Below are 144,179 nucleotides of genomic sequence, written 5' to 3'. Positions count from 1 at the left end.
AGCAAACCTCTTCCTTTACATACATTTACACATTACATTGCAGTTGCTATACATTGCATCACATGTTTTGAAACTGACTTGATCACTTTGTAGGAATCAATCCCTGTTCAGCAGGTTCTCTCCACCCACAATCCATATATGACTTTTTCTTTATCTCATTTTACATTCCAGGTTCATCTCATCCATTGTTATCCATGTTATCCATAATCTAGACTAACATCAACACGTCTTCCCAGCACTGAACACTTATTTGAACACTAAGAAAAAGAACTCAGATGACAATCTGTAACATCCCACCACTAGTGAAACCTGCCATAACAGTATTAAATGGAGCTGCTGAGATACTTGATTTGTTTACAGCATCATCTGTATGTTCATTCACGTTATTATGCATGGAGAAGAAGGTTTTAATATACTGATATTTTCCTTAAAATAAGTAATAGTTTATTTTTGTATCTTGCCCCTCTTTTTTCTTGTTTTCATTTTTAAAATAAATAAATTTGTATTTAATCTTTTCCTAGTCCTTCAAGGACATTCCCGTCTTTCACTGTGCACATAGTTTGCAAATTGTTTTAGAAAACTTTGGTTTTATATAAATTCAAGATTTGATAAGAGTTACTAGGAAGGATTTGGAAGACCAATTCCTTTGGGCACCTCCCCATGTCACCAGAGGGCACTATGGAGTCGTTTCTTTGCTTTAAAGAAATTGTAATTGTTACAGTTTAAAAAGTGCCTAATGAAATGCGTTAGGTTTGGAATTCTCCAGCTCCCTCTATTTAAAAGTTTGTACAACAAACCTAAAATGACTTAAGGCCTGATCCTGAAGTGATATCTGTGTGAGTGGACCTCTGCCCCAATGCAATTTAATTGCATTTAGAGAGCATTTTCTACGGACTGCAAGAACTCTACAAGAAGATAAGAGATGTGAGAGGATTTACAGCCAATCAGAATCACCAGCTAAACATCCCTTCATGTGGTGGGAGAAAAATAAAGCATCTATGGTGTGAGTTTGAAAAGATGATTCTGAAACTGAGGGTTTCTGTAGAAAGATGGAGAGAGAAAGAGCTATCAAGGAAACTAGGGAAACTCTTAATAAGATGGGAACTGACAGGAGAGGGGATTGTCTGAGTTGGCATCAGAGAATGAACTGATCCTTTCCTAAAAATCTCCAGCTGCAATTAGAACTCTGAGTCAGGAGGAAGGGCTGCTATTGCCATCATCCAAGAGAGAGAGTTTATTCTACCTGCACAAGCTCTGGGGAATATACTGCAGCATGAATGGATGCTGACAACACCACCTTGAACTCTCTGTCTGTAAATTATTATTCTGGATTATTACTTGTAAAAAAAACCAGCATGAGCTAGGCACTTTAGAGTAATAGAGACAAAGACCCCACCTCAAGGAGATTACATTTTAAAAGCCCAGTCCTACAAATGCACAGTGCTGTGACCAGATCCATTGTCTTTGCCATGTTAAGCACACTGCCTGTCGGTGAGTGTTTGTAGGACAAAAACGAGGTTTAATATGTGTTTTGTCAATTCCAGATTATATATGTGCAGAATCTGGTCCTGGGGATACTGAGAAGTCAGGCAGCACGTGGCCTTCAACCAGGTCCTACAAAGGACAGTCTGTCACTGTAAATTCTCAATTACTGCTATTTTTAATATTTAACAATAAATCAGTGACATATTCTGGAAAAACCCACTGGAGCAGCTCCTTAGCTGGTATAAATCAGTGAAGCTCCACTAATGTCATTGGAATGATGCCAATTTACATCAACTGAAGAGCTGAACCAATAAGTTGGGGGAATTTTGTCCGAGAAAGAAATGCAGAATGAGGCTCTCTACATCATATCTATATTAACATCCCACAAGTTCAGAGATCCCCACCAATATATGATTCTGCCACAATAGATGAATCCCATTTTTAATGGGAAACTAACCAAAACCAAAACCAAATCCAGAATATGAACGGGAATCAAATGTTAACATAATATACAGTGGGTGGTTTGTCTCTCACAATAAGAGAAAACCACCATTGTTGAAACTCCCACATTTTGCCTCTCACAAACAAATTAAGGGGCTCGACGTATTGTCTACACCAAGAAATCTATTCAGGCTTTATCACAACAGAGCTGAATGTACAATATCTTCTTGTTTATAAAGCTTGAATTTTAATACTATTGGGTTACATAGTTGGAATAAACAAGCTTTGCTACTTTGCCCATTGTGGTTATGAATTAAAGTGCGCTTGTATTCTGCTGAGGTTCCTTGGGGTCCTCTTACAGGCTCGGCCAAACAAACAGACTCACAGCCGTTCAGCCACAGTGCTATCCAACTATATCAACCACTTAGCCTAATTCAGTGGACAGCTTACCTTTCAGTAAGACAATCAGTATTCATATGCTACAATAAATCCCCCACAAATGCAAAAAACCCTACCCTGAGTTATTAAAGCTGTAAGGAGAGAAAACCAGTGATTGTGGAAAATTACAGCTGAAGATGGAATATGTTACACTGATCATCCTGAAGAACACAGGACAGCACATCTGCCCCCATTAAAGGTCAGATTGTGTTCCCTTGCATGTGTGTAACACACACTGACCAACGGCTTACACATGTCCATCATTATGCCCCATCCTCAGAGGATGTGAGACTGTTACAGCCCTCAGCTACAGTTTAGCGCAAACAGTACAGATGCATGCTTCTGGTCCAGAAGGTCCTGCATTCAATCCCTAGCGTTAGCCAAAATAGCACCTGTCACAAGAGTGAAAGGTCCTTTTCCTCTTTGCTCACCTGTGCATGGTCCGAGCACAAATGTAATCTCCTCAGTTATGTCATTTGTGGTTAACTACCCTGAAAGATGAAGAGAGAGGTTGAGTAATATCAGCACTGAGAGATGACCCTGTTCATTGCCATGAGGTGGTCATCCACTAGGTCATCTCTGCACAGGCCTTGGCCTGTTGCAAGATGTCAGCAGATGCTGCATGTTGTTGGAGCCACTTGTCATACTGTCAATGATTTTGTTTAGAAACAGGAGACCGGAGATGGGGCAATAGCTGGAGAAGTTTTCTGCATCAAATGTTGGCTTTTTGGAGCACATAGATTTTCACACTCTGGCAAGATTGCTTCCCTGAAGCAGGCAAGGATTTTCCCCCCTAGCAGTAGGCACAATTGTTCTTCACTGTCTTTCAACAGCCAGGAGGGAAAACAGATCAGATGGTGGCTCCAATACTTCTCAGGAGTTACTGAGCTTATCCAGCATGGTGAGGTGGTTAATGCTATCTGCTGCAGTTTGGAGTTTTTTTGCCTGGATGAGTTCCTCTCAGATGTGATTTATCTTCTCTACAAAGACATATTTGCTCACACATTTATTTTAATCTTCTGTCTGACAAGATCTAGGATTTCATGTTTCCACTGTAAACATATAGTATTCTTCAGCTCCATCATGTACCCTGGTGACCCAGCCCTTCTCCACCTAAATAATGTACTTTCTAGGGTATTTCTCAGCCCCAGAGGGAGCTGAAGGGCAACTGCATGGCAGCCACAGGCCAGTAAGAAGCCTCCTATTGCTGCAGGATGGGAAGTGAAGTGGGCAGGCAAATTCTTATGCAGGATTTGATATTTGTGTATGTGGGTGTGAGAGGGGCAAGTTATGCAGACTCCTGTAGCCAAGTACTGCAGGAGCAGGATGTGGTGAGCAGGTCAACGGGCCCCACCACTTGAAGCAATCATCATCGTTGATTATTCATCATTGTTCATATGAACTTCATAGCTTTTAGACTTAATAGACTGTGACCTAAGAAACCCTCAGTGCCAACTGGCAAAGGGTTCATGTTCTGTAACAGTATCCCTGACAGACTCATTACAGCCAACACATTGCTGTCCTAGAACTGACCCACATAGAATGTCAGATGAGATCTTAAATGAAAATCGGGATCACACTGATCCTCATAATCATTGTGTCATGTGTGTATGGATGATATTTAAGCAGTTGTGTATATGTACTAAACATATATCTACATTAAGACAGGGTTGACAAACAGATTGAGAGCCAGGCATAGGAAGTGGATTCACCTCTTTCAGTGTCGGCTATGTAAATGTAACATTGTAAATCAGCACAATGGAAGCCAAATCTGCAGACAGAGTGGGGATCAGAGACTAAATCGCAGTGGGTTATGCGGATTCTGGGGACAAAACAATGAACTTTAGGAGTACAGGAAGAAGGAAAAAGAACACTTTTTTCATCACTGAAGGAGCAAAAGGGACAGCACTTTTTACATCCATGGAAGGTGGAGCCTAGCCATGTGCATTGCTGATGCTGGGAGATTGCTTTAGATTTTAGCTTGTTAAAGTTAAATTTAGATTCTAAAAACCCTGTTGTTCTTTTTGTTTTCTATGTAACCATTTCTGTTTCCATCACTATCCTCATACAGTGTCTCTTAAATCTTGATCTTTGATAATAAACGTAAGATTGTTTTCACTATAACTATACCTCAGTGCTGTGATTGTTAGAAAAGACCTGATCCTGAGCTGTACCAAGTCAAGCTGTGTGTACATGTTCCCTGGGGGACAGCAAACCTGGTATTTTCCAGTGACTGGAGCTGGATACTAAGGGGGATGTTTTAAGAGAGGCTCAGGAGCTGGCGTGCATCTACTGGTACCAGCAAGGCAGTATAAAGGCTGGCAGAGCCCTGGGGAAGATTGTTTGGCTGGCTAGCAGACTATCATCCAGTTAAGCACAAACAACTCTTCTTCTCGCTGAGGCAGGGGTAAACAAGGTGACTCACAGTCCTGGGCACCCCTAAGAAAGTGTCACAGGCTTCAGCCCAGAGGCTTGCAGTGGTGTTTTTCTTCAGTCCTAGCCCTCAGAGAGCACAAGAGGGAGTATCCATTTTCTCTCTTCCATCCACCAACTCATGTGCACTTCCTGTTTCTATGTATAGGCCCTCTTGGAAGACAAGGAATTTTTTTACATTCCTCCGTTCCGACCTTGTCGATGTACCTGTTCTTGTTGGTTGGCTGCAGGCAGCTTGACAGTTCTGTCTGACTATTCCATTGAAATCCTACAACTTTTGTAGCAGCCCGGGGATTTTCAGGCGGTGTTTTAACCCCCTCTCTTACAGACCCTGAGTAAGATCCATTCATCCCATCACAAATAAGTAGCCTCACTTTCCTGTGTGGCTGACTGATGTGCTGAAGACTTGATTGATGACTCAAGGTACGTGCAGCACTGCTCTTCCGTCAGCACCAAAAACCCACCTCCGCGAGCAGCATCAGCCATGTCAACAAGCGAAGCTTTACCGGCGACATAGTGCTGTGCACACGCACGCTTATGTCGGTGTAATTTATGTTGCTCAGGGGGATGGAATATTCACATGCCTGAGTGACGTAAGTTTTGCTTACATAGGCAGTAGTGTAGATATAGCCTTAGAATCAGAAAGCCTTTGGCCCCATTCAAGAAAGCACTTATGCATGTGCTTAATTTTAAACACCTGCTTAAAATCCTTGATTTCAATGGGACTTAGGTAGGTGCTTAAAATTAAGCATGTGCATAAGTGCTTTCCTGAACAGGGATGCTTTCCTTTATCAAGGTCTTTGTTATTAATATGCTGCCATGACACTAAGAGAATGCTGATGACCTGGGGGCAAGCAGAGGGGAACTCTTAAGCAGAAGCACATTCCATACCCCTATATAAAGATAAAAGAAAAGAAGAATTTTCATACTGGGACAGACCAACAGTCCATCTAGTCAACCATCCCATCTCCAACAGCAACCAATGCAATTTTCTGGGAAAGTAACAAAATCCTACAGAGCTCCTATTTTTACAGTAGTATAGCACATAAGTAATAAGTAGCACAAGTAATTTTCTTCTTGGACCCAGCTAAGATTATGTTCTGATGTGAGAGAATTAATCATCCTTATAACTTTGACTCTAGCCAGCATAGATGCAGATCTTGCTGTAGATCATACAATGGAGATACACTGATTTACATCATCTGAAGGACTGGCCTTCTATTTCTTTCATATAACGTGTCCCGGGAGTAGATTAGATTGTACTACCTGCTGAGTGCTTTTGCACAGAAGTAGTGGGATGTTTTCTTACCTGTTTGTTAGAATATATTTCCTATTTTATAAAGATAAAATGTTTACGTTTCTTCTAGGAATGTATATAGGTTTAAGAATTTTCAGCTAGTGGTCTTCTCTTTCAGATTTGATCTCAGATCTGTGAAGACACCAGGGGTTTGTAACATCACCCCTAAGTTGTTATTCAACTTCAGGTGAAGTGATCAATGCACAGAATCACGGCTTCACTTGTATATACCTTCAACTCTCTCCCTTTACCTGAGAATCTGCCAAAGAATCTCATTGCTACGTTTAAGAAGATGTAACTTGACAGCACATCACAAACCATAACTGATTAAAGTGTCATCCAAACACACACACACTAGTTGACAAACATCTCATTATCCAAGATCCACAACTACAGCATGAGACAAACACAAACACGGACATAGAACATGGATATCATCCAGTCCATCTTCTCTCAATGTAAGATATTTCCTACACTATTCTCTAGTGTTTTCTGCCCTCTCTGCTTTCATATACTTATTGAATTTATACAACTAAAATAGCTATTCCCCTGCCCCTCCCCCTCCCCCCACCCACCCACACAAACCCTATGCACTGGGTGCCTACCCTATACATTAGAAAAAGGAAATCCAAAAGGATTGCTCATTAATACAACCATCCCAACTCTGCTCACCCTGCTCAATACCCTCAGATAAGAGACGGACTTTTCAGCATTCCCAGAAATTTAATGAATCTGGCCTTGGTGGATCTATTCAGGGGAACGAATTTCAAACTTGAAGAGCCCTCACGGAGGGCCCTCTACCAATGGCTCCAGGGATTCTGTTGATTTCATCTCTGGCACATAGAAGGAAGTGATCTTTTAAGAGTCCTAAGCAGCAGAGTTCCAGTTATTTCTCTTGGTGACTAATCTACAGCATAATACAGCTCACTATCAGAAAGGAAGAAAGTAGGTTGACTTTCTTAATTTCATCCTTTTACTCCTAATGATTCACTTTTATTACACTAATTTCTCTTGTCTCTTTAGAACTTGCCCCCTTCAAAGAGTTGTAGATTTGTCTCCTCAACACACTTAATTATCACTTAGGATGTTTATTACATAATTGTTAAGTCCCAATATGTTTCCACTAGTCAGCTGATATTTAATCATATAGAAACTACAGAAATAAATCTAGCTCTGTAAATTAAATAACAGCTATTCTAAATAAATAACACTTAAATATTCAGTATATATAAATATAAGTGTTAGCATATTAACAATTATACAAGAGATGCTATTTGTTTCAGAGCTGTTAAGCCTCTTTGTGTATTGTTCTAGCAATCACTTATTTTATTAGACATACAATAATTGTCTTATTAAATCAGGAAATTTGGAGTCTTGGTTCAAGACAGGAATTGGGTGATTAACTGCTGATTGTAGCAAGTATTGTGTCTTTAAGCAGAGTGGGTGTTCTAACTTCCAGAGCCATGGACTAAGGAAACTGGTGTTATAGAATGATCATTTGGGGTTAACGTATGATATTTTGAACATCTGAAACCTGTTATTTTTTCTAGCTGAGGTTTATCCTGCAGCTTCATAAACTTTCCATTTTAAATTATAGAGCTTCCTTTTTTAACTATAATAAACTATCTTTAAAATGGTGTGTGCCTTTTAATCATTTCAAAGTATTTGCTTTAATTAGGTTTTAAAAACCATACAGAAGACAGCACTGTTCTTAATTTTGGCCGTGAGAATTTGCTCTGTGTTCAGCTAGCAGCAGTTCCTAACACCCCTGCTGAACTTCAGCCAAACAGAGCATTTCAGGCAAAGCTAAATGGAATGAATTCAAAAAACATTTGTTTTCATGAAAACATTGATCCAATTTCACAAGAGTTATCTATAATCCATTGGTTTTAGTAGAAGAAAAGAGCTTGTATCCTTCTTTTCCTTACAGAGACGCAGCATATGGAACTCCTAGGAATGTCAATATTCTCTTTTGGAGAATAAGCCCAGTTTTTCCATGCAGCACTCTGGGGCCTGCTTTTCAGAGGTGCCGAGAATCCACAACTCCAACAGAAGTGACTGGGAGCTGCAGGTATTTAGCCCTTCTGAAAATTAAACTCTCAATGGAAATTAGGAGCCTAAAGTTCTGGGGTGCATCAGAACATAATGGTGAATATGGACCTAGGTGTCTTCAACCCCACAGAGTACTACCCCCACTCCCAATTCTGATGCTGGTTCATGACAGGAGAAGTCTGGGTTATACCTGTTCTTCTGTGTAACCTCCTTACTTCATGTACCTGTAGCTCTTGACAACACAACTGAACTTCAGCAAGAAGAGTCTCCATTCAGAACTTTACACTGCCCTAGGGAAGTGGAGTTGCGATTGATGGTGGTGAAGGACACGAGGCTAACTTTCCCAAGCAGACATGGGTTAAGAGAGAAAGTCCTTGCATGATCAGGAACTAGTTACAAAATAAGAAACAAAAGGTAGGAATAAATGGTCAGTTTTCATAGTGAAGAGACGTAAGTAATGAAGTCCCCCAAGGATCTGTACTGGTACAATTGCTGTTCAACATATTCATAAATGATATGGAAAAGAAGGTGAACAGTAAGGTGGCAAAGTTTGCAGAGGATACTAAACTATTCAAAGTAGGTAAGTCCAAAGCTGACTGCAAAGAGTTGCAAAGCGATTTCACAAAACTGGAAGACTAGGTGACAAAATGGCAGATGAAATTCAATGCTGATAAATGCAACATAATGCATGTTGGAAAAAAATCCCAAAATGATGGGGTCTAAATTAGTTGTTACCACTCAAGAAAGAAACATTGGAGCCACGGTGAATAGTTCTCTGATAACATCTCAGTGTGCAGCGGCATTCAAAAAAGCTAACACAATATTAGGAACCATTAGGAAAGGAATTGATATTTTATGTTTTATTATCCTAATACCACTGTATCAATCCATGTTACTCCCACACCTTGAATACTGCATGCTGTTCTGGTTACCCCATTTCAAAGAAGATATTAAAATTGGAAAAGATACAGAGAAGGGCAACAAAAATTATTAGAGGTACGAAACAGCTTCCATATGAGGAGAGGTTAAAAAGCCTAGGCCTGTTCAGCTTAGAGAGGAGATGACTAAAGGAGGATATTTTAGAGTTCTATAAAATCATGAATGGTGTGGAGAAAGTGAAATAGGGAAGTGTTATTTACCCCTTCACATAACACAAGAACGGGGCTCACCGAATGAAATAATAGGCAGCAGGTTTAAAATAAACATAAGGAAATACTTCTTCACACAATGCACAGACAACCTGTGGAACTCATTGACAGGGGATGTTGTTACACTTTTGAACTTCACTAGATTCAAAAAAGAATTAGATAAGTTCATGGAGGATAGGTCCATCAATGACAATTAGCCAAGATGGTCAGGGACACAACCCCATGCTCTGGGTGTCCCTAAACCACCAGTTGCCAGAAGCTGGGACTGGATGACAGGGGATAGATCACTGTTCTGTTCATTCCCTCTGAAGCATCTGGCACTGGCCACTGTCAGAAGACAGGATGAGTGGCTAGAAGGACCATTGCTCTGACCCTGTATGGCCGTTCTTTTGTTCTCTTCAGACCCCTTTTCTTCTGAGCTACCTAGGCAGGGCTTACATACCTTGTTGATTTAAGGCCAAGTATTCCCTTGTGGGGGCCATTCCCATATAAGAAAAGGGAAACAGAGCTTCAACTTGAAACCTTCTGCTAATTATTCCTTTAGGAGGAGTGCTGTCCCTGTTGACATGCAGATGAGGTCAGGAGATCCACCCCCTAAATTCACAAGCATTTCAGGGATTCACTGAGGAAAGGCTCATATCCATATGGTCTCCTTGCCTCCTCGCTGCTGCCCAGCTCCCCCTAATCCCAGCACAGCCATGTTGCCAGGGTTTCCTACGACTCCAGCTGTCTGGAGAAAGAATCTCCCCATCCATTGAAGATTCCTTAGTATGGAAAGGGAGGTCACTTGCACTGGCTTCCACCGTGGACATGGAGAGAAGAGGACAAGAGCATCTGGGGGAGTCCTACTGGCTCCCTGTCCCACTCCCATCCTGTGAAGCTGAAACCATAAAGTCTCCACAGAGAGGCTGCCTAAGAATGTGGGGTGCCACTTCCCTTCATGCTGTGTGCATGGGCACAGGCTCCCTTCTGCTCACTGAAGTGGAGGGGAGAAGGATTCCTTAGCAAGGTCTGCAGGATTTGACCTTTAGCGAGTAAGACTGAGAACCAAAGGCTGCAGTCCTTAGTTTAGCAAGACTCCTCTTGAAATCAGCAGGAGCTTTGGCTAAGTAAAGACTTCCAGATTTCCACTTCCCTCTTCCCCCCAAACATCAGGTTTATCAAATTTGAGTCTGCCACTGAATAATGCAAAGCTGTATCTGTCCCCAGGTTTGACCAGAATTCTTGGATATCTGGAGATACTGACCTTTATTTCAAGGTGTCACAGGGCAGTTGTGATTTCCCTGGAATTAGAGTGCTGGATTGGTGAAAATCAGAGATGCTTACACCATGCACTGAAATATAGGACAATTTAAAAGCCCAGCAGAGTGCGTAGATTTTCGGCATTGGCTTAGACCCACTTTTCAGTTAGAATTTGCTCTTAGATGTCAGTCCTGTACAGGAATAACGAGGCTAATAAACCTCACAGATGTATACTTGCCTAGTGACTTTTGAGAATTCTGAAAAGTGCATCACATTATTTATTAATCTGGCATCTAGCCCTAATTTAATCACAAAACAATAGACTCCAGTCTCCTACCAAAAAGAGATAACGTAACCCTTAGATGCTCTGACCTCAAATATACTCTTAACCGAAGAGTAAGGAACATCCAAACAATACATTCTGAAAATGTCAGTCCTACTTTTTTCTTATTCTGCTGAGCTGGTGACATTGGGGTCAATCCTACTCTCACTTACATTTAGTGAGTTCTGATCTAGCCAGGAACTTAAGTACATGCCTAACTTTCAGCACATGAGCAGTTTCATGGGCGCTTCAATGTGAGACAACTCACATTATAAAGTTAGGCACATGCTTACATACCTTTTTAGCTGGACCTAAACAGAACCACCTCTACTGAAGTCAATAAAGAGCTTAAAAGAGAGGAGAGTCAGGCTGATGAAGTGCAAGTTAATGTCTTAGGGTGTGTCTATTCTGCAGTAAAAGACTCGCAGCACGGCTGTGGCTGGCCTGGGTCAGCCAACTCAGGCTTGCAGGGCTATAAAATAGCAGTGTAGACGTTTGGGCTCAGGGTGCACTTGGATTCTGAGACCCCATGAGGAGAGAGGGTCCCAGAGCCATGAGTTATTCCACATACCGAAAACAAAAAGGGGAAAAATGGCCACCACACTGAAGAGCTACTGAGAAGAGTTCTTTGGTTTTGCTCTAGACATAAAATTTTAGATTTTTAGTGAAAAGTCCTCAGTTCTAAATTTCTTCTCCCTCCTCATTGGTTCAATAGAGTGTGGCTTGACCTTTGAAATACACTGCAAGGCTTTTGTCCTTTACTAGCCTTTTCCTGAGATGGCAAATTGAAATTAGAGCTGCCTGCATGCTGCAAAAAGCAGCATTTGCAAATATTTGTATGACAAACTGAACTTGCTTCAATGGTCTTTGCAACCCCTTTCATTTGTTTTTCACAAACATCAATAAGAGCAAAAATTTGTCCATAAGAATGTTTGTGGAAAAGGGAAATGTTGTGAATACTCCTGCAGACATCTTGAAAACTCCAAGAGTTTGGTGGGCATCCAATAAGGACTTGGAAACAGTACCATATGACTTAGGTGACCAATCACACTGCACAAACAACAAATACTCACAGTCACGGAAAATAATTCATGAGCGATTCATAGGACGAAATACAACTGCATCAGTTGCGTCAGAGAATTTGGAACAAACAACTCAGTAAAAACTAAAGCCTGCTCATGGATAATTAATGACTAAACTAATTGAATAAATTGTTGGGATAATTATTTGTAGAGTTTCATAAACTAACAACAACAACTCTAGTTGAAATGGGGAGATGAGGAGATTGAGTTGAAGGAATTTTATTTGCAGGATTCTTGGGTCAGATCTTTAGCTATTATAAAAACAACGGGAGTCCTGTAGCTCCTTAAAGACTAATAAATTTCTGTGGGCATAAGCTTTCGTGGGCTGCAACCCACTTCGTCAGATGCATGAAATGGAAATCACAGATAGGAGGTATATATATACACATCCAAGGGTAAGAAACATAATAGTCTGTATACAGACTAACACGGCTACCCCTCTGGAACTTTTTAGCTATTGTAGACTGTCATAGCTCCACTGACTTTGGAGAGCTATAAAGATCTTCTTGGCTTCTGTGGATCTGTGCTGATTCAGATCAGCACATCATCTGGCCTTCTATAGCTCTTGATTCTTTAATTTTTGTTATGCTTTTATAAATAATGTATAAGCATCTTTGGTGGCAGCCAGGCACTATTTGTTACATTGAAATAAATAAAAATAATTAAAGCAATTAGGTACTTGTTCTTTTAGTACAGAGTACATATAATTATCACTCATCAGGAAATTCTATGAGAAGCAATTTGAAACAAATGTTGCTTATACTAATGTTTAATATTTAGACTGCTGGGTCAACAGAAAGTGTTACAAAAGTCATTTACAGTGGCCTAATTGAGCCTATGAAAAACATATTTATACTCAATGGTGCACCTCTTTTTCATCTAATGGTCTCACTGATACATAGATTCACTATCTGATCAGTGCATGTGGCCCTAAAGGCTTCATGATTTGCAAACTATAACCTACTAATAAGCACCCTGCAGCTTGTTTGTTAAACAGATCAGTGCTGGCAGGCACCCAAACACTCTGCCTTTGAAACTTAGAGCTCTTTAACTTGCCCAGCCTATTGTGTGGCAAGAAAGACAATAAACTATGAACCTCATAAATGCTGAGCAATTAAACATAAGTTAGTAATACAGTTGTGGTAACAGACTGCTTACCTCAGTCTAATAGATGTCTCATTTCTCCTTTATATCAGCTTTGTAAAAAACCAATCAAACAACCGTAAGCAGTTTGCGTACATACTAATGGTTGAAATTTCCCTGTAAAGAAGATGGTGGCTGCCTACTAAGAGAAATCCATAAGTAGCAGCAGGCTTTTGCTTTTATGGCCAGCAACCAAAGCATCCTTGCAGGCTTGCCATTTTTATATGGCACATTGAGATTTTTTTTCCTACACAGAAGCTCACTTTTGTGATTTGAACCCTGGATTTTGTTGCTGTAAACACAGAGTTGATAGCTCTGGGGAATTCATCTTGAGAGGAGGCAGTTTTCCACTGAAAATGGAGAGCCCTAAAATGTCTTTGGCTAGCTGGATACTGTATATTGGAGAAATGGTGCTGTTACTAAGTGTGTAGCATGTTCCTAGGTTCAACTGGACCATCCAGCCTTGGTAGCACATGGGGTACAATGGAAGTGTAGCAGTCCTGTCCCATGGCAGTAAAACCCCCATAGAAGATGGTCCCTACTACTACTGGGGAAGCAGGGGTTGACCATCTCTGGAAGTAAGAGGCTCACAGGATCATGTTTGGAAAGAGGGAGACTTTTTTTTCCCTAACTGTGGATGGTCAGTTTGGTGTTTCCATTTGAAAGTTGCTTTAGAAGCAGAAGAGCTTGATAAAGAAAGATAAGGAAATGAGACACATAGAGAACAGCCAAAAATCCAGAGAGAATTACATCCATCCAACACACAAGTCCATTAAGATCCACAAAAACATTAATACCCAACTTTTAAGATGCCTGCCTGCTGCATACCTAAGGAACAAACAAAAAGTTTGCTCTAAAGTTTTTAAAAAAGGAACCCCATTGTAAGGGCCAAGCTCTGGGCTATTATTATGGACAAAGAAGTAAACATCTAACTCCTGCATAAGCCAGCTCTGCATTGGGTGGTCAATCCATAGGAAGTCCAGTGGAGAAGGGATGCAAAAAAGGCTCTGCAGATGCTCCACAGACAGATGACATAGAGCTGCTTTTGGGGAGGAGCGCATGAAAGAGATAAGACTGTCCCCCACCCATCCTGCTGTATTCACTTCTCCATACCAGACCCACTAGAGCTAAAGCAGATAAAGGGCTTGTCACAGGGTACACTCACTGCTGAGGCATCTGCTCTGGGGATTTGCTCCTTCCAGATCCAACCCTGGCTTCTCCTATCACTCATTCACACACCCCAGAGCCTTTCTCACTCTCACTCTCTGCAGCTCAGGGTGCTCTCTCTTCGTGGCCTGCTCTCTGTTCATGGCTCACCCACCATCACATCACTATAGTGCTTCTTTTCAGGGTATGAAATTATCTCCATCCAAAATGGCAATCTTCCCTTCACTGCCTCAACCATGCCACCTCTCAGTGGCTGGCAGGGGAACCAGGATCCACCCTCTACCTCAGGCTCCAGCTAAGGGACCTTCTAAACAGCAGCCAAGATCTGCAACATCCCTCCCCCCCCCCTTGCTGCTATTTCCTGAGCCTTTTCTGACTCTGCCTCTCTCAGGTTTTGCTCTACCATACTTCTGGATAAATCCTTCTTCTGGGCCTACTGGGGTTTCTCCTCTCCCCCGGGGTTGGTTGGTTGGTTGGTTGGTTTCCTTCCTTCCTTCCCTCCCTCCTTACCATCCAGAAAGCAGCTACAGGCTGCCTCACTGCAGCCCCTTCTGTGCTACCTTCCTGCCATTGCACTAGCCCTACCTGTTCATTCTCCGTTGGGTACTAGCCTCAATCTGCCTTTCAAACCTTAGCTCCCCCCAGGTGCAGCCTATCAGGTTAATTAACCTGCTCTGCCTATGTGGGGGTGGACACTCCATTGTAGGGCATTCAGAAAACTGTTGTGGGAAAGAGAAAGGATCGGGGCAGGGGCAACGGCAGGAAGTAGAACTGGTCTCCTCCTCCCCATGTCCCTCTTCCCCCCCTCCCCATGTCCCTAATACATTTGGGTGGAGAGGAGAAGCTAAGGAATGTAGGGGTTGTCTCTTCTCCAGCCTATCACCTGGGAGGCCTCCCACAGCTCCACTTCAAAAGGTGTGTGTGGGCGGGGGGTTTTGAGCTAGATTTTTTTCTAACATGCTTCTCTGCCCGTCTGGGACCTATGAGGGATACTCTAGCAACATTCCTGGAGAAATGGTAGGGATGTGCTAAGTGCCAGCTCCATTTTGAGAGTGATTTTTCATTGTTAACAAAATCGCTTTCCAGACTGGTTTAGCATTCTGTTTGTTTTGGACAGGATTTCTGTGATGGACTCTTTGAAGAGAAGCAATTATGGTTTGGGTTTCTCTATTCAGCCAGTATGAAGATAAAGCCTTCCACTGCCTTATAGCTCTGTATTGGAAAGGAGAAAGGGAAAATAAAATTGTTACCCATATTCACATGAATTACCCAGGCTATGCTTTGTACTAGATCATCAAAATAATTGCAGTATCTGTTTCAAGATTTAAGTGATGAAACAGTGCTCTAGTGTATATTATCTTAACACGGATTATTATTAAAGATATTTATTCTCCATACCAAATCCCAGAATGCTTGTATATGTATTTATAGGTTTCTATATATTCTATTTCTATTCTTGCCTCTTTGTTTGTATTGTATTGGTCTTATTAGGAAGAGTAGACACGTTATTTCACTAATGCTAATTTTTTGGGGAGCTAGGTACTGCCATATATTAGATCACTAGCATTCATTCCTCTGGAGATCTAAGCTGAAATTCTCATTAGGTGACAAGTTAAAATTTCAGTCTATATTGCTGGATGTTTGTGTGCACCACAAAAATCAAACAGAAATCGAAAACCACTGACAATTTCTGATCAAGAATTTCCAGGACTGGAACAAGGATGGTGCAGGTCAAGGCTGTGGAGCATTGAGAGAACCCCACACGTTCTTACTTTGTATCCGTACAACGCTTCACTCTTTGTTACAAATCCTGACCTGGAGGAGAACCAGGTAGCTGAAGTTCCATGTTCATTTCATCCTCACCTCTTAGCTAATGATGTTAACAGAACTGCCAGTTAGTGTCATTTTGGTGGTGGGATTTGTGATATGGATATTGTCCATTGAGAAGTGGACAGAAACCATCTAACAGCAATCAGTTGGTAACAAATTCTAGCAACTACTAACCTGGGTTGGATACAAATCAGTAACATAGAGGTGAAAGTCACAATAACTGATACTGATCCCTTGAGCCATCAAGTCCTTGTCCCTTTCTGTTGTTGCTGAACTCAGCTTTCTTCAGAGTACCAGTATCTTTTGCTGGTCGTTTTTAAATAAAATCAAATAATTCACAGTGTTTTCATACTTTGCATGAAATGTTCAGTTTGAATTCTTGTTTGAATTTTACAGTGCCAAACCTGAGAGAGACGAGTAATCCATTACTTTATTTGAAAGCTAGAAGCACATAATGTTTATTAATAAAGAGCATGGTTTACATAGATTTTACTATTATTGACCATAAAATTATGTATATTACAAACAAGGGTGAAATTTCCCACTAATTAACCTGTTTAATGGAATATAAAAACCTAAGTTCTTTACAAACCTTTAGGGTCTTATTCATTACATAGGTACACATGCAATCTTTATGCTGAAACAAGGGATTCTGATATGTAACTCAAGGTTAAATTATACTCCTTGAGATTCACAAAATCCAACAGCTTAATGTTCCAGTTCTTTAACCTTTAAGAAAGAAATCAACACAAAAATGAAGCAACGTCTTCACCAGCCAGAGAACTTTAAATACAGCCAGAAATAAATATTTAATTAGCCCAACACTTCAGGAATGCAGCAGAAGAGCAGTGGTATTTGCAATGTTCCTAGCTCAAACTGCATCTTGGTTTAGAACACAGTTAACTCTTGACAGGGGACCTGCTGTATTTGCTATTACTGGGCCTCTTATGGAACCATGCAGATATGGCAGACATACTAGTACTGATTATTCGAATGACTTGGGCCTGATTCAACAGTCTTTCCCTCTTCAGCAACGCACTTAAACATGTTCCAAAGTCCTGCAGAAGCCAATGGAACTGGTGCACATGCTTAAATGCTTTGGTGAATAGAGGCCTCAGTCACAGGAGGTGGGATTTGTTCTAGTCGTGCAACTGCATTGACTCAGTTCAAGTGTCTGGGGGCAGCTGAGGGTAGAATGTGGTCCATTGCCTGGCCGTACATTATTACTGACATGAAAGTACAAGATGGATGACTCAAACAATTAGCCTTGGCTCTGCTCTCACAGTGCTCACTCTGGCAAATTCTCACTGACTTCAAGTAAAGGATCAGGCCCATTATTTTTTAGAAGGAAAAAACATGCCAATGTTTTACCAGATTCTGCAGTCTGAGTCAGGTCCTGATCCAAAGCCAACTGACGTTAATGGGAGCCTTCCCATTGGCTGAGTAAGGACTGCACAACTGGATCCAATGTTAATTGGTTAGTCATAGAGTTCCTGTGAGCTAGTAAGTCAGAGCTACCTGCAGCTAGTTAGAAAGGTTCCCATTGGCTTCAAGGGGAGCCACAAAGGGCCTTCAAAGGGCTTCTATGGCCCCTAGCGAGCCAAATGAGAACTACAGGGTTTGGCCCTTTTAGATTCTGTATTAACTTTTGTTTTTTGACAGTAATGTTATCTAAACTAAACATATGGGACTGTATATAACTTACATAGCTAAGATGATATGATAACCACTACAGTGCATGTGTTACTGTTGTGAGTAAGATAACAAGCCAAATATTATATATCATACAAAACAAAAATAACATTATATGACACTGTAATGCTCCTGTTACTCCAGATTGTGGATTTGCTTTGTTTTAATGTCAGAATCTAGAATAGATTCTGGTTTTAACAAACCAAGCCATAGGGGTTTGTGTTCAGCAAATTTGTGTTTAGAAAACCTTTTGGTGTCTATCCCATGTAAATTGCAATGCTTAGGCTATGACTTCACTGACAGCGGCAAATTCACTACCGTCAGATCGACTTCTCTGGATCAACTGGCGCAGTGGCGCAATGCAGTGAAGATGGCGCGCAGAACAGAAGCACAGAAGTCGACGGGAGTTACACAAGTTTTTTGCGTAGTTTGCGTAATTCCGGTTGACTGCTGCCGAATCTCCGAGGTAAGTGAAGACAAGCCCTTAGAAGTTTAGATTTTACATTTGTTAGCCTTTTAGGTGAATGCTTTCCTTTTATTTAAAGTTTAATGCTGCCCTCTTCTGAATAAAAGGGAATATTACAACCACTTCCTTAATTATTCAGAATTCTCAGAAAACAGGAAAAAACTAGAGTCGGAGTTCAAGAAGAAAAATATTTTTCAATTTCATGTTTAAGTTGTTAACCATAGAAATGTCTCATTAATAAAAGTAGATTAAATATCAAAAGGGAAAGTGGTTAAGACATTTACTTCCACTTTCAAGATCCTTACGCCTATCCTTCCGCAACCTACGACCTGACTCATAGGTTATTTCAGTGTTGACTCTCACTTCCACACTCCCAACGAATGCCAGCCTTCATTCCCCACTTGTTAAATTTTCGTACAACTCATAATCTTTGTGCTTTTTCCCATGCTGACACTCACATGTGGGAGCAGCTCCCTGTAAACATCTGCAAAAACTCCCTCATTGTTGTCCTTCAAATCTCTTCTTAAACTTTTGCCATGATACCTATGAACAATCTTGACAACAATTAGGCAGCTGGTGTGCTGAGACCACTGCCTACCCAATATTGCCTCACTGTTTCCTTGTGCTCCCCTGTCCGTATCCACCTGTTGTTATTTAATCTTATACTTAGTGTAAGATCTTTGGGGTAGAGACCATCTTTTTATCCCATGTTTGTACAGCACCTAGGACCTTACTATGAATGGTGAGCAGATATACAAATAGATCTATTGACTTCCATTGGACTATTTGTGTGAGAAACTGCCCTCCAGTCAGGATAGTGCATTAACTATGTGGCCATAAATATCTTTTGACAACTAACAGATACAAGCCACAAAGGGATATGGGAGATGACAAAGAGCATGAGAGGGAACCATGAGATACCTTCCTGGAAGGAGTGAACAAGCCATTTAGATAAAAAAGGAGCATTTCTGTTTAGTTTAGCAATGGGCCTACACCGCAAAATTTGGTCCAGTTTCTGTTTGGGAATTCAATCGTCCCCTAAAGCTTGGCATGTTCAGAATTAGAATTCAGGTTCAGTTCATTATAGAAAGGTTCAAACTGAAATTCAAGTTAGGTTGTATCAAGATTTCAAGCCTGTCACCCTCTAAAATTTCAGAGTTTTTCAGTTCCAGAGGTCCAATTTCACTTTCTCTTTAGTTTGTTTTCTATCCCATGCATATCATATCATTTTTGGAGGGGAGGTGAATAAAAATGCATTTATATTTCTTCACTAAGATGTTACCTTGAAGGTTTTATTTTGTTAATGTATCCTTTTCAGACAAGAACAGTTCCGGTTCCCACAGGTCTGCACAAACTTTTCGTTTGGTTCATAACTGTTTTCACCCCTCAAAGGATTGTTTGAGTTTCATATTAAAAAAGAAAAACTGATAATCAGCCAAAAAACACCCCACCAAGTTTGTTAGGCCCGAGGCCATATTAGCCTGAGAACTATTCATAGAAAGCACAAGCATTTTTCTTTGGGTTGGCCCAGGCTAATCAACCCCACAAGCACCCCACACTCAGAACTCTCATTAAAGGAAGCAGGCCATGCAAGGGGCACATACAGGATCAGACCCTTAGAGTATTTTCAGAGCAGTAGAAATATAGGGAAGTGCATTTCACATGAATTTTGCAGAAATCAAATGCCCCTCACAACTTGCCAGAGCAGGGAGTTCCAGCAAAGCCCCTTATTCCCAAGGAGGTTACTGATAATCAAGGTAAAAAAGACAGTATTAGGCAATGGTACATGCTGTTTAAATAAACTCTTCATCTGACTGTCTGAAAACAGGCTTTGGTGTCAACAAGACGTTAGAGTCTTTTATTTGAGCTCCTGAAAGGAAGCTAAAGTTGTTTATCACCCTGCGATAGTGATCTCTGAAGTCATTTTGAACAAGGCAACCAGGTCAAGAGGTGGTCAAGTTTTACCATACCCCGAAGTGCTCCATATATTTTGGTTATGTGTCCAAAGTTGTGCCTGGATAGTTAGGCATGCAGCGATCCCAAATGTGGTTTCTGTGCATGCAAATGAATACACCAACAAAATCTGCCGGGGCAGTTTTAGAGGAAGGGCTGGCACTAGATTGCTTGGCACCGTAGGACACTGCTTCCCTGAGATGAGGGCAGGAGGCGACAGATTCAGTTATATGGTGTAACAGGGAAAACACAGTGAGTCCTGGGGAGAAGGAAACCAACCCTGCATTGAACTGTAAAATGAGAGAGAGACAGGGGAGAGGTATTTGAGTTAGTGGTCCAAGAGTAATTGTAGGAGCCCAGGACTCCTAGATTAGAACTCCTGAGTGCCAATCCTAGCACTAACACCAACTCTCTCTATGGAGAGACCAACTCCTGAGGTTGTCTGCACACGGAGCCATTCAGATTCAGCTACTGAGCTTTAAGTTCACACACAAACTTGATCGAAATCAACCAGCAAATGACACTTTTTGGTGTCCAACTTTGATGCTAAAAATTTTTGGGGGGACAACAAAATGTGTTTGAAAAATGTTGACAAGGGATAGTATTTGGAATAGAAAATAATGTTCACCTGTAGGGGATCAGAATGGTTAACTTGGCGAAGACTTTTTGCAAATTATCAAAATTATTGCTTACAGGCATTTTATGATGACATATTTCCCAAATGAACCGATATTCTGGTTATGATCTGGACATCCCTTTAAGGCTGTAATATACCCACTACACTGGATTTCCTCCCATCTTTGCTTAGCACAAGAATGTGAGCAGGATCTCTATGGAAATAATTATTCATACTCTAACAGCTGCCATGGATATATTTAGAACATAAATAGAAGTTATTAAAGCCCCTGTGATATGTTGGCTGTGGTGGGGTGGTTAAATAATTCACCATCAGATAAAGAACTGGTCTGGCAGCTTCAAGCACTAAGGGGAATTGCTGAGATATTGCCACAGTGACTTTTCTCTTAAAGTAGGATTAATCGTAAAAATCCCAAACAAACTGCCTTTGGAGACAATGTAAGTTTCATTTGATCCCAAAATAAGGCTGGGGATATGGGCTGAGATATTCAAAGCCACTTATGGGATTTGGGCACCCAAATTCCACCAAAATTAACAGGACCTGGACAACCAAACCCTGTAGGTGGCTTTGAAAATCCCAGCCTTTCATTTTAACGTTTATCTTTTTCAGATCTCCTACATCTTTAGTAGGAGACGGAAAAGAAATAAGCAGAGGCTCTAACCCAGTGTTTCTTAACCTGGGGGTTTAGAGGGGTCGCAAGTGCAGAGCTGGTATTGGGGGTGGCAAGAAAGGCAATTGCCTGGAGCCACAGGGGCGCCATGAAACTAAGTTACATGCCTCAGCCCATGGGGGTGGGACTCAGGCTTCAGGGGTACAGTAGTTTGGAAAGGTTAAGAACCACTGCTCTAACCTGAGCCTGTCTTCTTTGTAAAGAGAAGTTATGCCATCGTAACACATGTTCAAACTTACAGACAGATTCATATGCAACTATTTAACAGGTCAGCCTATGCAACTTCCAGTGAGAAGCAGTCTATCAGAGAACTACTGATCCAATAAGAGCCTTAATATATTAATATGAGTGCCATAGGCCAGATATCAGGTGGCTTTTATTATATCATTCTGTGTGGTCCCACATTTAGCTCCGTAGCCATGTCGGCAGAGAAACCACAATCACCCTCATTTAGCTCTGATATTAGCCAGCAGAACAAATTTATCTTTTAAATGCCTGCTCCATCTTTTTTGTTAAGCGGTTCCCTTTTATGGTATTTCAACAAGTAGGATCTTAAATAACATTTCAGGACTGAGATGTTAACTGTTTGCATGTGGACAATCCTGGTGCTAGCATCAAAGAGACTGCGTTCCTTCCTTTTTCTACTTTCAGTGTGTAATAGTGCCCCCAAAAAGCAACTGCACATCATTTGGTTTAATGCCTGTTAGCACTGCGGTGGGCATCAGGAATTACATCAATTAGTACTATAGTTATTTATCCTGGAGGAAGCAGATAGTGTCTCATCTTAAAGTGATTTTTAATTAGAAAGAAAATAAAGAACAAAATTAGAAGTGATGGTTTATTTTTAGAATCATGAGGCACAGCAGTAAGTGTTCTGGCCTGTTTGTTTGCTCTGCTCAGCTCAGGAACTATTTCTCTGTAGTGGTGCAAACAGAGGATGTACACTTAGAAAAACAATAGAACAATGTAACTTACATCTAATGTAACTTCTACTAATAACAACACTTAGAATTCACAATGTTATAATTTCTCTCAAGTCTTGCAATATTTGGTGGTTTTTCTTAAAGTGCCAGCCCTTAGTCACATAGCTCGATGTGAGATTCTTTTTATGAAATGAGTTTCATTTAACAAAAAGATTCTAGCCCTCCTAGTTGCTGAGGAAAGATTGAAAATGTGAATATAAGGTTCAAAAATCACAAAGCAAATAAAATGAACTCAACATATATTTTTAAAAAATCTCAATTTGGGGGGCTTGGCTCATGATTTTTTAACTCATAGGACAGGCAATACTGCACCGTCACAGTATTTTTCATCTTCAGTGTGTTTTACAACCACTACTAACTAATTCCCACAATACCAGTGAGGAAGATTAGCTCTATTTATGGTAAGAAAAACTGAGGCAGAAAAATTAAGGATTTGATTTACCCTGGAGAGTTAATTTTAGTTGAAAATTTCATCCAAAATATTCATTTATCATTCATTGTTTTCAGATTTTGAAAACGAACAGTTCTTTTTGACTAGGAGGGTGGTGAAGCATTGGAATGAGTTACCTAGGGAGGTGGTGGAATCTCCATCTTTGGAGGTTTTTAAGCTGCGGCTTGACAAAGCCCTGGCTGGGATTATTTAGCTGAGGTTAGTCCTGCTTTGAGCAGGGGGTTGGACTAGATGACCTCCTGAGGTCCCTTCCAACTCTATGATTCTATGAATCTGAAATGGATTTAAAAAAAAAAAAAAGTCCTACTATGACTAAGCTAATCAACAAAATTAATTTAAAAATTTGTTATTTTGAAAATGGAGAATGGTAAATGAAAATGAAAAAACACTATTACAAATAATAAAACAAAAATATTCAAAAAACCAGAGAGAATTAATTCAAAATATTCAAGTTAGTAATTTTTTTGTTTGCTTGTTTTTCAGCCAGGTCTAAGAATTAGGGTGGGTGAAGGGAAGCATGCAGCCTGACTAATCACAAGCAGCCCTTCTGGAGTGCTCTCTCTAGACTGCAATGACACACTTGGTGACTTGCTAGCCATATCACGGTGAATTACAATGCTCTGCAGCTCTGTAACATCAAACCATAGCTAAGCACTTGGCAATACAACAGCTTGCCTCACAACACTCCCGTGAGGGACAAAAATGGTGTAGCCAGGAGGGGTGGTCCCCCTCTGAGAAGGACCCAGAGGGGGAACCAGACCCACCCTGGCTGATAGGGCCCCAAAGGAGAAACTCTGACCAGAAGCAGGTGGGCTGGTCCAGGCCTTTAAGAGCCCCAGGGACACCACCTGACAGGAAGCAGGGGGGGCGAGGGGGGAGCCAGGCCTTTAAAAGCCAGGCCTGCGAGCCCAGTCAAGAGAGGATGGCTGAGAGAGAAGGATGCCTCTCCTTCTGAGTGCCTAGCTAAGACCAGGCCAGAGACCCACGCTGAAAGGGAGTGGCTGGTCTTACCCCCAGCCTGGGAGCTGGAGGAGGGCCTACTGGAGTTCCCTGCTGCCTGGGAGCCAGAGGAGGGTCCGCCTGGGAGCCGGAGGTGGGCCTGCCTGAGCAGTACAGAGCCTGGGACCTGGAGAACTTATGGGCCCTGCCTGTGGCCTTGGGGCTGGAGGACCTGGAAGAGCTGCCCTCTGAGGATGAACCCATGGAGCTGCCTGAGCTGCCACCCATGGATGAGGAGGGCCTTGTAGGACTACCATGCCCCAGTGACCCGAAGGAGGCAGGTACTGGGGGTTTCAGGGAGGAAGAAGCCCAGGGGTAGCCACAAGTTTGTGGCTGAGTCTGGGGCAACCCGGGTGGCGTGTTGCGGCAGGAGCCCCGCCGACCCTGTGGCAAACGCCTTTTGCCATTGCAAGGGCCCTGGGCTGGGATGCATTGGAGATGGGTGGGCCTGCGTCCCCCTTCCCTAACAGCCCTGAGAGAGCCTCACCTTCTATACTGCTCCAGAGAGCGGCCTGGTTACCTGGCCAGCCCTGCCTGAGGGCCGGGCGCTAGACTGCTTGCCTGGGAAAAGGGCTCAAGACTGCTCCTGACTGGAGGTAGCCGGGAGGGGTGGTCCCCCTCTGAGAAGGACCCCGAGGGAAAGGCCTGGACGCTGCTCCCTGCTTCCAGGGGCCACATCCACAAATGGTAACCCCATTTTGTAGATGAAACAGACAGAAATTAGTTATTTAGCCAAGAGCACAACAGTGAGTTAGTAGCAAAGCCACAAGTGGAACCGAGAGGTGAAATCCTGGCCCCACCAAAGTCAAAGGCAGTTTTGCCATTGACTCCAGAAGAGCTAGGATTTAATTCCAGGTTGCCTGATCCCCTATCCTGTGTATTAATCTCCCGACTATCCTTCCTCCCTGTGCCACATGGCCCTACATCCAAAAATTAGCAGTGAAAACAAGTTATTTTTTTCCCCCTCTCATTTTAAGCTAGATTTACAAAGTAGTTAAATACAAAGCCTTCAGGATCCCAGAGCCTCTCTGCCAGGTCTCTTCTGCCTCCTTTAAGACAGCTGACTGGCACTGGGAATCAATGGGAATGTTGCCACTTCCTTTCATAGAAGCAGGATTAACATTTCTCTGATCTCCTTTGTCGCCTGTCAGTGCTGTAAAGACGGTCTGCTAAAGGCAGGAATGGCTAAATAAAACAAGGCCAGGAGCCTCAAACTCAGCTTTTAAAAAAAAGTGATTCCTGTTTAAAAGGTTTCCTTAAGAGTTAATGGTTTAAACTTTGAAATTCACTATTTTTACTGTGGCTTTTCCTGAAATGTAACCTTAGACTAATTTTAAATGCTTATGAATAGGTTTTCTGTTTAGAGAGTAATATTTTATAGCTGCAATAAATCACTCCAGGGTGTGTATTAGGCTCCATAATGGCACATCTTGCCAGTTAGCAGCACTCCAACCACCAAGATGCATTATTAGATTATAACACCCACCCCATGATCAGGCCCTGAGTGTCTAACTCACTTGTTTTACACCTTCAAGGGCTAATAAATAGCTTTGTTTCATGTTACCACCAGTCCTCACAAGATAGTGGAATAGTACCAGAACTCTTCATGTGTTACTTTATGCATCCAGCTATCCTGGATTTTACTAGAAATGGCCCCAAGCTGCATATTCTGAGCACAATGTCCGGGATGCTCAGATCTGGTTTTTTGGTGCAGTCCATTATAAAGATAAAGAGCATTTATGAAATATAGATCTGCATTCCGACTCATCAACCATAGTAAGAGGGTGTTCAGGTCTGGGGTCTACATTAGTGCTCATCTCTAGCTTTGATATTTCACAGCAAACATACCTAATCGAATAACCAGCCCAAAGCAAGTTAATTTCTCATTTTATATGATGAATGACAACTTAAGAGGAGAAAAAGTGGGCCAAGTTTGAGCTGTGACTTTGTAAAACTCAAACTATGAGTGGTTTGGTCCCACGTCCCATTGTATCAGCCCTCCAGCTGTCAGGGTTTGGGATAAATGGTTCTGGTTTGGACCCATTTCACTTATTTTCCAACTCCTTCTTTTCCTTTGAATTAAGCAATTGCAGTACAGATTATCTAAATATATTTAGTATACTAATTGATAGTTAAATAATATTTCTTCTTTTCAAGCCAGCAATCATACTCCAATGCTTCATGTTACTGTTATGTGACAATGACAAAGAATTGCAGGGAGTGTTGCTTTCTTCTAACACTGGACAAAGAACTTTACTGAAATAAGGAAAATTCTATAATCCTTATGACTTCTCTATCTCACTAGAGTTTCTGCTTAGATGTTTCTCCAGCCCACTTTTTCTGCCTATCTTTTCTACAAATTTAAGAAACAGTATTAATATACTCACAGTAAGACAGATTTAGAGGTTTGCTTATAAGGAAATAATTGAAAATGCTTGGGACATCATTGTGAATGTAGGGGTTTGAGTTGATTCAACAAACAGTGAAATTCACTTGCCTGCAGGGATGTTTGTGACACACCAACTGAAACCATTACTCACATAATTCTTTTAAGAATTGAATTGCACTAAATAACTCAGTATTTTGCAATTTGTCCAGGCCTCATTCACAAAAAATTACAATCAATTTCTGAAGACACTGTTTAGCTATACTTGAAAAACAGCAGGAAGCTCCCAGCAACAATCCCCTACAAGGGCAACACAAGCAGATGGTGATAGCTTCCAAAAAGCAAGGTATTCTTGGCATTTAATTGACAACATTTCTCTGTCTTACAGACAGAAGTACATGGAATCTGCCATCCCACCATTTTCACAGTGAATCAAACAGACACGTGACAATCTAAGGAACAGTTCATCCTTTCTACAGGTTACCCCAAAATAGGAACTTCTGACACCTCTATTCCTCAGGGGAAGAGGGCAGAGCAGAAGCAGAAAAGTTGTATGGTTCCGCAGCCTGCAATGTGCAGGAGTTCAGACTAGATGATCATGATGGTTCCCTCTGGCCTTAAAGTCTGAGGTTATGGTTTCTTCAAACTGAGAAATGCCTCAAGATCTGCTAAGGCGCTGCATGAGTTTCAACTCCCTCTGCAATGCAATTCTTCTCCTTCCCGTAGCCCACCCTCTTCAGCATCCACAGAAGTGATAATTCAGAGTCAGAGAATGGAAAGGGAGCTATGCTGCTGTGCTGGCAACACTCCCATTGATGCCCATGGTTCTACATCCTTCTCCTTTTATTCCCCCATCACAAAGAGAAGGCAACATTTTGGGGCAACATTTGCAATCACTTTGGGATTTGTTTGTTTGGTTTTTAAGATGAAAGAAAATACAAATAAAAAAACTTCCCACAACTCAAAACCTTTGGGGGGGAAGTTCCTGCATGTGACAAAGATCTATTTTTCTCCATGTTTCCAGCCCTGGATCTCGTAGTCTCCCCTCTTAGCCCCGATCCAGCTCTCTTCTTTTTAGAGTAAGCATTTTAGAGGGATAAACTGGACATTGGGATGAAGTTGTCTTAAGCCTTATAATGGTAACCAAAAGTACCAAGCAAACGGCATCCTCTTTCCCATGACATTCTGCTCAGAATATTTACTGCCAAAATATCAAATCCAGTCTTAGATTTCTATAACATGGGGGAAGGGGCAGTGGAGAGAGAATCCACAGTGAGTGTCCTATGGGGCAGTGCTCTTTTTTCCATCTGTTAGAAATACCTTAAGATCATTTATGTGTCTAATGGTTTCTGTTTTGATACTTGGGTGTCTTGTGTTATTCAGATTGTCCCTTTTGTGCTTCCTGGGGTTTGGAGTGTTTGGTATTTCCCGTTATACAGGTTACTCATGCCTTCATGGATTCCAAGGCCAGAAGGGACCATTGTGATCATCTAGTATAACACAGGCCATTGAACGTCCCCAAAATAATTCCAAGAGCGTATCTTTAAGAATGACATCCAATTTTGATTAAAAATTGCCAATGATGGTGACTCTACCACAATACTTGGTAAATTATTCCAATGGTTAATTACCCTCCCGGTTAAAAATTTACATCTTATTTCCAGTCTGACTTTGTCTAGCTTCAACTTCCAGTCTTTGGATCATGTTAGACCTTTCTTTGCTAAGTCTGAAGAGCCCATTATCAAATATTGTTCCCCATGTAGGCACTTATAGAGTGTAATGAAATCACCCCTTAGTCTTCTTTGTTACGCTAAAGAGACTGATCTCCTGGTGTCTATTTCTATAAGACATATTTTAATCCTTTAATCATTCTCTTGGCTCTCCTCTGAACCCTCTCCAGTTTACCAACATCCTTCTTGAATTGTGGGCACCAGAATTGGACTCAATGTTCCAGCAGTGGTCACACCAGTGCCAAATAGAAGTAAAATAACCTCTCTGCTCCTATTTGAGACTCCCCGATTTATGTATCCAAAGATCTCATTAGCCCTTTTGGCCACAGCACTGCATTAAGAGCTCATTTTCAACTGATTGTCACCACAACCCTCAAATCTTTTTTGGAGCCACTGCTTCCAAGGATCAAGGCCACAGTCCTGTAAGTATGGCCTACATTCTTTGTTCCTAGATGTATATATTTACAATTAGCCATATTAAAACGCACATTGTGTGCTTGCACTGAGTTTACCAAACAGTCCAGATCATTCTGTATCAATGATCTGTCCTCTTCATTATTTACCATTACCCCAATTTTTGTGTCATCTACAAACTTTATCAGTGACGAGTCTGTTTTCTTTCAGGTCATTGATAAAAATGTTAACTAGTGTAGGGCCAAGAACTGACCCCTGCGGTACTCCCCCTCCCCTCAAGAAACATATCCCATTGATTATTCTCCATTTACAATTACATACAAATACATTTACCTAAGTTAGCCAGGTTTTAATTCACTTAACATGTGCCATGTTAATTTTATATTGTGCCAGTTTTTTAATCTGTCATGCGGTACCAAGTCAAATGCCTAACAGAACTCTAAATATATTTCATCAACACTATTACATTTATCAGCCAAACTTAGTTAGCTTGAGAGCATTTATTTTCCATAAACTCATGTTGACTGGCAGGGGTTTAATTCTTCATTAATCAAGTCCTGTATCAGTTGCTCCATTATATTGCCTAGGATTGAGGTGAGACTGATTGGCCTATAATTACCCAGGTCATCATGTTTTCCTTTTTAAATATTGATTTAAATATTTAAACATTTGCTTTCTTCTAGTCTTCTGGAATTTCACCAGTGTTAAAACTCTTTAGTGCAAGTTGTCTAACTTTAATACCTGCTGTTTAATATCCTCCTGAGATACCAGTAGAATAGAAAGAGTATCATACATGATTACATCACTGTTTTTCCCAAATACAGAACAGATATTTTTATTGAATATTTCTGCCTTTTCTGCATTATTGATAATTCTACCATTTCCATGTAGTAGTATACCAATAGCATTGCTAGGATTTTTTTGTTCCTAATATACTTTAAAAACTCCTTCTTACCATCCTTAACTCTGCTCACCTTGTGTCCCTTCACTTCCCTTATCAATTTTCTACAACTCCCAGAGTCTCATATTTTACTATCAACTTCCCCTGTCTTCCCCATACATATATAGGTGCCTTCACTTCCACTCTAAACCAAGTCAGGTTTTTTTTTCATCAATATGGCCTGCTTGGGATTATGGCTTTTGGGGTACCTAGTAAAGTGTTCTTAAACTATTTCCTATCATCATTCAAATTTTTCACACTGAATTCTTTCTCTCAGCTGATTTGGCTCATAACTGTTTTCAGATTTGTGAAATTGGCCCTTTTAAAACATTAAGTATATATAGTACTGGTCTGGACTTTATTCAGTTTCTACATTACAGATGTGATCAAATCATGATCATTTGTACCTAAACTACCATTAACTTTTAGTTTTGTGATCAGTTCCTCTTTATCTGTCATGACTAGGTCTAACAGAGTATTCACCCATGTCGGAGGCAACACTTTGAGTTAAATATTGTCATCTATAATATTTAGAAATTCCAAGGATGTTTAAAATACTGGTAGCATGAGATCTCCAGCATAAGTCTTTCAAATTGCAGTCCCTCCATGTCCCACAGCTTTCTTTCCCCTACACATTATAGATAGGTGCATAAGGAGATGGTCATCCTCTTCCCTAGTGTGATCTGGTCATCTGCTGCAGACACCAACTAATAGCCTCTCTTGTATTTTATCTGTTAGAAAATTGATCCATAAATATTTAAGAATTTCTTTTGAGTTCATTAGAAATTTTTTTCAAACGAAGTCCTAGAAGAATACAAAAATATACAATAAGCCAGAGAGCAATACAGTACTCTCCCCTCCTCTAACAAAGTTGACACCAATAGAAGGGAAACAAACTAGGATCATGGGTAGAGCAGAGAATTGGTGCCCTGATTCAGCAAGTTACTTAAGCACATCCCCAGGAATTGGTTTAACACTATTATATGTCAGTCAAATGGAGCACAAACTAGAGATGGGCTCGAGCAGCAAAGTTCAGACTCAGATCCAAACTTCTTCAAAGTCTAGGAACGTTTGGATCCAAGGTTGTGTTTTGGCCCATTAGACAGCTGGGAAAAGTTATGACATTTGGATCCAACTCATGGTATGAATTTTCTCTTGGTTTGAGGAGTTCAGGGCTGGGATTTTAGGCCTTCTCTTCCTTGGGACCAATGCAAATGTAGTAGCTAAACACCCTAGAAACTGACAGTGGGATTGGCACCTTAGTTTGGTCACATTACTAGTCTCCAGAAATATTCCAGAAGAAAAAATAAAAGGAGATAATTTACTTTGATTACCTAAAAGGTGAAAACCTCTTTGTGAAGTGTGATATAAGTTTCCTTAAGGAAATTTTTGACTAACTCTCACCAGAGAGCACATCAAGCTGCCTGAAACAGGACTTTTTTAGAGTTCATTACCCTGGGGTACAGCTAGGCATTTCACAGGTTTTAAATGCAGACATTTACACAGGCTTCCCTTCCCACTGAAGTTGATGTATGTAGCAGGGAAAAACAATTCCCTCCACTGCAGGAATCCCATGGCCTGTGTTATGCAGGGGAAGGAGGTCAGACTGATAGTTGGTCATAATGGTCCCTGCTAGCCTTGAAATCTGTGAATCTAAACTTAGTGTTGGTGAGCAAGGGATGGATTCCTAAACAGGGGAGGGGAACCAGAGTATTTATAAGGCATGTGCACACACAAAGGGAAAGATTCTGAGCTGACAAATCAGCATAGCCCCTTTGACTTCATTGGAACTACACAGATTAACATCAACTGAGAATCTGCCCCAAAGTTTCTCTACCAGTTTCCCAGGCAGATTTACAGCTAAGTTTCCCATCAAGTCCTAAAGCAGCTGGAAGACACAGGAATGCAGAAGAAAACAAGAGAGGCCTTCAGTTTAAGCCAACAACGTTTGTATCACTCCACTGTGTTAGAATGCAATACTAATTTGTGTGTTAAATTCCTTTATTGTATTTTAATTTATGCAGTGGGTACCCAAAGCATAGGATGGATGCTTATACAGATCTTTATAAATCTAAATTAATTGATTGATTGAATAAATATAAATAGAGAGCACCAGATTTCTCCCTGAAGGGATACACATTTTTCATCAAGAATGTGTAATAATCTCAGAGCCATATCCACTTTAGACCATGTATTTTCTGCACCATGAAAGATTCAGCTGCCTTTGCTAAGAAATGTCTAATTTCAGTTTACAGATTGTTAGCCCTAGGTTCCCTCATCAGCTCCTCTAGATTCAGTGGTACATACTTTCCCAGATACCGAGCAATTGGAAAGGTCTTTACAGAGGCCACAGAGATAAATAAAGCAGTTTATTTTCCTAAAGCAAAGTAGCAGATTCCCAATATTCTGAAAATAGTCAAGTGGATCCAGAACTGCAGCGACCAAAATATTTTATTGTCTGAAAATACTGCTAGGGAGGGACTCTGACTGTGTTCCTGGAACGAGCAGCCCGAGAGAGAGTAAACAGTAAGCAAAAACACATTCTAAGAGGGGAACTAAATTTTTGAATGTTGTAGGATTGCATAGCTGTTATCAGGTAAAGTGCACTGCTTAAGTGTGAGCCCTATAGACGTTGATGTGCCCACAAGAGACTGTTCATTATGACTTCTGCAATTCCAGGGAAGCTGATCATATCTCAACTACCCTCTTACTAGCTGACGAATTTAAAAGCAAAACTCTCACACACCTAACACAACTCCTGCGACTTGGAAATCAGAGTTCTTATTGATCAGTTTCATACCTCCTCTCCCCCCTAGTGCTGACGGCATGCCGGCCCCGACATTTGAAGGAGCATTGGCAGCTTGCTCCTTATTGGCGCTGAGTATGTGGCAGCTGGATGGCTTGTAGTCAGTGTGTTTTGCAGCTGGTAGCAGTAACAGTTGGCAAAAGACTCCTGTCCAGATGGACATTAAATTTTCTTTAATGTTTATAATATGTCAAAAGTGAATAATCTTATATCAAAGTGGCTTAGAAGAACATTTATTTAGAAGCTTACGGATACTTGTTTCTGACACGTCTGAGGCCAGTTAAACGCAAGTACAAGTGTGCACATTCATACACACACACTATCTCTCTAGATTCAACCCATATGCAAATGACTCAATAGTTACTTTGCAGTATCTCTGTTACTGGATCTGTTTACATGCATAAGAACATGTTTATAGCTGGTGTAACTCCGCTAAAGCCAATTATACAAGGAATAATTTTCTCCCATGCGTCCAGATCCTCAGCTGATGTAAATCAGCATAGGTCATTGAAATCAATGAAGCCATGCTGATTTACACCACCTGAGCATCTGGCCCACAGACTTTATTGATGTCCCAGAACCACTACACCAGTCAGTCTCTGCAGTTGCAGAAGGATACCCAGGGACTTTTGAATGAGACATTCTTAGAAGGGATGAACTTAATGCTATTCTGCTCTGAAAAGTACTATAAAAAGGACATCTTTGAACTCCACAGATCTGGTGGACTTGTGTGCTTACAGAGTGATGTATAGGTCACACACACACTAAACAGTTTTAGTGCTCTTTATTCCTGTTAACACTTGCAGGGCCTAAGAGAGGGCCTTGTGGATCCTTGCAGGGCCTAAATTGTTTAAGCTCCAATCACTTTCACCTGTGCAAGCTCATTCAAAGCAGGGGGTTGCACTTTGCCAAAGGGCATAAATGTAAGCGATACAGGTATAACAACCTGGTCTGCAGAACCTTGATAACTTACAATGATGTGCAAGAATTAAAAAGCCAGTCTGACTCACAGACCCCATCCTGAGTTTGCCATGCTGGCAGTGTGTGTGTGTGTGTGTGTGTGTGTGTGTGTGTGTGTGTGTGGGGGGGGGGGGGGGGGGGGAAATAAATCAGTTTTTCCCTTATAAACCAAGCGCACTTGATATGGAAAACATGGGGAGACAGCAAATGTGGAACCCAACTGAGATCACAGTCCCTTTTCAGAGTTTGTTAAAAACAAAGTCTTCCTTTTCGCTTGAAATTTTCTACATGTGCACTCTTCACATGGCATTTTTTTTAAATTTGAGGTTGATCAGATAAGCCAAGGGATACTTCACTTTTTTGAAAAGTGTAGCCTTTCTTTATCTAAGCAGTGCATGGCAACATAGATCCCATACTGAAGACAAGCTTCTGGGCCCAATATCCACAAACAAAATAATTTACTGTCACAATTTTTCTTGAAGAAATTATTCTGATGGTAATCATAACAGTAAAACAGATTTTAAATCCTACCCATAAATTGACTTAACTGGGAGCAGAATTAAAGTCTAACTCAGGTAGTTGGCTTCTACATAGATTACTTAAACTAGATTAGCCAATTAGAATGCCCATTACATACAAGCACAATAGGCTACACTTAATCAAGGCACCTCAGTGAATGGCCTTTAGTCACAATTAAATTGATTTCTTGATTAACAGACAAACTTTAAGGTCAGAAGGAACTATCATGATCATCTAATCTGACCTCCTGCACACTGCAGGCCTCAGAATCTTGCCCACCCACTCCTGTAATAGACCCCTAATCTCTGGTTGAGTTACTAAAGTCCTGAAATAATGATTTTTAAACTTGAAGTTACAGAGAAGTGACCATTTGCACTAGTTTAAATCTGCAAGTGACCCATGTGCCATGCTGCAGAGGAAGGTGAAAAATCCTTAGGGTCCCTGCCAATCTTATCTAGGGGAAAATTCCTTCCTGACCCCAAATATGGAGATCAGTTAGACCATGAACATTTGGGCAAGACCCACCAGCCAAACTGCTGGGAAAGAATTCGCTGTAGTAACTCAGAACCCTTCCCTTTAGTGTCCCACCACTGGCCGTTGGAGATATTTGCTGCTAGCAGTCACAGGTCAGCTACATGCTGTTGTAGGCAATCTCATCACACCATCCCCTTCATAAACTTATCAAGCTCGGTCTTGATGCCAGTTAGGTTTTTTGCCCCAAATGCTCTCTTAGAAGGCTGTTGCAGAACTTCACTCCGCTGATGGTTAGAAACCTTCTTCTAATTTTAAGCCTAAACTTGTTGATGGCCAGTTTATATCCATTTGTTCTTGTGTCCACATTGGTGCTTAAATAAGTCCTCTCCCTCTCTGGTATTTTTCCCTTTGATCTATTTATAGAGAACAATCATATCTCCCCTCAGCCTTCTTTTGGTCAGGTTAAGCAAGCTCGAAGTTTTCTCTCATGTTTTCCATTTCTCGGACCATCCTAGGAGACATTCTCTGCACCTGTTCCAGTTTGAATTCATCCTTCTTAAACATGGGAGAGCAGAATTGCACACAGTATTCCACATGAGGTCTCACCAGTGCCTTGTAAAATGGTACTAACACTTCCCTTTATCTACTGGAAATAGGACCACATTAGCTTTTTTCACTGCTGCATCTCACTGGCGACTCAGTCATCCTGTGATCAACCAATATGCCAAGATCTTTCTCCTCCTCTGTTGTTTCCAATTGATACTTCCCCATCTTATAGTAAAAATTCTTTTTGTTAGTCCCTAAATGCATAAATTTGCATTTTGCACTATTAAATTTCATCCTACTTCTATTACTCCAGGTTATAAGATTATCCAGATCTTCTTGTATGATATTCCGTTCCTCCTCCGTAATTGGCAATACCTCCCAACTTTGTGCAACCTGCAAATTTTATTAGCGCACTCCCACTTTTTGTGCCAAACTCAGTAATAAAAATGTTAAATGAAATTGGTCCCAAGACTGATCCCAGAGGAACTCCACTAGTAATGTCCCTCCAGCCTGACAGCTCACCTTTCAGTATGACCCATTGTCGTCTCCCCTTTAACCAATTCCTTATCCACTTTTCAATTGTCGTATTAATCCCCATTTTCTCCATTCCAATTGTACCGGGAGCTTCCAGGAGCTGGTCAATTTACTGCAGAGGTTCATGGTGTAGGGCACTGCCAGCACTGGGATGTGGACTGAACCTACTACCTACCCAGCACCAACAGCAGCTGTAGGTGGGATGCCTGGCATAGCAGCATCATAGTTGGTGTGGGAGGAAGAAGCTATGCAACCAGGAATAGGAAGTGGTGGATTCCAAACTTTCGCTCACTTTCTGCATATATCACAGCTAAAATGAGACAAAAGCAGTGAGACGGAGATAGGCAAAACCAGCATGAAACTGAGAAACACACAAATACTACCATTCACTATTAAACTACCTCCAGCTGTTCCAATTAAGCAAGACTAGCATCCATATTAAGCAGCAATCATTACCAATGAATATAATTCGACTTAAGCTGATTCTCTTGTAGAATGTCCTGATTAAATAGGTTTCCTCTGGAAGAGTTTACTAAATGAGTAGAGGAAAGAGGGCAAGACCCAATCTACACACACAGTTGCACCAACTTAACATGTGATTTATACCAATTTAGTTAAACCAGTCCAACTATATGTGTGGGCACTCTTACGTTGCTTTAAAAACAGGTTATCCGTTGCCTTGCATTGGTAAGCTTACAGGTGAAAATTCAATAGATATAACCAGTTTTCAACGGATATAAGTGTCCATATTAAGGTTTACACCAGGTAAACTAAATGTTTAAATCCACACTTGTAACTGAACTGCCTGAAATTATTTAGACAAGTCCTGAGTGAGCATTAGTAATCTATTAACACACAATATGGAAAAGGCCGCTCATTAACTAGCGCAAGGGTTGGCAACCTTAACAAAGGGTCGTGCCCAATCTCCCCCCTCCTCCCTCCCAGTGTCGGCAGCAGTGTCTGCGGCTGGGGCAGTCTAGAGCCCGTTCCGGCAGCAGTGTCAGCTCAAAATCGGCATGCGTGCCACTTTTGGCATGCATGTCGCAGGTTGCCGACCCCTAAACTAGTGCTCAAAGACCCATACAGTATGGTCTCTAACCTGCAAACACAGGCATTTATTTTAAGTATGTGAGTAGTCCAACTGATTTCAATGACCAAGGCTATGTCTACACTACAGCCTGTCAGCAAAATTTGTCTCTTAGGAGTGTGAATATTCCATCTCCAAGCAAAATAAGTTACATCGACATAAGCACTTGTGTGCACAGCCAACATAACTTCTGCAGCAGCGCAGCTGTATCAGTAAAGCTGCAGTGCTGTACATATAGACATGACCTTGGGCTACATCTCCACTTAAAATGCTACAACGGCACAGTGTAGATGCTACCTAGCTGATGGAAGGGGAAATCCACCTCCCTGAGAGGAGGCAAATGGAAGAATTCTTCTGTCAACCTAGCACTGTCTACACTGGGGGTTAGGTCAGTATATCTAGGTTCTCAGGAGTGTGGATCTTTCACCTCCCTAAGAGACGTAACTACACTGATATAAGTTCCTAGTGTAGACCAGCCCTAAATTGATGTGGCTAACATTAAGCATGTGCATAAGTGTTTGCAGACTTAGATCCTATGTTTGGCTATCTACAGCACCATAACAGATATGTATTATATTTTCTTAAAGGGGAAAAAACGAATCAAAGACAAAAAGGTTCTCTTTCAGCAAATACAATAGTCAATATTCAGTTTGATACTTAATGATATTGTACTACGTGTTCAGACTGCAAAAGTCCTTTCTGCTGTTCAGTAGTACGTTCCACTTAATTGCTCTGATATTGAATAAAAATCTCAGAAGAATTTTAGCTTCCAGCAATGATTTCTGTCTTTCCTTTGGAGTCTAGACTGATAATGATTTACTGAAGTGTGTGGTGAGCAATATAAGAAAAAGCCTTAAAAATGTTTAATATTTGTGGTTATAGTGTGTGGGAGAAGAAGAAAGCGATATTGTGGCTTGGTGCTAAATTTCCAGATGGAAGGATTACGCTATAAATAGGAGAAGAATATCAAAAGTCCAACTTAAATTAGTTATGGTAGGTCAAGGGAAAGGTTTAAGAATTCCTTAAACTAAACTGGTTGGAAAATAAAAATTAAGATCTCCCAATGCAGGAACTCACATGACTGGATTCTTAACTCTTAATACTTAAGGGCCTGATCCAAAGCCCATTAAAGTCAATGGAAGTCTTACTCCCTTGATCCCTTTGGATGAAAGTCTTAAAGAACCAACTCAAGCAGACTCTCTCCATGGCCAAGTCTTGGTCTTTCAATATTACATGAGTACAGTATAGATCAGCGGTTCTCAACCTTTTTTTCCCAAGTACCACTCGGGTCAGGTACAGTCACTGTACCTGGCCCGAATGGAACTCGGTAAAAAAGCGGGGGGAACACTTTCGGCAGCGGCGGGGATACATACAGGGACCAATGCCCTCCGCCAAACCCCTGCCACCGTTTGACCGTTTTCGGCGGCAGGGTGGGTGGCACTTTCGGCGGCAGTCAGCATTCTCGGCGGCGTCGGGGTTTCTCAGCGAGGGGGGGAATCGGCGGCGGCAGGGTTTCGCGGCGGCGGCAGGGGGAGGGGGGAAATCGGCGGCGGCAGGGTTTCTCGGTGGTGGCGAGGGGGGATGATTCGGCGGCAGAAACTGCGGCAGGAAACTCCGAGCGTGCCACCGAGCCGTCTTCCACGTACCACCACCGGTTGAGAACCCCTGGTATAGATCAACATGACCAATCCCCAAAGAGTCCAAATCTATAATTCATCCTACATACCTTTGAGAAACTCCAAACAACCTACATTATTTTCTCCATTCCCAGACTAAGGGGTTTTGGCCAATTCCCAACTTCGTTCACTTTAAAGTCAATGGGAAACTTTCCTCCAGCTTTAATGGGAGTTGGATCAGCATCCCAGTGACAATATATTTTATTTTCATCTCCAAGACACTGAATACTAATATTCTTTATGTAGTGGTGAAAAGTGGGGGATGGCTATATTGTTCATGACAAATGACTGTCTCTGTGAGCCCCGCAGAATTTGGACACCAAATAAAAGCATGTATTCTTTCTTAAGTAGTTTTGGATGCTTCCTAGTAGCTCCTGCTTCACTGTAATCCACCAGGATAGAAGAGTATTAAATTTGAGATATGTTTCCTGGAGCCTCAATCTATGCACAGAAACAATTTTATAAGCATTAGATAACCCAAATATTTGGCTTGAACACTGAGCAGTTATGAGATCATGGGTAAAGATCCTCAGCTGGTGTAAAAATGTTCCTTCAACTGAGCCATGATGGTTTACACAAATTGAGGATCTGGTACACGGTCTCTAAATTGTGTTGTTTAACCCAAAGAGGAATGGTTGGCTAGCTACTGTTGCATTGACTTTTCTCTTGAGCATTAAAGAAATCATGGTGACCAGATTTTCCATAAATTAATGCATTTATGTTAAGTGCATTAATCACCAGTTTCTAAGCACATGTTTTAGATTTTGTACAATCAAACAAAAACATTTACAAGCTGGCTCTGTTCCAATAGATGACTCCTCCCAGCCATCAGTTTCAGAATCCCACCCAACACCCACCCCCTTCCAGAAAAAGCCTGGGAAAACAGATTGGCCGTGTTAACACAAACGTATACAAGTGTGTGTATATGTATCATATATACAGCTGCAAGCGTGCAGAGCTAAGAAGCTATCTAGGTTCTTTTGAAGTCCATCACCATGGTATCTAAGAATCTCCCTCTTTCCTCCAGGCAACAAGGTTCAAGGACATCCTGACCTCTTCCAGGAGTGAGTTCAACAATCCCAGATCATTTGCTCTGTTCTATACCTTGGCCTGAAGACTGAATTGTAGGGATCCAGGATTTTGGCAGAATCTTGGTGGAACTGGTGGCAACCCTTGGCAAGCTTTTCAGTGAGCCTGCTCAGGAATGGAGTTCAGAGAGTAGCTGGAGAAGTCACGTGTACAACTGCTGAGCGGGTTCCCAGCAATGGTGAGGTGGGCCCCAATTCTGCTTTCTGGGCAAAAGAGGGAGTTCCTCTCCCTAGCAGGCATTTCTCATTGGTGCAGGGACATCATGAGGGGATAGCTTTCTAAAATTGCAGCAGCTGAGTTGGCATTTGGGCAGAATGGTCACTTTGGGTGCAATCCATGAAACACAATAGGTGCTTAAACTCCAGAATTAGGACTTCAGTCCCCATGTGCAGCACCGCTGCGACCCACAAGACTCCTGCTTGGCTGTCACCTAACTTTGTAGGTGCCTAAACTCACTTTGCACCTAGCTTCCCACTGTAAAGGTTTCCTAAGTGCCTAATTTTTAGACCCTGGGGCACGCACACTGCTGCCTCACACTACATAACCCAGATGCCTATCTCCCACCTAAGCCTCAGAGCAATTCACAAGGCGGAGGAAAGACAGGCATTTGGCTGCCTAAGTCGTGTGGGGCCCAATCCACTAGAAGGCTTCTGAGCACACTTATGGGATTGGGTCTCATTCAAAATCCAGCCAAAGGAAGTAGTGACGGTGCCCATCTTGTAACTTCTAGCCCAGTGGTTACAGCCCTTGCCTAGGATGTGGGAGAGCCAGGTCCAATCCTCACCTCTCTTCCAAAGTGAGAGAAAGGATTTGAACAGGGGTCTCCCACCTCTTAGGGTGCTGTAGTCACTGAGCTAGGGGTACTCTGATGTGGGGCTCCCTCAGTCTCTCCTGTTGAAGCTGTTCCACTGTGGATAAATAATGAAAAAGTGATTGGCACAGGAGGACTGGACAAAACTCCCAATGAACTGCCCTTTATGCCTTGCATCCATTACAATAAATCATGAGCAGGTTCCTCTGCATTTCCTATCCTGCTCATTTGCTTGCAACACTCAGCATTTGTACTGTGCAGGATCAGGCCTATGGCAAAACCGCATATGAAAGCGCACAAGAGGACAGCCTGCTATTCTATGTAAAGTCATGTTCTACGTTAGCCCCAACATGGCAAAAATATACATCTTAACCTTGCAATTATGGAACAGCAGAAGTTTCAGAGTTCAGTCTGAATGCTTACTGGACCTGTCCAAAGCCAAGGAAGAACCACCAGAACTCATGTTCTGTTGCCCCGTGTAATCTCTTTTCCTTCAGACAGCCTTTCCAACTAGCCCTCCCCACACAATTCCCACATTCCTCCCACCCCAGGGTTTCCTCAGGTGGGGAAGAGTCATTTGGTGCCCCACTTAGCGTATTTGGTTAATGGCAGGTCCATTCCTCCTAATAGCACCTTCAAGGGTCTAGGAACACCATGGCCACTGTTTTCCCACTCTCAGGTGATCTCCAGGGCATCCACTCCTGCTGTTGCCACTGGTTGAAAGGGCTCTGGGGCTGAGATGTGCTAGACAAATGCCTGTGAGTAAACCCCAGGGCTCAGATACAGGGGTAGGGGTTAGGAAGGAATTTTTCCCAGTGGGGCCAAATTGGCAGAGGTCTACTGTTTTTTTTCACCTTCCTCACAGCATCATGGAGATAATTGGTTAAATAAGAATAGAATTTAGAAATTTAATATTAGAAATTTGTATCAGTGTTTAGTTCATTGCAACTTGCAGATGGTATCCAGTGTGAATAAAAGGCCACCAGGGCTAAAGCCCAGAAATGAAATTTTGCTGGTGGAGCTAGGGCATATGAGAAAAGGGAGACCTGAAGTGTTTGCAGACTGCATCCTTTCCTATCCTATTCGCATGGGAGAAGGTGAGAGGATTCAGAAGAGTGAGTTGAATCCTAGGGTAGGTAGTGGACAGTCTATTCTGAGTTATGGGCTACATGATAGGAGCCCTGTAAATACTGCACAGGACCCCCTTAAATGTCTGGTATGGGAGAGCAGAGGCTGGTCATGCCCCTCCCCACTGTTAAGTTAATAAAGTTGAGGCTGCTGCATTCCTAAATGCATTCCTCTGTCTGTCCCTCATTCATCTGTGTCCAGATCAAACAAAATGGGCTCTCTCGCTGGGCATAGGATTTGTCCAGGAAATCTGTGGCAGGATGGTGATAAATATTTGCCTGGGCAAAACTTATACAAAGCTGTGTATCTGCTAGCTGTGCTGAAACTGGCCTACTCATTCAAGTTGTGTGTGCCTTGGGTCCCCCCTCTGTAACATAGTATATCAGACGGAATCCTCCCACTGTAGAAGCATTGTTAATACATGGAGATGAGTTCTCCACACATCTCTAATTATTTGGAATTAGTCTTGTCATTAAAGCACTAGACTGAGACAAAAGATTTGGGCTCAGTTCCTGGCTCCTCTGCCACAAACTTCTTGGATGACCTTCGGCAGGTCTCAATCTCTCTGTGTCTCAGTTCCGCACCTGACAAAGGAGGGTAACAATACTTCCTTTCTCCATCCCTTTGCCAGTCTCGTCTGTTTCGTCTACAGGCTCTTCAGGGAGAAGCACTACAATCTTTTATTATGTGTTCACAGAATACCTAGCGCAATGCGACTCTTATTTAGTAGTAGTGGCCAGAGGCTGCAAGCCATCATACAACTAATAATTGCTATAAAGTAAGCTTTGCTGAGGTTCAGCATTCTGGGTATTGACTCAAGTTAATTGTTGTAGGGTCTGATGGCAAAACAGATGGGAGAAAGAGTGGCTGTCAGAAGAACTTCCTTTAAAAAAAAAAAATCAAAGCTGTATTCTATGTCAAATTGAGCCATACAAGGGGTCAGGGTTCACAACACAGTCATAGCTCCATTCAAGTTGAGGGCTTCAACGGAGCTCTGATGATTTATAGCAGCAGAGTATCTGTCCCACTGTGTAACATGGGCAAGTGCTCTAGGCAGAGACAGAGGAACCAAAATTATGGGCAAGTTAAAAAGTTGTGACATGGAACACACACATTAAAATTCAGGGTTTGGGCCTGTTCTCCAACAAGCCAGCTAAGGCAAATGAAATTTAATATTGAAAAATATAAGGTATTGGGTAGATTGAAAAAACAGACAACAGAATTAAAACCCATTGGGGAAAAAGTAACATTGTAGAATCCTACAATTTAATGGCTGTGGTAACTTGAAGTAGTTTTGCAGGGCTGGTCTCACAGCTCGTATGTGTACTATCAAAATAAATATGCTGAACGCTAAAATGTAAAAAGAATTGGTCATTAAATGTGTTGAATTAACACATTTAATGATGTTACTGTACATAATAGGAAATGTATGTTCAATCCACATAATATTATAGTAATCAAGACCACCCATTTATTTTTAATGTAAGGAGATATAACTTACTTGGTATGACACTAAAAATGTAAAGAAAAAGCATGAAGTTAAGGAATCAATGTAATGTGAATTGACAAGTGTCAAATATACAGTTGTATTTTGGTTGCCTAACAACTGTGGTGATGTACAGGAATCAAGTTATAGTTCTTAAAAAGGTATTATATATAGAAATGGGGAGAGATATTATAACATAGGAATTTCTATATTAGACCAGACCACTAGTTTATGTAAGTTGTATCCTTTCCTCTAGCAGTGGTCAGTACCAAATGTTTCAAAGAAAGATGCTAGAATCCCAATAATAGAAAATTATGGACTAACTTGTGCTTAATGAAAGTTTCTTCCTGATGCCTGCTAGTTAGTGGTTGGCTTATGTCTGAAGCTTTTGGGTTACTTTTTCATATTTTTATCCTATTATAACTGTGGTTGTTCTCATTATCCACAGAAAAGTCTGGCCCTTGTTTGAATTCTGCAAAGCTCTTGTACTCAATATCTTGTAGCAGGGAGTTCCACGGGTTAATTATGCATTTCCTTTTATGAATTTTAAATGTGTTGCCTGTCAGTTTAATTGGCTGTCTCCTCTTGTATGACTAGAAAGGGGAATAGGAGTGCCTAATCTACCTTTTGCATACCATTCATTATTTTGTGCACATCTATCATGTACCTTCTTAGAGACAATTTATGATCAGAAGGGATCACCAGATCATTGCTATTCATCTCCTCTCTAAATGAAACAGTTCCAATCTTTTCAACTCCTCCTTTTGTGGAAGATGTTCCATGCCTTCCAATCATTTTGTAATGCGAGCCTGAAGACTATTTCTGTTACATCTTTTTTGACACGGAGTGACCAGAACTGAACACACTATTCCAAGTGAAAGCATACGTTGATTTATGTAACAGTATTATAATATTTTCCTTACTATTCCCCATGCTTCCTAACATGGACCATAGCTGCACATTGAGCAGAGGTTTTCACTGAACTCATGAATGAGTTTTAATATTGGATGCAAACTGAACTGGGTCTCTTTCATGTGAGAAGGAAAGTGTGCCCTTTCTTTCACAGACTACGAAGGATGCAGGGTTACTGAATTGCCATCCACCAATAAGTGGAGCAAACAGCTGCCATTGGCTTCAGAAAAGCAAAATGAACTTTAACTAGTCACTGTGAAAACCAAAATGATTTTTTTTTTTTTTTTTTTAAACAGAACTATTCCCTTAACAGATCCACATTTAAATGTCTTCTGCTGAAGTGGCCAGCTGTGTCACTTACTAAGTTCATTTATTACATCAATTCCCTTCTCTTGGAAAATAAGGCCATGATTTTGCCTTTAATGATCTCTCTTACAGAGCACCTTTACCATGAATTGAAGGCCTAGTCAGTTACTATAACAGCCCCATTCATGTTTTTTCCAAGATTAGCAGGGCACTTTAGTCTTAGTGGGGTATATATCACCTTTGTTTTTTAAGAGTACTCAATGAAAACAATGAGTTCAGCTTATAAATTTTTTAAAATCAATGCCTCAGTATAGCCCTATGCTATTAAGTGAGATACTATAATACAAGTATATACCTGTTTGCCAGCCAAAGTTGTTGTTTTTGGTTTTCTTCTATCACTCTGGACATCCATCAGGGGCTAGATCACAGGATGGAACTATGACAGTTTACACCAGTTGAGGATCTGCCCCCATGAATATATGTGCACCCATCTTCCTCAAAATACAGATTGTTACAGTTGTAAAAGGGAAAGGCCAAGGAAAATTGGATTTTGCCTGCCAAAATGGATCAGATGTGAAGGTGGTACAGCCTAAGTTACGCTTCTGAAGGCATCAATTTATCCTAAGCATAAGCATTAAAACGTTTCAGCTTTAAACTGTGAATTGACAGGGTTTTTTTGCACTCATCAGTAAATAACCCTATTGGAATGGCTTGTCTAATGGTCCCTTGAGAACACCACATTACTCTACTCTGCATTACTTAGTACTATTTTATTGTTGTGCAGTAGATTTTAGGAGATAGGTGATGACATAAATGAATGGCTCAAAAAAATGTGATGTGACATTTCTTTATGAATAGTTAGATCAACTCACCAGGCATACTGAAAGGTATCTCTACCCATCCTTTCCTTCCTCCCTCAAACAGTATTGACTAGGTCACCAGTCTATTTTTACTTATCTGTCAAAACACTTACAGTGGAATCGGATAAATATATTTCAATTACTTAAAGAAAAAAACCCCTTAGGATAACATTTTAATTTTCAAAAAAAAAAAAAGTGAAATTATATAAAAAGGAGAAGGGAAATGCAGTGACAGATATGAAGAGTTATGTGTAATCCTGCCCCCATAGACATTAATAGGAACTTTGCCATGGACTTCACGGTCCCCTCTCATTCCCTGTCAACTTCCGACCTTGAGTCTACAAGCAGAAGACTTTTTGATGGAAGTTTTAATAAAGAGTTTTAGAAGTTTTGTTCCAGTTCTGAAGCATTCTGCAGCCCCAGTTATACAACTTCTCACAGAATGACAGGATTACTGTCTACTTTGGGGGAACTGTCCCAAGTGATCATCACACACGGGTCACTGTTGATAAACACAAAGCCTGTCTTTTTCTGATGGAGCGTGGCCTTAAGGAAGGAAGGTTTAATTAATTACAGGGGTGCAAATACTGACTTTAGTTTATGCTTTTGTTTAAATGCTTCATTAGTGTACAGTTTATCAACAAGAATAAGATAATCCAGGTGGCTCATTAATCAGTTTTCAGAGTCATTGAGGCAATGGCAGTGAGTGTCATAAAAAAACAGAAGAGGACCCTGCAAGCTGTGCCAGCCTAGATCCTACAGTCCCCAGTTTCACATAGAACTCCCACCCCTTTCTGCCTCGATGGCTGCTTCCCAGGTATAAATGTAAGTCCCACTCCCCCTCGACTATACGTAACTCCCATGTAAATAGGATTCACCTAAATAGAAAAGTAGCATCTGTTTTCAGGCTGCCTCATCCTGGCAACAGAAAGAAGGATCCAGATTTTTGCTCACAAGTTGGATATTTCTTAAGTGAATACTACTGAATTATGGTTTACAAGATAATAAAAAATATTGATGGTAAGTACCCTTGGTTCTAGCTCCAAATAATCAACTCTCTGACACAGTAACTATCTCATGCCAACCTCCAGATTTTAATGCATGATTGGAGATTTTGAATCACATAGACTGATTAATTGGCATAAATCCCACTTCTCCCACTGCCAAGAGTGGATCAATGGGGAGTCCACTTTTTCTTACTCATCAATAGCAGTTTATTATACATGTCTTCTGTTAAACTGTTCATTTTATACTATACTCGCATCTTTTGACTCAGAAAACAAACAGTAAATATTTAATAGTCTTTCAGCTTTGTAAAACCTATTCAATTTATATGCCCACCTTATTTAAACTGTCATGGGACCACGTTTGAAATCCTCAATGACTGCAAAAAAAGTCTGAGATGCAAACAATAGCACTACTGCAAACCCCATGTTGCCCCTGTGCAGTTCCATAAGGAATTGAATGTGAAATATTCCAGGAATAAAAGTAAGAAACAACATTTTAATTTCATTAAAAATTAAGCACCACAATAGCAGTAACAGCAAAACAGCATTAACCAGAGGCAGTATTCTTGACTATAAGATGAAGTAATCATTTCTAATGAAGAATACTGTATTGAAGGTTTATAAATAGGCTTTTCCCAGTTTCATTTGCAGTATGTGTCATTATATCATGGATATCAGAGATTAAAAGTTTAAGGATTAATACATTCCAGTTAGCAAAATGAAAAAAAATCAGTTATACTGTACATTAAATTTCATGAGAAACACGTACTGTGCTGTATGTAATCATTAACATATATAAGAGCTGCCTTCGTAATGGCACCTGAAGCAGAAGGGGTCTGATTTGCATTTACCCAACCCAAAAAAAGGCATACAGAAAAGACATTCAAAATCAAGGAAATCTGTTCTGAATTTTATTTTACTGTTTAAATACAACAGTTGAAAAATTACTTAAAGATGGGACCATATGGTCTGAAAACCCAGAATCAAGGGAATGAATGAAATATTGTAACCATTAACCTAATGTTCAACTTAAATTTTGGAAAAAAATGTCAAGAGGCCCTGGAGAAGTAGTTCTAGGCTCAGTTAATAAAAAGTTGATGACAGGAATTCTCTTTTATTCATTAACTTTGAGGATACTGATTCACTTGTTTTCTAAAGCTCTGAGGGCTGCATTTTTCATTGTAATTTAGAAGCAGTTATGTGAGATTTTCAATCTTACAGTTATTGCCATTAATAAAGGAACTTTGCAAACTCACCACAAAGTGGTGTCTAAGATGGCAGAGCTGTTGTCTGTATAGGCAAACTGTGCAGTGACATTCAGATGCCACTGATGGGTAGCTGTTTAAATGCTGCCTTTTAAAAAAAAAATCAGATTACTTTATTTCATTGATATCAAAATTACTAAATATGAACCAAATCTGTGCACCTATAATATACACAACCTGTACAAAGACACAAATATCATCCCACTGAAGACAATACAAGTTTTGCCATTTACTTTGGTGGAAGCAGGCTCAGGCCCAACCTGACAAAGATGCAGAGAACCAAGTCAGGTATTTTAGGCTGGGATATACAAAGGGGTCTAAGGAAGTTAAGCTATTCAGTGAAAGCTGGGTGCTAATCATTTTGGCCCCTTAGAAAATCTAAGGCTTATTTATCTGAATTGTCTCACATCACATGGAAGCATAACGAATCCAGATTTGACAGCAAATAAGAGAACGAAGGGTTCAGGCCCAAGGGCAGGATTTGGCCCATTGTGTTCACGGCAAAGTGAACAGAGGCTGATTGTTTCAGCTAAGAGATTTTCCTTTAAAAACAGGAAATCTCGGCTCTTCTTTGTGTTCTGCAGCCCTCCTCACTTAGCGACAGAGTTGCAAGACAAGAGCAAATTAGGAGCAATGCAAATGTATGAAGGGAGGACTCACACATTAGCAGCCAGCTGCTGCCCTCTAATGTACATGTGAACTATCTCAGCAGCTGTGAAAGCTGGAATGTCAAGGAAATGCTGAAAGCACAGAGTAACTTCACTTAGGGCCTTCTTGGAAATGCACATTAGTTTTGCATGGGGATTAGAAAATTAAGATGATTAGAGACCCATCTAGCCCCCTCCCAACCCATCACCCAGACCGTGACAATGACAGGTGAGTTAGAGATACAGTACGGGGTTTTATGCTGAAAAATAGGTAGCCGTAGGTAACAGATGGGCCTGATTCTCCTCTCATTTACACTGGGTAAATTAGGAGCAACTCTAGTGAAGTTGATGAAGCTACTGGAGTGTAAAATGAATGTGACTGAATGAAGAATCAGGCCCTGCTGGCTGCTGTCTAAGTGTGCTAAATCTGAAGTCAAAAGTCAGTAAGCACTTGCAGAGACACTATGGCTGGATGCTCTCTCCTGACTGTAGAATAGCATCTGAATCTAACTCCACTGCCCTCATGGGCTTCATTTGTAAATAAATTGAGGAAACTCATCATCTCACAATTTTAGCTGGGAGTGGAAAGGGTTAATTAAAAATATCCACCATGATGATTGTAAAACTAAATTTTCTTTACCATTTCTTTCCCAAAACAAACTAGAGAAGAAGGGAAGAAAGGAAAAGAAAATATAAAAGCCATCAGCCCAGCAGGCTTCCACTGTTATGCTTCTACATCAAAACCATGGAGCATATCACTCAAAGTCTAGCAAAGAACCCCATTACCATTATGCTTCTAAAAGATGTGGCTAGTGGAGGAAGCCAAAACAGGCTTCCATTGTTAACAATAAAGTATATTTATTTTATCCACTGTGACATTTCACAGACAGTGTCATCCACACAGCCTTCTCCAGGACCAGGATGGGAGGGTTGGGGGAGAGAGGGGGGGAAATAGATTTTTGAGGGATGATTTGCAAAGCTATGTTTTACTGAAAGGAAAGTGTACTGAGACACAGCATCTAGAGTAAAAGGAGGCCTCATTCTGCTCTCATTTACACCAGTGTAAATCGGGTGTAACTGCTGAAGTCTGTGGAGTTGCACTAGGGTTAGATCAGAATCAGGCCCACAGTGTGCATAAATTCTTTTCACTTTTATGCATTTGGTGTTAAACGCAGCCCTCTGCAGAAGGCATGAGATCTATTCACTACTTAAGTTCCAAGAGGGCTTACAAAGGACCTAAGTGGTGAACAGATTTTGATGCTGATCTTTGGCACTGGGCTGAATTTCACTCTTGCTGAATACATAAGCAGCTCTGGTAGCTAGACCCCACATTACATGGGCACACAGCCCTGGGGCTACTGGAGACCTCAGACTACAGCAGCTGAGCAGCTGCACAGCCAGAGCAGAGAGACTGTCGCTCCTGCCCACCTCACTCTGAACCCCTGCAGACATCCCCAGTTCATAGCTTGTGCACGGGATCCAGAACCAAGCCAATGTTAGCGAGACAAATGACAGTGAAAGAGATGCACATCTCACCATAACTGAGTCACTTTAAGTACAAAGACAAATAACATTGCCTCTATTTATATAAGATATTTATATTTGTTCTGACATGTTTTTACTGTTTGCAATATCTCTTCTTTGGAAAAATGTTTTTGTTTCCGTGATTCAGGCCAGCCCTGCCTCTCCCCACAGGGTGTAAATTAAAGGAACCAAGACGGAGAATATGAATGTAATTGGCATTCTTTTGCTATGTCAAACCACACTCTCTTCCACTGCTCCTATGGCATTGTTCGACCGTGTAATGTAGTAAAATTATTCTAACAAAAAGTAAATGGGGCACACGTTTAATTCAGACACTGTCTTGTTCCAGCCTCCTTTGCCTATCTGCTCCCTGTTGGCCTGGCCTTCTCCTGTTCTAGTCAACACCAAATACTGTACTGATTTCACTGAGAAGAGGGTTGTTTTTTTAATCAAGTCTTTTTCTCCTTCATTCTGCAGAAATGCCAGCATAAGCAGTCATGGTTGCAAAGCTCAGGGCATCCAACTACTGAGTCACAGGATTCTATTAAAGGACCTGATGCACAAATAAACCTCTGTGGAGTAAACTAAGAGATACAGGGGTGGGAAGCAATGTAGGATTGGGCCCTACTGTAACAGGGTCCTCTACTCACCGCTGGATGGTGCCACCTCCTGGCAGTTATGGGGATTAGGCTCGGTCAAGCCAATGCCCCTTCCAGCAGTTACACCATATCAGTTCCTCCTCCACAGCCCCTCTGTTTCTTGCTTTCAGGAACCACAGCTGTCCTCTCCATAACCCAGCCCTCCCACCTAGTCACTGTTGTGGTTTCCCCTTCCAGGTTCCTGATCTCCAGTCAGTCTTCTGCTTCATTACCTCAGGGCCACTCCCACAGGGGCTGGCAGGGAAACCAAGGCCCACCCTCTACTCCAGGTTCCAGCTCAGGGACCCAATACACAGCAGCCAAGGTCTGTTCCTGGCACCTTTCTATCTTTCCCTGAGCTATTTCCATACCTCCTGGCCTGCTCCACTCCTTTGGGTTTGTGTGTCGCTTCACTTCCTCCTCCCAGGGAAGGCCTTTAGGCAGCTGGTCTCTGTGGCAGGCTCCCCACACTGCCCCCTGCTCCTAGGGAGTGACTACAGCCTTTTCCCTGCTGTTCCTTATGTTTCCGTTTTCCTCTCTTTTATAGAAGCCCTGCCTGTCTCTCACAGGTGAACTTTTCTCTAATTAGCTGCCTCCAGCCTAAAGCTCCCCCATTTGCAGCCTAATTAGCTGATTGGGCCCACCTGGTCCAACTCAGCTCTTGCAGGGCCACCGTGGGTGCCCACCCCATCACACTTACCTTCAAAAATTATTTCAGTTAATGTTAGAAATAAAGACAGATAAGTCTGGAAATTCAAAGTCAAAGTTAAAACCATGTGTGGCTAACATCTCATGCCACTGCAAGCAGTCTGGGGGCAAGTGGGGGAGAAGAGTGCACAATGGTGGAGACAGGATACTGAGCTTGCTGGTGTCAGGCTGGGAAAGAGAAATTCTTATGCAATGTCTTATTCTCACACAACCATTCTGGCCATGGTGACAGTCTCCAGAAGCTACCACTGTGCCCAACTCTCAGAGGCCAAAGACAGGGTCACCATGCAGTGAGGTTCCCTCCCCCCTAGGCAAAAAACCTCAGCCTCAGTTGTGCATTTTCTGTTTTGCCTTTGAGCTGCAACCCCCCCCCTCATCTGGATAAATAACATTTAGGCTACATTTAATCTCTCGGTTTTTCGAAACACACAAAAAAACTAAGTGCAAGGCATTTCATTTTGTGAGACAACTATGAATTTAGGCTTTTGTAAATATGCATTTAAGCCTGTGTAAATATGAATTAAGGCACTTTAAAAAAGCATCTGTTTATCTGGTTAAAGACATATTTAGCCCTTTTTCAGCCAGAATACTGCAGTGGCTCCTTCTGAATATCGCAAATATGTATTTTGGTACTTGTACTCATTTAGAAAATTATTAGTTATGCAATTGACCCAGAAGATAGGGTACAGCATATAAATCAAGCTGCTTTTTTAAAGCCAATAAATTATAACAATGCCTCGTCTGTAAATCCTTACGAGTTCACAGACTACAGCCTGGTAAAACTCTGATGGTTTTCAAGCATCCAGAGAACTAATAGCATTTACATGGTGCCTTTCATCCCGCAGCAGCCTAAACTGCTTAACTAAAGTGTTAAATGCTCTTAACTCCAACTGAAGTCAATAGGATTTGAGGGCACTCTGCACTTCTCAGGATTGAGCCCTGTGTACATGAAGAACAATGTAGCCACCTCTGGGGTGGAGGACAGCAGCACATTAACACACACCAGGCTGCACAATAGTGAAACTTTGGCCAAGTTGCTAGAAAAACCCTGACTCTCATAAATCACTCTGATGTCCATGCAGAGTAAACAGGACTTTGTTTTGAAGTTCTCCTCAGAAAGACCCACTATAATTTATCATGTCTACATTGCTGTATAGCCATATAGTATATGGTGAAAGCAAAATCCTCCTCTCCAGTCCACATTGCAGATTTCTGATGAGTATTCTACTCTTATTCCACTGATGTCAAAGCAAGTTCTGCACATGTAATGACATGCAAACAATAGCCACAGTGTGACAGAGCAAAGAGAAGTTTACCTTAAGTCTGCTCAAAATATGAATGATATTTTTGTTTTTGATAAAAGCTTGAGCTTGAAACAGGATGCACCATTGCACAATTTGGAAAATCAACTACTGCCCATGAGCTGCACACAAACAAAGCATTTGTACTACAATCACTCAGTGATTTTTAGTTTGCTTGTTTTTCAAAATACCTAGGAAATCTTGAGCTCTAGACTACACTGTGTAGTAATGACCTCATAAATCTGAGTTTTAAAGAAAACAAAGAATGTTAAACTTATAGGGGTAGGGGAGAGAGAAAAAGGACAATGAGACTACTCCCATATGTAAGGACAGACTACTTGCATAAATAAAGGTTGCAGGCTTTGGCCCTGGTTTCAAATCCTTAGGGAAGGAAAAATTGCTAGTTTCTGGTGGAATTACAATACAAACAGCATCACTATAATTCATTAAGCAGTATCTTTGAAAAGGAGCTGGTAGACCAGCAGTCAGTTATTCCAGTGTAAATCCAGAGTAATCACATTGAAACCAGTGGGTTTATTCTAGATTTAAACTGGCACAAAAGACCAGATCTGGCCCATCTCACTAATTGCTACATTGTTTCAGATTCAGATGGATAGAGGCAGAACTGGGAAAAACAAGGTTACTTACCAGTAACTGATGTTCTTTGAGATGTGTTGCTCATGTCCATTCCATTACAGGTGAGTGCACACCACCATGCATGGTTCCCAGAACTTTTTTCCCCTTAGCAGACCCCGTAGGGCCAGCTCTGATGCCTGTTGGAGTCCCGCACGCATGCTGTGGTATATGAGGAACTGCCGGCCCTACGCCCCCTCAGTCCCTTTTTTCTGCCAACTCCGGCAACAGGGATGGGGGGTGGGTTGTGGAATGGACATGAGTAACACATCTCGAAGAACATCAATTACTGGTAAGTAACCTTGTTTTCTTCTTTGAGTGATTGCTCATGTCCATTCCATTATAGGTGACTAACAAGCAATACCTTGGAGGTGGATAGGAGTTACTGATGAGCTGCCCTCAGCACGACTCTGCTGAATCCCACATTCTCTGTCGCCTGCTGGGCGATGGCGCTTGAGCTCCGGTTGTGCGCTGTGATGGTTCCCGGAAGGGACACCCTCGCCTGCTGGTCGCAGAACTTGATGCACGATGTAACCCACGAGGAGATGCCATCTCCTCTCCTGCTCCAAACCGTGCAGTTTTGGAAAAACATGGGGAGACATTTATTTTGGTTACAATGAAATTGGGAAACCACCTGGATGCAGCCTCAATTGCACCTCATCCTTATAAAATACTGTATAAGGTGGTTCCGAGGTCAAAGCACTAAGCTCGGAGACCCTCCTGGCTGAGGTAATGGCCACCAGGAAGGCTACCTTTCCCGAAGGCACAAGCAGGGGCCTTGAAGCCATGGGTTCAAAGCGGGGCCCCGTGTGTCTTGAGAGAACCCGGTTGAGACCTCAGGGAGGTCCCAGGTCACAGACCTATGCCGGAGTGAACAGAACCTCGGACACTTCGCGTTCCAGGCCAGCACGAATAAGTCCAGATGGGGAATGCTCCCGTTCTGGAAGAACATCGTCACCACCTCCAAGTGCAACGGCCAGTCGTAGTGGGGTAGGAACAACTTGCTGAGACTATCTGCCTTGTCGTTCCCCACTCCCGGGAGACCTTGCAGAGGGTCGAGGGGCGCCCTCCCCCCTGCCTGTCTATGTAAACCATCGTTGCGGTGTTGTCCATCAGCACCTGCCCCACTCTGGCTGTCAGGAATCAGAGGGACCCCTCATATGCTAAGTGAATGGCCCTCAGCTCCTTCACGTTGCTCTGTAGGAGCTTCTCCTCCCCCGACCAGAGCCCCTGATTGCTTGGGTCGGCACTGATGCGGGATCCCCATCCTACAGTGGAAGCATCAGAATTTAGGGTGACCAACTGGACCAGTTCCTTGAATGGAACACCTTTCATCATTGCCTGGGGAGTCTGCCATCAGCGGGTAGGCCAAGGGGCAGGGCTAAACTATTTAACTGTTGTCCAATCCCCTGGGGGACTCTTTTGGGGGCCTGAGGATGAGCTGGGGGTTGATTCCTACTTCTGAACCTCCATTCCTGTCCCTATTTCTATAGGGTTGAAAGGGCCTAGATGGGGGCCTTGGCTGCTGCTGCGCCTGGGGCCATGCTTGCTGCCTGGTAGCCTGGGGCATGTACAGGCCCATGGAGCGAAGTGTGGCCCTGGAGTCCTTCAGACCGTGTAGTTTTGCATTGGTCTGATTGGAGAATAGGGCTGAGCCATCGAAGGGGAGGTCCTGAATTGATTGCTGCACCTCCTGGGACAGGCCCGAGGATTGCAGCCACGAGCACCTTCTCATACAGATGGCAGAGGCTATGGCCCTGCCCCCCGAGTCAGCAGCGTCACTGGCTGCCTGGAGTGCTGCCCTAGCCACCGTGATTCCCTCTTTTAGGATGGTGGTATGGTCTGCGACCTGGTCCTTGGGTAGGGCCTCAGCAAACCGCCTGAGGGAGTCCCACAAGTTAAAATTATATCTACCCAGGAGGGCCTGATGGTTGGCAATCCTGAACTGCAGGGCTGCCATTGAATAAATTTTTCTCCCAAACAAATCCAGTTTCTTGTTGTCTTTGTTCCTGGGAGCAGAACCTGGCTGACCTTGCCTGTCCCTCTGGCTGGCTGCGTCTACCACCGGGTTCCCGGGGCCGGGTGAGTAAACAAATACTCGAACCCTTCGGCCAGGACATAATACTTTTTCTCGGCCACCTTTGACATAGGGGCGACCGAGGAAGGGGTTTGCCACAGGGCCTTTACAATTCTGAGGACCCTGTCGTGGACTGGTAAGGCCACCCTCGCTGGGGCAGCCATCACCAGCACATTGAAGAGGGTATCATCGGCCTCCTCTAACTCCTTCACCTCCAGCCCCAAGTTAGAGGCCACCCTCTTGAGGAGCTCCTGGTGTGCCCTGAAATCCTCCAGTGGTGCCATATGGTCCCTGGAGACTGTCTCATCCAGTGAGGAGGAAGAGGACTGCTGAGGTGCAGGGATGAAGGTAGACGGTCCCTCCATGGGGTCCAACTCCTCATCCGAGGAGTGGTGTGTATGGGCCTTCTCCTGAGCCAGAGGCACAGACCGAAGCCCGCTGACAGGATAGATTGTGGCCCCTGTCCCATCTGGATGCCCCATGGGGCCCAATAAGGCCATTGCTGCAGCCATTGACCCTGGGGCTAAGGTGGGGCGGACTGCGCCGCCGGCTATGGCACCTTGTGGGGGCGCCGGCTGTCTCGACGACTGTCCCCCCTGTGGGACCCTGAGCCACTAGACCTGCGGTGCTGTGCACGGCCTCAGTCCTGGGCACCACCCAGTGCCGGGCACCGTTCTCTCGATGCCTCCAAGCTAGATGACGATAAGGACCGCCTCTGTCGCCGCGAACGGTGCCGGCGAGTAGAGGTGCGCTCTGAGGAGCTTGAGGTACTGGAGTGCTGTCTTGGCACCGAGGACTTACAGTGCCGCTTACCCTTTGGTGACTGAGACCGGTGCTGCTCCAATTTCTGCGGTGCCAAGCCTGACTCCGGTGACCAGGTTCTGCGTCGGGGATTGCACGGTGCAGGGTCTTTGCATGGCGACCGGGTTCCGCGCTGCTTCAGTACGAGACGGCCCCTCAGTGCCAAATCCTCTGACGGTGACCAGGTTCTGCACCGCCTTGGTGTAGTCAAACTCCTTGGTGCTGAGTCCTCCGATGGTGACCGGGTTCTGCGCCGCCTCGGTGCGGGCAAACTCCTTAGTGCTGGGGATCTGGAGCAGGAAGTATCTGAGCGCCACCTGGCGGACCTCGAATGGTGCCACCTCTTGGCCTGTGCTGCCTCCGGTGCCGGGGACCGACATCGGCACCAAGAGGAAGACCCCGCATCCTAAGTCAAAGCAGGCTGGCTCAATGACGCTGACCTGAAGCGACTGCTGGGGGAGTGTCCTCGCTCTACCCCGGTGGCCGTCTGGCGGGAGATCTTTCTCCCCATACCGGGGATCTCCACCACCATTCGGGGGGACCCAACACGGGCTTGCCCCGAAACACTGACCCCTTCTTCCTCTGCGGAGGCGGTGTGGACAAGGCCAACAAGGCTCTTGCCACCTGAAATGCCTCTGGTGTCGAGAGCGTTGGCAGGGCACTCTCCCACTTCCAGGAGTTGGGGGAGGCTCCCTGCTCGGAGATGTAGGCACTGGAGAAGACTCAACGAGACATGGCTGATGCATCTCTGCACTCAATCCTGCCCGTACTGATGGCGCAGGGGAGTGTCCGTACTCTGCGCGCTGCCTCTTCTTCAGCTCTGGGGACGTTGCTCAGTGCCAAGTCGATCCTGGTGCCGGTGATGCACTCCGCACCGAGGTGATGCTCGGTGCCATGGAGCAGGACAGCTTGGACGGCTTTTAACCGGATCTCTCGGTCCTTCTGGGTCCGCGGTTTAAAAGCGCTGCAGATCTTATATTTATCCTTCCTGTGCTCTTCCCCAGGCACTTAAGGCACCGATCGTGGAGGTCACTGAGCAGGAAAGCCTTCCCGCAGGAGGCATACGGCTTAAATCCAGGTGACCGGGGCATGGCCCGGCCACCCTAAGTCCCTCAAGGACTTCCTATCTAACTACACTTAACATTACTTAACAACTACTTAAAACTAGCTACAGTACTTTGAATAACAAAGAGTTCAAACAAGGGGAATGGCACTTGCAGAGAGCAAGGCTATCTCCAGCAACCATCATGGGCGGAAAGAAGAAACTGAGGGGGCATAGGGCCGGCAGTGCCTCATATACCACGGCATGCGCGCAGGACTCCAGGGGGCACCAGAGCCGGCCCTACAGGATTTGCTAAGGGCAAAAAAGTTCCGGGAACCGTGCACGGTGGCGCTCAATCACCTATAATGGAATGGACGTGAGCAATCACTCAAAGAAGAACTACGGAAATTACTATTCACTTGTGTCTACTTCCTGCAGTTCTTCTAGCAATCGGATTTAGTGGCAGGAATGTTTATGAAAACCAATTTTAAGTGATTATTGGGATATCTTTGCACAGTGAGAATTTTAAAACCAAATATTTGTCCTGGAAACCTAATATTTAAGAGTAAAAATATTCAATCAGGAAACAGAAATATAAATGTCCAATCAAAAACAAACAGCTCAAATTTTGAATGATTGGATACATGCAATGAACTATACCTATAGACTGAGAACGAAACTCCAGAGTTTCTTGGTGAATAATTCTGAACAATTAATAAGCTAGAAATAGTTGTAGACTGCTTACAATGTGGGAACAGAAGGAAAAACAAAAATGCTTGCTCCAAATTATCTTTGCCATCTGTGTATTTTGCATACTATTCTTTTTATTTTTCATGCAGCAGAATTTGAGAACAGAGCTGTATAAATCAGAGATGTTTCAGTTCACTAGCCAAACCAAAAAAAATTCATTTCAGATCAACACAAAATGAAAGTTTTTCAGTTTTCTCAGTGAAACAAAAATCAAAATGTATTGGTATCAGATCAAACTAAAGTTTTCATGTGATCTGATACAAATCAAACATTTCATGCTTGGTCATTTAACGGCTTCTCTCTTAAAAGTGAAGGAAATCTGGAAACACCATTCACAAAACCATCATAGGAGGAAGTGCTGCAGCCCTTCCATTCTCCCATCTTCACTTGAGCAGGAACTGGACTCAGGTGCCATCCTTTGTTGGTGACTGCCCTGGCCATCAGGATATGGAATCATTCTCTCTCTCTTGTTTTGGCCCAATGAATGAATATTGATTCATATAAAGTGGAACAGCTTCTGCAGGAGCGGTTGAGAGCCCTACCCCAGAATATTCCATAGCCCAGTGGTTAGGGCACCGTCCTGCAGTGTGGGAGACCCACAATCAAATCATTGCTCCAAATCTGGCAGAGTGGGGACCTGAACCTGGCTCTCCCAACTCCCAGGTGAGCATGCTAACCAGTGAACTATACAGTGTAAGGAGGAAGGCAGCAATATCACCAATTTTGAGAGTGGCATCAAAATTCACCCTTGTGAATCCAGCCCCAAAAAATAATTTTGGCCGAAACTATTCAGTGAATTCATGTTGAATCTGTTAATAGTTTTGGTAGACTCAAAACGTCATATTTTGGCAAATAAACTATTTAAAAAATTTCACCCAGTAGTATGTGAGAAGTCCTAACCACCCCCACTCCAAAATTCTTTAAGAGAGTCATTTTCAATGAAAACGAAGGACACTGCTACATATATGCATGTCCACATGGAACTGGCATTTTTCAACATAGGTCTGAATTTATTTTCAAGTGACCTCTATTTTGGGCATTCACAGGATTGGTACATTCAAACATGCATACATGTAAATCATTTACAGTATGTATAGCAAATAAAGACTCTTTGAAAATTTGATCCATATAGTGCTATTAACTTCTGCTATTAACTTCTTTGGCAATAAGAAGGTAAAATTTAGGGCTCTTTAACAATCAAATTATGTTGCACCTTGGTATCAAGAGTTTGAATGACAATGCACTGAAACTACAATGTACAGAAAGAAATATCTCACCCAGTAAATTCTGTTTCATATCTGCCAAAGGAACCTCATTATCCAGAACATATTTTTCCAGAATGAGGAGGTCTAACACAAGATACAATGGTATATACAGCCGCAGACCTGGAGATCTGAGTGCTTTAAATTATTGAGATCCTTTGAATGATAACCACCATGACCACCTTCAAAGTATCTCTAGTTAGCTGTTCTCTATATAATGTTATTTTTCACCCGCTTTTGCCAAAGCTGTCAACAAACGGACATCAGTCTATGTTCCTCTGGGTTATCTTGTCACATCCTACATCTGAAAACCATTACACAACACTTGAAGCTGAAAACCACTGAACATGCAAAGTTGAACACCACTTTGAAGGTAATGCCTTCCTGACAAATATGATTTCTCTCCTGAGGTTTAGGGGATGATTTCATTTGCTTTGAGAAAATTAAACAAGCACCAAGCGAATTCTGTGTAGACAACAGTGTTCATTTCCACAGGTTTCAGAAGACAATTAATTATATGATATTCTATGGCCAAGATTTTCAAAAGGGACTTTTGAATGCCTCAATTTATGGCTGTTGAGCTTGTGACACCATAAACAGGTCTCATTTTCAAAGGGTAACTGCTGACCAATGTCTGAAAAACAAGCCCTTTTAGAGCCTCTCTCACTAAACATCCAAAATTGGAGGTATACATAATCATTGGTCAATTTTGACAATCTTAACCCACACATTTGTCAGGAGAAAAACAGGGTTACTTACCAGTAACTGTTGTTCTTCGAGATGTGTTGCTCATGTCCATTCCAATATAGGTGTGTGCGCACCCCGTGCACAGATTCCCGGAACTTTTTTCCCTTAGCTGTCACCATAGGGTCGGGTCAGGCGCCCCCTGGAGTACCGCGTTCATGCCCCGGTACATAGGACGCCGCCGACCCTGCAGGCCCTCAGTCCCTTCTTTCTGCCGACTCCGACAGTGGGGACGGAGGGTGGGTGTGGAATGGATATGAGCAACACATCTTGAAGAACAACAGTTACTGGTAAGTAACCTTGTTTTTTCTCTTCGAGTGAGTGCTCATATCCATTCCCATATAGGTGATTAAATAGCCATACCTTGGGGGTGGGTAGGAGTCAACGGTGCTTTGCTCTCATCAGGACGGCCCTGCCGAATCCCGCGTCCTCTCTCGCCTGCTGCATGATGGCGTAGTGGGACGTGAAGGTGTGAACCGACCACCAGGTAGCTGCTCTGCAGATGTCCTGCAAAGGCACTCTTCCCAGGAAGGCCGCCAACGAGGCCTGGGCTCTGGTTGAGTGCGCTGTCACAGCTCCTGGAAGCGGCATCTTCGCCCGCTCGTAGCAGGTCCTGATACAGGTGGTGATCCAGGTGGAGATGCACTGGGTGGAGACGGGTGAGCCTTTCATCCGGTCAGCCACTGCCACGAACAGCTGCGTTGACTTCCGGAACGGTCTGGTCTGCTCGATGTAGTGGGCCAGGGTCGTCTGACATCCAGGGAGTGCCATCTCTGCTCATCCTCCGAACTGTGCGGTTTGGGAAAAAACACGGGGAGGAAGATATCCTGGTTATAATGAAACTGGGACACCACCTTAGGCAGGAATGCCGGGTGGGGTCTCAGTCGGACCTTATCTTTGTAGAAGACCATGTAGGGGGGCTCCGAGGTCAAAACTCTTATCTCGGACACCCTCCTAGCCAATGTAATGGCCACCAGGAAGGTTACCTTCCAAGAGAGGACGAGCAGTGGGCATGTAGCCATGGGCTCGAAGGGGGGTCCTGTCAACATGGCAAGGACCAGGTTTAGATCCCAGGGAGGCACCAGGTCACGGACCTGGGGATACAGCCTCTCCACCCCTTTGAGGAACCTGACTGACATGGGGTGGGAGAACAGGGTACACCCTTCCATCAGCTGGTGAAAAGCCGAGATAGCTGCCAGGTGCACCTTTAGGGAAGCCAGTGCTAGACCCTGGAGCTTCAGGTGGAGCAGGTACTCCAAGATCGCCTGTATGGGCGAGCCTGATGGTGGGATACACCGGGACTCCGCCCAACAGGTAAAACGCTTCCACTTGGCCCGGTACACAACCTGAGTGGAAGGTTTTCTGCTGCCCAGCAGAATCTGTTGGACCTGCGTCGAGCAGGCTCTTTCTCCCTCCGTCAGCCACAGAGCCTCCATGCTGTCAGGTGGAGGGAGTCCAGATCCGGGTGCAGTAGGCGACCCTGGTCCTGGGAGAGCAAGTCGTGACGTCTCGGGAGTGGGATTGGCATGTCGATGGAGAGGTCGAGCAGCATAGTGTACCAGTGCTGCCGCGGCCAGGTTGGTGCAATCAATATCATGTCCGCCCTGTCCCTCTTTATTTTCAAAAGTACCCTGGGCAGGAGTGAAAGGGGGGGGAACGCCTAGTGGAGGGGCCCCTTCCAGTCTATGAGGAACGAGTCGGAGAGGGAGCCCGGCTCGCGACCCCAGAGTGAGCAGAACCTCGGGCACTTCCTGTTCCAGGATGACACAAACAGGTCCAGTTGGGGAACCCCCCACTTCCGGAAGATTGAAGCCACTACCTCTGGATGTAGTGACCAGTCATGGCGGGGTAGGAACGACCTGCTGAGGTGGTCCGCCTCATCGTTCCTGACCCCCGGGAGGTGAGAGGCAGACATGTGAAAATCGAGCCTCACTGCAAGATCCCAAAGAAGAATAGCCTCCTGGCAAAGAGCTGAGGAGTGTGCTCCCCCCTGTCTGTTTATGTAAAACATGGCCGCTGTGTTGTCCGTAAGTACCTGGACCAACCTGCCTTTCAGAAATTTGATGAACACCTTCAAGTCAAGCGGACTGCCCTGAGCTCTCTGACATTGATATGGAAAGCCCTCTCGTCTGGTGACCATCGCCCCTGGGTGCTCAGGTCCTTGCTGATGTGGGCCCCCCAACCCTCGTCTGAGGCATCTGTTATCAGGGTCACTGAGTGGGCCAAGTCTCTGAAAGGGACACCCCTCAGAACCTCCCCGGGGTTCCTCCACCAGTTCAGTGAGGATAGCACCTGGGCGGGGACCGTGACCACCTTGTTCAGTTGATGTCTGGCCGGTGCATAGACTGATGCCAGCCACCCGTGGAGAAGCCTGAGCTTTAGTCGAGCTAGTCTCACCACATAAGTACAAGCCGCCATATGTTCCAATAGCTGAAGGCAGAGCCCGGCTGTCGTCGTGGGGGACTTGTGTAGATTGTTGATTATGGCGGCCATTGTCTCGAACCGAGTCTGAGGAAGGAAAGCTCTGGCCTGAGTGGCATCCAGTGTGGCCCCTATGAACTCTATGCGCTGCACTGGGGTAAGAGTAGACTTCTGCTTGTTGATGAGCAACCCCCGTCTGGTGCATGTGGCGCACATAAGAGCCAGGCTGTTCTTCACATGGGCCCTGGACTTGCCGCGGATCAGCCAATCGTCCAGGTAGGGAAATATCTGGACCCCTTTGCGGCGCAGGTGGGCCGCTACCACTGCCATGCATTTCATAAACACCCTTGGCGCCGACGAAAGGCCAAAGGGTAGGGCTGTAAACTGGTAGTGGCATCCAGCTATCATAAATCTTAAAAACTTTCTGTGACCTGGAAGGACAGAGATGTGGAAATACGCGTCCTTCAGGTTGAGGGCAGCATACCAGTCCCCTGGATCTAGGGCAGGAATAATGGACGCCAGGGAAACCATACGAAACTTGGTGCGTCTGACAAATTTGTTCAGACGTCTGAGGTCCAAAATTGGCCTCAGGCCCCCCTTGGCCTTGGGGATTAGGAAGTACCTTGAGTAGAACCCCCTCCTTGTTCCCTTGGAGGAACCTTCTCCACCGCACCGAGTGTGAGGAGGGAATTGACCTCTTGTAAGAGAAGTTGGTCGTGAGAGGGGTCCCTGAAGAGGGACTGGGTAGGGGAAGAGTTGGGGGGAAAAGCCGTAAGTTGTAAGGCATAGCCCCTGAGGACTATGCCAAGGATCCATTTGTCTGTGGTGATGCCTTTCCATTCTGCGTAATAAGGCCGAAGCCTGTGGGAGAATAACTTGAAGCGATCCAGTGGGAACGGAAGAGTGCCACCCTCGTGCACCCTGTCAAAATCTTTTATGGTTAGAGCTACCCTTGCTTGGGCCTTGCTGAGACCACATGGGGGCTCCTTGGCGGTCGCGGTGACTGGGCACCCGGAACCGGTCCCGACCCCTCCTAGGCTGAGCGGGTCTGGGGGGTAGCCTTGGTGGAGGCTGTGGTTGCCTCTGGACCTGAGGATGGGCCTGGCACCTCGAGGTCTGGGGGGTGTATAGCCCTAAGGACCTCAGGGTAGCCCTCGAGTCCTTCAGGGCGTTGACCTTCTCATCCGTCCTCTCTGAGAAAAGGCCAGTGCAATCAAAGGGGAGGTCCTGTATTGATTGTTGGACCTCCTGGGACAGACCGGAAACTTGCAACCAGGAGCAGCGGCGCATGGCGATAGCCGAAGCAACTGCCCTCCTAGCAGCATCCGCTGCATCACTAGCTGCCTGAAGTGCTGCCTTAGCCACTGCCACCCCCTCCTGCGACACCATGGCAAAGTCAGCAGCCTGGTCCGGGGGTAACCCCGAGGAGAACCTTTTTAAAGAGGACAAAAGGTTTAGATTGTACTTTCCCATGAGGGCCTCATGGTTTGCAACCCTCAGCTCTAGGGCCGCAGTGGAGTACATTTTATGCCCGAAAAGGTGCAGCTTTTTGCTGTCCTTATCTTTCGGGGTGCTGCCCTGGCCCCCCTGGCGATCCCACTGGTTCACTACCTCCACAACGAGGGAACCTGGGGTGGGGTGCGTGTATAGAAACTCAAAGTCCTCTTTAGGCACAAAGTACTTGCGCTCAACACCTTTCGAAGTGGGGGCCACTGAGGAGGGAGTCTGCCAGAGGGCCTTGGCTATCTTCATAACCCTCTCGTGGACAGGAAGAACCAGCCGCAATGGGCCTGCTGCTTCAGAAACCCTGAAGAGGGGGTCCTCCTCCTCCAACAGTTCCTTAATCTCGAGCCCAAGATTGTCTGCCACTCTCCGCAGGAGTTCCTGGTGGGCCCGAAGGTCAAAGAGGGGGGCCTTGTGGTCCCTGGCCACCGCCTCATCTGGAGAGGAGGAGGAGGATTGAGGCAGGGCCCCTGTAGAGGGTCCTTCCTCTGGGTCAGACCCCTCCTCCGAGAGGTGGCCCTCCTGTGGACCGGCCGGTGGGGGTGCTGGTTGGACCACCGAGGAGTGAATAGAGGTGGTCCCCTGACCCATCAGTGTCCCCCAGGGCCCCCAATATGGCCATTGCCAGGGCCCCTGGGGCCATGTGGAAGGCTGCAGTGGAATCTGCTGGGTCGATTCCAGGTGGCCCCTCTTAGAGCCCGAGCCGCTTGACCTACACTTATGGGTAGAGTGTGAGCGGCTTCGGGACGATGAAGATCGCCGGTGCCGGCATCTGCGATGCCAGCAAGGAGAGGGGCTGCTGGAGGAGCTGTAGCTGGAACGGCCCCTCCTCCTGGAAGACTTGCGGCGACACTTCCCAGATCTCGAATGGGAGCGGTGCCGCCTGCATTGTCACGACCCTGACCTAGAGCGCGACCTGCCACGTGGTGGTGGGGCTCTCGGTGCCGGGATGGTCAGTGCCGAGATGGTCGGTGCTGAGATGGTCGGTGCCGAGAGAGGTGGCCCATGTTGGGGAATGTCGCATTTACCTCTGCTGGTGCTCCGCCCGGAGTCGGAGCGGGGGGAGCCCGCACTACCAGAGACCATGCTCCGTCCCACCGGGGCAACCCAATGGTCTCCAGACACCGGTCCCGGAACCCTCGACGGAGGCGTAGGCAGGGCCATGAGGGCGCATGCCGCAGCGAAAGCCTCCGGTGTCGACCTACAGATTTTACATTTCTCCTTCCTGTGTTGCTCCCCGAGGCATCGGAGGCAATGATCGTGAGGGTCATTCACGGGGAAGGATTTTGCACACGCGGTGCAGGCTTTAAAGCCAGTGGAGCCAGGCATGGCTCAGCTCTAGCCCCATAAGGGCACTAACCTTTAAAACTTAACTATCTACTAATCACTATCTACGAGAATAACAATGAACCAAAACTGAATAACAAAGCTATATGCACTAAGGGAAGCTACTTGCGGTATGCAAGAGGCAGACGTTCCAGTAACCGTCACAGGCGGAAAGAAGGAACTGAGAGGCTGCAGGGTTGGCGGCACCCTATGTACCGTGGCATGAGCGTGGTACTCCAGGGGGCGCCTGACCCGACCCTACGGTGACAGCTGAGGGAAAAAAGTTCTGGGAATCTGTGCACTGGACACACATACATCTATATTGGAATGGATATGAGCAATCACTTGAAGAGAGAGAATCTAACATATGTGTTTTATTCAGTATGGCTCAGGCTCCCACAGGGATATGCCTGAGTATTAACAAAGTTTAAACAGTGTATGGATTTCAGGATTTGGTCCTATACCTTTTTAATGGAGAGTGTGGGCCAAATCATCCGCTAGGGTATATCATCATCACTGCATTAAAGCTAATGGAAGTATGATGATTTATAGTTGATGAAGATCCATTCCTACATGTTATAGTCTCTTCATTAAATGACATTAATATTTCAATTATATCATATAGTAAATATTTATATTAAGGTTGTAGCCACAGAATTGTCTAGACTTCCCAGAAAATGATTTTTTTCCACTTATGAATTTAATCAGGAAGGTATCCTTTCTGTAGATTTTTTTAAACCAACCTATAGAATTTGATAGAGTGTTATATTCCTGCTAGTAACTTTTACAGGATAGATCATAACCTTATAGAAAATATATCATTCTCTTAAATCCTAGTTTTTTTAAAGGTAATTTCTATAGAATCCTACAAAATTTTAGAAAATCTTATTGGCTTCTTTTCTATAAAACTTTATAGGACTTTTCCCATCATGGTTTTAGTTATAATTTAGCAACCACAAAGAAGCTATTAGCCTCTCACCTTTATGAATACCAAATAGCCTTACTCATGAAATAATCTTTCTCTTTTGTAACTTGATTGTTATGATGAAATCAAGCACCTCAGTATCATTAACCAGTCTTTAAAAGACACAGTATTGCAGTAGGACTGGGACAGGTTTTTTAAGAGATAAAACAATTTTAATCTGAAAATAGCAAGCCAGATGATTTATGAGAGAGCTCAAGTGGCTGAAATCAATGCTTAAATCAATGCTCAGATGCTTAAAGCTAAGCAAATGCTGATGTGCTTTGCTGGATTGGGAACAGAGTGGTCAGTACCTTGCACGGGCTGAGCGGGGGGGAGAAAGATGGGGGACAGGGGATCGGTTGCGTCACTAGAAGCAAAGAACAGTCTTTGCACCTGACAGTTTCCTTTTCCCAATTCAACTGCTCTGGTTTTTAGAGTAGATTGGTTACAAAGTGACAGACTAAGCCAACGGTTTTACATCAACAAACAGAAAATCCCCACCTGGGGGTACAGCCTAGGCCTGTAACAGACACTTTGTTGCAAGCTCTCTGAATGATTAAAAATCTTCTGAGTCTTAAGTGGCTAGTTCTGTTGAGTCTCTCTTAAATCCTGCTAGATCCTGACTGGACCTTCTGTCCCCAGCCTTGCCTTGTTACTCTACCTTGACCACCGGTTTAAAGCATACTCTGGGAATTAACGCCAAGCTGATACTCCTGACTCTTCCACAGCCAGGCTGAGTTTTTCCCAGCACAACAGAGGCTGCAAATAAAAAATTAAATAAATAGAATGATTAATGGAGTGAAAAAAGCAAGACCAAAACTATCTGTGGCATTAACATTAAACAGGTGAGTCAGATACTCAAAGTGGCAAAGTAAGCAGAAACTCTTAGTAATAGGGCAATTTATCAGCATCATAGACAATTGCATATAATAGTGCTGGCCCCACTGAAGTCTGAATCAAACTCCTATTGACTACAATGGGGCAAGGACCTCACTTTTTGGGAATATGTATGTGTAGCTCCATTGAGTTCAATGGAGGGCTGAACTTGGACCTCCATATCACTTGCTACGAGCTGTACCCAAGCCACAGTAAGGTTTACTGTAATCCCACACTTTGGTGTTGAAAAGTTAAACACTAGTTTATTTTAAATAAGAAACTTTTCTTTCCTGTTGTTATCTAAAGTACCTAAATGACAGCGATATGGCCTAGACTCTTATAACCCAGCAAGGAACTCTGCACTAGTGGAACCCTGCCCTCTACATGGAGTCAACGGGACTCCGTGGAAGTATGGGGCCTGCTTGCACAGAGCTCGTTGCAGGATCGGGGCCCTAATGATCAGAACGTGACTTGAAGTTGCCATGTAAGCCATCTACAGTGTCATATAAACAGCAATAAAGATAGGTCCAAAATGTCTCACAAAAGCAAGGATTTAGCGCGCACAGACAGTGTACTATGAAAACCATGTACCCCCCCAAAGTAAACAGCATATTAAACAAAACAACAGATAAAGTCTGGTTTTGCTCAGCCAGAGGGAATGATACATTTCTTACAGATTTCCCTTATACTGGTCCTTTGTTGACCACTGACTCCACTTCCAAGACAGTGAAAACGAATTACTGTTGGTCAAGGCCTTTCACTCATGGCAATAATAATTTTTTTTTTCACATTTTAATTTCGTTTAACCCAATTTATGTTGAAGTCCTTTTCCCTTTTGCATTCTAAACACAAGTATCATCATAGCATTATTCAATACCAGCTGTTTTCTGTCTTACTTCAATCCAAAAGAAACTGATGAGTGTGGGTACATATAAAATATATGGTATATACAAAAAGAAAGTTCATTGGAAAAAAATGTTTGCTATCTAAGCAATGATAAGTGGTGGAGCAAGGAAAAATTAGGAGGGAGACTGGGTATCAGGAAATTTGGATTCTATCCCAAACTTTGCTACTGACTTGCTGTGTGGCCTTTGCAAGTTAATTTCACCATACGTCAAGTTTCTCTGTTTGTAAAGTGGGGATAGTTACATTTACTCACCTTTGTAAAATGTTTAGAGATCCTCAGATGATAGGCACTACAGAAGAAAAGGGTGCTTATTTGCTAAATTCTCATCTACCTCTAGCAACATATGCAGAATGACCTGAGTAGCCAAGATGTGTGGGATCAACACCTACATAGTTAAACTGACTTTTTTCTTAGGTCTTGTGCCATTCAGCATTGCGTCAATCACGGTCTTCCCATGCCAAGAGCATGCTGCAGTATCATAATGAAGGTGACATGACAAGTCATTCAAGCACCAAAAAGATCTGTTTTTTCATTTAAACAGACATCAGCTGGCATTGCTGGATAGTGTCAACCTTCACTGAGGTTTCCCCCAAACATTGAGCTGACACTTCCTATGGAAGCTCTTACTATTTGTGTTCTGTTCTGGAACCATGGCACGGCCATTACACTACTGACCATTGCAATTTATGTGTTTTACACTAGTTGAGACAATTTGCTCTTTCCAGGCTAACTGCTCATCTGATTTATGATCTGTACAGTGGCCCAAGCCAAAGGAATGGTCATATGGGAGAGAAACATCCAGATCTTTCTGCACATTCTTTGCTCAGTAAGGAAAATAGCATCAGTGTGGAAGAGATAAATGGAATCATTAAGCCCAGACACTTGCTATTGTTAGCAGATATTCTCACATCATTGGTCTTAAGCGTGGAATGAATTCCTCCAGTAGGTATAGATTGGATAGATACAAAGCAGTTTCTAAAGGTGTATTTCTTGATGGTGACCATCTCACCATTGCCTCTAACTTTTTGGAGATCCTGAGGTTTCCTTGACCTCCTTTTAACCTGGTTTATATCCTCAGTATAGCATGGATGCTGCATCTAGTCTCCATGGTTGATAAACTCCTCTGGGGATGGCCCATACTATTTTGGTCCTTGATTTTGTTATTACAAGGAACTGCCAATACATTTGTTCACCCTGACAGAGACAGACTTGTGCTTCAGCACCTCAGCTCTTTTCTGTTTGTGAGCAGTGGTGTTGGATAATTGCTCATTGACCACCACAGCTCTCTGATACGGGAATCACAGGGTATGTACACACTGACGGCGGCAAATTCGCTGCTGTCAGATTGATCTATCCGGATCAATTGAGTGGCAGTGAAGATCTGCTCAATCGATCTGGAAGTTGATTCAATGAAACCATTTCCTCAAAAGGTGTAGTGCTGCTTCGACAGGAACGCATTTCCTGTCAGCGCAGCATAGTGGAGATGATGCGTAGAAGAGGATTTAGTAAGTCAACATGAGTTACGCAAGCTACTCTACATAGCTTGCGTAACTCCAGTCGACTGCCACTGAATTTCCCAGTAAGTGTTACTAAGCCACAGACACATATTTTGTCACCTGCTCTTGTTCAGTCTTTATGTAAGGTCTTTAGGGGAGACAGCAAGATTTTCATTGCAGTACCCTCTGCATGCTGATGGCATTCAGTTCTGTCTCTGCCATTTGACAGATGGGGTAGTCAGTTGGCTCTCTCTCAGTTTATCTGAGATCGGGCTTGAATGAGTGCTAGCTGGCTGAAGCTCAACCTGATTAAGACACAGATGATTCTGGGACAAAAAAACAGAGGAAATTGTAGAGACAATATCTGCCCTTCTCTTGAGAGAGCATTCCCACCTTTTGTGATTCAAGTTTGCTGACTGAAGGTCCCTTTGGATTCTCAGCTACTCTTGATGCAGAGCTGTATCAGTGAAGGATCTCTACCCACCCCTGGAACTGGTAGAAAGCATTCAAATTTCAAACGTGTTAAATGAATGAAAAAACAAAAACACATTTTTTGTGAAAGATTTCCCCATTTTTTTATTAGCTCCAATCACTGCTATCTCCCCAGACAAAGAAAGAGATAACTCTTTCCACTGTCCCCTCATATTCAAGGCCCTGCTTTCCCGCACTCCAGAAAAGCAGTTTTCCCCCTGTCAATGTGATGAAGCCTTGAACTCTACTATCTACCAATGACATGTGAGGTCCAACAGCTGGCACCTAGGGATGGCCAAACTATTGCTAAACAAGCCATCAGTGGAGCCTGCAAACACCTGGTTCTCAAGGAATTGAGACATTTGATCACTGGACAGCCCATTAAAACCAACAGACCGCCAGAATCAGGTCTGACAAACCACCTTTGGTTTTCTGTGGTAGTGTATAACATCATCCCCGATTGGACTACAAGGGTAACCAATACACACTTGCAAGCATGAAATGGTCCCCTCTTTGCAACTGTGCATGTGTCTCTCTCCACATAAATAAAATAATGTGGGTTTCTTTCATTAATAAGGACCATAATTTCCATGATTTATAACTGCCAAGGTAAAATGGACATCACATGAACATGCCTCTCCTCAGCCTCCAGAACTCTCCAATGCCTTTCCTTAATGCATATGCAGCACAGTGCTTACATTCCTCTGGGGTAAATTCAACTAATGATGTCCTGGCGGTACTTATCCCATAGTTGCTGGCCAGCTTTTTAATTTGAGCCTCTATAGATTGAGGGGATACATAAGAAAAAGTCTTTCCAAGAACACAATACGAAATGTACCCAGAGTCTTCATGTGTGGTCACTGTATTGTCTTCGTCTTCAAAGCTCTCCATATTACAAGCTATTTCAATTTTCCCATTGTGGGGAAAAGCCATAGTCTGTACACCCTTTAAACCACTTGTATTACTGCCTCGGACAGCACTTGCTATATCTCTTCCTGTAGCCATGTCTCGAGTGTCTATAGTCACATTGCAATTCATCACATAGGGGCTGGGTCCAACACCTATAATCAGCAGAAAAACAGATGAGTCAATCAGCACAATACTCCTTATGAATTCCTGTGACTTTGCCTCTGCATCTGTTTTCATATTTATAATGATCTGAGGCCAGATTTTGGCCTTGAATGTATCCCAATGACTCCAACTGAATTAAGTGAGAGTGTTCATGAACATCTGAGGCCGGACCTTGTCGCCTTAGCAATTATTTTAAACTCATTTTATCTTTGTAATTCTATGCTTCTTGTTTTCAAACCAATATTTTATGAATACAAGTATCCCAACATGTACATGTTCAAGCTTTTCCTTTTATTCTCCAGCTCACTAACATTTCTTTTGTTTTGCTCACTTTACTTGATGCCTGCAAAAAATAGAGATCCCTTTGCATGTACGGAGAAACAGGCTTATTGAAACTAGACTAGACACATTTATGCTTCCCCACATTCTGAAGGAATAGGTATATAATATTTCAGTTCCTAATGATGGGCCCCTTGGTCTAATTCTTGGGAATTCTGCATGAATGAATTAGATTAGAAGTGATTTAATCAATATTAAATTTCTCTCCTTTCAAAATGCAATGGACCAAACATTTATCACAAATTCTTGTAGGAAACAAATCAGTTCATATAAGACATGGAATAGATATTTCTTTTTTGCACGGTTAAAGATCAGTTGATGCTTTTTAGCGTTGCTCTTGCAGAGGAAGTGTCCACCATGGATCAACTCTTGATCAAATCTCTCAATCTTGAAAAAGAAATATACCAGGCGGCCCTTACCTCCCCTAACTCAGTGACCCCTGCAAGCTATTTTAGCACACCCTTTGTTTCGGGTCCCTGTGTTACCTCTCACAATTGTTCTGGATGCCATGCTCAACTACTGACTGGAGAAGCAGACAACCTACTCTAAGCCCTGGTCTACACTTACCTGGAGATTCGGCGGCAGTCGATGGGAGTTACGCAAACTACGCAGAGTAGCTTGCATATAGCTTGCATAACTCACGTCGACTGCTCTGCTTCCCTTCTGCACGCTGTCTACACTGCGCTGTGCCGACGCAGCACTACGCTACTTGATGGGGTGGTTTACCAGCGTTGACTTCCTGATTGATTGAGCAGGTCTACACTGACCCCTCAATTGATCCAGAAAGATCGATCTGGTGGCAGCAAATTTGCTGCCATCAGTATAGACGTGGCCTAAGGCTACTGCACAATCAAACTTCTGCTAAGGGATATGGAAACTAACCCATATATACACGTTTACTTGCCTCAAGCAACAGGAGAGCATCTCCTTCATGATGGTCCCTGCTGGGCAATGGAACAAGAATCTTTGGGTTGTCTCCAAACTCGCATTGCACCTGATAACGAGTACAGAGCACCATCCATGGGAAAATAAGGACTATCACCTGAACCTAACATTTTAATTTTTCCACTATCCCACCGTACACAAACTTACACCTCAGTGTATATTACAAGCACAGGACTAGAATGCAAAATTCTACTTGCGCCTATTCTCAGATCAGCTCAAGATTCACCGCGCATAACCTCAGACAGGGACAATTTGTGTGACACACAGCGTATGATTTTCGATGCTGTGTAGGACCTGGGAACCCTTTAAGATCATGCCACCCATTTAAGCCCCTGAGGCCTCAATCAACCTTGCTAAAACTGAGAGTAAAAAAACAAAAGACAAAACAAACAAACAAAAATGCAAGACTTCACTACAAACAAGATCATACAGGTGCATTTTGCTGGTTAAATAAATTACAAAATAATAAAGCATCAATTTAACAAATTAAAAATAGCATACTAATTTAAAACAAAAATTATGAATATCTTAAAAAGGCTTTTAAAATTATGAATAAGTGTGCATTCATCCATCGACACTTCTGTTTCACCTCCTTCTTTTTAACTTTTGCAGTATGATAGAATTTTATTTTGTTCCACTTCACATTTACTGCAATTTTCAGATATCTGGATTCATGTAACAAACATTCTTGGACATTTACTTTACATGTCCTAATGAAACTTGCGTATATCCTGCCTATGTTTAGTTGATATTTATAATGCTGCTTGGTTTACACAGTATTTTCCCCTAACCATTCCCTGAGCAACCATGGCATTCAGCACACAGTAGGCCTAATTCTGCTCTCAGGGTACGTCAATGCTACAGCAGCACAGTTACAGCACTACAGCTGTGCCACTATAGTGTGGATGCTTCCTACATTGAAAAAAGGGGTTTTCCCATAAATGTAGGTAACCCACCTCTCTGAAAGCCAATAGCTAGATCGATGGAAGAATTTAGAGTGAAGGTTATATCAACCTAACTACGTCGTACAGGATGCAAAATTTTTCACAGCCCTAAATGATGTAGCTAGGTCAATATAATTTTTAGATGTACATCAGTCTCAGTTGTAGCAAAGTGTATCTGGCCTAACTCCTCTGATGGTAATGGAATTCATTTTGATGGCATCCGGGATCTTTCTTGTTTTCCTCAACCTTTAGGAGTGAATTTTTGTTTGCAAGAAGCAAATGTCTTATTAATATTTATGTTAATATTTATTTACGCAAAGATTCAGTCCATTTTATCTGTGTATCTGTCATCCAAAAAGGGAACAGAAACACTGCCATGTGACTAAGGTGAGCTGTCACAGCATGAAGAATCACATTAATGGTTGCTTTCAACAATTCATGAGCAATCCAAGGGCTGCATTTCCCCCCCACATAAATAATAATAAAGTTTGAATGATTTATTTTTATTACAGTAGTGCTTAGAAATCCCAACAAGATGGGGGCCTCATTGTATTAGGGGCAGTACTTGCACACGAGACAGTCCCTGTCCCAAAATGCTGACAATCTAAACAGACTAATGGTGGGAGAAGAAAGAGAGACACAGAGAAATTAATTGCCCTGCCAAAGGTTACGCAGCAGTTCAGTGGCCAAGGCAATCAGAAGCCATGTCTCCAATGCCCAGTCCAGTGCTCTACACTAGATTCAAATGCAGCCCAAAACAAGCAGCCTGGTTATGACCAATCTGCAAACAACAACAAACAAGGCCAAATTCAGATAAATTATTCATTACAAATCTCTCTCCCTGCTCTACTTACGTATCAAGGAAAAATACAAAGCCTAACATGTCTCTGACAATTTTGCTATTTTTAAAAAATTCTGAATTGTGCACTGTATAGCTGGTGATCACGATACCACAAAGAACGGTACAGTTAACTGATAGTGTTGTAAACTCTTTATGCCAGATTGTTTCTCTGTGCGTACAGAGAAAACAAAAGCACTTAATTAAGATCTGATGTGTATTTTTTCTCCCATACACAAATGCAATATTTGTGTTTGGGCACTGGCAGTAATGACTGTGATCTATGGTATTAATGTCTGGTTTAAAGATGCTTGTGGCAGGCTCACGTCTGGAGCAACAAAAATAAAAATGTATTCAGACAAAACAATGGTGAAAAGTCCATTAGAAAAATAAAAAGCAGTGATCATAGAAGAAAAGCATGTATTCTTCTCTCAGAAAATTATTCACATATAACTTTTCTAAAACAGGATCCAAACATTGTCATTTTCAATAAAGTCAAAGGCTCTGAGAGTACTCTTTTCCCCCTAGAAGTATACAAAGAGCTTTATTTTATATGGAGGAGAGTAGATAACTCAGTAATGGTTCTGCTTATTTTCTCAGGATGTTTTTCAGATTAAATAAATTGGTGGTAAGTGGGCAGGGACACCCAGCTGGTTTAGTGCACAGGCCATATGCAGCAGGGGACTTTGGCTCAAGAAATCTGGATTAGACCATAAATAACAGACTGAATCCCCGACCACCATACCACTGGGATGCAATGGAGAAGCCCACAGTGAAGTAGTAACACTGCTGAATCAGAATGAAGTCTGTTGGCAGAACTGAGGGACATTTTGAAGTTTTTGCTCACATTATGTATGGCCATAGCTAGTTCTACCAAATTTTTACATGTCTGCAGCATGTGCGCATATACGCGCACACATACACAAAGGCGATAACTACCCCGGTAGTTTTTGAAGGAAATCCACTAAACAGAAGACAGCTGAACTAGAACATTAAAGAGTGTCAGTGACTGTATTCCAATATGAGTTATTTCCTGCTAGAATCACGAGTGAATAATCTGTAGGCTGGGGAGAGAGGAGATGGAGGAAGGGTCCATGGCACGTTTGCAAAGACATGCAGACCATATTCCCTGATCTCTGTGCTGGCTTCTATCATGGATGGCCTGTGGAGCAGCTGCTCAGCAGCGTTTTGGGGGAGCCAGGATTTGAGTGGATGGAAAATATCCATCCTGTCATTTTCCTGCTGTGTGTGAGTTTTTGGCAGTCATTTAGGCGCAACATCCTGCCAGAATTGGGACATTAGTGTGGAGATCAATCTTACTGCTTCACCATCAGTCTGAACAAAAATAAAACTCCACAAAACAGCACTGAGCTCTTTCCTCTCTCCCTCTGGCTAAAAAGCAAACTATTTGGTTTGTTCCATGATCAACTCTGCAGTGCTTCTAAAGAACAAAAATGAGCTGGGGATACACTGGGTACTGGCATGCAAATAAGCGCAACCAAAGACAGATTTGGAGCAGAGCAGAGCAAAACTTTGGTATGATGACCCAAAGCAAATGAAATGGACAGTTCTGGTTTTCAAGCACACCTAGGTCTAGCTTCTGGTGAACATGGGCTGCTGTATTTCACTTGCTTTTGTTTGACTTGAACCCAACCGTTTGTCTATACCGTGGGGTAATGTGTATTATGTAGAGGTCTGTATAGAAAAGCACACGCATGTGTTGCATATTAGTTAGTCTGTGTAGACCTTGTTGGCATGTGCTCCATGTTCCCTACTGTGCTTTAACGTAGTTCTGTTTCATACAGCATTTCAAACTATGTTAAAAGACACCAGGGAATATTTAGTGTGCACCAGCAGGGTTTACATGGACTAATTAACATGCAGTATGTCAGTGTGCTTTAGAAACCACACCCCCATACAATGCATTATCCCACCATGCAGACAGAGCTCAAATGAAACTTAGTGATTTTAACTGACTTTTGCTTTGAGATTTTGTGATTTGTTCAACTGTCAAATTCAAGAGTAAAACTTGGGAGGCACAAGTAAAGCCAAAACTGCTAGTTCTGGGAACAACGAAGGTGCCCATTCTGTTCTAACTAGAGCTGGGGGAAAGTTTTCAGAGGGAAAAAAGATTTGGTAACACCAAAATGTTTTGCAAATTCATGATGGTTTTCACTGAACTGTTTTTATTTCAAAATGTCACAACCTTCTGAAATTTCCTTCAAATCTGTATTTAAAAAATTTAAAATATCAAAACTCAAAACATGTTTGGTTTGACCTGAAATTAATTTTTTCCCCCAACTTTTTAATTTGCCTTTTTTAAAATTTGTTTTGGTTTGACCAGAGACTAGAGGTTTGGCTTTTTTTAATTCTCAGAGTTGCTAACAAACTAAAAAATTCATTCTTTATCCTACTCTTGTCCTGACCTACGTCCATGTGTCCGGAGCTCTTTCCCTACAATACATTGTGTAAGCAAGAATTGTGAAAGGCTTTCCTCAGGTAGAGTTTCCAGATCCTCACACAAGCCCGAGTTTGATAAATCTGCATCATGCTGATGAACTCCAAAAAGAATAAGCGCACACATGTCCACAGCTCACACCTGCCCTAGATAATCATAGACACTATTAACTGTAGCAATTCTAGGGATGGAATTTCAGAAGCATTGTGGGATAGGTGGCTTCCTCACATGCACAGCAATGCCTGTGATGCCCTTCTATCTCACTTCATTGCAGCACTGGGTTCTGAGCTCTAGGAACACGACGAAGTCTGAACATGCTTATATATTTCTTTACTGTTTTCACTGATTGTAGTGGAAGCAGGATCAAGCTCTATGTGCTCTGCCATACATGAGCTTTGGAGTGCTGTCCCAACTTGTCACTTGAATTCTTTATTGAAATTCAACTAAAAGCAGCAACAACAATTAAAGGCTTCTTTTGTAACAATTTTCCCCAACTGGGAATTTTGCTGTCAGAATTCAGAACGACAAGGCCAAGGAGTCTATCCATTTGATCAACATGAATCATGCGTAATTTGTAGGGGTGAGACCACTGCCTGGATTTCCCAAAGTCAAGGGCAAAGGTTGGTCAGACGCGGTACTCCTTGATGCCCACTATAATCAATATTTAGATTACCAGTCATGGAGGGTGGAACAACTCTGCAATCTATTTTAAAAGGGTTTGGGGTTTTTTTTTTTTTTTAATATGGTGCTTATTTATAGACCTGAAAGTTATTATTGATAGATCTTCACCTGATCTTGGGCAAGTCACTTCATCAATATTTGCCTCAGTTTCCCCATCTATAAAATGGGGATAATGATGCTGACATACTTTGTAAAGCACTTTGAGATCTATTGATTAAAAAGTTCTATATTACAGCTAAGGATGATCGTTATTATTAGAACAACAACATTCACAAAAGGAGGGGGACATTGCCAGTTTTTTCTAAAGTCTTCTGCTACCATCTCCTTTTGTTTGTAAAAACCATCTTGGAAACTTGAAAATGAAATCAGCTCTTTACTAACTTTTGTCCTATATTGTGGGAATATGGACTAATATGTTATTGGACTTTTCACTATAGGAGCTGGATGGATGACAATGAGTTTTTATTTTAGTCATTTAAATTTTCAAGAAAAAAAAATAGTGGTGTTTAATGGGGGAAATAAATATAACCCACAAGTGATATTCATAGCAGTGATTCAAGTTAGGAAAAGAGCACGGTCAACACTCCCTACCCAGCTCCCCACTGCTATTACTTTCTATATAGGTCCCAGCTTGGCCCCCAATCCTACAAACACTTATGCACATATTCAACTTTACACATGTGAACAGTCTCAATGGGACTACTTACCTTCATGCTTCAGGGTTTCAGTCAGCCACCTACAGGGGCTCCCCAATGATGTCTGGATTTGTTTGTTTTTTTTAAACTCCTTTCTCTGAAGGCCACACAGCTGGAAATGGGATATAGGATGGGGTGGGTCGGGCTGTGAGGTGTCATCAAGCATTCCCTCTTCAGGTGCTTGGCTGCCTGGTTCTTACATGTTCAGGGTCTAATTGATCACTCTACGTGGGGTTGAGAAGGAATTTTCCCCCAGGTCAGATTGGCAGTCACCTTGGGGGTTTTTCACCCTCTTCTGAAGCTGTTGGATACGGATCACTTGCCAAAATTATCTGGATCTCTCTCACTTAATCATTTCCCTGCCACTGCAGGGGCCTCAGATTTTGGGGTATCTCACTCCCTCCTATTCTCTGCCTGTAGTACATGATAGTCTAGTGTCTTGTGGGCTGTAAAACTTTGGTCTCATTTCAGTTCTTGGGGTTAGTGGGCGGGTGCTGGGTGGTGTTGGCAGCCTGTGATACACAGGTCAGACTAGATGATCTAGTGGTCCCTTCTGGCCTTAAACTCTACAACTCTATAAAAAGGAGCATAAGTGCTTACATGGTCAGAATCTTAGGGCCTGATTGAGCAAGACACGTAAGCACATGGAGAAGTTTTAAGTGTGAGAGTAGCCTTTTTGATTTCAGTGGGACTATTCACATGCTTGAAGTTAGAAACATGCTTAAGTGCCTTGCTGAATCATGGCATTAATGGGGAAATTCAACAATTGCCCTGAATATACCAAGTACTGGTGTGTTACAAATAAGTAAATAATCATAATAATACAAATATTATTTTGTATGCACAGACCTAGGGTGGGATTTTCAAAGGAGCCGGAGGAAGTTACACACCCAAATCTCATTGAAATTCAATGGGACCTGGGCACCTAACTCCCTTATGTTCCTTTCTAAATCTCAATGCAAATCATCAACAATACGTATATAGACAAAATTCAGTTTCCTCTGTGCCCTTTTATTGAAGGATTTCATATCCTAGAAGGAAGAATATTCTTGTTCTTATCCTCCTCACTTTTTGGCTGAAGAAGTATAACTCAGTAAATTAAATCTGATACTCACAAGAGTTTGCATACAGATATATTTTAGTATGAAAAATACAGCCTTTATGTTTTTTAAATCATTTCTGCCTTGTAATACTGTTTCTATTGCATCTGGGTGACAACATAGTTGACTAACCGTTATGTCTCCTTAAAGGATTAAAGGCAGAATGATCAATGGGCAAACTTCCATAGAATTTTTTTTAAAGATTGATGATTTAGCAAAAATTATCTGCATATTTCTAAATGACCATCAGGAAAAGTAGCAGGGAAGAGGAAGTAAATGCTTGGGGAAGCTTTCTCTCAGACTTCTCAGGGAGCTGCTGGTTGAGAAAGCAGTGACAAATACCAGCCTTCATCATCTCTCAGTTCCAAGTGGATTTACTAGTAAGATGGAAAGTGATTTCTGTCTCTAGGATGTTATGAGACAGGCAGTTCTGTCCTTTTTCAGAGTGCCACAGAACTGTTCGTCAACTTTAAAATAAGCTTCTTCTCATGCTTATGACAATCTCTTTCTCTCTTAGCAATCTTTTTTTTTAAAGCTGATTCCCTGATTGGGGTTCTCATAGCATTGTGAAGATTTATTTCCCTATATGTTTAAATTGGCTGCTAATATTTTTTCAATACATTATATTATAAGGCAACTCCTGAGGTCCTTACTCAGGCATGGAGGTCAATGGAAGTTTCTCTGAGGATGGTCTGAGTAAATGGCTTCACGATTTGGCCCTTTTATGGGCCTGATCCACTGACCACTGAAGTAAGTGGGAGTCATTCCATTGACTTCAATGGGCTTCAGACCTGGCCCACAGTGAGCATTTTTGACCATATCAAATTCTATATTTTAGCCAGATATTAAGCAATGCAGTTCCTACCTGTCAGACCGTATCTTTGGGAAGGTGCAGCTCCTATATCAGATTTAACTTCCATAGAATTGAAATCTCTCCCTTTAAACCAACCCAGTTGTTTTCTTCTCTGAACCAGACTTCGTTTCTCAGGTTGATCAGCTTGCCCAAAAAGAAACACACTGCATTCCGGGACATGAAGGGTCAAAATCTCAGCTATGTCTGTAGAAATTTTTTTCAAGAACAACATCAATGCTTAATTTTACAGAAAAGCTATCAGATTTGATTTAACTGAATGAGTCCAATGCAATAAAAAAAATAACATGTCAATGGAAGGGTCAGAATCCACACCCTATCAATACTGAATGCCACTTATGATGACCCATCATTCCTGTGCCACTCCAACCCAGTACTATATTTCCATAGTCTGCAAGGCCAGAAGCAGAAATGGTAGCGTAAGGATTGGAGCCTCTACCTCATAGAGACTTCCCACCCCAAGATTAAAGGTCACCAATTCACAGAGCTGTGAAGGGGCTAGCACACTATTTACTTTTTGCCTAAGTGGTCTGAAAGCATCTACCCAGGATTATTTGTATTCACTTGAAGCTATTGCTTTTTATGGTGGTTCTGTTTTAACTTTGGATATTTAGATTATGCATTCAGTGACTCTTTGTTTTAAGGATAGCCTAAACCAAAATGAAAGGCTTGTTTGTACAGTAGTTTAAATAATGTTTATATTATCACAAAAGCTTTCCTATAAATATGTAACAGACAACACAGTGGTTACAATGGGATTTTTCACTGGGATTTTAGAGTAATAAAGTGCATACGGTCTGCACTTTGGAATCCACTTACATCGATTATATATGCTCGACTTGCACTAATGTGTATCTTGTGTCTGCAAAGTCACTTGACATTCCCCTCAGCTTTTGTTTCTTTCAGGTCTGTTATTTAAAACAACTAATGTGAAGTGATTTTAACCTTCTCACACTGAAACCTTGTACATGCTTCACTTTCACCACAGGTCAGAAACGCATCTCTATCTAAAGTGTCCACTCTAGCCATTATAGTGACACACAAAGGACAAGTTCAAGTCTTAACTGAAGCACCTGGATCCCCAGGCCTTCAGGGACTAAGAATGTTGCAGAAGCAGCCCAACCCTTTGTGAGCTGCAGAGGAGGGAGCACTGCCAAGTCACCAGCATAATGTCCCATGACAAATCACATGTGAGGAATGCAAATATCACTCAGTGTATTTCAGAAAGGAGCTCAGATATTAAGAGTGATGATGGAAGGCATAAAAACCTGAATGGAACAGAACAGTTTCATCCTAAAGAGTCCCAAAATGTTTTGCAAGCAAGTTACGCTGTCTAATGCAAAGAATACCATGGAGAATGTTGCTGACCACAAGAGGTCATGGCTTTGACACCCAACATGGAGTCGCATTGCTGTGAGGGCCAAATATTTCTAACCCCATTTTGGTTCAGGTCCCAATTCAGGAAAGCATTTAAGCACATGCTTAACATATATACTTAAGTGCTTTCCTTAATCAGGGCCTCAGAGACCTTGTCAAGACTAGGATTTAAGGTTGTGTGAACTAGTCATGTTAAAGCCTAGGGGGAGGTGAAGACTGTACCTTTAAATCCTATTCTAGACAAGGCCTGAGACAGAATTTAAGGAATAATATCATTCTCGCTCTTCTTCAATCCCCGCAGCAGAATATTGTCTCTAAACTTCCACTTACTTTGAGCCACTTTTCCACACTCCTCCACGTCTACATCCAAAAGAGGATAGATAGGAACTAAGTCCACTGCTCCAAGGCAAGGATGGATTCCTTCCTGGATAGTCATATCAATTGATTTGAAAGCCTCAGTGCAGGCAGCAATGACATAGTTGCCTAACAAATGCAAGAGACAATTAGGGATTAATCAAATCTGAATAAAACACTAAGGCTTAGTCAGAATGATACTTCTGTTCTGAAGATCACATGAATTGGGATTCTATTTGAAAAAACACAACTAATTTAAAACCAAACAAGAGAGACAAGAGAGTTAAAATTGCACTCAGCTTCTTGCTTCTTGCTCTAAAATGGTGCAGATAACCTCTTTCTAATTCACTTTACACATTAATAGCACCATTTTCCCCCAGCTGATCTTAGAAGAGATGTGTTGATGAAATTTCAAGGTCCTGTAACTCTTAGAAATGTGCTTCCTTCAAGAAAGATGTGCATTACACACAGAAATGGACTAAAAAACATTTGGAATGAAATAAAAATCTCATCACAAGGCAATTAATTTTGTATCCTGTGGTTTTTGGTTTCAGACCAAACTCAGTAACAGTTTATTTTACTGAAGTACTGAATGCTAAAATGTGTAATATTTGCTGGCTCTTGACATTCTCATTCTGTCTTCCGCTCATTAAACTGTTTTCTCTGACATGTCAAACATCTGTATAGCACCTTTTTAAGGGGGGAGGGGGGAAGGGAAGGAGTCTTATTTTATTTCTCCATCATATTTAAAAACAAAATTAAAAAACAATTTAAGGTTGCTATTTTACAACAATGTACTTCTCACATCATTTATTAAAAAAAACCCATAGCACTTAATGTGGAAAATGAATAGGTAAGAGGATAAATCTAATATTGATCAGAATGTGTATATTATGTGGGCAAAGAAATTTATTCTTCTCAAAATAATCCTACCTACATAAAATAAAAACCCAGGGTCAGAACATTTACTTGTTAAGGAATCTGTTAAATGGGAACTATCAATTGGTATCTGTACAATAGACCTTTTGGAGAAAGTACTTACAATTGCTTTTTTATTTTAGAATAATATTGTGTATATGTTTCATAAGAAAAGTGTATAATATAATTTATAGTAAACTTAGGTATGTGAACTAGTATTAGAAATTGATCAGCATGGGACATTAATGAGAACATATATTATTCTATATTTCTTTTTCAGAAGGGCACTGTGCTATGGTTATATTCTGAAATTACTAATGGAAAAACAGTACTCATTTGGGGTTAGAGTTAATCTTGTTGTAATGTATGAATAATTAAAATGAAAGTAACAAGCACAAAAACACACCTTTTTTGAAATAAAAGGAAATTCTGCCTGGTGATACTGTAAAGATTATTGTAAAATATCACTGTGAACTTTACCAAATTGCTAAATAAATAAGAGTCTGATTATGATAACAAGGAAACCAAGAGGGAATTCTGTTTTAAAACAAATGGCGGTATATAGCTTTAAGAAAGCATCAGTCTCAAGTAACTATAGAAATATATACAACTTTAGTTATCCAAACAAAATCCATGTTAATCTCACACCCAAATTTCTGAATAACTTCATTTGAAGTTTATAAACAAAATTGATATCCATTTTGGAATTGAGCTTGCAAGTAACTCTTATCAAACATACCCTGAGTGTAAAAGTTCTTTTTCATGACATGATCCATTGGTTTCCCCACTGGAACAATAGAAACCTTATTTATTTAGGGGAGAGATTTTTAGAGGCATGAAGGAGAATTGGATGGCTACTTTGCATTTGTGTGTGTGAAAATCTCAACAATTTGGTAAAGTTCCAAGAAGCTTTACACCATCACCAGGCAGATTTCCCCTTTTAAAAATGGTGTGTTTGGGGCTTGCTACTTACAGAATCAGAATGTTCAGCTCAGACAATTCCAACTCCCAACATAGCCAGGAAGCCTCCAAGTAGTTACAAAGGGCAGGAAACCAGAAATGAGCCCTGCCTTTTCCCAGTCAGTCAAAGCAGAAGTTGTCTAAAAGTTAACAGAAAACAAGAGAATTTTTGCAGTGTAAAAATATTTAAGCAACGTAACAGATCCTCTTACCTAACATATCAATGGGAGCTGCTATGGTTATGACTGATCTGTTGTAATCATAATCAGAAAATATATTAAGTACTGTTGCTTGAGGATGTTTCTGTCCTGTGGGAGGAAAAACAAAAGATTTCAGACTTCTCATCATACAACAGATGTTTAAGATCTTGATTCACCAATCACTTAAGCATGTGCCAAACTTTATGGGGCTTTAGGTGCATGCTTAAAGTTAAGTTTTTAGGGCCCAGATCCTCAAAGGTACGGTATTTAGACACCCCACTGCCTTTGCATCTAGGCCTAAGTGCTTTGCTAACCAGGGCAGGCTTAAAAATATCCTTATATACTTTGATGAATAGAAGCCTAAATCATTATGTCTGAAGCCTCCAGGAGTTCCAATCTGCAAATAAAGCGGTTGTTCCTCATGCACATAGTCCACTGACTTCAACAGGACTGCTTGTATGAATAAGGATACAGGAATGAACTTCCCAGACCTGATCCAGCAAGTCCCTCAGTGTCTCCTCCTTAATGCTTCCTCATTGACATCAAGTGCTGGATGACACTAGTGGGAATTGTGGAATCAGCAAATAAAGAATTTAAGATACCAAACAAGACAAAAAGGAGGAAAAAAGAAAATAAGGGACAGTAGAGGGCAGGGAACGCGTGGGAAAAAGAGAATGGAGAGAGACAAAGGTGAGACAGCAGCACCCCTGGGGAGAAGGGACACACAAAGAGGGTTTCACAAGCACTAGTATTAGGGAGGAAAGATGGTGAAGTAAAGCCAAGTAGATCTGTTTGTGACTTTGTCACTTTGCCACCTTGCCTTGGGAGGGGTTATAAAAATGCAGTGCATTATTAATCCATTATGAGGCCATCAACAAAAAGCATCTGTGTTAATGGACGTTATGTGACAACAGACCACATAAGTACAGGTCATGGGTTCTCAAGCAAGGGGTCACAAACCAATTTCATGGGTTCCCTTTTGTTATGAACAGCTCTTGAAACTTCTTTCTCTTATAAAGCTGGGTCACAGAATGGAAAAGGTTGAGAACTGCCTGTATAGATTATTTATTTGTTTCCCCTGCAGAAATATAACGTGCTGGGAAAATACTAGGAAAAAGGATTCAAGCAGCAAAAAAGAAAAGAAAGACCATAAAATCAGAACATCACAAAATAAGTTAAACTATTACAGCAACTTATCTCCAGGATAACAGAGCATACAATTTAGTAAACGTCATATGGAAATGCTCCTATTCCAACGTATTCTGTTTGCTGCTCTTACCATTATCATCATAAACAGCAGCTTTAGCTATTTTCTCAACAATATCTTTTTTTCTGGCTTCTGAAATGTTTAGTAAGCAGGCAGCCAAATGAAAGCCCACTTTGGTGGAAGACATTTTCACTCCCTGAAACAGAAACATAAGAAAATACTTTCTTCTCTCATCCTCATGCTTTCACTTTTATTCATGTTTTCATTTCTGGACTTCTTTTTTAACCCACATATTTTTTTTTAAAAAAAAAAAGATAATTATTTGGTAACTAAGCAACCAATGCTGCATAAATTTTCACCTCAGCATCTTCTTTTCACAAAGAGGAATGAAATCTTGAGGTTTATTTGAGAAATCATTACATGTTGCAATAGCCATGCACATATCGTCAGTTTAGCAGCAAACCCAGTACAATCACTCAAGCTATTAAAAACTGGACTATGCCATAAAAGTGAAATTATTTGCCTTTCAGTGCAGGTGGGAATGAGGAGTGTGCCAGTTAGTCTCAAGGACCTTTTACAAGCTTATTCACACCATCAGATACCACACACTACTGAAATACTATCCAGGCTAGGCTGAGGAGCAACCCTATTACAAAGCTCCTAGTGGTGCTGCCTAAATTAATTTATTAAATTAAGAAGAAAAAAGCTTTGCTGGCCTGTTCCACCAATCTTAGCCTTCTAAGATCCTGGTTTATAAAGCTATAATAATCAGATGGCTAGTATGGTAAAGGTATATTTCAAGCAACACTGCACAGCACCATCTTGTGGTGATCAGAGAGTTCCTCTTTTTCTTCTAGGTTTCAAGTTTCCATTTTAGTTTGTCATGGCAAAGAATTTTCACATTAAGAAATTATGATGTTTCTGATGGGAGTTTAAAAATGAAGAGATTTTCAGAGATTTGTAAATATATACATTGTAAGTCTCAAAACAGAAAAGGAACAGTGTTGGGTTGAAAGTCTTTTTTATAAACCTATGTTTCTTATAGCAACTCAAGAATAAATAAATAAATACAAACGTACTTTCCCTCATTTATGCTGTTTGCTAACTTCTCATTTCATTCAACACGCAGCCATTGTCAGTTTTGTTTTTCTTTCTTTCTAAATCAGATTTCTGGCCGAGAAGGAGTGAAAGTTCTTAAACACATTATATGGCTCCTGTACCCATAATTACAAGAGTTGTATCTATAGGATAAGTGAGAAGCATTTTCTAAAAAGGGGGCAGGAAACATGCAAATGGCGCTAGAACTACCTAAAGTGAAAAATTTGCATCAGCAGCTGATGGGCCCCCGAAGAGTTATTTTATCAGCCAGGGAATGCTGGAGCACAGAGGTGTTACCACCTTGCCTCCTCCTGTCCCACCTACAATAGCTTTATGCTATGGGCTGTGTGGGGAAGATGCCTAATAATAAACTATGCATACATAACTTCAAATCATTATAAACTAAAATAGTTGTAAGATGTCTTTATATAACTCTGATAAAACTTGATTAAAGGATGACAGACAAACCAATAAACATAAAATCAATAGGAAAATAACCATCGCTAGGCTCCTTTAAGTTAACACAAGGCAACCTTCATGCACCGAGCCTGTATCTGCTTACTTACATGGGCCTTATCACCATAGCATCTGAACACCTCACTGTCTTAATGGATTTTATCCACACAATATTTCTGTGAGATAGGAAAATTATTATTTCATTTTACAGATGAGGAACTGTGGCACAAGGTAACAAAGTGACCGAGATCAGACAGGAATGCTATGGCAAAGCTAGAAATTGAACCTAGATTCCAAAGTCCTAGCCCTACGCACTAGACAACTCGTCCTCCCACCACCTGCTCCTTAAGAGATAATGAAATACGTACTGTAGTTTACAGGTCTGGATTTATTATTATCTATGTACAATATGCTATATTTCACTTACACAGCAACAGAAAAACTAAATAGTAAATCCAACCTAGTTAAAAAAGAATAATGTAGTTAATGTAAGTGTGCAGTTGTAGGAGCTACAATAGAGATAGAAATGAAATAACATTAAAGTCATATATTATAAATCCTTCTACTCTCCCCACTACTGAAATTCTCATCCTTCTATACTAACTGTCTAATTCAACTCTTTTCTCATTGACTTGGGTAAATCTACCTGGCAAACAACATATCTGAAAGCAGATTGCCTTAAAATCTGTAGTCCAGAATTCATAATTGCAGAATACATGATTACTCTACAGTGATCAAATTTGTTACCAAATTGCTATACTGCAGATTTCTATTAATATAATATGCATAATATTGATAATCAGCTTGGATTTGCTGTACTTAGATGAATTTGTGTCTTGTTGCAAGAAGATACTTAATAAGCAGCGTGACATAAACTAAAGGTACTTGGTTATACAGTCATGATGTATTCCAAGGAAACTGCTTGCTGTTGTTTGTTTCTACTGGAGTCAGGGAAAAATGACTTTGGGCACATTTTTGTGAATAAACAAGATTACACCAAGAACATACCCAGCAATTTCTCACCCAAAGGAAAACAATCCTGTGAGGCCCTAAATTTGGCTAAATGTTTCGGCTAAAGGAACAATACCTTGCACTTATATATTGCCTTCCATTCGAGGACCTCAAAGTGCTTTAAAACCATAAGGTCTTGTCTATGCAGGAAAGATTTTTTCAGTACAGGCATTTCCATTATAATTAAACTGGTATAACAACTGCAAAAAAGTGCATCCATGCAGCTTTGTTTATGCTGTCTTAATCTACTTCCATTGTGAATCACTGCATGCCATGAGTTTTTCAAAATAACTGCTCTGCATTCTGGGTAGATATCCAATGGTTCAATGTTCTACTATTAGGCTCAATGCTTTCTGGGATTTTTCCTCACAACTCACTGTGGGGTGCCTACCATAACCTAACAGAAATCTGGGACTTGTAGTCAAACTCAGAAACTCCCATGATTCCTTTGCTGGTACCCCATAATTCATCTTGTTTTAGCAGAGCAGTGCCATTTTCAAACTGCTGTCAGGCTGCATGGAGGAAGCACTGCTAAGCACCACAATCCTGACCATCATTAATAAGAGACAAGGGTCCTTCAGCATATTGGCAATCATTGGTGGCTGGTGGCTTTGGACGAGTTGGATGGGTTGGCGGTCAGCCACCAGCATTAGTGCCATGACACCATGCGAATACTGCTAGAGGAGGAGGAGGAAACTTTCCAGCTCACTGTGCATGGTAATTTCTTAAAGCAGCTTCAGTTGGTGGAGTGCCACTTCTGGGCTTGGCCAGCTAGCATCAACTGGTGGGATAGAATAGTGTCGCTGAACTGTGATGATGCTAGCAATGACAGCAAAGCTTCAGGATGCAGGCTATTTTCCTCAAGATCTGTGCACAGCTTACCCTAGAGCTTCAGTAGTGAAACATCCACTTGAAAGTTCCCCTCAGTATGCAGCAGCATGTGGAAGCTTGCCACGCACATTGGCAACCCTTCAGTAGCTAGCTGTTGGTAAATCAGCTGTCAAGGTTGTTCTCATCTAGGTGCACTGTGCTATTGTGAGGTTGCTGCTGCCTAAGATTGTAAAGTTGGACAATGCACAGGATATTGTTTTGGATTTGCATTGTTGGGGTTCCTGAATTCATTGCATACAGACCTTTACTGGGACCCACATACCTATTATTTGTCCTCATCCCCTGCAAGCTTCAGAGTTCATCCCTGAGAAATAGCCCTTTCTGTTGGTTATACAATGCCTGGTGACCTCCGTGGTAAGTTCATCACTATTAATGTGGGGTGATCTGAAAAGGTCCATAATGCCAGGATCTTTAGAAACTCACTTCTCTTTTATGCAATGAAAAAATGGAACTTTGGCCTCTAAAACCATTATGGACATTAATGGTGTTTTGATCACTCCCGTTATTCTGAGAAACCCAGCATAGTCTCTACTTCCTAGTTTATAAAACCTTTCACTGGACCCTTAGATAGGAGAAAGGAGCTGTTTATCTATGCCCTGCCCCTGAGTACCAGCAGAATGAGTGTAGCGTCCTTGAAAGCCTGAAGGGAAGGTGGAGGTGTTTTGTGATAAGCCTGGAAGCTTCTGAGTAATATCTACCAGTGGCATACCGAGAAGGGGATGGGGGGGTCAAGTCCCCGGGTGCTGGGTTGCAAGGGGGTGCTGGGCTGGCCCTTCATGATAGGTAGGGGACCGGGTGGGTGGCACAGGAGGCTCTGATAGCACCCCTCAGCACCTGCCCCCCCCCCCGGTGCATCATGAATGGCTGGCTCAGTCCCCCTCACCAGGCGGGGGGGAAGAGGGGAGACTGCCCCATCCAAGCTGGTGCCAGGCTGCAGGGCTGCAGTGGGAGAGGTGGGTGTGGCGCACCAGGTAAATGGGGTGGTGAGGCCTGAGGAAGTGCAAATGTAGGCTTGGCGCCCGAGCGCCAGAGACCCTCTGTACGCCACTGATATCTATCTGTCATAGGTGCTTGCTGTGTTTTGTACATTATCTGTGAGAGAGAGCGATAGCCTTCCTGGTGGGTGGGAAGCAGAAGTGAAGAGACTTTCTAAATTATATGAGCTGCTAAAAAGGGTGCTTTTGCAAAATGCCCCAGCTGTTGAAGTTTGGATAGTCTGAAGAGATCTTGGCTGTCTGAGGAAGTGTCTGCTCACATGGGCCTGCAGCTGACAGATTGCTTTCTGGGGGCAAACTGTCCAGCACAGCGAGAGGTTCCAGGGCGGCCTGCTTGGGAAAAATACTGTCCAGCTGCTCACAGTAAGTGCATGTGCTGTGAGTCTGCTCAGCACTTTTGTTTTTGTCTCGTTTGGCGCTGCAGGTGCCATTCACCGATCTTTGCATTCCAGTGATTCCGGCTCAGATTAGGGTGACCATACGTCCCTTTTTGACCCGCACCGTCCCTCTTTTAAGGCCCGTCCCGGCCACCCCGACTTTTTTGTGGGCAATGGTTCCGTTTGATCAGCTGTCAGAGCCAACGGGACCAACGTCCAGCTTTGCCAGAGAAAAGTGGGGTTGCGACGGCGACCGCTAGCGGGGCACGGAGGCATGTGCGGGGGGGACGACGACACGGACACTGCACTCACGCGCTCCATAGCGGGCAGCAGGGAGTGGGAGGGGGGGCGGCTCGGGCCCGCGCGGGGAAGAAAAACAGAAAAGTATCTTTCCGTCGTTGTAAGTGACCGCAGGACTGCGCGGAGCCGTGCGGCTGCCATGGTCAGGCGGCCCCGCGCGCGAGGCCGTGGCATGGTGCCCTTTAAAGCCAGCCCCGTTGCTCGGCCCTGCGAAGTGCCCCCCCACACACACGCACACTCCGCCGGTGCACACTGCACAGGCAGGCTGCCCGCTGCCTCCCAGTCCCACTCCCGCGCGCACAGCAGCAGGCTCAGCTCAGAGCAGTGCAGGGCCGTTAGGCAACCCACCGCGCTTCTCTTCTGCTCCTACTGCGTCATCACTTAGAAGCAGGGGGAGCAGCCAGCCGTTACGCCCGTTACAAGGCCTGGACTCTAGTAACAGCACCTGTGCGCATGCGTATAGCGCAGTCACCCTCCTCCATCCGTTCTCACGTTGGTCGTTGTCCTGTTCCACAGTCAAGGAAGACGCGGGAAGCGAAGCCGCCAATAAGAGAAGAGCTCCCTCCCCCGCGACCACGCCCCACAAAGCCATCCTGCGGATAGGTCCTGCCCCCTCCCATCTGGCGACGCAGCCCCCGCGGCTCGCGCATGCGCTTTAGGCATGCGGACGGATAGGAGGGAGCGCGCCGCCGCCTCATTGGGCGGGTGCGGCAGGTGTGACCTGGGACCTGGTCCGGTGGCCACCCCCACCGCGCGGCGGGGCTGGCGCCTCTTATGAGCAGGCGCTGGCGCTGCCCGCCTGCCGCCGCCGCCACCAGCTCGGTGCTGAGTGGCCTGGTCGGCTCGGCTTTGCTCCGCCTGGCCAGGGCCATGAGCCTCTGCCGAGTCCCGGCGGCCTGCGGGGCGGGGCCCTCGGGCGGCGGTGGCGGCTCCTCCTCCGCCCGCCTGAGCCCCCCTTGGCTGCGGCTGCTGGAGGTGCCGGGCGCTGACCCCTGCAGAACCAACGAGCTGCTGCTGCTGCTGCCGCCGCCACCGCCGGGGACGCAGGAGGAGCCGCAGCCGCCTCGGCATCATGTCGTTTATTTTCCGGGAGACGTGCAGGTACCTGCCCGGGGCCCCGCCCCAACCCCCGGACAGAGCGTCCGAGCCGACCCCCTGCCCCCCCGGGGGCGTTTCCTCCCCCCGGGCCTACTCACGGGGGCGGGGTGGTAGCGCTGGACTGCTGCGGCCTGCTCCCCCCTCCACTCCCCGGGAGGGGGAGGACGGACCTGCTGCCCCGGGGACGGGTGCGCTCCCTAGACTAAGAAAAGTCCAGCTAAACCTGCTGTTGTAAGGAGGGTGGCGTTTTGTTTTGTTTTATTGGGGGTGTTTTCAGACGTGCTTAGCATGATGTGCTACTTGCCTTCTAGCCCAGCCTGATGCGCTCATAGTTCCTGTCAGTTTGCGCATTTGAAACAGACAGGTGTTAATACAGTGCAGGAAGCGAAAGGCATGCTGTGGACTGGTAGTTTTGGGAAAGTTGCCATTGTCCAGCGTTATAAAAATGCTGATATACATAAAATACTGGCCTGTACATTAGCATGTAATAATAATATTAGTGTGCTTATACAGTATGCATTACAACTCACTGTTAAACTTGCTGTATGAGTCGATGGAATGAGAGCCACCTATGTGTGGATATAGTGACAGTTTTTATAGTTAAACAAATCAGGACTTGACTTTCACCCTGCTTAATCTCCCTGTAGTGTGCACACAGCCATTCTGGTTAGAGTGAGTAGCTACTTATTATACAGTTGAATTGTTTTATTGGGGGTGAAAATAGATTTCACTAAGATAATGTGTGCCTGTGTGTGAAAATTTTTATTAAAGATCTAATGTTAAAACAGTATTAGTGTGAAATCAAGGGGTCAAAAATTAAGGTTGCTCTAGAATGTAAGTAATTTACCCATACATTATGATCAGTAATATAACTCACTTAACTGAGAAACAGGATGTGGTCAATCTCAAATCGTGGAGCAACATTAGCCCCTGGAGTCTTCTGGTTCTCGAGTGCTTGTTTTCTTAGCTCTACCATTCAGTTAACTGTCTTCTTTAGACTATCACTCACCATGCATTAATGCATTATAAGTCTAGCTATTTAGATTTGGAAGCTAACAAATTACCAGTTAAGTTTATAAACTGTTTAAACCAGAGCTATTAGGCTTGTTCCTTCACAGAAGTTCTTACTAAGTATTGGTTTTAGATATTTCTTGGCCTGAAAGCTCTTGACACTGACGTCAGTGAGATGTCCAATACAAATAAATTATTGTAGCATTTGCATGGTTTACAATTACTAACAAATTCATCCTCACAACATATCTGAAGTACTGAAGTATTATTTATTGCACAGATGGGGAACAGAGACTCAGAGAGTAATAGGCCCTGATTCTGCAAAGACTTGCACATGTGTTTAGCTTTGTCTCTGAGTAGACCCATTGACTTCAATATTTCTAAGTTGAAGAAAAGCAGAAGAGTATTTTTGTTAGGGGAAAAAACCTTTTCCTCCTTTATAACTAGAAAAAAGCAAAAAAACTGCACAAACACAACTTTATTTTGCTTTTTAACCTTTTAAGGCTTGTGACTATGGAAAGAAGCATAGACTTTGTCTTCTGTAAACTAAGTCTGGCTTGTCAAGAGTTTGTGCTAATTGGTTCTATTCCATTAATAGAAATAGGACTGTGGAAGACCACCCATAGTGCTGGGAGTTTTTTGTTTGCCCTCTTAGCCAGGTGGATATAAGTGAGATGCATAAACATATCTTAAAATGAAATGAGGTAGATGATGTCATTAATGATTAGTTACTTGTACATTTTTATCCTATGAGACTTTAAAGTGATGCTAATAAAAACATTTCAAGTTTTAAGGCCAAACAATAATGGTGAATTAGTACTTATGTGGGGCTGAATGTAAATTAAAATTTAATGTAATCTGTAGCCTGCAGAATCTTGAAGTTGGAATTCATCAGAACACAATAAAAATCAACATTTGGAAACTGGATGCTGTATTGGGGAAATTTTTTGCTATGATATATATGAAGTCAACAGCATCTTTTCTTTAAAGACTTGTTTAAGTTTACATAGTTTACTTATCAAAAAGAAAACACATGCTTCCTATTTTGGAGATTAATCTCATCCTGTGATCGTGGGTGTTGTCTCAAAGACGTACTTTCCCCAAAACAATCATGTATCTTTTCCATAAGTACTTGTGCTAGAGAGTCTGAAACAAAATGAGAGTTAAACCTTTGCTCACCAGGAACACTGCGCTCTTATAATACAGTAATGCCTTGTCTGTCTTGTTTCTTTCAGAACTATCGTGATGTTATGGCCTGCCATCCAGAAAACTTTCAATGGGAGTGCTGGAGTTTAGAAAATGTTGCTACCATACTCGCTCGCCGATTTCCCAATAGTTATGTTTGGGTTGTAAAATGTTCCCGTATGCATCTGCACAAATTCAGCTGCTATGACAATTTTGTGGCAAGCAACATGTTTGGAGCACCAGAACACAGCAGTGACTTTGGAGCTTTCACACACCTTCATGCGTTGCTAGTTAATGCATTCAGTATCACTCGGAACATTTTGCTGTCCCAGAAGAGTATGTATGGTTTCAACAAGGATGCAATGATAGCTGTTTATAAATCAAAATCTGTTCCTACTACAAATGGCTGTCTAGAAGCAGAGAGAGAGAGAAGTTGTGAACATTCTGATAATTCTGGTATGAATTTTGGTGCAGCATCATTTACTTTGATTGGCTTCAGTAAAGGTTGTGTGGTTTTGAACCAGTTGCTTTATGAGTTAAAAGAAGCTAAAAAGGATAAGAACACAGATGCCTTTATAAAAAATATAAGAGCAATTTACTGGCTGGATGGTGGTCACTCTGGAGGAAGCAATACTTGGGTTACTGACCCTGAAGTGTTGAAAGAATTTGCAGAGACAGGGATTGCAGCTCATGCTCATGTTACACCTTACCAAGTGTTTGATACAATGAGGTCATGGATTGGGAAGGAGCACAAGAAATTTGTGCAGATTCTTGAAGAATTTGGTGTTCAAGTAAATAAACTGCTTCATTTTGCAGATGAAATTCCTTCCTTAGATAACCACTTCAGAGTTCATGAAGTATTTTGAGACTTTGAATACATCTGTGTACTATATTCATTGCAAAAGCACTTTTGACATTGTAAGTCTTGTAATGTTGACTTACAATTTGTTTTGCGCTGACAGTCTATAAAGAATACTAAATTCATTATAATGTGGTGTTAATCTTTACTGTATATAAATGTCTATGGTTTAAAAAGGGGCTTGGTGAGAGAATACTTATGCTGATATTCCTATGGCAAGAAAGACTTTTTCCAAGAGTCATAATATCAACTGTCAATATATAGATGTATTTTTTAACGTAAGAGATGGATGTTTTTGTGTAAAAAATACTTTCATTTAATCTGAAACTGATTTCTGTGGCTAAAATTTTCAATCCTGGTGTCTGAAGTTAGGCTCCAAAGTCATATATTGCTGTCAGTGGGAGTTCTAGGTGCCAGTAACTCTGAATGTTAGCCCATTTTTATTGGGGGCCCTAACTTTAACTTCTCATGGTTGAAAATTTTTGCCTTTACTAGCAGAAGATTGCAATCTTTAGCATTTTGGCACAAAGGAAAAAAATTATAGTTGGAGCAGTCTTGGTTATATACTTAGTGCAGTTTGGATAGTTTAAATCTGTCAGTTCTGCAACTTTCCCTAAATTAAGCAAAAGTACAAATGAGATTTACTTTTGGAATAATGGTGCCAATCTGTTCTTCCTTACAGCCATAGAAAAGGCCTGGTGCTTGTGAAGTTCCATTAACCAATTTCTAACTATCTGCCATTTCATTTGGGGATTTGAGAATATTAAACATATAACTATATTTTTTTAATTGACCAAGAATGCTCACTAGTGTTTAGTTTACTGTTGTTTCAACATTCCCTACTAATATTGAGGCTTGACTAACTTCTGCAACTCACATGTTTAGACCATAGCAGTTACCTGTGAGGTATCTTAACCCATTTGAATCTGAAACTCTTGGGCCCTTTTTGAAAACTGTAACAAATAGCTGTTCATCTAAATCAAGCCATGAAATACATTGTTTGCTGATATATATTGCAAGTTACATGGTAAATACTAGAACATGCTCTTAATTGCACAAGAAGCTTAAAAGATAAGTTCATAGAACTACAATTGTGTTAGTATACTGCCAAAAAAAAAAAAAAAGCTATACAACTTTATTTTCAGAAGCATAATTTTCTATGCAATTCTTCTCTGACCAAAGTGCAAAACTAGATGAGTACAAAGGATGCTGTCAGCTAGTTTAGGCACAAAATTTGAATGCATTTCAAAATTACTACAAGATGGGTAAGGGATAGAATTTGTTGCCTTAACCATCTTTTACATATTTAGTCAGTGAGAAATCAATCTTGGCTTGGGAAATCATAACTCTAAAGATAGCCACAGGTGTTGATGAACCAATAGCTGTTGAAAAAGTACTTTGTCTAGAAGTATGTAAAAACAAAATTGAGTTACAACAGTGTACAAATTGTGCCATACTCAATTCGTTCCTTATTTGGGTTATATCTGCTTGCTTAGTGACCATTTTTGCTGCTTTTTCTTCCCTTTATCCTACAGAACTGAAAAAGGGAGCTGGATTATTTTTTCCTCATGCATAATCATAACATTGTTTGTTTTCCATTCAGCTACCCCTGTGCAAGACCACAGGAGGTTATAGGGATGTCCTAAACATAATTTGGCATGTCCATAATTTAGTGGTGGTGATGTGCAAGAATGAAAAATCCTAGCTAGACTCCAGGGAAATCTTTTTACTTGTCAACTTAGCACATTTGATATGGAAGCAAGTGAAAAACATTGTACACTAAATACCATATTTTACAGAGCTACTTTCTAGAGTAAAACTACATGTTAAGTTTAAATCTACTTAGACAGGCTTAAATGTTTGCTCATGAGTGAACAAAAAATCTTTAGCCTATTCAGTAACTATACATTAAAGTGCTTTAAACAATGGAGAAAATTAACATGTATATATGTAAAATGAATTCATAATTTGAAATCCAACTTTCATCTGCTGTTGTTCAAGTGTCATTAGAAGCTTTAGCCAGCACTACCCATTGATTATCATTTCAATACATTAACGACCCTTCTTTTTTATAAACATTCCAAAATTGATGATTACCCGTTTGTAGCACTCTTAATTATACAGAAGTGGGTGTCAGGGTTTTTCTATTTGAAATATATGCTTTAAAGAAAACAAAGCACACATTTTGTAGCCTATATTTAATAAAAATCTGCTAAGTGAGAGGTCTTAAGCAAATCATCCACTGTTAGGCTGAAAAAATACATCATATGCTCCTTACTGGTTTGGTATATAGTGAAGAAATATGTCCAAAGTTGTGCCAATTTTAATCTTAGTACACAAAGAAAAGAGAATTCTCTAATAGGCACACTGATAAGTCCATTTCAAAACAAAATTCAGTGCTAGCCAGAGTGGTAGGTTTCACTTTTAAGATGATATACAGACTGATGAAAAGAGCTATTTATACTGTTTGGCAGTGTCCTCAAGGTTTCTGGATGGTTGTCCTAAAAATCTGAATCATCAGTACAACAGAGGTGACTTACAATAGCAGGTATATTTGATCCCTTTGTAGTTTCTCTGTGTTACTTTGAAGACAAACACTTTCTTATAAAATGTGTTTCCATCTTTGAGTGGTTCTTGTTCTCAGATTTACTATTTGTGTCTGATTTTTACTTTGAAATATTTTGGTTGTTGTATTTTCACTTTCTTTAATCAGTTGCAGTGTTCTATTGGACTGTGCCTCTGTCATTCACTACAGTGCATGCTAAAAAATAAAATGTGCAGGCAATGTGGAAAGTATGGATGTAAAACTAACTGTATTAAACAAGGAATCTGCAGTTAACTGTCATGAGATATACTTTATTGTGCATTTCTGAAAACCTGTGTTAATGTACTCCTTGTATTGAGTTCCAGAGGGGAACTACCAAGACCAGAGGGGGCTACTTACAAGATGAAGTCTTAATTCATTTTAGCATAGCCAAGCTACTTCTCTTACCTCTGCCCCATAAACCCACAAGACTGTTTACCTCACATTAATTACATCTAACAAGATCAGGAAAATACACGCGGTGAGACTATAAATCAAGAATGGTGCTGCCTGGTGCTGGATGCTCAAGATTATACCTGTGTTTCTATTTTGTTCCTCTGCACCCATTTTGCTAGCAATGCCAAGTCATTTTTTGGGGGAGAAAGGGAGAGTTGAAGGGAAAAGAGTTAAATTCCCTTTCATCTCTTTTTTTTCATGACATTACCTCAACTTAATCCAAAAGGTTAGTGGTTTAAGCAAAACAAAAAAATCTTCCCTTATACTAAAGTACCCTGGAGTGTGCATGGCCTGCTTCTGTAGCAAGTTTGACCCACCAAAAGTTCAAAATAATGGCATTAGTCAATCCATTTATATGTCATCAACTGGGAACCAAGATCTGATTGCTTTTTAACTTTAGAAATTCTAAGTACCCCAGTTTTTCACGATTTATGTGTTAGCTCATTTTGTGCCTGACCCATTACAAACAAAACTCAAGCTGAGACCACAATATAAATATAATCGCTGTTATTTGTAATACTGTAACACGTCACTTGTTGAAAAGGAAGCATCTGTTGTGAGATGTGCTGAAAAAATGTTCTCCTTTTATGCTCCACCCCTTCGTATTTTCTTAGGGGAAGGTAGAGTGATTTTTATTTCACTGAAATAGAGGATTAGAGATCTGAGCTTAACTGGGAGAGCTGTAAGCAAAGCTCAAGAGCAGATTGCTCACTGTGCCATCATTCCAGGATGGGGTTTTCCACACCAGCTTCTTACAAGCAAAGTGCTGGGCAAGTGAGCTGGGACTTTTTCAAAATAGCTGTGCCTTTCATTTGGCTGGAATGAGGTTTTGCTTTTCTATTTCCCTCCAGCTGATATTAAACTGTTTTTCTCATCATATCTGAATTGTAAAGGGACACAGTTAAAAACAAAATATATTTGAGTTCCTTTAAGACTATAAACTTCGTGCATCTCATATTGGACAAGTAATTTGCTGTGGTTATTTCCAGTTAACCTCAAACCTTGTCCCTAATATTTCAGAAATTATGTAATTGAAGCTACTCCATCCTTTAGGGTTTTCCTGTTTGTTCAAGAGCCATTTGCCATTTATATAGTATAAATACTTTCCTGGGTGAACTCAGGAAATCTTGATTCACATTAAAAGGGGAGTTGCACACAGCAACTGTGCTAAGAAAAATATATAAGGTATATCTTCTAAAATCAAGTGTTGCCCCTTGTAATTCACTCTACCACGGGTAAAAATTGTTTTAAACTCTTTCCAGATGTTGTTTGTAATAAAATTGATTACATTTAAGAGGTCAGTCATCAATGCTGTTGCAGTGTAACAAAAATAAGGGGCTGGCCAAGTTTTGATGAATGTTTTGGGGGATAGCTTACCTTTAACTCAGCACTAACATGTCCACTTCCATGCATCTTATTTTAGTACTTATTTTAGGTTGATATATTCACTAATTATCTTAGCTTGAAGTGATTCCTTGAACACGTTGGACCTAATTCACCCCTGTCCTATGCCAGTTTTACACCAACATGATGTGATGCAACAAGCTCAATTTACTTCTACATAGTAGCTTCAGGATTTTCACTAGTTGTATCAGCACATAAAGAAAAAAAAACATGGCCAAGAACACTCAAACAATGGGTTTAAAAAAAGGAATGATCATTGCTTCATAAAAAAAAAGTTTTAAAAGAAGGATTTAAGATGCCACTTCAAAGTGGAACCAGACACGCAGTGACCCAAGGTCTCTTGGTAAGCTTTTCCACTGATCTGCCTGGAATTGTAGAAAGTGGTCAGATTACCCACAGGACAAACATCCACACCACAATTGGCCACCCTTATTGGCAGTGCCAGAGAAGCTATAGGCTACAGCGGTCATAGAGAGGTAAGGACTCATCTCTAGAGTGCTCCACCAGACCACTGGAGGGAGCATGTGAGCAGGAGTTAGTGTTGCTAGGAGCTAGAGGACATCAGGTTCCATTTTTAAATATAAAAAACCCCAAAGGTGCCACTTTAAGAAGGGGTGTGCGGACAGCAGGTTTAAATGAACCTTTTAAAGTTGTGTGTAATACAATTAGCTGCATTTACTACAGCATTTAGTTCACATATTACATTATTTTGTGCCCTGATCCAAACCTCATGCTATACTAAACAAGAATATTATTTCAAACACCCCATTGGACCATCTCAACCCGATTGCCATGAAGTTACATATTGGATTAATTTGGCCTAATTTATTTGGGTTAGAGTTTTAACAGCTTTACTTATAATAAAAGCCACTGAAGAAAAATATTTCAAAACTGCATCCTAAATAATTGTAGCTCTTCAATTGTGGCCTAAAAACCATTAATGCATGCCTTTACATGCTACAGCAAGGAGTACTATAGAAAACCTTAACACCTGCAGCAGCCGGGACAGCATCAGGGGAAAAGATGTTTAAAATCCACAGGACCATTACTTCTCTTTCAAGTTAGTTCCTCCTCTTTTGGGCATGGCTGGCCGGCAGGTATTAGTAGAATGATCTACTGCGCTGGGCAGGGAGGAAGAAGAAACAGTGCAGTTCTCTGTACCTTTGGGCTGGCATTCTGGGAAGCTGCTGATGGTTGGCTGAGAGCATCTGAAGCTAGAATTAGCAGGTTGGAAAACAGGTGGGTGCAGAATGAGGTAGTGGTTTTGTGGTGGAGCTTGGCCCTTACCCTGACACTTTCTCTTTCTCCCCAGTTCCCAAAGAGGCCTCGAGGATGCTTTGTATACACTTTCCAAGGATCCTTTGCTCCAATCAGACTCCTTGGGCCATTTCCCAGTGCAGTACTGGATGCACAGTCCTACCTTAATTCCCCTCTCCCCCCCATATCTGAGCAGTCCTAACTACAGAAGTGGAAATTTAGAGGAATAAAAAGTGTTTGTGTTTTCAAGTTGCAATTCTGCCCTCAGTATGCATAACTTATGCACATCAAGATCGCCTGGCTGATTACATTCATGCTTATTCATTAGGATGGCATTATGCCCACACACATGGTGGGAAGTTATTTTCTCTAAATTACAGCTGCCAACAAAAATGAGTTTAGATGAATAATCTGCACAATGTTGCAAGGCCCAGCTTCTGCAGGAAGCCTCTGTTCTGTGCCTTATTAGTAGTGCATACCTCTCCTGAGTCCTGCTAACAGCTTTTGACAAGTCACAATTCTCAACACTGTGAAGCATCAGACTAATCTAAATGGCAGACAAATGACAAAACCTCCCAGCTACATTTATCTTACTGTAAATAGTAAAAGATATTTAAAGGGACAATGGCAGCATGTCCTATTTATCATATGTCCTCTTATCATTCATCTCACAAAACACGACTCCCTAGGGCAACATTATAGCTCTATCTGCCAGGAAGCAACAGGCTTGTATCTCAGGAATGGGGTCCACTTAACAGATGCTACTTCTATTCACATAGTCACATAATACCTCTCAAATAGTGGAGGGTTCTTTAAGTGCTCCCAACTGATTCCATATTTATGACAACATTATCAGGGCCTTCCTCTCAAATCCCACAGCTGTAGAATAAAAACCACACCCTGATTGATCAAGTACTGTACAACTGGCTGCTGTTAGCAGTGATGCAGTTTGGTGCAATGGCAACAGTTGTGGGAGGTAAGGCTCCTTGTATAATAAAACTCTGCAAGTTGACATGTCCTTTTCTTCAAGCTGCTGCCTAAATCTAAACATAATAAACTTGCATAAACTTCATTGTCTGTCGTTTTTACTTTCCTGCGTGTCTGCTCCGTGATATCACCGCAAGGGCAGGTTTGATAGATTCTCTGTGCCTGCTCCCAGACTGTTCCTAATAGGATGGAGCTATAGAGGCATTAAGAGGAAGATCTTTCAGAACAAGGGCAGTAACAAGGCCAAGAGCAATCGGCTCACTTGGACCTTCTCGGAAGTGATGGTGTCGTTGCTGAGCTTTACCGTCTGAGCTGGGATTAAGGGAGATGCACTTAGAAGTCACTGCATGTCTCCTCTGGACCCAGCCCAGATGGTAAAATTCAACAGAGGTCCAAGTGAGCTAATATTGAAATACTTCGCTGTAAAAGACTACTCAAGGTTAAATTCTAAGCCTTATTTTGTCAGTGAGCTCATTTTTAAATGAAGACATCCAGAGATGTTTATTTGACTCTGTTCAAGCATCAAAGCCACTCCATGAGTTTCTTGGGCCATTATTTCTGCCCTCTGTTTACTGAGAGTTGGCGTAGGAAGCAGTGAATAGGAAACAATGCTCCTCTTGAAGTATTCAGAAATAGTAAGGCCCCAGTCCACAAGTATTTTAGATAATGATTATGAGACAAGTGGTTCCTCAACATGCAAAAGGAATTGCTGATTACAGCCCCATGAATACTCCCTTCTCTCTCTCACTCCACACCCCCATAAAGGAAATTGAACAAACCTCTCCCATAACTTTTTAGGGGACCTGAATTGTTTAAGTTTGACAGTCAGGACTTGTGAACTTTCAACACTCAGCTCTAATATAGCTCTCAACTGAGGTGAGGTGTGGCAGGGAGCCCCAGATTTCACATCCATTTTAGGTTTTAACAAATCCCACTTCCCAGGCTCATGTTTATTCAATGTGGCTGCAAATAATTCCAAATCAGGGAAATTAAAAGGAAAAAAAAATCTGCAGGCGCTCCTCTAGTTTATATTCTACTCAAACTAAAAACAAAATGAATGTAAGCAAAGCTATACTTACACAGACTAGACAAACCAGCTATGGAATCCTCTCTCCTTTCCCTTCTTTTATCTGCTGAGGCAAACCATTAGAACACACTTGCTGTCCCCGACTGGGTCCTGCTAAAAGCACAGCTGCTTCTCATCACCCCATAATTAGAGGAAAGGGAGGGAACTAGCCCAGGTAACCCGGCTCATTGCTCACCTTTTCCTATAGCAGTGTGAGTCCCAAAAGTCAGCCGTTTCCACTTCTCTAGAAGAATAACCCATTTGGGCTGGAACTTTCTTTTCAATAACCACCCTGAAGAAGACATCAGGATCAAAACCAAAACTTATATTGCCAATATCCTAGCTCTTATTCAGGAATATTTATTTTATGCAATAGTTATTTGAAAGTAAACTACTCCCAGGAAAAAAAGATGATTGTTCTAAACAACAAGAACTTGGACATACATATATTTTTAAATTTATACCTTATTATTGTACAAATGAGACCCACAGCTGCATCAAGCAGACTATATTGCATATGAATTAGTAGAAATTGGATCATTTAAAACAACATCCATGGGCTATGAAATAAGTATTCATCCACAAACAGTTAACACTAATGTTTTTAATAAAATCTTCTCAAAGTGTCTTCAGATATATATCCATATATGTACTTCATACTTTCAGAGGAGTTTGGTTGACTTGTAATATGCTGTTTATTCATAGTTAGTACTATAGGCTTTTTCTTGGATGCGTAAAACCATTCTCCGGGCATAAAAATCCCTATATTCCTCAGGCAGTTCCTCCAGTGTTTTCAAAGCCCTGTCCAAAATCTGTACAGCTCTGGAGGCTGCTGTAGGATCTTTGTTTCCGTAAGTGTCTGTTTTATCATAGCACTCAGAAGGAAGGTGCTTCCAAAAGACATTCACTCCCACTCCAAATTCCTCAGAAATTACATTATGGAACCATAAAGCTGTAGGAAGAAAAAAGTCTAAAAAGATAAACTGCCATTTAAAACTTTCTTTCATTTACAACAAAGATACCTGAACTATCCCAAATTGAACGTAACGGAAATCAGAAACAACCTCTGACTAATTTGTTTATGTATAAGCACTCTGACACCACATCATATTAAACAGTGAGTTACTGATCCTGAAGATATTTACATGAATGCCTAACTTTATGCATGAGTATTCCTACTCAAGTCAATGTAAAGGTAAGCAAGTGGGTAAGTGTTTGCTGGATTCAAAGGATCCAATTCCTTGTCTCTTATTCATGTCATTTATCCCATTACTTTGAATGGGAATACTTGCAGAAGTAAAGAATGCAAGATTAAACCCTAAATCTTGAAGGGCCCCAATCCTTACTTATGTATATGAGTAACTTCATGCACTAAATTTACTGGAACTGCTCACTGCATACACATTTACAAAATCAGAACTTTAACTTGCATGAACTATCAACATGCCAGTGTAGATTATTATATCAGTCAGTATCAGCCTTGCAAATGTCTTCTCATCTACAACAACATTTTTTATGGTAAAACAATAGTAAGGTTTTTCATTTGAATCATCATGGCAAAAAGCAAGTAAACAAGGAGACATGTTTGCCTGGATTGTTACATATTTGTAATTTTATGCAGCATATGTATCGCGTACCTATTTTAACTTGAAAGCAACAGCACTCCATTAATTCTACCATTTCAATTTTGGAATATTGTTTTTGTTGCTTGTTCTATATTTAGCGAATTGTACTAACCACTCAAAGGTTGGTTGGTTGTTTACAAACAAGGCATTTCAGGTTTTTTTGGTCTGCATCTTTCAACTCCTTGACTCAATCTTCAGCTTTTGTTCTCAAAGATGCCTGTTTCTGCTACAGTTTTTTTGGGACACAGTTATGTTTAAAACCTACCATTTTAAAACACAGTTTGATTTTAAGCTTATTTATAACAATATAAATCAGTAATTCCATTTAAGACAGCACAGTAACACTGATGCGAGATCAGAATCAAACTCAAATAATCCTATTTTCTTTCATTCAGGACCCGTTTACGTTTACACAATATGGTGCCAATTAAAGTCTTATTTTGTCTATGACATTTAACTTGAATGTTTTTAATTATCAGTCTCATTATACAATATCTGCCAAACTAATGCAGAGGCAAATATATTTTTAAGTGCTACGTGATAAATTGATATAGACAAAGATCTGATAATACAAAATATGGATTAGTTTTCAAGACCAATAATACTTAAGCATAACTGATTCAAAACTGAAAACGCTGACAAAGTCAGATAGGAACATCTACGCTGCCTAGAACAAAGAGAAAACACGCGTGCAAACATTTGTAGAATCTGGAACATTACAGCTAACTGTATGAACTCTCTCTCTGTGCAAGGTAATTTGCTATCTTCCTTTAGTTCTGTTAAAAATTTAGACATATTTTCTCAAAGTAATTCCTACATCACTGAGTGATGCTGAATAGTAAGAACCAAAGTGATGAATACTAAACAAAACCAGCAGATTTTGCATAAAATCTGCATCACACTGCACACAAATATTAAAAGAAAGGTGGAATGGGAAACACCTTCCAATAAGGAGTGTGAAATATTCATGCAATATAAAGTCTGGGTTTTTAAAAAACCTGCATAGCAATGAACACATCAGTAGCCAGCTGAAAGCTGAATGACAAGTTTATTCCTGGTATATATATTAAGTCTTCTTAGATCACTATCCTCATTTTACCTAGTAACAACATAAGAATGGCTGTACTGATTCAGATCAATGATCCATCTGTCTTCTGACACCAGCCAATGACCGTTGCATCAGAGGGAATGAACACACAGGGGAATTCTCAAGTGATCCATCCCCTGTCTTCCATTCCTAGCTTCTGGCAGTCAGAGGTTTAGGAACACCCAGAGCATGGGACTGTGTTTGACCATACTGGCCATTGATGGGCCTATCCGCCTTGAATTTATCTAATTCTTTTGTGAACCCAGTTATACCTTTGGCCTTCATAATATTCCCTGGCAATGAGTTCTACAGGTTGACTGTATGTTATATGAAAAAGTACTTCCTTTTGTTTGTTTTAAACCTGCTGCCTATTACTTTCATTGGATAGCCCCTGGTTCTTATGTTATGTGAAGGGGTAAATAACACTTCCCTGTTCACCTTCTCCACACCATTCATGATTTTATAGACTACTATCATATTCCCCCTTAATCCCCTAATCACAATTATACTTAGATACTCAGCTTTCCCTCCAAGAATGTGAATCAGTGAACAGGATCTAGATCATGAGCTCAGGTTCATAACTTGGTATTAACGTTTTATTATCAGCTAATAGATTGTTTTTGTCTTCATTATGTTATCCTGACTCCAATTTAATATTCCAGGACTAGTCACAAACACTATTAATATTAGCTTGCTTATTATGAATAAAATGTCAAAGATAAATTTCAGATGTTTTACAGCAAATTTTATCAAGGTTTGATAATCCTGAAGATTCTGTAGAACACAAAGGTTCCTACAGTACTGACAAGATCATGAAAGATAGCTAACAAAAATTCACAATGTAAGGGGAGTGATCAAAGCAGCTTTACTAATATTTGATACCAGAAGTATGACTTTCAACATCTGAAGATTAGAATTGAGAAAGCTGAATTGAAAACTCAAAATAACTCTTAAATGCTATCTCACAAAATTATAATGTATAAGATCACTTTAAATTATATTCATGTAGAACTCCTCTCCTATTCTCCAGTTAAAGGTTATTACAAGTCAAAACTTTTGTTAAGATAAGATTTTGCAACTATATCAGTGATGTCTCTCTAGAAACTGTACTGGAATGCTATAGTTCAGTTAACACAAGTGAAAGCCAGAGAATTATAAAATAAAGGTACACTTTTTTCATAAAGTGGTTGGAATTCTTGGTTCCACAAATATTAATTTTTTCCTGTCCCCATATCCGTGACCTAGGTCTTAGAACTATATAATTACACTTAAAAAACCCACACCACACACACAGATTGTAGGCCCAAGCCCCAATCCTATAGACACACATGTGCTTAACTTTAAGCAGGTGAGGAGTTCCAGTAACATGAATGGGACTACTTATGTGAGCAAAGGTAAGCACGTGCATCAGTTTTTCCAGGATTAGAGCTTAAAATGATCACTTGTAATTACCGGATTACTCTTTGTTCATTGCCGAGAGACTTCAACTGCCGTTTACTGAAGTATTTAAGATGGAATCAATGTAAGTCTCAGGTCCTGATCCTGCAAATTACTGATGAGGCCAGATAAAAGATGGAAAAAGCCATCAAGAATAATTCGACTGCCTGATCCTGATCCCTGGTACTATGTCATCTTGCACAGCAAGCAATTCTATATTTGCTACTGTTGCAGAAAGTTAGGAGCAGCTTGGAATAGAAAATATTACTGTGTTTTTTCCAAAGCTGACAATATGTAATAAAAAATCATAAGGACTTAATGAGCATTAATGGAACAGTTATGAAGTCATTTGATTCTTATTTCTGCTGTGAGAAACTGTTAGAGCTACAAAAGAACAAAGTGCCAATTCCCTGTCCTAAATTCTGTCATCACTTAATCTAAAGAAGGTCATGGAAGGGACAAATTGATTAACATAGTAAGACTGGAAATGAAGATTCACAAAATAAAATTATTAAAAATAATGTGGGCAGGAGCTATTCACTCACCTGGAATGTACAACACATCGCCGGCTTCCAGAGAACATTCATAGCGCCTGGCTTTCATAAAAAGAGGGTATTTCTCCAGGTCTGGGTTATCCACATTTAGCACCTCTGATTTAGTGCCTAGTGAAGTTTCAAGAAATAATGAACATTAAATGAATTCTTTAACACTGGCCAATATAAGTTAACACAATACTGTTTGGGGCAAATTCAATCCTGGTTGAACTTCACTGACTTCAACTTATGGGCAGGTGGTGAGTTTTGTGGAGTTGTGTGTCTTTGTTTTTGTTTTGTTTTGCTTTTTTCCTTTCACTTTGCAGAAGCTGATACTGGATGTTGTACTGAGATCAGCTGACCTTAATTAGGGGGTGGGGCTTCCCTAATTTGGGGGCCTATAAAGGCAGTGGCACAGGCACCAGCAAACAGAGCTGAAACCAGGGAAGTCTGAGGGGGAATACATGGTGTTCTGGTGTTGTTGGAGTGCTCATTGGGGGTTGTTTTGGTGGGTTGTTTGTGTCTTTGTCTCTCACTGACAGGAAGTAGGGAGAAAGGCTATGACAGATACATAGGCGGTAGTGTTTGTCTCTTCCACGGCTTGAATGACTATGAAGATGACTGGATGTGGAAGTTGTGGGATGTTCATGTTCCTGGAGGGGATACCTCAAAAGAGCTTTGTTTGTATGAAGTGCTGTCTCATAGAGCTGATGGAAGAAAAAATTCGAGGGTTGGAGATGCAGGTGGAAACTCTAGTTGAGTTTAGAAGGGGATTTGAGTAGATGATGGAACAAAGGAATGAGGAGGCTGAAGGGAAAAACCCAGACCTGCAGATGGAAGCAGGACCAACGAACTCCAAGGGGAGAATGCTGCGTGAGGAAACTGGCCTGTGGAACCATGTGACTGTGAGAACCTGGCAGAAGAAAAGATGAGCTAGTGAAGGAAAAAAAATAGAGCTCAGAAACAGGTTTGCGGAGTTGGAAAATGAAGAAGGGGCATAGCAGGTGGTTACTGAGGGTGGGAGGGCAAGGAAGAAGAGAAGAGCAGCTAGTCCTATACGAAGAGTGGATGAGCCAATGGAGATACCACCAAATAAGAGCCTCAGGAGAATACAGGAACAGTTGCAGAGGATTGCAAAGGAGAATAGTGGACAAGATGACTGGCAGCCAGAAAGAACCGCGGACAGGCTGGAGAGTTGTACCGTCACCAGGAAAAGGCAGGTCCACGTGATTGGGGACTCCCTTCTGGATCTAACCAGAGCTGATCCGGAGAACAGAAGGGTGTGCTGTCTGCCGGGTGCTAACATACAGGATGTGGACCTGAGGCTGAAAAAAGATCCTAATGGGAGCGGGAAAGAATCCATTGGTTGTCCTTCATGTGGGTACAAATAATATATCTAGATTCTCACTGGAACATAACAAAGGAGACTATGCTGGGCTGGGAAAGACTCGTAAGGAAACTGAGGCTCAGGTGATCTTCAGTGGGATTCTGCTGGTCCCTAGAGGAGGACAACAAAGGCATGACAAGATTCTGATGATCAACAGATGGCTTGGACAGTGATGCTATAAGGAGGGCTTTGGGATGTACGGTCACTGGGAGGCATTCATGGACAGAGGACTGTTCTCTTGGGATGGACTTCAACTGAGTAGGGAGGGAAATGCAGTTCTAGGATGGAGGCTGGCACAACTGATTGAGAGCTTTAAACTAGGGAGTTGGGGAGATGCTCAGATAATCTCCATGCCTGATTTTAGCATTGAGAGGGAGGAAAATTAAGTAAGAGGACACAGCAGTGGGGAGCAGAATGGGCATTAAGAGGAAGGGTAGTATAGATACCTGTCTAATAGGCGATATTGGCAGTAGAATGACAGTGCCAAATAAGGTAAGGAGCATAAGTGAAGCCAAACAGCAAAACTTAAGATGTTTGTACACCAATGCGAGGAGCCTGGGTAACAAAATGGAGGAACTAGAACTACTGGTAAAGGAAGTGAAAACAGATATTATAGGAATAACAAACATGGTGGAATAGTAGTCAGGACTGGCATACAAGTATTGAAGGGTATGTGCTGTTTAGGAAAGACAAATATAAAAGACAAAGGTGGTGAAGTGGCATTTTATATCGATGATGAGGTAGACTATAAAGAAATTAGAAGTGATGAAATTGATAAGACAGTCTGTCTGGGTAAAAATCACATTTGGGAAGAAAACTACTAGAGTGTGAGTCCTCCCCAGGAGCTGTGCAAACAAATCAGATGTAGACTCCTTGTTCTATTGTATAAGTGAGATAGAGAGAGAAAGAAATGTTTATGATAATGGTTTAGTACTATTTAGTATGGCATAAGTGGACTCCATCTTGTTAGTTTCTTGAAGTGAGCTCTTTCCTGAGACTTGTACTATTGAACCTAAAAATATCTTGATAAATTCTCTTTGTGTGAGTGAGGAATGTATGTGCAGGGCATAAAGACACCAACTGCCATCCTAACTCTGAAGGCCAAAGAATACCTATCAATGACCCTAAAGCGCAAATTAACAACCTTAAAGTACAGAAGGATCCATCCTGGGAACAAAAAATATAGAAATAAGAGAATAGTCATGCTTTCAGTTAGTTGGTGATTAACAACTATACTGAACCCAGAGGTAGCATGACACAGCAAGGCCCATAGACTTACATGAGAGCCAACAAGTATAAAAGATGGGTAAAAACATGGAAACTTTGGGTCTCATTCTGTGATTGTCATCCTGGAGCATCGGATTCACGTCTGACAGAGGCCTGGCTCCCTCCTCGTGCCCAGTCTATTTGGCCACTAGGCTGGCTCAAGCAACGCATAAAAGGACTGGTAATTATATCACACCAGCTTGCAGAACCTTATGAATGTGTGTGTGAGAATGTGACTGCTTTTTAATATTCTTACATGTACAATAAATGTGGCATAGTGCCTTGTCCCCCTGAATAAGATCCTGCTAGTTTTTTATAAGTATAACAAGAGCTTCCCCTGGGATAGTGCTTGGTGTGCTACAGACCACTGGGATCTGATCTGGACAAGGATAGAGACCTCTAAGGCTTTTAATGAAGTAAATACTAGTGGGAACTGTGGGAGTATGGGAGACTTTAACTGTCCAGATATATACTGGAGAACAAGTGCTAGTAGTAATAATAGGGCCCAGGTTTTCCTGGATGTGATAGCTGACGGATTCCTTCACCAAATAGTTACTGAACCAACAAGAGGGGATGCCATTTTAGATTTGGTATCGGTGATTAGTGAGGATCTCATAGAGCTGGTTGTATGGGACAACCTTGGTTTGAGCGACAATGAGGTAATTCAGTGCAAACTAAATGGAAGGATAAACAAAAAGATCTGTGACTAGGGTCTTTGATTTCAAAAGGGCTAACTTAAAAAAATTAAGGGAATTAGTTGGGGAAGTGGACTGGACTAAAGAACTCATGGATCTAAAGGTAGAGGAGGCTTGGAATTACTTCAAGTCAAAGTTGCAGGAACTATCTGAAACCTGCATCCCAAAGACAGGGGAAAAAATTCATAGGCAAGAGTTGCACACCAGGCTGGATGAGTAAGCATCTCACACAGGTGATTAAGCAAAAAGGAGTGGAAGATGCGAGGGATCAGCAAGGAAAGCTACCTCTGGAGGTCAGAACATGTAGAGATAAAGTGAGAAAGGCCAAGAGTCAAGTAGAGGTGGACCTTGCAAAGGGAATTAAAACCAACAGTAAAAGGTTCTATAGCCATATAAACAGGGGGAAAAAAAAAAAGGAAGGAAGAAAGAAAGAAAGAAGGGGGACCACTAAACACTGAGGATGGGGTGGCGGTTAAGGTAATCTAGGCATGGCCGAATATCTAAACGAATACTTTGCTTCAATTTTTAATGAGGCTAATGATGATCTTGGAGATAGTGGTAGGGTGGCTATTGGGAATGAGGATATGAAGGTAGAAATTACCACATCTGAGGCAGAAGACAAACTTGAACAGCTTAATGGGACTAAAGCAAGGGGGCCCGATAATCTCCATCCAAGAATATTAAAGAAACTGGCACATGAAATTGCAAGCCCATTAGCAAGGATTTTTAATGAAGCTGTAAACTCGGACTGTACCGTCTGACTGGAGAATTGCTAACATAGTGCCTATTTTTAAGAAAGGAAAAAAAGTGATCCGGATAACTACAGCCATGTTAGTTTGACCTAAGTAGTATGCAATGTCTTGGGAAAAAAAATGTAAAAAGAAAGTAGTTAAGAACAGCGAGGTTAACAGTATTTGGGATAAAATACAACATGGCTTTACAAAAGGTAGATCATGCCAGATCAACCTGATATCTTCTCAAAAAAGGAGAACAGTTCTTATAGACAAAGGAAATGCAGTGGATCTAATGTATCTAGATTTCAATAAGGCCTTTGATACGCTTCCACATGGGGAGTTATTAGTTAAATTGAAAAGATGGGGATTAATATGAAAATTGAAAGGTGGATAAAAAACTGGTTAAAGGGGAGACAACAAAGGGTCATACTGAAAGGTGAACTGTCAGGCTGAAGAGCGGTTACCAGTGGAGTTCCTCAGGGATCAGTCTTGGGACCAAATCTTATTTAACCTTTTTATTACTGACCTTGGCACAAAAAGTGGGAATGCGCTAATAAAGTTTGCGGATGACACAAAGTTGGGAGGTATTGCCAATACAGAGAAGGATCGCGATATCATACAGGAAGATCTGGATGACCTTGTAAACTGGAGTAAGAGAAATAGGATGAAATTTAATAGTGGAAAGTGCAAGGTCATGTATTTAGGGACTAATAACAAGAATTTCTGCTATAAGCTGGGAACGCACCAGTTGGAAGTGACAGAGGAGGAGAAGGACCTGGGCATATTGGTTGAACACAGGATGACTATGAGACGCCAATGTGATGTGGCCATGAAAAAAAGCTAATGTGGTCCTAGGATGCATCAGATGAGGTATTTCCAGTAGAGATATGGAGATGTTAGTACCATTATACAAGGAGCTGGTGAGACCTCATCTGAAATACAGTGTGCAGTTCTGATCCCCCATGTTTAAGAAAGATGAATTCAGACTGGAACAGGTGCAGAGAAGGGCTATTAGGATGATCCGCGGAAGGAAAAACCTGCCTTATGAGAGGAGACTCAAGGAGGTTGGCTTGTTTAGCCTAACCAAAAGAAGGTTGAGGGTAGATGTATTTATAGAGAGCAATCAATCAGAGGGATAAATACCAGGGAGGGAGAGGAATTATTTAAGTTCAGTGCCAATGTAGACACTAATGGATATAAACTGGCCATCAAGAAGTTAAGACTTGAAATTAGATGCATGTTTCTAACCATCAGAGGACTGAAGTTGTGGAATAGCCTTCCAAGGGGAGCAGTGGGGCAAAAAAATCTAACTGGCTTCAAAACTGAGCTTGATAACTTTATGGAGGGGATGGTATGATAGATGGATGATGGATTGGCCAGTGACTGATCTTTGACTATTGGCGGTAGATATGCCAATGGCCTGTGATGGGATGTTTGATGGGGTGGGTTCTGAGTTATTACAGAGAATTCTTTCTTGGGTGTCTGGCTGGTGAGTCTTGCCCACATGCTCAGGGTTTAACTGATTGCCATATCTGGGGTCGGAAAGGAATATTCCCCCCCAGGGCAAATTGGCAAAGACTTTGGTGGTTTTTCATCCTCCTGTGTTGCATGGGGCATGGCTTGCTGGTGGATTCTCTGTACCTTGAAGTCTTTAAACCACGATTTAACGACTTTAATAATTCAGTCATAGGTTAGAGGTTTATTACAGGAGTAGATGGGTGAGGTTCTGTGGCCTGCATTGTGCAGGAAATCAGACTAGATTATCATATTGGTTCCTTCTGACCTTAGAGTCTTTGAGTCCATATCTGAGATCCACCAGGGATTAATTTGACACTGTCCACATTTCAAGTATGATTACAATCCTACTGATATCAGAGAGAGTTTTCACTGACTATAATAGCCACTGAAGCCAAGTTTCACTGAGACAGTAGAAGAATTCTATTAGTACTCAGTTACAGCCTTGTACTCCTATGCAGTTAAGAACCAGTTATCAACCCACAGAACCATTAGAGTACGGGCAGCAGTAGTGAAAGTTCCCCTATACTGCCCCACCAACAGTCAATACTGACTTGGAGTGATCACTGTTCGAAATCAGAGGATCGATTAGTCAATGTTGCCTCTCTGCTGAGACTTCTAACAGAGCTGCCAATTATGACAAAGGTTTTTATAATGAGACGCTTGCCTACTGGAAACTGAACTCAACTAAATGCATATGACAAGAACATACCTGCTAAATACAGATATGGTGCATCTCGAGGATTGTACAATACAACTCGTTTTTTTCCTATTATCTGGATTAGGAAGTTATCCATTATCTGAAAATATAACCATGTATTATAAGCATAAATAGCTAGATAGATGTTATAACAGAGAGGAATGGGCAACTATATATTCTGTATCATCACTCTTTTATATAAAGTATGACCTGAAAATAAAGACAATATAAAAAGCTTTGTGTATTAAAAATAAAAAAAATGATATTGCTACTTCATATCAAATTACCCTGAAAATATGAATCATATGACATGTATTTTCACGTGTTAATTATAAATGGAAAATCTCTCTTAACAACCCTTTTACTTGTCTTTTATTTTTCCTCTCTTTAAACTAGGACTCACAAGCTTTATTGTCAAAAATTGAAAGCAATGATCTGTCTCGACTATCTAGCAAAGCAAAATATAAGGCAGAATATATTTAGAACTGCTTTTACAATCTTTCAAATAGTCTTCTTACCTCATTTTGCTGCCCTGCCATTGATAAACAGCCATGGGCGTTGCACTAGCTCAACTACACAAAGTAATATTCCTATATCTAAGCCTGAATGGTATCACATTGTGGGCACTTACTAGACACACATATATGGTATCAACTACAGCAGAAAAGCATGAAAACCTACCACACATGTTAGCAAGGAAAGGGTCTCACAAAGTAGCAAAATAAAATAATTCTGCAAGGCGCTGAGCACCATCACCCTTCACAGAAACCAGCAATTTTGAGAGGTTGTTTTTTTTGTTTGTTTTTTTAATTCTTGATTGCTATTTAAAACAATGAGTAAAACACAAATGCCCAATTCTGCAATTTTTACTCGCATGAGGTAAGGGTTTCAGGATTAGGAAATAAACTGAGAATCAAAATGTTCTTAGAATAGCAGCTATATTTAAAATATACAATACCTAAAGTCAGTTGTTATTTACCTAGTACCCAAAAGCATGCAAGGTGTCCAACTGGCAGAGGCCCCTGCCCCCTGTAAGGCTTGTAACCTAGTGCCCCAATACTGCAATGAGATTCACACCACATTCTGCCATCAAAGGCACAAAGACATGTTTGCCTACATCATAGTGTGTCCAGAGTTGCAGTCCTGCTGAACTGATGCGGAAGACACTGGAGAAGAACTGTTCCTTTTCAAAATATTCTGGGATCTGAATATCTTCTGCTAATGAAGGAAACTGTTTTCTGATATCTGCAATATCCTGCATCAAAAGGGACATATTTCAATGTTCCAGATAAAACCAAATATTTGAAGTGAAAGCAATGGATTAGCTCACTACTGCATTAAACCACACAGGCTAGATCCTCAGTTGTGGCCAAGGAGCACTTGGCATTGCTAGGGGTTTGGACACAAGGGGGCCTTTTGCACACAATCTTTGCATGCCGGTCCTGTCTCCAGCATAAGTTAGAGCAGTCAGGGACTCTCAGGACACCCGAGTTATGCCACCCTTCTCCTAATTAATCTCTTTATACCAACAGCTGGGGGTTGGAGGTGATGTATAGGAATCATAATAGCAGCTCTCTGGGATCAAGAAAGCCTCTTATGGAGGCTTAGTTCTTCGGTGACCACCAAGTTTGGATTTAAGTGCCTAACCTTATGTTTAAAATGTTTGGCTTACATCAATTTATAAGAGAAATGACCATAACTGGTTGTATGTTTGTGTAAAGTCACAAGATCAGAATAACACCCTCTGAAATACATTAACTGCAATCCCAAATTACTCACCTTTCGTGGGTCTTCACCCAGTGATCGCAAGTAGTATTTCTCATCCTTAACACAAACACAAAAGAGAATTTTCATTAGCATGCAAGAACAAAGAATTAGAACATACAGAGCTTTGACCATCTCATTAGTTTAACAAAGAGCCTCATTAACAACTAAATGTCATTTACAAATTCAGCTATTCTGCTATCCTGCACTTTCTTCTATTGCTCCCTGCTGGCTACCTGAAGAAATGAAAGAAAGTTAAAATATGCTAATTAAATGAAACAGGCAAATTTAAGGGGGCAGGGAAAGATCTAAGGGTATAAAACACATGTTGCTCCATATGGAGATTTAGATCACAAATTGTCAGCCACTTCAACAGTGCTTTGAGTCTATCCAGTAATACAGCATATGTAGAAATTAAACCCTTCAGAGCACTGACACAGGAAATCACAACAATGTATTTCAGAACATACTGCATGTTACAAATAAATGATGGAAGGAATATTTGAAAAATCATTTGGAGCTGCCCATCTCTTACTCCCATGTAAACATTCAATAAGTAAATTTATTTGGGGGAGGGTGAATTCCTATAAACACACAAAAAATTCAGTATTTTTGGACATAGTTATGTTAAGATATCTACTGATTAACTACTTAAGGAATATGTTGTAACATCTCTATATTTTATACTTGTACATCTGACAGTCGCTATAGCTTAACTAAACACTTAAGAGTATTTACTTCTTTTAAAATATCTAACATATACAGTTGCTATTTAAGCATAATTTGTTTTCTTAGTCCCTGATCCTTAAACCTTTACTCATGTAAGTAGTCCCTGGCCACAGAAGCAGGCCACTGTAGTCAGTTATACTGTACACATGAGGAACGATTAACTCTTTAGCGAAGATCATTTTCTTTGGCTCCAATCCAGCAAAGCATGCTTAATTTTAAGATTAAGTGCTTTGCTCAAAAAACTGTTTTAAAAACCAAATCTTAATATATTGACCAAATAACTAATGAAAGAAGATATGAAACTTTAAGGAAATTACCTCAGCTATGAAGTACTCAGTATGTTTGACTTCAGCTGCTCTCCGTACAAACACATCAAAAGGCAACGTTCTGAAACAGAAATATAAAAATTCATAATGATAATCAATGTAACAATTAATTATTTAACTACTGGACATAGACTACTTAGTACCAGATCAAATTCATGTTTCTGGCCTATAACAATGTAGCAGGACAGATGATTTAATTTGTTTTAAAAAACCATCATACAGACTAACAATTGTTTGCAATAGGATGTCAAATAACTGCTAAGATAAAAATCATAATTAAAAAGATTTCATTATTAGCTAGATTGTTCCTACATTATATCCAAATATTTTTGGCCGTAAGTCAGCTTGTAAAAAAGATAATTATTTGGGATCAGATTTTCAAGAGCACTCAGTATCCAGAAATGTTGTGCTCAAACTCTTGTGCTCAGTGAGAGTTGCTAGGAGCTACTTTGAAAATCTGGCCACTACATCAAGATGCCTAACTGGGAACTAAACTCTTTTGAAAACATGATTCCAATTGTATATGAGCATTTCTGAAAATCTGGGTCATAGTTTGTGCTGATTTTTTTGAATAAATGTGTCTATGTTTTATATATGCTACCTCAGGTGAAACCTATGTATAAAATAATCCCAACCTTCCTGTATTTCAAATTAATTCTCCTAAAGTTTCTTCTTTCAGTGATTCTAAGGGAAAAAGAAAGAACTTTGGCTTTTTAGCTGGGAGCACAGCTTCAAGTTAGTTCTTATTAAAAATAAATCACTAGGACAAAAGCCTCAAAAGGTATTGAAGAGCCCAACTTCCATTGAAATAATAGGAATTTGGCCCAAATCTTCAAAGATATTTTGGCACCTCGGTGCCCACCCCAGACCCACTGAAGTCAATGGGAGCTGAATTAAGCCCTAGATGACTGTCAGTTTCACAGGGTGAGGAGGTTCTCCTAAAATGTCATTCTTAACAGATACTTCAATATATAATGTTTTCTACAGATACACATTTGGTAAGTTTGTTCCTGATAAGGATTCAGTACAAGCATAAAAAAGTAAAAATCTCTTATATCTGGTCTTCAATAGAACTTTGCCTGAATAGTTATTGTATAATTTGGTTCTGCTTGATCCTGGAGCAAAACAATTGCATGTAGTACCAAATGGATTATTTTATTGGTGGTTACTAATGTTTTCAGCATCTACCAGCACCAGCTAGTTTCATTTCCACCCCGCCATAATTAAAATTTTTATTTTTTAAATAGCAAGAGGGTAGGGATAAAAACAAACATATATTCAAAAAAATGAACTGGAACCTAATACAAACAGACTATTTACCATAAGATTCAAATTAGACAATGCAAAATGTAATGCACACTTCTCAGGAGTTAGTTAAATATCCTTAATTTCTCGTTCATCAGGAAAGCTTTTTCTAAGCTGGCAAGATCACTCAAATCACCTAACTGGTACTGGTTAATATCCATGCCATACATAGCAATTTATTTCAAGCTTCAGGACATAAGACAACAACTAAATGCCAAGTGTTAGGAAGAAACTTTTGCCATAGGCAAAGCTATCCATTCAGGTTTACATCTTCCTCTGTAATATCTGGTAGTAGCCATTGTCAGATACAGGACTAAATGGACCATTTCCCTGACAATATACAATTTCTACGTTCATGTAAAGCTTGATCCAGCAGCCTCTGGAATCAATGGAAAGAATCCCACTGACTCCAACGGAAGTGGGTCAGACTCAAAGCCTGAACAACTACACCTCTCACTGAATCAATATGAGTTGCTTTTGCTCAGCTCATGTCTAGATCAGGTCCTTCGCTGGCCATAATGATATCTAATTCTTTGTACTAAAGAGTTTTTATTGTAGTAATTTTATTTATTTTCCCCACAAATATGAATACATGGCCCGATTCAGAGAGGTTCTGAGTTTCCCCAAGTCCTCTGGAAGTGGTGAGTGTCATGAATACTTACCATCTCTCAAGATCAAACTCTTAGAGAGCATCTCCAAACTGCTATATGCAAAAATGCAAATTTAGTCCCTGGTTTGAAAAACGAACACATCTGAGCAACTTTATTCATGTGAAATATCACCAACAAATTAAATGGAACTATTTACAGACACAATATTAGTAAAATTAATTAAGACCTGCAGGATCAGAGCCTTAGAAGGAAAATAATTTATACATGGAAACAAAATTGCACCTCCCTTTTATATACCTATTTGTGTTTTGATTTTTCCCCTCAGATGGCAAGATAAACACTAAACAATATATATGAGACAAAGATGTACAGGAGAATTTTATGTGCAGTCCAAAAAACAGTTTTAAAACATCCACAGGTTCAACCAGCTATGAATAAAAAAAATGTAAGGAATGTGATTTTGGGCACTTTTCCCTTCCACTGACATCAGGCTTCACTCATTACAGACCATAGAACATTTATGATTCCAGTACATACGTCTGCTTTCTAAATTAATAATAAATGATTGAACACATCTTGCTCACACTTGGGGAAAGCAAATGACAAATGAAATGAAGACTTTATGATTGTAGATCAATAACAAAATGGCCGAGATGTGTCGGACTCTGAAGAATGTTTTGGCAAATTACATGACATGGAAAAAGCTAATGAGGAGTTTCTTAGGACATTAGACCTTCTGTGTGATCTGTCTCCAGGGCTGGTGAAATATGTGATATTCCGTAATTTGAGGACAATGGAAACGGCACATGCCCTAAACTTTGAAATTGTTTGTTAATTGCGGATTTCCTTCCAAGTCTGTTGAAGTAGCATATATGTAACATAACTGCATTCAGAGCAGTTCAGACACTGAATAACACCAGCTTCTAACAACTAATCCAATCATCAAATACTGAAAGGGTATCAGAGAACCAGAATGATGCCTAGTGTGTTGCCCAGTTTCAAAGTTCTTGTTAATGGGTCAACAGACTACAAGTCGCAAACAGAGTTTCTCTCAAACCACCCCCTCTTCACATTCCTCCTCTAACTTCTTAATCTTCATTGCCTCAAAAAAAGACCACATATCTTCACTTTAGGCCCTTTACAAACTACCACTGTGCCACCTATCAACTCTTACACAGTATTGAGACACTGACTCCCACATTCATTCTGCTAATGAAGCCAGTTGATCACCCATTTTTAAATTTTTCCAAACAAGCATCTTCACATGTTTCTCCCATGCTGCCCCTCATGCATGGGAGGAGATCCCTACAACTATCTGCAAAACGATCGCATTGTCCTCCTCCAAATACTCCTTTAAAACTCTTCTCTATTGTCAAGAGTGGGGTCTATTGACTGGAGAACGTGGGGAAGTTTGATTTACCACAGACTATGCTGCACCTCATCTCTGAATACAGGTTCAAGTTTCCATGGCCTGGTCATTCTGACATCTTTCATGAACAGCAAAGACATGTTAGAAAATTGCCATCTGGGACTGGGACAAAAAAAAAAAAAACCCACCACCAGGGAGAGCATAATGACACCCCCAAGAATTCCAAAGCCATAGCTGAAGGACATGTGATATGTAAAAAAAACCCAACCCACCTTTCAGACCAAGGCACCTAAATTCAAAGCCCTTTATTTAGAAACGGATGCTCTAACATGTCTAGCTATTACATAAATCACAATGCATGTGATAATTACCATTAATAAGTTTACATAAAGCAAGAGAGCACCAACTTGCTGAATGGCAACACCAACAGATCCAGGCAACAAAGAAGAGTATACTTTGTATAAAACTTCAGAGCAAGGGAGAATGTTTCTAAAGTTACCAGTATGTGTCTTTAAAGTAGAGGAAGCCTTGGAATAAAGTACCTATACACAAAGTTCTTACTGAGGAAGTCCATCTGTGGCACCGTGGAAACGTGAATCTTTACTTCTTTAGTTCCTGCTGTCTGGCTGAGGTAATCTACTGTCCACTTGGTTGTGCAAGTGCCCAAGTCAATTCCTTTCAGCACTGCGGGCTTCCTCTGAAAAATAAACAAAAACAAGTTTTATGGCATGGCATGTTGTCACTGAATTTCAGAACTAATTTGTCAAGTTAAGTACAAGAACAAATCAATTGAATACGTACACCTGTTGCACATTAGCCAAAAGGCTGCATGAGTTTGTACAGTCAGTGTGAAAACAAAATCCAGGAAATCATGGGCCTGATTCTCAGTTATGTTCCTTGGGCAGGAACGGAGGGACCGGGGGGGAAAAAGGTGCTTTTACCAACATTTGCAATCACCATATTCTGGAGGCATGGAAGGATCTGGAAAGGACCTGATATAATTTCTTCAAAAGGCTCAGTAGAGCATAGCTGTAGTGGAGTTCACTTACGTCATGCTCACAATCCACTCCTTTGACCCAGATATTGGGAAGAGAGCCAGTATTACACCAGTTCTACACTAATGAGGGATGTCCTCCATGCAGGGGGATGTGTCCGCCCACACTAAGGCCTTTTTATGCTGGCAGAGTGTAAACAATGATCCAGTGCCCATTAAAATCAATGGAAAGGCTTGTTTACTTATTTGGCTTTGGATCAGGACCTTAAAGAACAAGGAGTCAGTGACCATTACAAAAACAATAAAAACACTTCACACTCATACAGACTTTTATATTTTCAAAGCACCGTCCAAATTTTAACTGAGACAGGAATGTATTATCACCACCTTTTACGGTCAGGGAAAATGAATGAGGCAGAGGTTAGTGTCTGTGACACAGCATGTCAGGGACAGAATAAGATTAGAAATCAGGAATTTCTTGCTTCCACCCCATGCTCACTCCACTGAGCCTCTCTGCAAGGACACAAAAGACCAGACTGGTAGACTTGTAGTAGATTCCCAAGGAACCAAACCACCAATTAAGACAGAACTGTCCCAAACAATTTCCTCTCGTTTGCTGAATCTGTTAATAAGTACCATAGTGGATTTGGAGGAGTTTGTTTACTTTCTATATGCAGTCTTTACCGCTCAGTTCTGTAATAACTTTTTAGTTTAAGCAGAGTGAAACTGGCTCATAGCCCTCACATGTGTAGGGTTTTACTGTAACATGCTTGATGGAGGAACACATGAGGAAAATTACCCCCTTTTATTTTCAACCTAAACTCCAAGGGAGGTACAAAACAAGAGTAAGGCTTGCATCAGTTGCTATAACAACAAACTAACAAAAACATACAAACAAGAAACAGAATACAAAATAAGAGATTAACAAAACACAAACTATATCCCAATTTTAACTAATTAGAGTCCCACTTGTTTCTGGAGGAGTTTTGACACACACACATCCAGGACTGAGCCCATCACAGCATCGTATCTCCAGCTGGCAGACAAGTGAACAGTGTCCTTTCAGGATGACAGCTATGCAACCATTATATAACCAAACTCGGATTGTTGTGAGGATAGGTTAAGACAGTGGTTCCCAACCTTTTTGGCTCAAGGGCCAGAGATATCATTTTTACAACTGTGAAGGGCCGCCAGTCTCCACCAGCAGTGCCTGCCTACCCTCCCTCCCCCCGTCTCCCCCCCCGCCGCCACTGCAGCCAGACAAAAGGAGTTCCCTGACTGCAGCAGAGAAACCGCACATGTCCTGTAGCTATGTGCGCTCCACCTGGGTCCCTAGTCAATGTCTCCCTTCTGCAGCCAGAGGGCCCAGAGGATCAGTGCTCCCCTCCCTCTGGCTCCAGCAGGGACCCCAGCACCTATGGACCTAGGCAGAGCACTTTCTCATGCTCCCAGCTATAGCCACGGGGAGGGGAGCGCTGATCTCCCATCCCCTTGGCTGCAGCAAGGAGCCTACACTGGTCTTTTAGCCCTGTGGAAACACACTCCACCGGGGTCCTTAGACAGTGGCTCCCTTCTGCAGCCAGCAGGGAGGGGGAGCCATGGACCACTTTGAAAGCCCCTGCAGGCCACTTTTGGCCCCCGGGCCACAGGTTGGGAACCACTGGGTTAAGACATTACTCCATGCCATATTTCACATGGGGTCCTGATTCTGCAGTGAGCTCTATGTACACAAAATCCTTTGCCCCCACTGAGCACCCAAAGAAGTCAACTGAGCTCTGTGCAGGGAGTCTGTTTGCACAAAGCTCATTGTCGGATCAGTGCTTTAGCATTCTCCGACCTAGTGAGGGAGACTCCCATCTTCTTGTGCCAGGCCAGGCGATGTGCTGTGCTGTTGTTCCAGTTCCTTGATATCTATCCCAGCACATTGGAACATTTATAAATAAACTTCATATAATGGGATTTGTACTTTAGAACACTCATACTGGATCAGACCAACAGTCCATCTAGGCCAGTATCCTGTCTTCCGATAGTGGCCAATGCCAGCTGCCAATACCAATATTTTTCACTTATCCCACTACCGGAAAAACATTTAATATGAACACCATACACTCCACAGTTAAATAATACTGAAGAAAATAATTGGTATGTATACAGTGCTTTTCACTTACAGATCTCAAAAAGCTAGAGATGCAGAACTATCCTGATCAAATGCAAATTTGATTTTATGGTAGATTTTGTTTTCAGTTTTCTTTTAGGGACCCCTTAAAATGATCTTACAGGGGACCAACTAATCACAATTTATTCCAGGCTTTCATATCTTATCAGTGTAATGTCCCTTTTTTCTAATTATGCTGCAGCTCCTCCTCCTTTCTCCATCTCATAGATTCATAGACTCTAAGGTCAGAAGGAACCAATATGATCATCTAGTCTGACCTCCTGCACAATGCAGGCCACAGAACCTCACCCACCCACTCCTGTAATAAACCTCTACTTATGACTGAGTTATTAAAGTCCTCAAATCATGGTTTAAAGACTTTAAGGTACAGAGACTCCACCAGCAAGTGAGCCAGGGCCCATGCTACAGAGGAAGGCAAAAAACCTCCCAGAGCTTTTGCCAATCTGCCCTGGGGGAATATTCCTTCCCGACCCCAGATATGGCAATCAGTTAAACCCTGAGCATGTGGGTAAGACTCACCAGCCAGACACCCAAGAAAGAATTCTCTGTAATAACACAAAACCCACCCCATCAAACATCCCATCACAGGCCACTGGTATATCTACCACCAATAGTCAAAGATCAGTCAATTGCCAAACTAGGCTGTCCCATCACACCATCCCATCCCATCCCTCCATAAATTTATGCAGCTCAGTTTTGAAACCAGGTAGGCTTTTGCCTCCACTGCTCCCCTTGGAAGGCTGTTCCAGAACTTCACTCTTCTGATGGTTAGAAACCTGCATCTTATTTCAAGTCTAAACTTCCTGATGGCCAGTTTATATCCATTTGTTTTTGTGTCCACATTGGCGCTGAACTTAAATAAGTCCTCTCCCTCCCTGGTATTTATCCCTCTGATATATTTATAGACAGCAATCATATCTCCCCTCAACCTTCTTTTGGTTAGGCTGAACAAGCCAACCTCCTTGAGTCTCCTCTCATAAGGCAGGTTTACCATTCCATGGATCATCCTAGTAGCCCTTCTCTGTACCTGTTCCAGTCTGAATTCATCTTTCTTAAAATGGGGGAGCAGAATTGCATACAATATTCCAGATGAGGTTTCACCCACGCCTTGCATAACGGTACTATCACCTCCCCATCTCTACTGGAAATACCTCATCTGATGCATTCTAGGACCACATTAGCTTTTTTCACGGCCACATCACATTGGTGGCTCATAGTCATCCTGTGATCAATCAATATGCCCAGGTCCTTCCCCTCCTCTGTCACTTCCAACTGGTGCGTTCCCAGCTTACAGCAGAAATTCTTGTTATTAGTCCCTAAATACATGACCTTGCACTTTCCACTATTAAACTTCATCCTATTTCTCTTACTCCAGTTTACAATGTCATCCAGATCTTCCTGTATGATACCCCGATCCTTCTCTGTATTGGCAATACCTCCCAACTTTGTGTCATCCGCAAACTTTATTAGCGCATTCCCACTTTTTGTGCCAAGGTCAGTAATAAAAAGGTTAAATAAGATTGGTCCCAAGACTGATCCTTGAGGAACTTCACTGGGAACCTCCCTCCAGCCTGACAGTTCACTGTTCAGTATGACCCATTGTAGTCCTCCCAGTTCTTTATCCACTTTTCAATTTTCATATTAATCCCCATCTTTTCAATTTAATTAATAATTCCCCATGTGGAAGCATATCAAAGGCCTTACTGAAATCTAGATACATTAGATCCACTACATTCCCTTTTGTCTAAAAAAATCTGTTACCTTCTCAAAAAAGGAGATCAGGTTGGTCTATCAAAATCTGTCTTTTGTGAAGCCATGTTGTATTTTATCCCAATTTCCGTTAACCTCGATGTCCTTAACTACATTCTCTCAAAAAAAATTTCCAAGACCTTGCATATTACTGAAGTCAAACTAACAGGCCTGTGGTTACCCGGATCACTTTTTTCCTTTTTCTTAAAAATAAGGACTATATTAGCAATTCTCCAGTCACACAGTACAGCCCCTGAGTTTACACATTCATTGAAAATCCTTGCAATTTCATGTGTTAGTTCCTTTAATATTCTTGCATGGTAATTATCCATCCTCCCCTCTCCCCTTCCCCGATTGAGTCCCATTAAACTGTTCGAGTTGGGCTTCTACCTCGGATGTGGTAATTTCTACCTCCATATCCTCATTCCCATTAGCCATCCTACCACTATCTCCAAGCTCATCATTAGCCTCATTAAAAATGGGAGTAAAGTATTTATTTAGATACTCGGCCATGCCTAGATTATCCTTAACCTCCACCCCATCATCAGTGCTTAGCAGTCCCCTTTTTTCTTTGTTTTCTTCCTATTTATATGGCTATAAAACCCTTTGCTATTGGTTTTAATTCCCTTTGCAAGGTCCAACTCTACTTGGCTTTTGGCCTTTCTCACTTTATATTTATTCTCACCATGACACAAAACCTCAGTTTAGAAACACAAGCTGCCATTTTTTTGTCAAATTGATACCATTGGGTAAGAATCAATATATCAAAATGGTATTAATATATCAATATATAAAAATATCAGAACTGTCTTTAGAAACTGACATACCACACAAGCAACACACTTCACAGTCTCTGATGTATCTTCATACTTCACAGTATCTGATGCACAGAATCACAGAAGATTAGGGTTGGAAGGGACCTCAGGAGGTCATCTAATCCAACCCCCTGCTCAAAGCAAGACCAACCCCAAATAAATCATCCCAGCCAGGCCTTTGTCTTGCTGCACTTTAAAAACCTCTAAGGATGGAGATTCCACCACCTCCCTAGGTAACCCATTCCAGTGCTTTATCACCCTCCTAGTGAATTTTTTTTCCCAGTATCTAACCTAGACCTCCCCCACTGCAACTTGAGACCATTGCTCCTTGTTCTGTCATCTGCCACCACTGAGAACAGCCTAGCTCCATCCTCCCTGGAACCCCCTTTCAGGTAGTTAAAGGCCGCTATCGAATCCCTCCTCATTCTTCTCTTCTGCAGACTAAATAAGTCTAATTCCCTCAGCTTCTTCTCATAAGTCATGTGCGCCAGCTCCCTAATCATTTTTGTTGCCCTCTGCTAGACTCTTTACAATTTTTCCACATCCTTTCTATAGCGGGGGGAGGGAGGGGCGCCTAAAACTGGGCACAGTACTCCAAATGAGACCGCAACAGTGCCAAACAGAGGGGACTAATCACTTCCCTCGGTCTGCTGGCAATGCTCCTACTAATTCAGCCCAACATACCATCAACCTTCTTGGCAATAAGGGCACACTGTTGACTCATATCCAGCTTCTTGTCCACTGTAACCCCCAGGTCCTTTTCTATAGAACTGCTAGCCAGTTGGTCCCCACTCTTCATTATTTGTAATGCATCTTTAAAAAAAAAACCCCAAAACTAGTCTCTCAATGCAGAGTAAAAATAGGCATTACATAAAAGTGATATTCTGCTTTGCTTTCATTTTGAAGAATCGTTTAGAAAGGCAACTTGTATACCCTTTCAGTTGCTGAAACATTGGTCACTTTTAGTTTTTTTGCTATATTTATTGTTTTCTTACTCTCTCTGGAGGTCCAGCTGTGTTACAACAGGAAACCCTGAATCAATGGGTGTCAAAGTTTGGGCTTTAATACAAGTTCCCAATAGCTTGGATCAAGAAATTATTTGTTCTGTCAAAAAAGCCAGAAAGCTGCTGTAAAAGAGACTCGAAGAGGCTCTAAAGCCAAGGAAAGAGGATAAAGGATTCCAACCTCCAGCTACATTTCCTCAGGCCAGCGAAATCTCCCACGCTCATTTTAGATTCGGCTTAAGGCAGTTGTGTGCGATTGTTTTGCTCTCTCTCGCTGTCGGGAGCGTGTCAGGGGGAAGCCGAGGACCGGTTTTACAGGGTGTTTCAAAACATTGCACAAACTGCAGGGATCGGGAATCGCGAGAACAGCTGCGGCGATCCTGAAGACTCAGGACAGACTCAAGCACTGAACAAGGAGACATCACGAAACGACGGGGAGCTGCCGCCGGGAGGAGGAGGAGCAAACCCCGCTCCCACCGCCCAGGATCGGAAGGGGATCAAGCCACCCGACCCGGCCTGTCGCCGGCAGCCCCGGAATCTCCGGCGCGGAGCGGCCACTCCGCGGGAGCTGGCGCCCGCCCCAGACCGAGCGAGCAGGGGTCACTGGCAGCCAGGGAGGCAGGGTCCGGCCCCGAGCACACGCTGCCAGGCGCCAGCGTCCCTGTCCTTCTCCCTCCCCCTCCGGGCCTGGGCCTCACCAGCGGGTAAATGTCCTGCCGAAAGCGCTCCCCGCTCACCCCGCTGTGCCGGGCCACAGAGGCCGCCGGCTGCGCCATGGCCACCGCCAACCCCGCTCGCCGGCTGCGCCTCCCTCACATGCGCCCCCGGGAAACAAGGGCTCGCTCGCCCCGCTGCCCCCACTTCGCGGGGCGCGGCTGCAGGCGCCGGGATGCGCTCACGGCCTCGGCCGGTCCGGGGCTGCATCCCCCGAGGCGTCTGGTTAGCAAGGGAGCTCAGGCGGGCGCAGACTGGGCCCTTCGCCCGGTTTTATCTGGCCCCGGTTCCCGGCCGGGGCCCTTTCGGCGCGCACCAGGCGGGGTCAGGGCTGGTTGCGGGGCGGCTCGGCTCGGCTCGCTAAGATGGCGCTGCCCAGGGGGTTCCGGCGGCTCCCTGGGCCGCTCCACGCCCTCTCTAGCCGCCTCCTCACCGCCAGCGCTAGGCCCGGCCTGGAGCTGGAGCCGCCTGTTCCGCGGGGCCTGGCTGCCCTGGCCGGAGCCCGCCCCCCCGCGCGCTTCTACGGCAGCGACGAGCAGAGCCGGCAGCAGGGTCCGTCGGGGGCAGGCGGGGGCCGGGGCGTAGTGGTGGTGGGGATTCCCAACCCCTTCATCTGGATCCGCACCAGGCTCTACTACTTCCTTATCCGGGCCTACTTCGACAAGGAGTTCAGCGTCGAGGAGTTCACCCAGGGGGCCAAGCACGTGAGTCCGGGGCCGCCCCCCGCTGTGGTAGGGGGAGACCCGTTACCTGCCCTCCCCATCGCCCGGGACCCCCAGCTCTGTCGGGGCAAGGCCTGTTCACCAGCTTGCCCCATGGTCTCTGTGCGACCGATCATACAAGGAGCCTTGCCACCCCCAGCCCAGCGGGTGCAGTGAAAGCCGTTCCCTCTCTGGGACTGTGGCCCGGCCCATCCCCCTCCCCCTTGACATACTTGGCCCTGGACTGTGGCTCCCCACTCCCTCTCACACACATTTCCCCTTGACATACGTGGCCCTGGCCCTTTATTCCTCATTGCTCCCTACTTGCTCCCCTCTGCTTCTTCACTTTTTGCTAATCTATCTGTTTCCCCCTTTCCCCACTAAATACTGCTGCCCATGGTCTCTGGGGACAGATGATTTCTTCACTTGGGATGAACTGTGTGTTTTGTTAATATTGTCCCAGTAGTGGGATCCCTGTGGGAGGGATATTATTGCTGTGATAGTGACACCATAGGAGTTTTCATTTATCTCCTTAACCACATTTGAAAATTTTGACAGCCTTTCCTGTGTATTGTAAGACATTAAAACAATTACAAAACATTTGAGAATGATGCAGGGTTAGACATAAATACAGCACACCAAGGTTGGCTCCAGTGCAATTAGGCAACAGAAAAGGCTAATACAATTTCAGGCTGCAAAGGCAACAGAGCAGAGAGGCACCGAGGCCCTTCAATATGATTCTTATTGCAACAGCACTTGGAATATTGCATTCAAAGTTCTGGGTGCTACATTACTGGAAAGATACTGATAAAATGGAGGATGTCCAGAGCAGAGCAACAGAAACTAGTAGTTCAGCTAAAATAACTGAGAGAATGGGAATTATGTGCCATTATTGGATCTCCCCTGGTAGTTGGCACCATTGATCACTGGGGCTGGATTTAAGGCATAGAGCTCCAGATCCTGGATTGATGATAGAATCTTGGTTTTCATTCTTAATATTTTTTTTTAAATCTTGTTTTTATTTCTTATGGTTGTGAAGAAAACCTTGAAAACATGACCTAAGTTTAACTGCTGTCTGCTGATAGCCTGTGACATTAGCTCTGTGAATGTCACCTGCCCACTTTCTTATTATGCTAACTCTGAAACTTGATTCTCTGGGAACCCCCACTGATGGCACCTCAGCAGAAGACTCAGATGGCGGTAGCCTTTGCTTCTGCCTCCTTATGGCTCTGTTTGAGTGGAGTGAGGAGCTCCCCACACATACAATGTCCTCCACTTAGGTAGGTGGTGACTGACTTCTCCTTCTTCTGGTATATCATAGGTGGTCTGGGGGGAGGCCTCGTTCATCCAAAGGGAAGAGGTAGTGGCCCCATACAGATGGCTGTGTTGGGGGGCAGACTGTGACTATCCTGCAAGCAGAGGCAGGGCCATGTGAGGTTTGCCTAGGACCTCCGATTGTCTTAATCCAGCCCTGTTGATCACATATACTTCTCTCCCACTTTAAAGATAAAGCAACAGTAAACAGGAAAGCACTGAGTCCTTCCTTTTAGGCTGTACCCTGAGTAATGGTGGACAAATATTCCTCTGCAATCAGAGCACTTGGTTGTGCAGGTCCACAGAACTCTGTTCTTTCCTCATCCTACTTAACATCTGCATGAAGCCACTGTGTGATGATCTGAGACTCCATAGACTCAAATTCCAGAAGCACACAGATCACCGCATAGCTCATTTACTTCCAATGCCAGGTGAACCATTGTCCAGCTCTCTTGGTGTCTAGCCAAGATCAGCATGTGGGGGAAAAGCAGCTGGCTGAAGCTGAACGCAGGCAAGATGGATGTGGCATCATACCACTACCACTGTAGCATCACTCTGTTTTGAGGGGAGTCTGTTCTCAAGTACTCAAGTTGGTTCATAGCCTCTGTGTTCTGCTGAACTCCTTACTTCCGCTGGATTCCGCTGGATTCTTAGATACCAATGGCTGCTAAAAGTGACTTTTTTTCCACCTGTACCTCATACTGCTGGAGAATGACTTGACCACCGTGATCCATGCCTTTGTGACCTCAAGACTTGACTGCTACATTTCACTGTATTAGTAGTTCACTGACTAGCCTCAGTTGGTCCAGAATGCAGCAGCATGTTGCCACAGCAAAACAAACCAGCACATCATGTTCCCAACAAGAGGAAGATTAGGGAGAGTGTGGGCCCCTTAGAGAATGAGGGAGGCAACCTAGTGACAGAGGATGTGGAGAAAGCTGAGGTACTCAATGCCTTTTTTGCCTCTGTCTTCACAGACAAGATCAGCTCCCAGACTGCTTCACTGGGTGGCACAGAATGGGAAGGAGGCAAACATCCCGCAGTGCTGAAGGAACAGGTCCAAGACTATTTAGAAGGATTGGACATACACAAGTCCATGGGGCCGGATGCTATGCACCCGAGGGTGCTGAGGGAGTTGGTTGAGGTGATTTCAGAGCCATTGGCTATTATCTTTGAAAGCTCGTGGCAACAGGGGGAGTTCCCTCAGGACTGGAAAAAAGCAAAGATAGTGCCCATCTTCAAAAAAGGGAGGAAAGAGGATCCAGGGAACTACAGATCAGTCAGCCTCACTTCAATCCCTGGAAAAATCATGGAGCAGGTCCTTAAGGAATCCATTTTAAGGCACTTAGAAGAGAGGAAGGTGATCAGGAACAGTCAACATGGATTCACCAAGGGAAAGTCATGCCTGACCAACCTGATTGCTTTCTATGATGAGGTGACTGGCTCTGTGGATGTAGGGAAGGCGGTGGATGTGATATACCTTGACTTTAGCAAAGCTTTTGATACTGTCTCTCACAGTATTCTTATCAGCAAGTTAAAGAAGTATGGGTTGGATGAATGGACTATAAAATGGATAGAGAACTGGCTAGAGCATAGGGCTCAACGAGTAGTGATCAATGGCTCCATGTCTAGCTGGCAGCCAGTCACAAGCGGAGTGCCCCAGGGTCGGTCCTGGGGCTGGTTTTGTTCAACATCTTCATCAATGATCTGGAGGATGGGGTAGATTGCACCCTCAGCAAGTTTGCGGATGACACTAAGCTGGGAGGAGTGGTAGATACCCTGGAAGGTAGGGATAGGATACAGAAGGACCTAAACAAACTGGAGGATTGGGCCAAAAGAAACCTAATGAGGTTCAACAAAGAAAAGTGCAGAGTCCTCCGCTTAGGAAGGAAGAATCCCATGCACAGCTATAGATTGGGGACCGACGAGCTAGGCAGCAACTCTGCAGAAAAGGGCCTGGGGGTAACAGTGGATAAAAAGCTGGATATGAGTCAGCAGTGTGCCCTGGTTGTCAAGAAGGCTAATAGCATATTTGGCTGCATTAGGAGGAGCATTGCCAGCAGGTCACGGGAAGTGATTATTCCCCTCTATTCGGCTTTGGTGAGGCCGCATTTAGAGTATTGTGTCCAGTTTTGGGCCCCCCACTACAAAAAGGATGTAGACAAGTTGGAGAGAGTACAGCGGAGGGCAACAAAAATGATTAGGGGGCTGGAGCACAGGACTTATGAGGAGAGGCTAAGGAAAATGGGCTTGTTTAGTCTGCAAAAGAGAAGAATGAGGGGGGATTGGATAGCAGCTTTTAACTACCTGAAAGGGGGTTCCAAGGAGGATGGGGCTAGACTGTTCTCGGTGGTGGCAGATGACAGAACAAGGAGCAATGGTCTCAAGTTGCAGTTGGGGAGGTCTAGGATGGACATTAGGAAAAAGTTTTTCACTAGGCGGGTGGTGAAGCACTGGAATGGGTTACCTAGGGTGGTGGTGGAATCTCCATCTTCAGAGGTTTTAAGCTGAGGCTTGACAAAGCCCTGGCTGGGATGATATAGCTGAGGTTAGTTCTGCTTTGAGCAGGGGGTTGGACTAGATGACCTCTGAGGTCCCTTCCAACTCTAATATTCTATGATTCTATGATCATCCTGGTCCACTGCTCACTATATTGGCTTTCCCATAGAATACAGGTCATATTCAAGGTTTTAGTTGTCAGCTTTAAGGCCTGTGGAATCACCCAAGATATATATCTTCCTTGGCGGTTATGTTTTGTAGGAAAAGTAAAGCAGTCATGCATGAGACAGAGATGGCTTTCTTGGCAGATGGCCCAAGACTTTGCCTCTTTTCCAGAGGCAGTGAGGCTAGTCAGATTTGGCTATTTTCAGACCAAAGAGTCAAACTTATTACTTTAGCTTAGATTTCCCACAGCCACAATGGAAAGATAGAGTGTGGGGAAAGGCATTTCCAGCTGCTTCTAGGGGAGGACAGGAGAAACTAGTCTAACTTTATGTGAGAGAAATTATACTATGCTTTTGTTGATGTGTAAAAAGTACTTGATACTCAAGAGTGGTGTGAATACTGAGAAGGCATTCACATCCTTCATATACTTCTAAGGCTGTCACATTCTAGAATGGAGAGAGATATTAGGGTGGTATAAGGGGATAAAGACTAAGAATGGGTGAAACTTAAGCTAAACATCAGGAAAAATATCAGTTGGGGTCTGGTCTGGAGTAATTTCATAAGCAAAGTGGTCACTGTCCTATTAGATGGATCTCCTAAAACTAGATGGAACAAGATACTGGAAAATATACTGGAGGCAAGAGTCCTGTCCTAGCAATGTGATGGAGCTGGATAATTTATTGAGTCTTTTTCTATGTGTACTTTCTGATTTTGATTCCTGCCTTTGTATAGGACCCTTCCTACCAAAGGACTATCAACCTAAAAAACTGCTAAAAATATATGTAAACAGGACAAGAGAACTACTTGACCCAATGCTGAGATGAAACTGGCACTGTTCAAGCCCTACACATCTCTGCACCAACTCTGCCACTCACTCTTGCTCCATTTCCTTGGTACAAATCTGCTTCAACAGCCATCTTTTGTATCTTTCTCCCACTACATGCTGGGAGAAAGCAGTCTGCCCTCCATGGATGCTAAAGAACCTCATTTGCCTGTACATCTTGCAATACCTCTTACTCATAGTGCATAAGATGCAGCAGTATAGCAGCTTTTTTTCTGTCTGAACGCCATTATTTTATTTTTTGTTGTAAAACTACAAGTACAGTTAATGCTTGACAAATGAGCTGTTTGAGTACAAAGCACCACCACCATATGAAACAATATCAGCAAAATTAGGGTGGTCAAGTCTCATGGTTTTCAGAGAATATCCCAAACAATAATTATAGATAGATAGCTATATCTTAGTAATCAAAGACTGGTCTTCATGAATTTTTTTGGGTATGGGGTGGGAAGACAAAGCCAGAGACCAGACTAAGATAGGTAGGATGTACATAACTCTTGACCTAACTAAGAGACACTGAAAACAAGTCTTTATTAATAGAGACTTAGGTCATCGTGATCTGAAAATAAGTTAGCCCTATTATCAAAAAGGCTAGATCTTTTAGATAAGAAACCATTATTAAAGTCATACCTTTCAAACTACTTTTCTTTCTGCAATGAAAGCTCTGGTAACTTATCCTATAAGTCAAAGAAACAAAATCAACATTTCCATTATTTCATTTTATGGTTCGTAGTCTTCAGACACTGAAAATGCCTTACAGAGTTGGTTGTATGCAGCAAGGAACATCTTTCACTTAAGGGGAGAGAAGCTGAATCACAGATCTCTCTACAATACAAACTTAGCATGCTGGCTGTTTCTTTGCAAGAACATAAAGTGACTCACATCAGGAATCTTAAGTTGCAGAACACTTAAGTGCACTTGTCTTATAAGCAAAGGTCATTACTGGAAAATGAGCTGATCTGGAATTAGTGGAAAGTTTGCTCATGTATTTTTCTGTTTTGCAGGCCTTTGCTCTTGTTTCAAAGCTCCTGTCTCAATGTAAACTTGATCTGGTGGAGGAATTTGTATCAAAAGAGGTAAAGAATCTATTTTATTTCTCTTCGAAAATCTCCAGCACAGAATGAAAAATATTTCTCTGTCCCACTCTCTAATCTGCCAGTAAGTACCCAGTCATGAAAAGTGAAGTTAGCTTGTTAATAAACACAAATAATACCAATTTGATGTAACTGGAGACGAACTCCTTTAATAAAAATCAGGAGAATGTTAGTCTTAGTCTAAACATTAAACTAAAGGAGGACAAGCTTATCTGTAAGGGCATGATCAGTTACTGTGTAAGGAAAATTGTCCAATTGCTCTTACCATTAGGACAATGGAGCAGTTGCCAGAAGAGTCCACTCAGTCATCAAAAAGGGATTCAAAATATAGTCATTGCAGGAGAGGGTGGTTAACAAGGGCAGACTTACAAACTTCTATTCACATGGGGCGACTGAGTGGAAGTTCCGACTATGTGACCACCAATACCATTAACTAGCGCCAAAACTGTAGGTGAGCTACATAGTCCTGCCGAATGTGCATCCCCCAGTTAGAGACCTCAGTCTTGCATCAGGGCCTCAGGGATATAGCCAGACTGGCCAATTTTAACTGTTGATGTGAATTTTGAACCACTGGGATTGTTTTCATGGTAACCTCTGGAGAGCAGTGTCTCAGATCCAGAAGAGTCTCATGGGAGAGCTGTATGTTAGTAGAGTGGGCTGCCTGTTGTCCTCATGCCTATAGAGATTATTCTTACAGAGAGAACACTAATGCCACTGTGGTGTAGTGCCAATTGACCATCTTGCCTTCTCCCCGTGAGTAGAGGTAGCAGTGAAATGTGAGCTTGTTCCTAGTGAGTTGTTTCAAAATAACATCTCCCCTTCCTCCTCCCACCCCAAACTCCATGGGTTCAGTGAGTGAAGGGAAGCCACCCACAATCAGAGGGGGAAGAAATGGGGAGCTACCCAACAAAGGAGGAGAAAGGGAAGCAATTATCAGGAGCCCATGTATGACCCAAGGTGGCACAGACTGAGACTGTGAAACCATGATTGTAGTAAGGGCCAGCTAGTACACTTCTTGTTCAAAGACAATCTTTTGCAGGTTGGATGGTGCTCCGTGAATGTGGTGTGGAAAATTGTAAATGGGGCATGGACTTTGTGTATCCATGCCTTGTTTTAAGATAAACTCAATTTGCCACTATCACAGTGTGAACAAATCAGGAAGGGAGGTTTGAGAAAAAAGGCAAAGGTCCAGTCACTGAAGGATGAGTTTAAAAATAAATATTAAACATCTGATTCACTCGCTGTGCCCTGTCCGACCTGTGCACTGAATGAGAAAACGGTCCAGTGCAATTAATGTATAATTTTGTAATTAGAGACAACTGTAATGCATAAAAGCATAACGACACTTACATACCATAGTGATGAGTGTGGTACAAAACTTAAATATAGATAGAAGGGAGCAGAGAGAAGGTTAAATGGAAGGGGGGGTGCAGAGTTCAGGTATTGAGAACAACCTTAACTGATGCTTCCTGACTTGAGTGTTTCACTTTGCAATTGTAATGTTCTTCAGATGTACCTTTTTGTATAGAATTTGGAGATTCTGGTTTAATTAGTTTGTGTTAAATGTATCCTGTGCAATGTGAGTTAAAGTTACTGTGAGTATTTTAATTCTTTTTCACTTCTGGACTCTCATGCATTTACATGTTGCATTGATGTAACTTTTTATATTTAATGATTCTTCAGTCAGAAGGAAATAATACGGGATGTATTTCTTTTTTGATGAACAATATTCTCGTTATAATAGACTATCTTACATCTATTAAAGTATTTGTAAGCCACATCACTGTATATGGGCAAAACAGATTAATACTGGATTGTTACAAAGCTTACAAGATCATTGGTTTTGATTGTCTAGTGAACTGTAGGGTTAACAAAAGCTGCAATTTCTTTAAATTCAGGTACTTCAAGTGTTGGAGGAGAAGCTTTCTTCACTGTCTAAAAACCACAGGAATGCTCTGGCTGCTGATGTGGATGAAATAATGTATACAACAGCAGGAGATATTGGCATTTACTATGATGACAGTGGTATGTATAGAATGCTGGAACATTTACCTAGCATAGACAAAGACTTTTGTCATAATTTGGCTTTTTGCAGCTTTTCTAGTTACAAAGGTGTTCATGATTCCTATTTCTCATTCCTTGAAGTAGCATTCAAAGCGCTCTTTCTGTACTAATTTGGTCTCACTATAAACTATTGTTAGTATGAGTCATTGTACCACCTTGATGCCTGTGCAGGTTTTTCTCATTCTCCTTTACTTGGATTTTCCACATTTTCCACTCATTCCTCTCTACTCCTCCCCCCCCCCCCCAAAAAAAAAGTCCCCTCAGGTTATGTGTGCACTCCTGCCCCCTCTCTTGTATATATATTTTTTCTTCTAGTCTCTGTCCTTTCTTTCATTCTTTCTCTTCTCCCCACCCTGTGCTCCTGCCAAAAATTTTGCCTTGTGGCAGACATTCTTCTGCTGGAGAATGACTACATGTGACTTTCTTTGGAGCTTGTTGGTGCTGCTTCTGTCAGCCCAAGCTATGCCTCAGAAAGATGATGTAAGGTCTGTCTTTTCCCATGTGGGCTGAGCACTCTGCCTCTGCAGTGCTCCAAATTTCTGCTGGCATGGGAAATGAGGGATCAAGTTTAAGACCAAATTTTCAAGTTTAACTGCAAAACCTCAATTTTTCTGTCTTCATGTTCCATCTGACTTTGTAATTCATTCCTCTTCACTGTCTATCTCCTGTCCTATGTCTGTTCCATCCCTGCCTATTGCCTCCAGAAAGTTTGCTCCATGAAGGAATGCATCAGATGTAGCATGAAATGGAGATGGTCTGAGTCACTCTCAGATTGCTGTCCTATTGTACCACTGATAAGTGCTGTATGCTGGAGCAGTCGCACAACATAACTTCCCCCTGGGCTGGCTGAGAATATTTAGCATAGAGAAGTAATCTCATGCCACACAGTGTGATGGCATCTCCACACTGCTCCAGGACACCTTAATGTTTTTTTTTTTAAACTGACAACCATCTGCTTTATTTTGTTAAATGCCAATACTGTATGATTGGTTCATTACAAAACACAGCTGGGATGGTTCTTTTCCTGAATCTTGTTCTCATCAATCCATACCTCTTCATTTCAGGCTATCGAATACATTGAGCTTCTCTTATTTTATTTTTTAATAATTCCTACTTTTCCAAGTCTCATTCCCTGTCATTCTAAGTACCTATGCAATCACAATAAGGGTCATCCTAGAACATGGAAAACACCAGTCTTCCATTCATTGTGACTGTATACAGTGCCAGGAAAGCTCCCATGCACCTCTCTATGGAAGGTATGACTTTCTTTTTACTCCTGCCAAACCGTATGAAGATGACTTTAGGGTGAATTATTTTAAGTATCCCCTTCTTTTACTTATTCTTTTGTGCTTCCTTTTAGGCTATAGCCAGTTGCTTTTTTGGAGTCTTAGTAAATACTTAGTGGTTTGCAAGTAAAAATATTAGACTGCTGAGGTACATGCAACATTCTGGAATGTTGGTTTATGGCTTTGTTTTCTTTCTAACAGGAAGAAAATTTGTTAGTATCCTGATGCGCTTCTGGTATCTGACTAGTGCTGACCTACCTGATGAGGCTCCAGATGGAACCAAAGTTTTCCAGATTGTATTTGGAGATGAAACTGTGAAAGAAACTAAACATCTTCTAACAGCAAACTATGAGTAAGCCTGCCTATCTTTTTCCTTGTGATTGTATTTTATCTTGGCCTTCTGAGTTCCCTCATCCAACCTAATTTTTATTCTGGGCAGCAGCTTTAAAAAAAAAATTAAGGTTGTCACATTAGCGTCTTGTTTCTTAACTTCAGACTAATTGTACTACACTTTATGAATCTACTAGCATGTCACAAACTTTCTGATCCCTCCTTATTCCCTCCTCCCTTTGGAAAGAGGCCCATATCAGTCCACATCCCAGTTTTGTGCACTCAGTCAAACAGCAGTTTGATTGAGTGCACAACCAAATCTGCCTGTTCTGTGAGGCTGCTGTAACATCACTGTCCTGCAAAGGAGTCAGTATTGCAGTTGGCTTGAGAAGATAGTGTGTGAGAAATGAAAGATTTAACTGAATGCTTTCTGAAGGAAGTTAGAACAATCCAAACATCATCTGGTGTTTGAATAGTTCACGTGGATCTGATCTAAATCCTCTGAGTTCTCACTGGTCAAGTGGACGTATTTTTATAGGAATGTGCTTATATAATACTGGTTATAAAATGTGCTAATGTCAGATATGAAAAACATTTGCACTCTAGGCAAAATGATTTTTACAATATTGGAGAATATTTTCAAAGTGGAACGGAAATGTCATATTTTTTGCCTAAATTATGATATAGGGTGGCTCTCTTCTAAACACTTACTTAGAGAAGAGAAACTACACAGGGTTCAGGCCCAGAGAAAATACCAATAAAACCCCTTTGAGAGTACTCCTGTTCCTTTTCTTCCTATGTTCATCTCTTGGCCATATTTATCACATACCTTAGAGTCTTGTCTTGCTTTCTTTGAGAGTCCTGACTTCTTGGGAGAGCTTGTGAGTGATCTGGTGTCCTAATAAATCATCTGAATTGACGTTCTTTCTGGCATTTTCAGCAGAAGTCGGGGCCCAAAAGGGCAGAGAGACTTCAAACTCTTTTGTAAAGCCCTATTGCGATCACAGCTAGGTGTCTAGGGATGGTTCTGCCTAGGCCAAGATTGGAACACACTTGCAGGACAATATGGATTACAGTGCTGCTGTCTTTGCTGTTCTGTGGGTGACTTGGGCACATAAATGTTATGTTAACAGCGCTAGAAACTAAAGACTTCACTTAAAATACCTATAAAAAAATCTTACAAATTCAGAAAAGCAGGTACTAAAAGGTTCCAACATTAAAGAGAGAAAGCTTTTACAATGTGGGTTGGCTGTTAACATTCTTTCAAACAACTGTAGAATTCAAATGATTCAAATGTGTAGAAGGATTCAGTTTTGTGCTATATCTGATTTAATCTCTGAAAAGATCTACTAACTTCATATTATTCAGTGATTTTTTTTTTTTTTTTTTTTAATGCCTAAAACAAATATCTCTGGGTAAAAAGTACCTGCTTACTACATTGATTTTCTGATGCCTCATGGAAAAATGAAACCTTTAAATTAAAAACTAATTTTCCTATAGATCGCTTTCTGGGATTTTGAGGGTATTAACTTGAAAACAGGGGTCTTAAGACTTCCTCCGCTCATGTTGTTTTATCCCTCGCTTATGGCCTGAGCCAAAGTCCACTAAGTTAGTGGAAAGACTCCTGTTGACTTCAATAGGCTTTGGATCAGTCTTTTGTCGTAGAAATAGTTTTGAGATCACAGTCCTCCATTTGGAGAATAAGCAGTGGCATCTAATGAGCTCTTATAAAGCTTCTGGCTTTCATAATATCAAAGGATGGGGGAAGAGAGAGAGAAAATGATATAGGAATAACTAAGTAAAATGTTTTGCCAAGTTTTCTCAATAGCATTAGCAGCTCTTTAAAAGATTACATGAGTTTTAACAACTCTTATTTGTGATGCTTTTCCTAGGTTCCGAAGGGAATTTACAGAAGGAGTGAAGCCAGACTGGACTATTACACGGATTGAGCATCCAAAGCTATTAGAATAAATTTATTGTACAATGACTTTTATGAACCCTTATAAATGCTCTGGCATATCAAAAGTATCCAACTTTTTTGGTCTCCCCACAACGATCTCTTCTAAGGATTACTTTTGTATTTTTTTTAATTCCCAAAATACTTTTTTGATTTTACCATATACAGTATATTGCTCTGAAAGCATAACAATAAAGCCTTTTCCACAAGTATCTGAAGCTATGCAATACAAATTCAATTTGTAATAGTTATCAGAGACTTTGCATAGCAATTGGGCCAGAGTCACAGGTATATTGATCTGTTACATTCTAAGAAGAAATCTTAGTACTGGTAGAATACTACTTATGTAAAACAAAAGGTATTGTCATGACTGACAACTCTTCTGAATAATACAGCTTAATTTGTTATGGGTATTTTCCCAAAGATGTAATGTACAGTAGCTAAAACAGAATGTTTGGAGGAGGAGGTGGGATACAGATATATAGACTTCCTAGCTAGTTTGACATCAGCAATATTTGAGTAATCCCAGTCTTGAATGAATTGGAATTTAAGAAAATTAAAACTCGATTCTAAGAAGTGTACACTCTTGATTCCAGTCTAAGATGTCACAGACATATAACATTCACTATGAAAGTGATACAGAAAAATTATTTTGGCATTCTGATCAAGTAACAGAAGTGACATAATTCCTTCAGATTGAGGAACCTGGCCAATTTCAAATTTGGGTATTTGGAAGAAAACTTATTCCAAAACATGAAACTAAAGGAGAAGCTGAGATGCTGTGTAAGATGAAGGCAAAATCAAACACTGGAAAACTGGAAGGCTTGCCATCAAAGTAAACAAAAATAATGAAAAGCATTGGGGGCACTGTGAACCAGAAATTCTTGAGTTTCACTCCCAACTCTGCCACAGATTTGCTTTGTAGCTTGGCTACAATCTATCTTAATGTCTCTTTGCCAAATTCAGCCCTGCTCTAAGTAGCTATAACTTTCATAGAGTTCAGTGGTTGTTCCTGGCAGGAGCATCTGTCTTCCTCTGTAAAAGTGGGGCCACTATTAACCTACCTCACAAGGGGTATTGTGATGATTAGCTAAGGATACAGCATTTTGAAGGTGTTAAGTGCCGAGTATTATTGTTGTATGCAGTGTTGTTGTATCCATATTGGTCCCTGGATGTTAGAGAGACAAGGTGCGTGAGGTAATATCTTTTATTGGACCATCTTCTGCTGGCGAGAGAGACAAGCTTTCAAGCTTACACTGAGCTATAGCTGTGAAGAGCTCCTGTGTAAGCTTGAAAGCATGTTTCTCACCAACAGAAGATGGTTCAGTAATATTATTAGTGTGAGACACAGGGGTTGCAGTTAGAGAATCACAAAAATTGTAACATATCTCAATCAGTGTGGGGTTATAAAATAGCTTCAAGGAAATACCGCATAGTTAGGATTTTTCAACAAGCTTTAACATTCTGGGAGACTAAATGAGAGCAAAATACCTTGGTTGTCAGCCATCAGATTTTGTACTGGAGAATTCCTGTTTTCTCAGCTATTGAATAAAGTTGACAGATGACAGCACTTCCTTTCTTAATAAGAGAGGACCTGAGATTCTGTATTTTAAAAAAATATATTTTGTATAAGATGGCAGAATAAAAACTGTTCATGGTCCTTTAGTCAACGGGTAATGATGTGATAAATAGAGTATATCAAATCTGGGTATCTAGCAGACTACTGCATCTGTCTGTGTTCAGTCTGGTTTAATGTAAAATCCTCATGTGAAAGGTTAACAGAAGGAATGAACAGCACACTAATGAAGTATGCAAATGTGCCCTTGGACAGGATCACTGCTGTAAGTAGTGTTTGTAATACAGAGGCCAGAATTGTAGGCAGACTACGTAACACCAAAATCATCAATGGGTGACCAAAACCTGGAAAACCGGCAATGCTGAAGTGATAGCAGACAGCAACTTAAATAAGAGTTTGGAATGTTACCTGTCATCAGAAAGGGCTATTCTCATTATGGGCTGCACATGCAGGGGGTGACTAATTAGAGTAAGTAGTGGAGGTCCAGCTATAGGGTCTGGTGTATCTGTTTTGGAATACATTGCTTGAGTCTGGCCATTTCATAAACAGGCAAACTGAAAAAATATTGGAGGAAGTTCAGAAGAAAGTAACCAAACAGACAAGGGTGCTGACTGGAGTAGACTAGGAATGTTCAGTACGTATAGCTTACCTAAATGATAATGGATGGACCACCATGCAAGCAGGTAATGGCTATAACCACTAAGGGAATAGGATTTGATAGGATGATAAAAGGCCCTTTATGTAGGAGGAAATCAAGAAAGGGAACATATGTCTGGCTAGCAGGAAAAATTGTTCTGTATGGGCACCGGTAGCCTGTGCCAGGGTCTCCCAAAGAAATGGATCACAGACCCATTTCTTGAAACATTACATCTGGACAAAACAATAGAAAATGTACTGTTCTACCCTTACAGTGGAGTGGACTTGATTCTCTAAATGTGTTTTCTTTGGATCTGTCTAATCATATTTGTACCATTCACATTTTATAGAAGTAGTAGGGAAATCTTCTCTGCCCGTAGCAGCCCTAGGAAAATGTTATAAATCAGGGTGAATTTTTTCACATAAGCTGATACCCTTCAGGACCCTGAACATCAACTCAATAGAAGAATTGCAGAGAATTGGAACTTCAAAGGTGGTGCTTTGGGAGGGATTTCTAGCAGTCTCTGGCCTTTTTTGTGTGTGGGACTGGTCAAAAAAGATTTTATCTATGATAGTGTAACATAGGGTATCAAACTTTTATTGCTAAAACCCCAGGTTTTATGACTTTACATCTCACAGTGAAAAACGTTCAAAGATCCTCAAAAAGAAAAGGCAGACCTTTTGACGGAATTAAAGGTAAAACAACCCCTGTTTTGTTCACTGAATTGCTGATTTGGAGTGAGTGAGTGAGTGATACTTTGGTAACAACACTGTACTTCTAGTAAAGCGTAAGCATGCTTAGTGAAGGGTGCTACTTGGAGTTTTACTCTTTCATAGCTACAGTCTCAGGCTTTCAGAGTTAAGACTGAGCAGCGTTGGAGACAATTGTTGTCACCTAATCATCTCTGTAAAACAGTGCAAATCCCCCATCTGGTTTGGTATTGAAACTATCCCTTATTGTGCCAAATAAATTGGAAGGTGCATTCAAATTGCTAGGTTGGAAAGATGGGCTTATGTTCTAACCTTGGCTCACAAAACATGTACCGATGAGGGGAGGCTGTTCAGAAATATAGCCCCTTTTTCCCATCATTGGCCGATTCTAAAGGGCCATAACTCCTCTCTGCAAACATATTTGTAAAATGTCTGGACTGAAGGCAAGGAAGCCACCAAAAGGCATCCCAGTTATAAATAGCATGTGTCCTTTGTTAATTACAATACATACTCTTGTTTATGGAGGAGGGCGCACATGGCATTCCATAAAGGGGAAATTATCCTTAGAGTGAATTTTGTTAACTAATCTTTATCCCACCTGCTACCAAAAAATAATTGCCCCCTGTCCGAGTGAGGGTTAATCTTGGGTTAGTAAGTCTTTATTTGTATTCTGCTGCCCTTTATTTGTGTGACTTGCTTCCCATAAGCAAGGGCCTGTCCCTGTGTTGTACTGACCACTCTCAAGCCCAAGGGTAATAAATGGGAGAAAAGGGTACAGGGCAACTCACAGGATCAGTCCTCCATTGAATGAGCAGCTGGAGACAGTTAACCACAAACTGCATTGTCTCTGTCTGTTCCCTTTTCTTGAGTGACCTGTTAACAAAAGAAAGTTCACACTTGGTGAATGGTGTCAGGTGACTCTAATGTCTTCAGAACCATTATTAGCTATGATTTCATAAGGGTAGACTTTACAAAAAAGATGTTTAAAACAACTCCTTGAGGACTGTTAAAATACCATTTATTATCTCAAGAACTACTTCAAGAATTCTCAAGCAATCTTTGCTTTGGAAGCCTATAATAATTCTGCCTAAGCCATCAATGTCCATCAAGTCAAAGGCTCCTGAAGAAATTAGAGAGGCAGACGCGCTGACCTAATAAAGTCCTGGATTAGTAGTCTTGTATATGTGCAGCCAATCCAAAGGAAACTTTCCATGGAAACAGTTTATTGCCTGCACGAAGGAACCAATTTCGAAACCACATGAAGACTCTCAGGACACTTTACTTTAAAAAAGTAAAAGAAGCTAGATCACATCATGGTTACATTGCCTGTAAATCTTACGCTTCTCTTGAAACTAAATCCACTTCAGTAATATAGTGCTTTGGAACAGTACAATAAAATAGCGATAGTGTCTGTTTTTTAATTAAAGGCATTTTCTCCAAGTTTTGGATCTTGGCCAGGATAGGGTAATCTGCCTTGCTGTTAAAATCTACTGTATATGGCAGAAAAGTGTGGGCATAGAATAAGGTTGAAGGAGTTGTTTTTAAGGAATGTAGCCTTGAAATCACTTTTCCACCTATACTTCTCAATTGCCAAGGGCCAAATGTGTGATGAAGACCCAAAATAAGAGGAACAAAAACTATTGCTGCAGGAAATTTAAAATGCTGTGGGATTCAATCATTCTTTCTATAACTTCATTATTTTTTCTTTATTCCTGAGATAAGTAACTTTCAACAACACAAGTGAGGAGATGCCAAATTTATTTTGAACAAAGGAAACTTTAGAACTAAAAGGAGGGCATTTGAGAGACAAATTTTCAGCTTCCAGTTTAGCAGAGCCATTTTCTCTTTTAAAAAACAAAGTGGAGGGGTGTAAAAAGACGTGTCTGTCATCTTTCATGGCAGGTTGACCAGATAGCTGCAAACAGGCAAGATTTCCAAGGTTTGCAGCTTTGCATACAATAGACACCCAGAAATATAGTCATCAAAGCAAGTCCATATATGTGAATGGCTGTTTTGTTTTTCTAACCATTGTGAGTTTGTTTGGTGTTTGCTTTTCCCATTGGTAACACAAATAGTGTTCTTGTACTGAAACAGTGGTGAGATTTGTATTATCAGAGGGAAACAAGGCAGGGCTCTTTAGGTTTGTTGTTTTTTGGTGATCTATTTATTTTAGATAGCTTTGGGGATTTTTAGAGGCTCCCTTTGTTAAAAACACAATTATAACTATTTTTAAAATCATGATATCCATGGGCCATTGTGTATATAGATCCCTGCTACTGAAAATGTATCCTTTTTTTTATTACACTAGTTTTTTCCTCCTCCCCCCAATTTTGGAAGTATGTCTGTTTAACAAGAATGTTCTTTAGTAAGCCACAGAATTTAGTGTTTTGTAAAAGATTTATGTGCTTTAAAATCAATATGTTGTGGTGTATGGGTAACATACAATAGAGGCTTTTCCCTGCCAGGTGATGGGTTCAGATGGGTGGTCTGGATCAGTAGCGACCAAAAGTTACCATCATAAGACAGCCACACACATATGGCCTGTGGACTATATGAAATGAGCTGGTGGCTTCAGTCAGCTCCTAGTGGACAAATGGCCATATTATGAAACAAGCCACCACTCTTGGCAGTTTCAGTGGAGAGAAGACAAAGACTAAGTAAGCCTCTGATACTAACCTATCTTCTCATCCAGGAAGGTGATCCTCTCAGAGAAAAGTTAAGGCTCACTGGCAGAGGTGGTAGAGGGAATATTGTGCTGTCACTCCGTCCTATGAATAAACTGAACTCATTTTTCCTGTGCTGAGTATCCAACACCTTATACAAGCACTGAATTTACTCTAAAAATCAAATAATGGTTTATCAGGCCTATTGTTGATGAATAAAGCATCTAAGTACAGAGTTTTACTGTGACCTCTCATGGCTCAAAGCCGTGGTTCTCAACCTTTCCAGACTACTGTACCCCTTTCACGAGTCTGATTTGTCTTGCGTATCTCAAGTGTCACCTCATTGAAATACTACTTGCTTACAAAATCAGACATAAAAATACAAAAGTGTCACAGCACAGTATTGCTGAAAAACTATTTTCTTTCTCATTTTTACCATATAATTATAAAATAAATTGATTGGAATATAAATATTGTACTAACATTTCAGTGTGACACTTACCGTATAATAGTATATAGAGCAGTTTAAACAAGCCATTGTCTGTATGAAATTTTTGTTTGCATTGACTTTGCTAGTAATTTTTATATAGCATGTTGTAAAATTAGGCAAATATCTAGGTAAGCTGATGTACCTCCTGGAAGACCTGTGTGTACCCCCAGGGGTGCATGTACCCCTGGTTGAGAACCACTGGGTTAGAGTGTCTAATACTTGTCCTAACACAGAGACACACACAAGGAAGTATGTACAGCTTTATGCTGTGCTTCCCCCCCAAAATGAAAAAGCCATAGAAATTATGATCCTGCATTTGGAGGGGGGATTTTAAATATCTAATCAGTATATAGCCTAAACTTATTG

At 41.9% G+C, this 144,179-nt stretch overlaps 4 protein-coding genes and 1 long non-coding RNA gene across 7 annotated transcripts; 2 read left to right on the top strand and 3 right to left on the bottom strand.

The window, feature by feature from the left end:
- Positions 1–69,042: 69,042 nt before the first annotated feature.
- On the bottom strand, positions 69,043–89,549 carry FTCDNL1 (formiminotransferase cyclodeaminase N-terminal like). 2 transcript variants are annotated; one of them, XM_067549831.1, is made up of 6 exons: positions 89,393–89,504; positions 83,989–84,112; positions 82,722–82,817; positions 80,608–80,760; positions 78,895–79,086; positions 69,043–70,019 (listed from the first exon to the last, which is right to left on the bottom strand). In XM_067549831.1, exons 2-6 carry the CDS (start codon positions 84,101–84,103, stop codon positions 69,580–69,582), a joined length of 996 nt encoding a protein of 331 aa, XP_067405932.1. In that variant the 5' UTR covers positions 84,104–84,112; positions 89,393–89,504; the 3' UTR covers positions 69,043–69,579. The 2 variants fall into 2 exon arrangements, with proteins under 2 accessions (XP_067405932.1, XP_067405933.1); XM_067549832.1 differs by lacking the exon at positions 83,989–84,112 and having other exon boundaries at positions 89,490–89,549.
- Positions 89,550–89,735: 186 nt separating this feature from the next.
- Positions 89,736–96,788, top strand: CUNH2orf69 (chromosome unknown C2orf69 homolog). The gene is made up of 2 exons (XM_067548960.1): positions 89,736–90,145; positions 92,389–96,788. Exons 1-2 carry the CDS (start codon positions 89,819–89,821, stop codon positions 93,202–93,204), a joined length of 1,143 nt encoding a protein of 380 aa, XP_067405061.1. The 5' UTR covers positions 89,736–89,818; the 3' UTR covers positions 93,205–96,788.
- Positions 96,789–99,785: 2,997 nt separating this feature from the next.
- On the bottom strand, positions 99,786–101,015 carry LOC137154106 (uncharacterized). Its single transcript, XR_010920072.1, has 2 exons — positions 100,965–101,015; positions 99,786–100,078 (listed from the first exon to the last, which is right to left on the bottom strand). It is a non-coding gene; the product is annotated as an uncharacterized lncRNA (long non-coding RNA).
- Positions 101,016–101,282: 267 nt separating this feature from the next.
- TYW5 (tRNA-yW synthesizing protein 5) lies at positions 101,283–125,666 on the bottom strand. 2 transcript variants are annotated; one of them, XM_067548957.1, is made up of 8 exons: positions 125,471–125,666; positions 118,577–118,731; positions 114,741–114,810; positions 113,710–113,754; positions 113,048–113,185; positions 111,943–112,030; positions 105,646–105,762; positions 101,283–101,903 (listed from the first exon to the last, which is right to left on the bottom strand). In XM_067548957.1, the coding sequence occupies exons 1-8, from the start codon at positions 125,546–125,548 to the stop codon at positions 101,647–101,649; spliced, it is 948 nt and encodes a 315-aa protein (XP_067405058.1). In that variant the 5' UTR covers positions 125,549–125,666; the 3' UTR covers positions 101,283–101,646. The 2 variants fall into 2 exon arrangements, with proteins under 2 accessions (XP_067405058.1, XP_067405059.1); XM_067548958.1 differs by having other exon boundaries at positions 125,510–125,657.
- A 130-nt stretch (positions 125,667–125,796) lies between these two features.
- MAIP1 (matrix AAA peptidase interacting protein 1) lies at positions 125,797–137,955 on the top strand. Its single transcript, XM_067548959.1, has 5 exons — positions 125,797–126,190; positions 132,011–132,082; positions 133,999–134,125; positions 135,652–135,802; positions 137,673–137,955. Exons 1-5 carry the CDS (start codon positions 125,852–125,854, stop codon positions 137,749–137,751), a joined length of 768 nt encoding a protein of 255 aa, XP_067405060.1. The 5' UTR covers positions 125,797–125,851; the 3' UTR covers positions 137,752–137,955.
- Positions 137,956–144,179: the final 6,224 nt, after the last annotated feature.

This window comes from Emydura macquarii, unplaced genomic scaffold (genome assembly GCF_026122565.2).
Source record: "Emydura macquarii macquarii isolate MOO-44397 ecotype Brisbane River unplaced genomic scaffold, CSIRO-AGI_Emac_v2 contig_1253, whole genome shotgun sequence".
NCBI classification, from domain to species: Eukaryota; Metazoa; Chordata; order Testudines; family Chelidae; genus Emydura; species Emydura macquarii.
The sequence above is the reverse complement of the archived record's forward strand: the minus strand, read 5'-3'. Positions and strand labels throughout refer to the sequence as shown.

Excerpts from the sequence above, each read along its gene's own strand:
- CUNH2orf69 (XM_067548960.1), top strand. The coding sequence starts at position 89,819 with ATGAGCAGGCGCTGGCGCTGCCCGCCTGCCGCCGCCGCCACCAGCTCG. Across the intron at positions 90,146-92,388 it reads ATTTTCCGGGAGACGTGCAG|AACTATCGTGATGTTATGGC; the intron begins GTACCTGCCCGG and ends TGTTTCTTTCAG.
- TYW5 (XM_067548957.1), bottom strand. The coding sequence starts at position 125,548 with ATGGCGCAGCCGGCGGCCTCTGTGGCCCGGCACAGCGGGGTGAGCGGG. Across the intron at positions 118,732-125,470 it reads GGCAGGACATTTACCCGCTG|AGGAAGCCCGCAGTGCTGAA; the intron begins GTGAGGCCCAGG and ends TTTATTTTTCAG. Across the intron at positions 101,904-105,645 it reads CGATGTGTTGTACATTCCAG|CTTTATGGTTCCATAATGTA; the intron begins GTGAGTGAATAG and ends TTCTTCCTACAG.
- MAIP1 (XM_067548959.1), top strand. The coding sequence starts at position 125,852 with ATGGCGCTGCCCAGGGGGTTCCGGCGGCTCCCTGGGCCGCTCCACGCC. Across the intron at positions 134,126-135,651 it reads CATTTACTATGATGACAGTG|GAAGAAAATTTGTTAGTATC; the intron begins GTATGTATAGAA and ends TCTTTCTAACAG. Across the intron at positions 135,803-137,672 it reads CTTCTAACAGCAAACTATGA|GTTCCGAAGGGAATTTACAG; the intron begins GTAAGCCTGCCT and ends TGCTTTTCCTAG.
- FTCDNL1 (XM_067549831.1), bottom strand. The coding sequence starts at position 84,103 with ATGTCTTCCACCAAAGTGGGCTTTCATTTGGCTGCCTGCTTACTAAAC. Across the intron at positions 80,761-82,721 it reads AGCTCCCATTGATATGTTAG|GCAACTATGTCATTGCTGCC; the intron begins GTAAGAGGATCT and ends TGCATTTGTTAG. Across the intron at positions 70,020-78,894 it reads CCAAAGATACGGTCTGACAG|GTGTTGGACCCAGCCCCTAT; the intron begins GTAGGAACTGCA and ends TGCTGATTATAG.